Genomic DNA, 144,179 nt, shown 5'->3' with positions numbered 1-144,179 from the left:
AACCCAAAATGGTAGAAATATTAAGTCCACAACAGTTCCATGAGAAAATATTTTGGGATTGGGTAAATTGTGGTATGTGAATGTTATGAAATATTATTGTTCTGTAAGAAATGACCAACAGGAGGAATACAGAGAAGCTTGGAGAGACTTACATCAACTGATGCTGAGTGAAATGAGCAGAACCAGGAGATCATTATACACTTCAACAACAATACGGTATGAGGATGTATTCTGATGGAAGTGGATATCTTCGACAAAGAGAAGATCTAATTCAGTTCCAATTGATCAATGATGGACAGAAGCAGCTACACCCAGAGAAGGAACACTGGGAAATGAGTATGAACTGTTTGAATTTTTGTTTTTCTTCCCAGGTTATTTTTACCTTCTGAATCCAATTCTTCCTGTGCAACAAGAAATTTGATTCTTCACATATATATTGTATCTAGGATGTACTATAGCAAATTTAACATGTATAAGACTGCCTTCCATCTAGGGGAAGAGGTGAAGGGAGGGAAGGGAAAAGTTGGAACAGAAGTGAGTGTAAGGGATAATGTTGTAAAAAATTACTCATGCAGATGTTCTGTCAATAAAAAGTTATGATTAAAAAAAAAAGAAACATATTTTAGAACAAGGTAGAACCTTGTGATGCTATTCACTTAGCACTCCCTTTCCATCTAGGAATACAGCAGCTGGCCCCATGTTAAAGACAATGACTGACAAACCAAACCTCTTTTTTTTTTTTTTTTTTTTTTTTGAGGCTGGAGTAAAGTGACTTGCCCAGGGTCATAGAGCTAGGAAGTGTTAAGTATCTGAGATCAAATTCGAACTCAGGACCTCCTGAATTCAAGGCTGGTGCTCTATCCACTGCGCCACCTAGCTGCCCCCAAACCAAACCTCTTAGAACCACTTTGGTTTATTCAGCCATACTTTGGTTGGTCAAAACTAAATAATGACACATATATCATCTCATTATTTGGTTATTCATAACAGCTCTTTTTTTTGTACAAAAAAAGTTGAAACAAAGTGGATGACTTTAGCTACTGGGGGTAGCTAAAGAAATTGTGACACATGAGTGGAATGGAATAATATAAGCTTATGAAATTCCTTTCTATTTATGAAATAACTATAGAAGGAAGTTTGCATGTGAGATATTCAAGCCCTAAACACATATGGCTCTCAAAAAAGATTCAGCTACTCATAACATTTATGCTCACCTAGACTTTTTTTTTTTTTAAATGAACAGACATTTATTTTATCTCATTCTGACTCCCTACTACACTGGGGAAAAAAAGACAAAGCAATTCCATGTAATAAATTAATATGTATGATCAAGTAAAATCAATTCCCTCATTGGACATGTTTTAAAAAAGAAGTGTGTGTGTGTGTGTGTGTGTGTGTGTGTGTGTGTGTGTGTGCGCATGCTCGCGCAAAAAATTCTTCATCCTAAATCCATCATCTCTTGTACTCATCACTCAATACAGGGTAAATAACTGCATTTATACTCTCTTCTTCATAGCAACAGGTTGGAGAACATGAATTTTTTCCTTTAATATAAAACCCAAGTTTCATTAAAAAAAAAAACAAAACTAATGGAAAGATAATGAAAATAAAGGCAATTTTCAAAGGGATATATATAAATTGTTAATAACCATGTGAAAAGATATTCTCATTCCCAGTGATCAGAGAAATATATATTGAAGCAACTTTAAGATATCAGCTTTCACCCACAAGAGTAAAAAAATTAGTTCTCAAAATGAAAACATTCAACATTAACTGGGCTTCAGGGAAATAGGCCCTAATTATGTCAGTAGTAGATGAGACAGGAGGCTAATATAAACTTTTTGGAGAGTAAAATTATGACCATATGTAATGACGATCATAAAACTGATAATACCCTGATTTAGCTATTTCATTGCCAGGATTTTGGCAAAAATACTATAAAAGGAAAAAAGAAGAATCTGTCACTACAAAAACATCCATATTGCCTTATTTGTAATAGCAAAACCCTATACTGAGTGATGAATACAATATTTGATGGAGTCAGGGTGAAGAATTATACATACACACATATAAACTCACACAAACATACACACTCTTTTTTTGAACTTGACCAATGAAAGAATTGGTTTTGTTTGATCATGCATATTAATTTATCATGCGGAATTTCTTTGTCTTTTTCTTTTTCCAATGCAGTAGGGAGTGGGAATGAGATCCCATGTAGAATCAGAGGGCATGGATATAGATAATTTCAGAAATATTGGCACTATCTCCATCTATTCAGATCCACAATCCATCTGCTACTTAGTAGTTTTCTGAGATTCAGGGAATATGACCATACAGCTAATAAGTATCTGAGGCAAGATTTGAATCCAGGTCTTCTGTATTTTTCAGTTACATCCAACTCTTTGTAATGCCGTTTAGGTTTTTTTTTTTTTTTTTTTTTTTTTTTTTAGCAAAGATACTAGAGTAGGTTTGCCATTTCCTTCTCCAGCTCATTTTATAGATGAGGAAACTGAGGCAAGTAGGAGTTAAGTGATGACAGGATGACCAAGCTAATAAGTACCTGAAGCTGGATTTAAACTCACATCCTCTTGACTCCAAGCCTGGAGTTCTATCTGCTGAGCCCATTAGCTCCCCCTCTTCTTTTTGAATAAATTATGCTGTATGCAAATGTGAAATGGAATAATATGTGAATTTGCCAAATTTTAAAGGTGCAGTAGAGTGTTGTATTAGATGTCAAAGGATGTGGATTCAAATCCAAATTCTGCCACTTAACTACCTGGGGAACTTTAGGTACTTAGCTTTTCTGAGCACCAATTTCTTTATTTATAAGATGAGGCAGTTATCTATGATCCTATACTACTGGCCTATGGGCAGTCTCTTTGATAACAGATCAACCTTTTATTTTTCTTAAGGTCATATTGGTGAAAGGCTTGTAGCTAAAATCTATAGAAAAATGATTTGCCCAGATTCACACAGAAAGCATGGTTTGAACCCAGGTTTTTCCTGGTTCTTGTATTCAACATACTATATGAGTGGAATGTAGAAAAACTTATTAGCAGAGATACAACGTAGAATTAGCACAAACAGACCGTGGCAACAGTTGTATTTGAAAGGAAAAAACCATGTCAAAGGTAACAACCTTGAGAAACAAGCAGAAGGGGAGCCAGTGCAAATATGGTATTTGTTTCTCTATTATTTCTTAATTTGGCTTTACTTTGATTTTTTTAAACGTTAATCATATTACCTCAAGGATTTGCATGTGATTTTATTCCTTGTTTTGAACGTGTATTTGATCATTTTTGTTGTTGATTATGGTTAAACGATGTGGTTGTTTTTCACAGACTCATGATTCTATTAAATATATCTAAACTGCTCCCATGGAAATTCCCAGCAAATCTGCAGCTTTCAGTCCTAGAACAGGATGTCAAATTCAAATAAAAACAGGGCCATTCATCTTGACAGACTGTATGTTGACTTAGGTTTTAAATGTAATGTTATCTATGTTTCATTGTATTTTATTTATTTAGAAAAATATTTCCCAAATATATTTTAAGCTGGCACTCATTCGATAGTGTTGTAAGCCCGTGGCAGACCACGGACCACAGTTCCATATAGAAAACCTCTGATCTAGAGAGATCCCCAGTGACCCTGAGAAGTTAAATTGTCATACAGATAGTGGATAGCAGAGATAAGATTCTAATATAAACTAGATGCTACCTTTTAAAAATAGGCATTTTAAAGGCAAGAAAGAGAGAACTTTTAAAATTTCTTCTTTTATGCCTTGGACAATTTATTTAGATTCTTCATTTTCATAGTTGGGTATTAACTTTATTTCCTATAAAATACTGGAAAATTTTAAACAAAATATGAAGCAAGATAGCAATATAAGGGACTAATAATAAATAAACTGTTGAAGTGAATTTAGATTTCCTGGTTTTTCCATCCCTTTCATCCTTTTTATGCCTAGAGTATATAATGGATTGAGTAAGAGAGAATTAATCCTCAGCATTTCAACAGAGGAAATATAGTTGACACCAAACTAGAAAGAAGCTGGGAGATTTGAACTCTCTTCAGCTGACTCTTTTTTACCCCACTTGGGATTTTCTTGACAAAGATGCTGTAGTGGTTTGGCATTTCCTTCTATGACTCATTTTACATATGAGGAAACTAAAGAAATCAGGGTATAGTGACTTGTCCAGGTTACACAAAGTCTGAGGTCTTCCTGATTCCAGGCTTGGCACTCTATCTACTGTACCATTTATGTATCTTCTTTGCTCTAGCATGTTATGGAAAATCACAATGCTCAAATAGCATCAATAAAAGTCTAATTTCAAAGATATGTAGGGATTCACACAAATGTAGAAGACTAAGAACCATTCCCTAATAGATAAATGGTCAAAGAATATTAATAGTTTGCAAAAAAATGTAAATTGAATAATAACATGAAAGAATGTTCTAAATCATTAATAATGAGAAAAATGGAAATTAAAACAACTGAGTTTTGTATTATATTTAGCAAATTGGCACAGTTGACAAATAACAGTCAATATTGGAGGGGCTATGGAGAGAGGCACACTAACATACTATTGTTAGAGCTGTGAAATAGTCCCACCATTCTGCAAAACTATATCAAATTATTTGAGAAAGGAAAGTAAATAATTCCCATTATTGGATATGTAAGTCAAAGGCAGAAAGGAAAAAAAAAAGATCCCAGATATACCCAAATATTCACTGAAATTTTTTGTGGTAGCAAAAAAGAGGGGGAAAGTGGATACCCAGCTATTGAGAGATGGTTTAAGAAATTATGAGATACAAATGTAATAGAGCAAGGAAATAATGATTATAAAGACTTGAGAGAAACATGTGAAGACTTGTTTGGACAGTTTCAGTATGAAATAAGCTGAATTAGAAGAATAATATATCCAACTGCAATGATATAAATGGTTTTTAATACCATGGAAAAGAAACTCAACTCCAGGTTAATTAAAATAGCCAATTTTGTTCCCAAACAATATGCTATTGAAACAATGTTTCTTATGATGCTGGTCATATTGGTGAAAGGTGTAGCTAGAAAAAACTATGATATGAGAAACAGAAGACATAAATAAAACTTTTTTTTAAAGACCATGATGCTGAAAATGTTTTCCCAAAAAAAATTTAATTAAAAATTCTCTGTCAAAAGTGCCTCTATAACACCAAATCAAAAGTTTCACATAACTGCATATGCATTATGTGAGGTTATGTGAAACTTTTGATTTAGTGTTCACCCCCATACGCATTATAGGGTGAAATATCCACCTGAGTTATAGCAAGACTTCTTTGTGTCTGTTGTCTGGATCTATTTTATTACAGCATCTATAAAAGCTTATGCTATTATTAAGTCTTCAAAGTAAATATCCCTCTGCAAAAGCCACAAGTTAGCATTCACTTCAAGTAAGGCAATGTTCTTTTGAAGAGAAAAGTGGTTTAACCTTCACAAACCAGACTAATTTGGTTCTGAGAACATTCAGCTCAGGGAAGATAATATTCTAGATACCAGTGAGTTCTAGAATAATACTACTGTAGATGAACAACTGGCAATCAGGGTGCTTCAGCATTATATGGGGTTGCTCTACACACTAAACACTTAACAAGTTCAGCAAAACTAGACATTGAACTATGTCTGACAGTATATGCAACACACCACACCCATACTTCTCTTCTGTAATCAAAGGAGAAAGGTGAAGGTTCTCAACTCTTTTCCAGGGCTAAGGTGAGTCATTTTAATCATATAAAGTTCTCCTCACAAATTTTAAATGTCAAGCTTTTATCTGTTATATTTTCTCATAAATATTTTTCTTTTTCTTTAGTTATAAACTTTTTGTTATACAAAAGGTTTCTTAAAAACTTTCATATTGTAAATAATCATAACTATCCCATCCCAAATAATTCCATCTATTTTTGAATTAATAGAAATTCATGAAGGTCCCTTTTGTTAGCTTTTGTATCCTATTATGTCATTATATAAGGGATATCTGGGTAGCACAGTGGATAGAACACTGGATTTGGAATGAAGAAGACTTGAGTTTCCAGCTTCAAATATTTCCTAACAATGTGACCCTAGTAAGTCACTTAATCTGTTTGTCTCAATTCTTCATCTATAAAAATGGGAGAAATAATAATACCTATCTCCCAAGGCTGTTGTAAGGATCAAGTGAGACAATATTTGTAATATGCTTAGCATAATGCCTAGCATATAGTAGGTGCTATAGAAATGTTAGCAATTATTATATGCCAGTGCTTAACATAGTGCTTGGCACATAGAAGGCACTTAATAAATGTTTATTGGTTGGTGTAATTTCTTTTTTATTTTCTCAAGTTCTGTAAAGAAGTCTTTGATTATTTTGTTTGGCATTTACATAAGCCCATTTGAAAAGTATTACCATTTTTACTCTATCTATGTGAGCCATCCATGAATGTTAGTCCAGTTGCTTGGGTCTTCCTTTATTTGGTTACTTTGCTTTTATAGTTCTCCTTATGGAAGAGCTAGCTGAGATTTTGATAGCGTACTCAACAGATAAGAAAGTATTTGCCTGCTAACTTTCAAATCTAATCAATTTTCAAATATTGTCTCTGATCTCATTGATCATATTTATACAGAGAAGATCTATAATGCTAAAGGTGACAATTTATGAGAACATTGAGAAACATATATATATATATATATATATATATATATATATATATATATATATATATGTATATACATAGTATCTGAAGGAGGGGAAAATACAGAGATTATGGAAAAAGTGGAAAGATTCTCAAAACTTACTTATACTAGAAGAAAGAAATCAAGCCATTTTCAATAACTATCAGCTGGTATATCTGCTTTATGAGAATCTTCATGAAAATAATCTCTACTTAACTTGAAGATATCTTTGTGAAGTTAATGTAAAGAACAAACAAGCTTATGAAAATAATGTTAACAATGTACCATATCTTTATCACTTCATAATTAACTGAAAGCTATAAAGATTATAAGCTCTCCTTATGTCTATCATTTCTTGACTTTGAAAAATCATTTGATTCAGTTAAATAGAACACTAGATTTCTTTTATAACAAGGTGTATTTTATCCATGAATTAATAATTCAAGATTCCTTAAAAACTATAATAACAAATAACTTTGTTCAACAATTCTTTAATCTTAAATATCAATCCAAGCATAAATCTAATCAGAAGGGTTTTTTCAATTAAAAGGACAGGGGAAGGAAAAAACTGCTTTTATCCAATAAATCACATAGAGAGAGTAGCTGCAATGAAGGAAAAGAATAGCATTTGATATACCCAGAAAAACACGAAAGACAAAGTACAAGAAAGTAAGAATAGGGTGTGTTCCTTCTAGACTCTGGGAAGTTTGCATGATGGAAAGGGCAGTAACAGAGACTTGAGATGTAAGGGTGTGTCACCTTCTGGAGAAGGAATCATTTAAGTACCCTGTACATTATTAAAATAGTGGTGTCAAAATCAAATGGAAATGAGGACCACTAAAATATATTTAAGAATCCCTGTGGCTTGCAAATTAACTTAGAAAACCACATATTAACATTATTCATGTTCAATTTTTTTTTCTATTTTGTTAAATATTTCCCAATCACCTTTTAAATTGGTTCAATTGCACTCAGGCCTTCTTAGGGAGGTGTCTGACACTTCTCTTATAAAAGGTTATAAAATTTTGAGTTAGCTAATTCACATCTTGTAAGATTTTGAGTCATAATTAAAGTCCAAGAAAGCATCTGAGTAGCCAGACGAGGACAATGAATTTGCCACCTCCTGCATAAATTTCCCCCATAATTTTTCTCAACCATTCATTTGCATAGACCAGGAAAAAAAAAAAGTGGAACCCTGAATCTCAGAGGTTTTTGCTGATTATTCATTAAATAGTCATTGCTTAGTTATAGGCTAGCTGATGGAGATGAAGATTTGAGATATGTTTTGGATGGTAACCATAAGTTAGGGAGAAGTCTCTTACCAAGTGAACCAAGTCTTAAACTAAAAAGAGATTTAGAAGAGAAAGAGCTTGAGTGTGAAAGTTATTGGCTTCCTAGATTGACCCTGATTCCTTACTTGTAGCCTAGGAGATGGTAAAATCCTCAGATTCAGAGAATAGAGAGACTTCTATCTATCCTTAGCTAAGGATTTTTTATTCTGTCTGAAATCACAGAATAGAATCTCCCTCAAGAACTGAAATTAAGTTTCTAAATTACCTATCAAAAAAGACTCAGATTGTCCAGCAGATTAACCGATGCCCCTTCCCTCCCCCTATTGAAATACCATGCCTTATCAAGAATAAGTCTAGATAATTTATGATACTTTAAAACTAATCTGTCTTCTCTTTCCCCTAGATGTTTTGTAGTATTTTACATCAACAAAATCCCATCCAGCACAGATGCCACACCCAGTGGAAAGCTGAAAAAGAAGTCTGTGAAGAGAAAAAGGACTTCCAGACCCTGCAATACCAGGAACTATAATTTGCTATACATATATATATATATATATATATATCTCAGATATATGTATCTTGCATATATCTATATCTATATCTATACCATTAAGAGTGCTGTATAAATTGTGGGAAAGTGCCCAGATTTTGATGGGACATGTTTTATGCCAACTGTTCTTACCAATATCTTCATTACCTTTGGACAGCCAGGTGGCATAGTAGATAGGGCATTGAGTAGTCAGGGACAGCATTCATCTTCCTAAATTCAACTCTGACCTCAGACAGTTACGAGCTTTGTGACCCTGTTGGTCTTAGTTTCCTCATCTGTAAAAGGAGCCAGTGAAGGAAATGACCAACAACTCCAGTATTTTTGCCAAGAAACCTTATAAGGGTCAGACACATAACACAACAATAACAATTTCAAAAGCTGATTGGTAGAGACTTTTGAGGTAGAGTATTAGAAATAGGAATCACAAAATTACCATTCAGTTGCAAAGTAGCAGCCACCTTGTGGGAACCCAACTAGTGAGTACAAACCTAGGGCATGAAATTTCTATATAGAAGAAATCAAAAATCAAACAGTAAACAAAGTAAACTAGGAGTTCTAATGAAAATAGAGAGCTCTAACCTTAGAAATATCAAGACATGAAAGTTATGACTGAAAATTTATATGTATATACTTTATTCAAAAGAAATATGATAGGTAAAATGAGAGGCAGGGTGACATTGAATATTAAGGAGATAAATTTGAATGACTAAATCAAAGTGGGGTAGCATGGCAGTGAGTATTTTGGGTAAATAATCAATGAAGGAAAAACATTACTTTGTGGGCAAATCAAACATGTCATCCTTCAAAAAGTAGAGCAAATCAATAGGGAGAAATTCTGTTCTGGATCTGATTTTCACAAACAAAGAGGAATTTGTTGCCAGGATGGAAATCATGAAAACCTTTGTGAGAGATAGTGACTAGTGATCACTAGGGAAAATGGGGCAGTTAGATGGCACAGTAAATAGAGCACCAGCCCTGCAGTCAGAACTGCGTTCAAGTCCTGATTTAGACAATTAGCACTAGTGGTGTGATCCTAGGCAAATCATTTAACCCCAAATGCCTTGAAAAAAAAAAAAGGGAGAGGAAAACTGAGCATATTCTGACATACAACCTAGATTTGAAAAGAGTGGATAGAAAGGTTAGGTAGGATTCCATGAACTAAAATTCTAAGAAATCGATGCAAGAGGAATAGGAAATTCTCAAGAATGAAATTCTGAAGACACAAAAGGGAACAACTACAATTAGGAGGAAATATGAGAGTTGTTTGAAAAAATAGGTATAGATGAACAAGGAACTCATCAACCAACTTAGGTTTTAAAGTGACTTATAAAATGTAAACAGAAAGATCAACCAGAAAAAAACCAAAACTGAATGCCATTTAATTATAATAACCAAACTTGGACTTTCTCTTCATATTAGAGTTTGACAGACCTTAAACATGGAATACAACTTACACTTTTAGAAGCATTTGATATGTTGGTTAGTTTTGCTAAACTGCTTTTCCTACACCTAACCTATTTTTTTATTCTTTGTTATAAAGAATGATTGGCTGGTGAATGAAAAAGAATATATTCAGAAATAAAAGATGAAAATAAGATTATATTTTTAAAGATATGCAGAAGAAGGAAAGGAAACAGAGGTCATACATAAGTGCATGTCACAATCCTATAAGAATATTATTAGTTGTGCTAAATCATAGAATAAGTTGACATATCTATAATTGTATTAAAGATGATCAAAGAAGTAAGAAGATGAGAAATGGCAACAAAAAGAAAGTAGCTGGCTATTTCTTATTTTGTTATTATTTTCTCAGGATTAGACATTACAGAACAAAAATTGACCAATTTTTATACCCAACATAAATAAGCTTTGGAATGGGTGAAACTTCACTTAACGTCTCAATTCTAATGTGGTCATTAAAAACTTAACTTGAAACTTTTGCTAGATTCTATCTTAGAAAACTTTTTTTTTGGCCACTCCTTTTAAGTTAGTTGTGGGATTTTTCGTGGGATTTTTCTTCATTTCCTACCCTAAGCTGTTTATAGGTTTTCTTCCTTTATATGACAGTTCCAAACTTAAGAACAATTTCGTTTGAAAAGTATTTCAAATAATCCACACTTAACACCATATACCAAGATAAGATCAAAATGGATCCATGATTTAGGCATAAAGAGGGAGATAATAAATAGATTAGAGGAACAGAGGATAATCTACCTCTCAGACTTGTGGAGGATGAAGGAATTTATGACCAGAGGAGAACTAGAGATCATTATTGATCACAAAATAGAAGATTTTGATTACATCAAACTAAAAAGTTTCTGTACAAACAATACTAATGCAAACAAGATTAGAAGGGAAGTAACAAATTGGGAAAATATTTTTAAAAACAAAGGTTCTGACAAAGGTCTCATTTCCAAAATATATAGAGAACTGACCCTAATTTATAAGAAACCAAACCATTCTCCAATTGATAAATGGTCAAAGGATATGAACAGACAGTTCTCAGAGGAAGAAATTGAAACTATATCCACTCACATGAAAGAGTGTTCCAAATCACTATTGATCAGAGAAATGCAAATTAAGACAACTCTGAGATACCACTACACACCTGTCAGATTGGCTAAGATGACAGGAACAAATAATGATGAATGTTGGAGGGGATGTGGGGAAACTGGGACACTAATACATTGCTGGTGGAGTTGCGAAAGAATCCAGCCATTCTGGAGAGCAATCTGGAATTATGCCCAAAAAGTTATCAAACTGTGCATACCCTTTGACCCAGCAGCGCTACTACTGGGCTTATACCCCAAGGAAATACTAAAGAGCGGAAAGAGACATATATGTGCCAAAATGTTTGTGGCAGCTCTTTTTGTTGTAGCTAGAAACTGGAGGATGAATGGATGTCCATCAGTTGGAGAATGGTTGGGTAAATTATGGTATATGAAGGTTATGGAATGTTATTGCTCTGTAAGAAATGACCAGCAGGAGGAATACAGAGAGGCCTGGAGAGACTTAAATCAACTGATGCTGAGTGAAATGAGCAGAACCAGAAGATCACTGTACACTTCAATACTGTATGAAGAGGTATTCTGATGGAAGTGGATATCTTCAACATAAAGAAGATCCAACTCACTTCCAGTTGATCAATGATGGACAGAGGTAGCTACACCCAGAGAAGAAACACTGGGAAGTGAATGTAAATTGTTAGCACTAATATCTGTCTGCCCAGGTTGCATGTACCTTCGGAATCTAAAGTTTATTGTGCAACAAGAAAATGATATTCACACACATGTATTGTACCTAGACTATATTGTAACACATGTAAAATGTATGGGATTGCCTGTCGTCGGGGGGAGGAAGTGGAGGGAGGGGGGGATAATTTGGAAAAATGAATACAAGGGATAATATTATAAAAATATATATATATATAATAAAAATTATTAATTAAAAAAACTGAATAAAACAACAATTTTAATTTGGAAAAAAAAAAAAAGAAAAGTATTTCAAATAGCCATATGGAAGTTAGATCCCATATGGAAGCTTGAAAACACTGATTCCCATAGGAATTGTTTTATAAAGTATGGGTGTATCTTGAGACCACAAATGCTTCTAATGTCTCTAAAATCACATACTAATAATAGAGTTTACCTCTACCTAAAAAAGCTATTATAAAATTGTTTCTGTGGAAAAATGAATTCCAACTTAGAAGTCAGGATGCCAAGAACAACATCTCTTACATCTGTCCCCTTCACTCTACTCAGATAGTCACCATCCTAGTTCAGTCTATCATCACCATTATAATAACCTTCTATTTGATGACTAATAAATAAAGGCTCACTGATCAGTTGAGTGACTGATCTCTGCTCTATAAAGTCAGTAGTTTGACTGCATGCAAAGGATTGATTCAAGAATGGTTCCAAAGTCAATAAGTATTTGCAAATCATTTTTTTGTGATGTTATCTCAATCTTACCACACCCAACATCTTCTCATGGATTTCTGGAAGAAAATATGCATGATATAGAGATGCAAAGTATCTATGTAGACTACACAGAAGATTTTGATCTCTCCCATTCTTTATTCCTGAACCATATTTTCTGACTTGTTTTTATACATTTTTCTTTCAGCTTTAATATTTTTCTTTCCTATTTATAATAAACAATAAAAACATTTTTTCAATAAAAAATTTTATTTTCTCTCCTCCCTACCTTTTCCATCTCATAAGGAAAAGACATTTGTAACAAATATATGTTATCTAACAAAACAATATATTGGCCATGTCCAAAAAGAAATGTTATTCATTCTGCTTCTTGAATATATGACCTCTCTGGCAGAAAGTGGGAAGTATCTTTCATCATTTGTGCTATAGGATAGCCAATGAATTGATCAGCGTCATTAAGTTGTTCTTTCTAACTGGAATGTTAATTCTAGAGTCTAATTCTTTTTTTATGACTTTTTTTTAATTATAGCTTTTTATTTACAAAATGTACGCATGGACAATTTTACAACACTGACATTTGCCAAGCCTTTTGTTCCAATTTTTCCCCTCTTTCCCCCTATCCCCCTCCCCCAGATGGCAGGTTGACCAATACATGTTACATATGTTAAAGTACAAATTAAATACAATATATGTATACATGTCCAAACAGTGATTTTGCTGTACAAAAAGAATTGGAATTTGAAATAGTGTACATTTAGCCTGTAAAGGAAATAAAAAATGCAGGCAGACAAAAATAGAGGGATTGGGAATTCTATGTAGTGGTTCATAGGCATCTCCCAGAGTTCTTTCCCTGGGTGTAGCTGGTTCAGTTCATTACTGCTCTATTGGAACTGATTTGGTTCATCTCATTGTTGAAGAGAGCCACGTCCATCAGAATATGTCTTCATACAGTATTGTTGTTGAAGTGTATAGTGATCTTCTGGTCCTGCTCATTTCACTCAGCATCAGTTCATATAAGTCTCTCCAGGCCTTTCTGAAATCATCCTGCTGGTCATTTCTTACAGAACAATAATATTCCATAATATTCATAATACCACAATTTATTCAGCTATTCTCCAATTGATGGGCTTCCATTCAGTTTCCAGTTTTTGGCCATGGTGTCTAATTCTAATGTTACTTTTCTAATATCTATATATAAGTTCAATTTGGAGGGTCTTCTCAAGTTCTTCACAGAATTTATCTATCTCTTTATTTTCTATACCTGAAATGTGTAATATACTATAACCATTTTCCAGTGTTCTTTTTTTTGCAAATACTTATCCTCACTAAATACCTCATGTCCCAAATGAGCATACGTCTTGCCTATGGACACACAAAATCAAATCTACCAGTCCTTGTATTTGCTTCTCCAAAGAGGATCTGTGAGCCACACTTCTATTTAACTGTCCCTCCCTTCTTCTGTTTTCATTTATAACAAGAATGGTATTGAACATACAATTCCATGACACAAAGCTGAGCTAATATACTGGATTTGCAGGAGCAGGATCCAAAAAAGATCTCAATTGGCATTAACACTGAGCCAAAACTAATAAGGTGAAATGCAATAACAATGGCTCCATCCACAGATGAAATAAAACTAAATGCATACAGGATGGGAGAGCTATGACCTTAGCAACAGCTTATAAGAAAAAAAGGTAAGGAATTTAATTCACTGAAAGCTCAGTAAGAGTTAATGGCATGGTATGGTTACCAGAAAAAGTAAAGGCAATGTTGAACAATATTAATATAATTATGGTATCTAGAACAAGAAAAGTTATTGTCTGATGTAATTCTCTGCTGATGAAACATATAGGGAATATTGTGTCCTAAGTGTCTCATTTCAAGAGAGATACTAATGAACTAGAATATTTCAGATGAAGTGACTAAGTTGGTTAGGGGACTAGAAACCAGATTACATGAGAAACAAAGAACTGGGGATATTTAGCCTGGAGAGAAAAAGACTTATTGGACTGTCTTTAAATATTTGAGGAGCTATCACTGAGAAGTATTAACTTTATTGTATGCGGCTCCAGATGGCGGGAGTAGAACCAATGAGTAGTAGGTAGAAGGAAGCAAATTTTCTTCTATACAGAGGTATCCCAAAGTGAACTGAACTGGTTTGTAAATGAGTTGATTTTTTTCTTGCTGAGATTAAATAATAACCTCTTAGGGGTATTGTAGAAAGAATCCATGCATGATTAAGGATTGGGTGACTTCAAAGAAACTATACTTCTGGAAATGAGGGCTTTCTAATGGTGACACCAAGAACCTGATGAAAATAACTTTCTTTTATTTCAGTCCTTAAATTAATTGATATCTATTTCCCCAAACCTAGCAACAACCAGATTAGACAAAAATAATTTTAGTGCCTTAGATTACTGGAAGCAGAAAGGGGAGAAAGTATTCACTGCTTCTGAAATATATGGTGATATATTTTTACAAATAGTCTAGTGTTTTGTTTTGTTTTGTTTTTTAGCCCAGTCCTTTGAATTAGCAATATATACTTGAATTTCAAAATTAAAGTGATAATACTTCCAATTAATTCCATTTAAATTTTTGTTCAGATAATTCTGGACACCAGGTCTGCCGTGGTCTGCCATTGTCTGCTCTGACAAAATTTCTATTGAGTCTTGAATGAAGGGGGTAAAATGGAACTTTTAGTGTTTCAAAGTTCAATTAAATCCAACAACCATATATTAAGCACCTACTATGTGCCAGGTATCATACCAGGCACTAGGAATATCGTACCAGGTGCTAGGAATACAAAGACAAAAATATAGCAGTCTCTGCCCTCAATTATCTTCTTTTTTATCTGAGACAAAGAATATGAAAAAAAGATAAGTAAATAAAAATTTATAGAAAGTCACTTCTGGTTTGGGAAAACATTAAGAACTAGGAAAAAAAAATATAAAGACCTACTATAGGAGGTGGTATGTAAGCTACATCTTGAAGATAGCTCAAAAGGACAGGGATAAGGAATGAGAGTCTTCTAACCATGGGGAATAATTGGCTATACAAAGGAATGGAGATTGGAGATGGACAATGGAGATTGGAGATGGAATGCTATGTACATAGACACAGTAGGCCAGTTTGTTTGAATCATGGAACGTGTGGAAAGGAATCATGTATAATTAGGCTGGAAAAATAGTCTCAAGCCAGAATGTAAAGGGTTAATAAGCACTGGAGAAATTTATATTTTATTCTACAGAGATAAAAGGAGCCATTGAAGCTTTTTGGGCAGGTTCAACTTCTATCTTTGACCAATAATGGTTAAATCAAATTCTGAAGAAATTCATTCACTAAAATCTTTAAAATTTGATATTTTTATTACTGTTTATAAGAAATGAAGAGCAGAGTGATATCGGAAAAGCCTGGAAAGACTTATATGAATTGACGCTAAGTGGAGTGAACAGAACCAAGAGAATACTGTAGACAGAAACAACAATATTATGTCATGATCAACTCTGAAGGACTCGACTCTTTTAAATATGAGGTGATTCAAGGCAATTCCAACAGACATGCAATGCAAAGAGCATCCGGAGAGAGAACTATAGAAACTGAATGTGAATCAAAGTATAGTATTTGCACCTTCTTGTTATTATATTTGTTTGCTTGGTGTTTTTTTCCTCATGTTTCCTTTTATCTGATTTTTCTTATACAACATGATGAATTTGTAAATATGTTTAGAAGAATTGTACATGCTTAGCTGAAAAAAAATAAATAAAAGTATTATACAGCTTAAAAATTGATGTTCTTTTTAAAATAACTTTTTATTTTCAAAATATTTTCCAAAAAAATTGCAAAGATATCTTTTAACATTCATCCTTGCAAAAACTTGCATTCCAAATTTTTTTCCCTCCCTTCCTCCCCTAGACAGTAGGTAATCCAGTAAAGATTTAACATGCAATTCCTCCAAACACATTTCTACATTTATTACGCTGCACAAGAAAAATCAAATTTAAAAAATAAGAAAGGAAAAAAAGCAAGTAAACAACAACAAAAAAGGGTGAAAAAAAGGTGTTATGATTCACATTCAGTGCTTATAAGTCCTCTTTCTGGATGTAGATAGCTTTCTCCATCACAAATCTATTTAGAATTGGCCTGATTCACCTCAGTGTTGAAAAGAGCAAATCTAATCTAAATCTAAATATAAGAGTTTCATTGCAAGTTATGACAGTGAAATTAACTATGTGACTTTGGATAAGTTCCTCCCAGACAGTCTTCTCTCCAAGTTCAGTTATGCTCAGAAAGAGACATGAGGCACAACAAAGGGGAAAGATAGGTTTTAAGAGAATAGTCCCATAGAAATACAATCCTAGGGGTTAGTGGTGATAAGAGGCCCAGGACTAGATGAAGGATCAAAAGGAATCATGGCACATGACAGAGCAAATCATCAGAGTCCTTCAAGGTACAAGGACTATCCAAGGGATAAAACACCTCATACACAGCAGTCACACTCAGACTATCTTGGTTGAAAGGCCAAACCAGATTGAGGATAACCAGCAGGCCTCAAACCCCTGGGTCTGTTGGGGATGTCTATCCCAAGCATGTGAAGACTTGTCCTGCTGGAATGGACAAGTTGTTCCAATGGCCATGAAGGAGGCTGAAGGAGGCTCCCCTGGATTTTGATAATTCAGAAGAAGGAATGAGGTTGACAACTTTGTGCAACTTAGCTTCAAATCCAATTCAACCAACAACAGCAAAACCTAGATTTTTGTCTCTATAATTTTTGCATTGTGGTAAGTATAGTTAGTTATCCCATGAACTCTTCTCCATAACACGTTTCACATTTTTTTTCAAATATTAGTACACTGTAATACAGCCTGAAAATTCCTCAAGTGTTGAGTTTTTTTTCTGAATCAAAGCAAATCACCAGCCAATTTTGTCATTTTTGCAAGTCTGAAATTTTACAATCATTTTGACCTTTAATAAGACATATCTACAATATTTCAATATTAAAGTTGTTCTTGTCCTCAAAGTCCATAGCCAAGAAGGAAGAAAACAGGCTTTCCCTCAACTTTCTTTCTCTTTGGTAATACAATAACTTAGGTAAGTACATTGCAAATGTACTCCACAACCTCCACTTTTTCCTAGGACAAAGAAAAAAAATTTAATAAAATAAAACTAAAATCTGCTATGCCACATCAGAAAGTGTCTTACACACACACACACACACACACACACACACACACACCCCATTTATTTACAAACATAAGGAGTTTGTGGATATGGTATTATGAATCACCCCACATAATGGCACATCATTCAATGTATTTCATTAGTCTTATAAAAAGCTTTTCTTTTTTTTTTTTTTTTTTTTTTTTTTTTTAAATATAAGGGATTGTTCTTTGAGAATGGGGTGAGGAATGAGTTATACATTAGGAAATGTAGGCTGATAGAAAATCAAAAAGCATCATAAAAATTTCATATTAAAAAAATTTCTCAACCTTTAAAAAAAAAAATAACACCTTTCCCATACCTCTCTCAATGATGGCATGCCTAAATTGCTTTGAAGAAAAGCGGGATCTGAAAAGTTAATATTAGAGAAAGAGGGTGAGGGAAAAAAAAAACATAAGAAAGTGGGATCTTTCCTAATGCTATGAAGTTGTTTTTTTTTTGTTTTGTTTAGTTTTGTTTTTGTTTTTTTGGTGGGACTTGAGGAAGGGGGTAAAATGATCTTTTCTTTCAAAACCGGCCTTGGCTTTGTTATATCCACTTGCTTTGTTAGAAAAAGAGAGTTAAAAACACATTTTATATTTCTTTTTTGTTTTATAAATCCACTATACCTCCAACAGAACAATAAAAATTAAAATTAAAAATTATTGTAACAAATATATAGTTTAGCAAAACAAATTCTCATATTGCCTATGTCTAAATATATATGTTTCTTTCTGGAAATACATCACATTTCAAGTATCTCTCATCTATCCAGTATTTCCACAGGCTGCTTTTGTTTGTCCTTTCCAATATGGGATGCTGTGGTATTATATGCAGATCTAGAGACATCACAGCATTTCACACTGCATTACAGACCCTGGAAATATTCCCTACACTGGAGAAAATACTCTAGAAAGTAAACACCAACTACCTCAAGCTGAGCTTAAGCCAAGTCTACGCTGGCTACACATGACCAGCTTGACCCAGAGATTCAATTTAGTCACAAATGCCCTCTAAGGATATGAATCCCTCAATTCTAAAAAAGTCTTAATATGAATAGAAGAAATCCCCAAGGTTCACCATTCTGTGGGTTCTGGGGCTGGCAGGAAGAGAAACTATGTGAAAATCATCATGACTGCTTAGGTCATGGAGAGAGTATGCTAATTTGCCAGATATTGTGCTGGATTTAAGAGTCAAGAAAACATGTCTACCTCAGTTTCCTCAACTATAAAATAAGTAATAATAGCATTTACTCATAAGGATTTTCTTAAAGACCACATAGACTGTTTGGAAAGCATTTACCACAATTCCTGGTTTTGCATTAGGTGCTTAATAAATTCTTGTTTCCTTTTCTTCCTGTTATTTTCATAGGATTATGGTTTTAGAGTTAGAAAGTATCAAAAAATCCATTAGGTGTAGTCCCTTCATTTTATAAATGAGGAAACTGCACTAGAGAAAAGTTAAGTAACTGGCTCAAATTCACATAGCTATTTAGTGTCTAGGCAGAATTTGAAATCAGATCTTCTTTATTCCAAATGTAGAACTCTAACTGTACTGTTCAAGAAAACCTGTGATACCAGACTGACTATTAGTAAACTCCATTGTATCGGACCATAGGAATCCTTCAATACCAAAGTACCAGAATTATTCTATTTCTGTCAAAATTAGCAGTTCTTTTCTCCTCCTGCAGTATTTAAAACCCAAGTGATTTCTAAAGTCTTTATAAGTACCAAAAAGAATGAATTCAAAGAGTCATTCCATCCTAAAGTCAAAACCAGTATCCATTCTGGGGCTTAGGAGGAATGGTAAATGGAAACCAACTGGATGCCTTTTTTCCCTTCTCAATAAGACCTAGAGTTAAATCTGACAACCCAAAAAGTAATAATTTTGGTGATCCCATTGTAGTCTCTAAATGTTACACGTTCAAAAACAATCACATGACTAATAACCTCTCACAGTGCTGCAGAAGCTTAGAACAAAAATGGGAGAAAGATTTTTCTGGGGAAATGTGGGGGACTGCTCTTTTATCCAACATAGGTGGGAGCCCCCCCTTAGATGCTACTCTTTACTCCTCACTTTCATTATTACAATCTGAGTAGGAGATTCTAGTATAAAATGAAGAAAGAAAAAGGAGCCTAAAGGTGAAAATGTGTACCATTTTTCTTCCATGAAATATCATAGCAATTTCACTTGAGTTGGCAAGGAAAGCAGATGATCCAGTTTGGCAGAGGAAATTGGGAATAGTTTTATGGTGGTGGATGTGAAGAAGGGAGGGTTCTCTATAAGTTGTGACTTCCCCAAAGACAGGTTCGATTATGAACAAAACACCAGAGAAGAGAACAAAAAAAGTCTTCCAGAAAAAAGAAGTGCTGAGAAGATGAATATGAAATGATGTCATGTAGAAGAAGCAGAAGTAGAAAAACAATATACACAATGATTAGAGTCATATAAAGGTGAAGAATGTTAAAAGGAAGATTAACTCTGAATAATTGTAATAATTAGTCTTGGTCTCAGAAAGCAGATGATGAAATATTACAGGAAACTACAGGAGTAGGATTTTGCATATGCCATCAGACTTAGTTACTGTATCAATTGTTTTGCTTAATTGTTTCTCTTTGTTGTGTTGGGGGTGGGGAAAAAGAGGAGGACTGGCAAGGGTAAGGTTTAGGCTCACATCCAGAGTGATAGTGCTATTAAAAAAAAAAAAAAGAAAGAAAACAGATGTGCACTTTAATAGAGACCTGGCTGTGTGCTGTTTTCCCCCTAAAAGTAAATTTCCTACATATGGAACTGGACCTTTTAAAAAATAAATTTAAAAGAATTAAGACATTATTAAAAAGAAAAATGATTAGAGGTATTATTATTGGAGAGTACAAAGAATGGTTATGATCATTTTCCCCACACAGTTCTAGCTGGTTTTTAAAATCAGGTATAGATTAATAATGGAGTCTCAGTTCTTAATCATCTCTCTAGGCAATTCTCTTTTCAATATTTCTTTTCCCCCTTGGATCTCTTCATTTATTTATTTAGTTAGTTTTGGGGACAAGCAGGATTGTATAACTTGCTCAGGGTCCCACAGCTGATAAATGTCAAGTATCTGAGACTGCATTTGAACTCCGGTCTTCTTGACTCCTAGGGCCAACTCCATTGTGCCACACTAGCTGCCACCTCTTTACAAAATAAATTTTCTTTTTTTGTTTTTAATCAATAACTTCCTAATATATCCTTCTCCATTCCCTATGCAGTAAGCCATCCTGTATAACAAAGACTCAAAAGGGGGGAAAAGGAAGACCAACCGAATGAACCAACATGTCAACTGAGTTTAATATATGCAATGTTCTACATCCATAGTTCCCCAACTCTGCAAAGAAGGGTGGGAAATTTATTTTCTCCTCTCCTGGGACAAGGTGGGTCATTATCATTGACCATCTTTGCTCTTACTTCAATCCTTCCTCCTATCTTTATCCTTTCTTTTAGTATTTTGACAAAATGATGTTGACAAAATGATTCAATTAATAATTCTCTGAGAACACAACTTCTTTTAATGAAGGTAGCTTGTGTTGTTCTTATGCTGGAACAATATCACTGGTATTATGCAAGATGTAAGGATTTCTGAAGAGTTAAGTCTTGCTTCTCTTAGAAGTCTTTCACTGCTGAAACTTGCAAAGCCTTGGATTAGGGAAAGGTGCTTCTCAAGCACAGGTAGCCTCAATTCATCAACACAGGCACAGCATAGAAATGGCAGGAATAGGGCTAATGAAAACTGGCAACTATAGCTTTCTGTTCCAGAAATAGAGTGACGAAGGGCATGAGAATGAAATGAGCAAGAGGTTTAGGTAAAGGGGGGAGGAATGAGAAGCTGGAGCCAAAAATGGAGGAATTGGATTAAAAAAAAAAAAAAAGCACTGGAGAAAGGATCATAAAGAATTTGAGGCTATATTAGGAAAAGGAAAGGAAAAGGAATGACTAGAATAATGAAGTGCTATTGCTTATGGAATAAGGTGAGAGAAAGAAGGAACAGGTTCATTGAGGGGAAAAGAGAACAGAAGTGGGAAAAGATGAGTAGATACACATGTTCTGAGGCATACTCATATCCACAGGGATATAGAAAGGATTCAAAACAGACAAGGTGTTCACATGACAAATGTATATTTGTCTAAGAGATTCATTTTTGGAAAACTCACACAAGAAAAACACCCACATGGAAGTCAAAACAAGCAACACAAGATTACTTTCAAGGTCTCTCTGAAAAACTTTATTATTAGTGACAATACTAGAAAGAAACCCCTAAGATTACACTAAAGAAAATAGGTGACTAAAACTAGTGATCAACCTTCAAGTAAGAGAGGGAATTAATGAAGTAGACTGGTAGGGAATTGCTGCACAGAAAACTATCTTTTGGCTCTAAATCCCTTTTCCATGCTTTCTCATTTCCTTCTTATTGATGTTCTATTGGCTATACTAGATAGAGATGGGGTGAGGAACGGGACGGTATTTCTAGAAGTAAGCACTGACAGCAAGAGTTCTTAAAACAAAAGAACATTCCCAATTGCTTTATGTAGAAACCTGGGCTTTTCCCACTTTTCTAGAAGAAAGAAGAGATAAATGTATAAAAACAAGGAAATATGCCTGGCCTAATTGATGAATCCTTTAGCCCTATATTGTATTTTTAATCTATCTCATCATATCATTTACTGTCAAAGAACATAGAAGTAAAGTTGCTAATAAAATAATCATATAGAAATATTGAAATATTCAGCACTATGTGTCTTCTAATGTTATCTTTCACCTACCCCTTCAGCCTTAGGCTCAGGTTATAGGTTCTGCCAAAAGATGTGAACAGAGAAGAACTGCTAGACATTTGTACAGAAATTGCTTTTCTGCCTTGGAATGTTATCCTTGTGTTGTTTCCCATAAGGATCTGTAATTTTTGTGGATGCAGGCATTTTTTTTCCCCCATCAATGAAGATTGGAGATTCTGTGTAGCATGGTCAATAAGTTTAAGAAAAGTTGTCTAAAGCTGCTTGGAATGATTATCACACAGTTCATAAGTGGTAGACATAGAATTTGAACTAAAGTTCAAAGTTCAATTTCAAATCCATCATTCTATTCCTTACTTCCATACTACCTTACCATACCATTATAGATAGAGAGTAGAGAGGAACAAGATGAACCTAATTATTTCATCAGTGTACGGAAACACCCAATACGGAAAGTCCTTTCACCAATTCAAATCAACAAATTGTCAACAACTTGTGGTTTTAGAGATTTGATTGCTGGGCACTGAAAAGCCATGTGACTATCTTAAATCTAGATTATTATATCTCTAAAGCCAGCTCTCTGTCCACTATTCCATGCTCCTTCTTCTGATATAATAGGTACCAATTAGTACAACGATGTTTGTCTTTGCCTTTCTCTTTGCTTTTCCAAACCTTGCTTCAGGAAAGCTGCAATAACTTTAGAATTACTGGTCTCTTATATTCTTTACAGAGCCTGTTCATGTACCACTCACTCCTCTCCAGCCTTTCTGTGTTCACACACAGTACATCTCAGTGCCACTCCATAACAGGGGACATTTGTCAGAGTCACCATTGCGGACTTTTCTGTGGAGACAAAAGAAGGATTGTTCCTTGGTTTATTTCTGACAATAGGATATTGGCAAAGGAACACCCAAAACATTGCGCCTCATTCTTAACAAGCTCAATGGCGTTTGTGGATTTTATAAATTTGGGTTGAGAGTTTAGGGGGGGTTTTCTTCAAGGACAGTCCTTTGGGAGAGAAAAAATAGCTCTTCTCACAACAAACTGAAAGTTAAATATTCAAAACAGTGATATTTCCTATACTTTATACTTTATACATATACTTTTGTATTCTAACCTACTAATAATACTTTGTGTGAAGTCTTCTACATCTTAAGAGGAATATAAGGTGGTAGAAGTAAAGTACAAGGTATAAGTCAAGGGGCTCAAGGAAGGCTCCTCCTGACAAATATATCTCTCATGACTAAAATTTTAGTCATCCTTTTGGATTAAATCATACATCTATGTCTCTGGGTTTCTTTTAAGAGTCAAGTGTCTTATTAAGCATTGACTTTATGCCAAGAACTGGGGCATAAAAAAGGATACTTAGTCCCTGCCTTCAAAGAGCTTACAATCTAATGGAAAAAACTGGAAGAAATACTTTGGTTTGAAGAGTTATTAGGTTGGTAACTAGGATTAACACATTCTTTCTAGAAGTAATGACAGTACTGATTTTATTATGATTCTAGAGTAGGGACTAGAGGCTGGGAAGGGGTGAAGACCACATCTTTAGGAAGAAGCTGTTAAAATGGCTGGGAACAACAATAATAATAACTATCATTTATATAGTACCTACTATGTGCCAGTACTATGCAAAGTACTTCACAAATAATATCTCATTTGATGCTCACAACTGTGAGAGGTGTTATTATTATCCTTACTTTACAGATGAGGAAATTGAGGCAAACAGAGGTTAATTGATCTGAGATTCTATTTGAACTCATCTTCCTCACTCTAGGCCCAGCACTTGTTCTACCATACCACCTAGCTGCCTTTATTCCCTAATCAGGGAAATAAAGAAATGAAGGCTTACGCATCAGAGGAGTAGGAGCCCAGAGATGTAAGATTTCAGTTCTCAAAAAATAGTTTATGCACTGACCCTGAAACAAGGTAGTTGGTGAGGGAGTATAGAAAGTTTTTCTATTTAGACATGAAGTATAAATGAATGAGTAAATAAACTGTAGCACTCCTGATGATGATACTTCATTAATTTTCACTCAAATTTGGGGACCAGGTCCTTAAAGATTTATTATTGTTATCCTCAGGGTTCTATGGCTAACCTTGAAAGGCTGTGACCTAAACCTAGCTGCTGACTTTTCACTATTATGTTTCTCATCATCAGTTGAAATCCATTAGCCTTTAAAAAAGGATTTATCACAAGAAGAGTGAATAGAAAACATTATCCTCACCTTGACAGCAAGTTGTCTACATCTGTAGAGAATACATATGACCAAAATGTCCCACCCAATTTCTGACACTGAAAGTCCTTTTCTTCCTTCATGGAATCCTCTTTTTGATTCCCTTTTGTTAGAGCTTCTCTGTCCATCAGGTGATCAGCCACTGCTGAACCAGGTTGATTGGTTGATGAGTCAGGTCACTCAGATATAGCCCTGCTATTTCTCCAGAACTTGCAATGCTGACAAGGCCACTTCCTGGACATGCTTATCTTAAAGTTGCTCCTAAGTTATCACCTACCTCTTTTGGTTATTGCTATCAGTTCTGATGAATTTTGCAATGAACTACAAGGTCTCTGCTTGAATACATCTAAGTAAATGTGTCCTAAGTCATTTGCCTACGATCAGGAAAAAATAATTATAAAGACAGAGACCTTGTGATCATAACATCCATGGTCTGTCTGGTAGGAGCCAGATAAACCTTTTTAGAGATTAGGCTTGAGGCTTGTCACCTTCCAGAAAGAAGATAGAACAGAGGTGCTATTTCTCCTTCTCTTAGGAGATATATTTGCTCCCATGTTTCTCTTTTGTTTCTCTTTGGTATCATATTTTTGCTTTTTACTGTTTTGGTTTCTTTAATAATATGGTCAATTGATGGCAAGGAGAAGGGAAGGGTTGGAATTCCCTCTAAAGGGTTGAAACCTGGAAAGTGACTTACAATTGACCCAAGTTTATTCTTAGGTGAAATACTGGTTTTATACAAAGCTCAAGAGCTATGATTTGATAAGCCAATCTCTGGATGCTTTCTGCATTATCTATGATTCTTTCATATTGGTGGCTAAAATGGGAGCTTAATCAGATATCAAAGGTGCTAAAGTCATCTACTGCATCCTGAATTACCACAATCATGACTTTTGTCTTGCTACTAGACTTTGATGATTGGAAGAATAAGTGGGGCTGGTGACTTTGTGCAACTCTGCCTCACCTAAATCCAATTCACACACAAGTCAAGACATCATCTCATGATGCTACTAGTAATCTTCAAAACCAAAGAATGAACAATAACAACAACATATGTTAGCTCAATTTATACTCATATTAATCCCATGAAGTAGGTACTATGCAGATAAGGAAAAAGAGATATAAAGCTTAAGTGATTTGCTCAGGAATACAGCTAATCCAAGGCAATATTTGAACTCAGGTCTCCCTGACTGCACATGTCTATCAACTGAAGAAAGTAATGTAATATCTGACAAATTGCTAGTTTTGAAGATTAACAGAAAACAGAGGAGATATTTCAAAGACACTAAGTTGACTTGAAAACTTCCAGAAGCCTTCAACTGGATTCCAGATAATCCAGAGTGTTTATTCCAAGATCTCTGGAGGCAAATGCTCCAGGAAAAAAGCTAAAATGATAACAGTGTAATGGTAAATATAGCAAAACCATAAAGCAGAATAAGGATACTTGGGACCACCATCCCCTAGGAGGCTTTAGGGAAGATATTGTTGTTCTTCTTGTTTGTCTTTCGTTCTTATAAAGGACCATGACATCAGGAAGGTAATGCCATGCCTTGCAAGTGAAGTGGATTTAAATGAGAGAAAGCTGTGCAAATTCACCAACCTCATTTTCTCCTCGGAAGCCATCTTGATTCAGTGGTAAGATATAGGTCAGGATGACTGGAGATGGCACTAGCTGAAATGGGAGACCTTGGTTTTTTTTTTTTATTAATTTTTATAATTATAACATTTTCTTTGACAGTACATATGCATAGGTAATTTTTTTTTACAACATTATCCCTTGTACTCCCTTCTGTTCCGAGTTTTTCCTCTCCTTCCCTCCACCCCCTCCCCTAGATGGCAGACATTCCCATACATATTAAATATCTTATAGTATATCCTAGGTACAATATATATGTGCAGAACCGAATTTTGTTGTTTTTTTTTTTTTAGAAAATTACTAAACAAATTAACCTCTTGGTTCTTTCTTTCAAAGACTGACAGAGATTAAGAATGGAGTCGGATATCAAAAGGTGAGGCTTGCCTTGGTTTTTAGAGCTTGGAAGTAAGGGGAATGACAACATTTTAAGAAACAAGTGGCTAATTAATGATACTTGTTTTACAATTCTCTTACTAATCTATTTAAATTGTTTGTTTGTTTAAGCATCACAGGTGGAATCTAGAAAGTATAAGGAGTGGATATTAGGTGAAGGTTGAGTTGGAGAGTTCGGTTTCTACAAAAATACAGAGATAAAGACTTTAGGATGTTACCTCCTACTGGGTAATTGATAGTCAATTGCCTTGAGTCCTTTTCCAAACTAGAAAAAGCAGGTTTCTATTAACATATTTAATTAGGGCAGTCTATGAATTTAGATGAGGTTCCCTTCAGAAGATTTTAATTACTGAGTTTTTACTATATTTTTCAAGCTATATATATATTGGAAGGAAGGAGGAAGAAAACACATTTTAAAATTTTCATTTGGAAGCACATACAGCTTAAATAGTAGGTCAAATCAAATGACCACAGTTGGATCATTCTTGCAAACATTTTCAGAATATGAACTGGTCATAAAGGTCAAAAGACAATGCATAAAGAATTACATATTGAATATTGTGCTTGGTTCTTAAAAAAAAAAAGTCATCTATGCTTTTAAATACAAATTATTTCCATGTAGTGTTTTACTTTCAAATGTCATTCATTGGGTGATTTGGCTTTAAAAAGAAAGAGGAGAAACATGAAGATATTTATGTAATATTGAGAGAAAATACTTCCTAAGAGAATGTTAATATTTCTCCCTTGGTTTATCTCTGTATTGTTCTGGGATTTTTTTTAGTATATAATTCACAAGGCTTTAATCTGCTGAAATCAAAAGAGCACAGTATATTTAGTCTTTTAGAAAAGAACTAAGGAATTTAGATACAGAAGAGATAATATTGTTTTCTGACAGACATTGAGGTTGAAACTCTCCAGCCCATTGAAATTACTGAACCATTTATATCAAAAAGGTAGAGAGCACAATGTTTAATCCTGTACATGGTAAGACAACATCACCTGAATATTTAATGCCAAGAGATAGATTGTTATTTACACTTGAATATTTCAGAAACATTAGGGAAGGGGAAAATGTGTTTTCTATAGCATTTGAATGAAAATTACTTGCTGATCAATCAGATCATTAAATTAAACAATATTTATCTCAGCCTTAGTAATTTCTATTAAAGCAGAACATTTGATGTAGGCAAACCCATCTTAATAGCCCATGGAATCAAAATGGATCATGTTAATGACACAATAAAAGTGAGGATTGTACAGTCTGGCAATTATAAGGCACTCTTGAATGATCCCTTCTAAAGAGTGAAGGCTCCCAGGCTATTTCTCTAAGATTTATGGAATTGATCTAGAATCCAATCTCAATTAGAACTCAATTCTGGCTCCACCTTGGGCTTGACTTCCAGAAGTTGATTATCTGAATAACTTCTCCCTCCTACCCCTTTGAAAGTAAGAGGACTTCTCCTCCAGAAGCCATCACCCCAAAGTGATCTTGCTGGGCCTTCCTCAATCCTATACTATTAAAGACATAGTTAAGTCCTGTTGTAAAATGTAATTGACTCTCAGGGTACAAGCTATATACAGTTTAGGCTTATTCTGACATTTGCTTATCTTGGAATTTGTTTAAAGTCTTACTCGTTCAGGTTCCCTTTGTTCTCTGTTCTTTCTCTAGATCAAACTGGGAGGCCTCTGTCTTTTTTTGATTCTTTATGTGACTTCATTCTTCCAGATCTAGATTTTCCAGATCAGGGCTTGCTCTCCCCACTTTGGTTATTATAAATTCAGAAAAAGAAAAGCCCTTTTCTTTCAGACTTCAGGTCAGTCTCTCTGCTTCAAACCACTTCATGCAATTGGCCTAAAGGAACCTTAACCCACCAGAATCTCTTGGACTTTGCTCAGAGAAATTTTTAGTCTCTCCTGTATTCTACATAGAACAAGTCTCTTAGGCTCCATTGGGGGGAGGAGGAGGAGGGAGACAATTCTGTCCTCCAAAAGTCCTTACCTTCATAGGAGCTTCAAGGTAAATTTGAGCATTTTAGAGAAATCTTAATTCAACAAAATCCTGCTTACCATAGAGCATAAATAGGTAAAGCTTGAAATGATTTAAAAGTCATCTATTACAGACCTCCCATTATACAGATGAGGAAACTGAGGCTGATTCTTTTCTCAAAAAGGACTAAGTTCACATGATTCTGAACCTTGAAATGCTACTTGACTCTTGTCACACTTCCCTCTCACTTACCTCATCATAAACAATTAGTTTTCAGGCATTATAGATTAGAACTTTGTATCACCTCTTAACTCTGTTCCTTCCTTTCACTCCTGTCCCTTTCTCTCACTCAATAGTATTGACCCAAGTTCAGGCCCTCATCCCCTCTCATCTGAATTCTTGCAACAGAATCCTACTTTATCTTCCTGTCGCAAGTTTCTCCCCTTTCTAATCCATTCTTCACATAGCTAACAAACCCGTATTCCTAAAACCATATCATCTCCTTCCCATCACCATCATTCAAAACCATCAATGGCTCCCTACTGACTTTAAGATAAAATTAAGATGTCATCAGTCTAGCATTTTAAGTACTCTGGTCTTTGTTCCCATATATCATTTCAGTCTTATTTCATATTATTCCTTATCATGCATTCTCCATTCTGATTAAACTGGCCAACTATTCTCCATCCATGATAATTCACCTCCCATGCCTGTGCCTTTGGTCCTCCATATCTGGAATGCGTACTTGCTCCCTTCCAACTCTTGGAATCTCTGCTGTTATTGTTGTTTAGTAGTTTCAATTGTGTGTTACTCTTCATGAACCCATTTGGGGTTTTCTTGGCAAAAACACTAGAGGGATACTTCTCCAGCTGCTTTTACAAATGAGAAAACTGAGGCAGACAGGATTAAGTGACTTGTTCAGAATCACACAGCTAGTCAATGTCTGACACTGAATTTGAACTCTTCCTGATTCTAGGCTCAGTACTCTATCCATGTGCCACCTAGATGCCTCTTCTTGGAATCTCTAAGTTTCTTTAAATCACAGTTCAGGTACAACTTTCATCACCCTTCTCTCCTACTACAGTTATTAACATACTTTCTCTATTAAAATTACTTTTAACTATTTTCCATAGATTTTATATCTATGTATATGTAACATTAATGTTTGTTTTCTATTTATTTTTATATATTCTTACATTTGGCTAGTTGTGTATAATATGGTATGATGTAAAGAATACTAGTTCTAAATAAGTGGGCCTGGATTCTAATCCTATCTTTGTCACTTACTGTTTATATAACTTAGGACAAGTAATTTATTCTCTTTAGGGCTCTTTTTTTTTTTTTTTTTTTTTGGTGAAAACAAGGGAATTGATCTAAAGGACCTCGAAGGTCCCCTTCCAGGTCTCAATCTATAATTTTATGCTGTACCCTTACCTGCTCCTAAGCTACAAATGCTTTGGAGACAAGAACTGTTTTTCTTATATCTTTGTATCCTCAGTGCCAAAAATAATATCTTGCTCTTGAGTAAATGTTTTTTGAATGGATAGAGTTGAGGTTTAAACGTGTCTCCTGATTCCAAATCCAGTGTTCTTTCCTCTACTCCATGCTATTTCATACCCTTAACATTCCAGTGCTCAAGATTTCACATTTGCACAGCATAACATAAGCCTCTCCATCTACTCCATTGATAGAAAAGCCTGGAACAAAGCTCTAGGGATTAAATTTACTAGTTTGCTACAGATTTAAAATTTAGCACAGTTGATTGATCTTTTTAAAGTAAGTTTAACAAACATCATTCCTTCCTACCTCCTCAAATTAAAAAAATTCAAAATGATGGCACCTTGTGATGAATACATAAAAAAGCATTTAAGTGCTTATACTTGTACCTGGCACTATGCTAAGCCCTGGAACATAAATACAAAAATAAAGATAGTCCCTCAACTCACTAATATAAATTCTATTAAGATTTTTTTTTAAAAAGAGAGTGGTGACCAAGAAACAGTGTTTTGAACTTGAAAGTCAGAAGAGTGGCAAGTGGATCAAAGGATAATTAGTTGATGTGATCTTTCCAGAAACAGTAGTATTGAGTTGAATTGTTGATTAATGTTCCCAAAAGTAGAAAGGAGAGAAAAGGTACTGAGATGGGAAAATAATAACAACAACAACAATAATTTTGTTGTTCAATCATTACCAACTCTTTGTGTCCTCCATAGACTATATTCATGGGATTTTCTTAGCAAAGATACTGGAGTGCTTTGCCATTTCCTTGCCCACTGTGTTTCCATTTAAAGATGAGGAACTGAGGCAAACAGAAGTTAAATGTCTTGTCGGGGACCATATAACTTGTGTCTGAAGCTGGATTCGCCTGATTCTAGGCCCAATGCTCTAAAAATCATCTGGCTGCATGGCATGAAAATGGCTGAAGAACAATAGTATAGTGGGAATGGGCCTTGCCAGTGATCCTACACAAAGCCTTTCCCAATCCCTCTTAATTTTAGTGCCTTCCTTTTGTTATTTCCTATTTATCTTGTATATATCTTGTTTATATAGAGTGTTTGTATGTTGTCTGCTCACATTAAATAGTAAGCTCCTCAAAGGCAGGGACTATCACTTCCCTTTCCTTGTATTCTCAGAACTTAGGTAGCTGGCATGCAGCAAGTGCTTAAAAATGCTTGTTGAATTGAATTGAATTAGAGAGAACCCTTGCGTGGGCACAGGATCCCAGGGTAGAAGCTAAGGAGCAGGGTAATAGGCAGGACTGAGGGCAATGGTGTGGTGGTTCTAGGTATCAAGTCATCACACCAAATTTGTCAAATTTATTTTTATTTTTATTTTTAATTTTTTAAATTAATTTTATAATTATAATATTTTTGACAGTACATATGCATGAGTAATTTTTTTTTTACAACATTATCCCTTATATTCATTTTTCCAAATTTCCCACCCCACTCCCTCTCCTAGATGACAGGCAATCCCATACATATTAAATGAGTTACAATATAACCTAGATACAATATATGTGTGTAAATCCAATTTTCTTGTTGCATGGTAAGAATTGGATTCCAAAGGTATAAGTAACCTGGGTAGAAAGATAATAGTGCAAACAGTTTACACTCATTTTCCAGTGTTCCTGCTTTGGGTGTAGTTGTTTCTGTCCATCATTGATCAATTGGAATTGGATTAGCTCTTCTCTATGTTGAAGATATCCACTTCCATCAGAATACATCCTCATACAGTATTGTTGTTGAAGTGTATAATGATCTCCTGGTTCTGCTCATTTCACTCAGCATCAGTTGATGTAAGTCTCTCCAAACTTCTCTGTATTCATCCTGCTGGTCATTTCTTACAGAGCAATAATATTCCATAACCTTCATATACCATAATTTATCCAACCATTCTCCAATTGATGGCTATCAATTCATTTTCCAGTTTCTAGTCACTACAAAAAGGGCTGCCACAAACATTTGGCACATTCAGGTCCCTTTCCCCTCTTTAGTATTTCTTTGGGATATAAGCCCAGGAGTAGCACTGCTGGATCAAAGGGTATGCACATTTTGATAACTTTTGGGGCATAATTCCAGATTGCTCTCCAGAATGGTTGGATTCTTTCACAACTCCACCAACAATGCATCAGTGTCCCAGTTTTCCCACATCCCCTCCAACATTCATCATTATTTGTTCCTGTCATCTTAGCCAATCTGACAGGTGTGTAGTGGTATCATAGAGTTGTCTTAATTTGCATTTCTCTGATTAATAATGATTTGGAGCATCTTTTCACATATGACTAGAAATAGTTTCAATTTCTTTATCCAAGAATTGTCTGTTCATATCCTTTGACCACTTATCAATTGGAGATTGGCTTGATTTCTTATATATTAGACTCAATTCTTTGTATACTTTGGAAATGAGGCCTTTATAGGAACCTTTGACTGTAAAAATGTTTTCCCAGTTTATTATTTCCCTTCTAATCTTATCTGCTCAATGCTGCATCTTTAATAGTGAATCTATGAGTTAATTTGTGCATACTTCCTGCATAGTTGGTACAGATTGTAACCCATTCACATATTCCCATCCTTTGTAATTCTTGTCTATGTCATTCATCCCATAAGATGCCAGAGGCCTTTCTCTTTTAACATTGCATGGGTTATCCATCTGTTATCTTGTTTTCAAAACATGATAGGTGCACCTCCTTTTCTTAGTCATACATTCCCTGTGTGGCATCGGTTACCACCATTTCATGTCAATAATTTGCTGTAACCTCCAAGACCCTTGTTCTCTTCATTGTCCTTTGAAACACCTGTCATTTTTGATTCTTCAGGGTTGTTGTATCCATGATTATGTCATGTATCAACACAAGGAGACTATGTGTGTTAAAAAGATGGATTTCATTTCAAGGAAAGATCTCTGAATCATGGAAAGTATTGCATAATTCCCCAAATGCAGTTCAGTCCACATTCTTACTTCTATTCTAGTCCATTTACAATATCTGTTCAAGATATAGTTATTGTTTGTCCTTCTTATTTGAAGAAGACCAATAACAATTCAGAGTGATACTTTAACTCATTTGTGATTTGAGTTTAAGTGAGGCAGAGTTGCACAAAGTCATCAATCTTTCTCTTCCAGAGTGATCAAAGTCTGGTAATGGCCTGGGATTCAGTGGATGACTTTGGTGTTTTCAATATCTGAACACTCCGGGGTGCCTACCTCAGCCACCTTCATGGCTACTGGAATAAATTTTTCTCATTTGCTCATTCCACCAAGGGAAGTCTTCTTAAGCTTGGGTAAGTCACCCCCCTAACTCACCAGGTTGGAGGTCTTTCAATTACCCTCAATGTAGCCACTGTGCATGTTACAGTTCTTGGAGCCACAAAATGAGAGTTGGGTGAAGGTAGATGAGCAGTCCTGAAAAAGAACTCTATATATTCAGAGAGGTGCTAGTGCTCCCTGAACATCCCATGCACTCCATCCAAGATACATGTACTACGTGTGCGTGTGTGTGTGTGTGTGTGTGTGTGTGTGTGTGTGTGTGTGATTCAAGGGACTCTCCTTCCAATTGCACATCATGTTCTGATCAATAAATATCCCTTATCCATTTGCTTTTTCCTGGGTGGATTGTGGGCAAGCTTTTAAATGTTTGTGGAGTTAATCAAAGAGGTCTTTATAGCACTCAGGAGGTGGAAGTACATTGAACAGTACTTAAAGAGAATCCTCAAGACAAGGCTGTGTTTTGCTCACTCAAGTCAAATTTTTTTTTCAGGGCTACCCATCTGTCTTGGGTGTCCACCTTCACCCAACCCTCACTTATGACTCCAAAAACTGGTAACATGCACAATGGCCACAACTCAAAAAAACATGTTATGCTAAGGACAAAACTAGGTTGAAGCTAATGACAGGTCTCAAACCAGGGAGGTATCTATCCCAAGTGTAAGAAGACTTCCCTTAATGGAATAGATGAAAGAAAGAAAAAAAAGAAAGAAAGAAAGAAAGAAAGAAAGAAAGAAAGAAAGAAAGAAAGAAAGAAAGAAAGAAAGAAAGAAAGAAAGAAAGAAAGAAAGAAAGAAAGAAAGAAAGAAAGAAAGAAAGAAAGAAAGAAAGAAAGAAAGAAAGAAAGAAAGAAAGAAAGAAAGAAAGAAAGAAAGAAAAAACAAAAAAACAAAAAACAAAAAACCATGGAGACAGTTGCGGCAGATGCTGTAGAGTATTTGGAATGTGGTCAGAAGTCATAGAAAGAGCTTGGTTTTTCTTATTTTTTGATCAATAGTGGGACTATGAAAATGTGGCCTGCTTTAGGAAATCACTTGTAAAAAGTTTGCTTGTTCTGAACTCATATTTTCATCAAATATATATTGCAAATACATTTGTAGCTCATTCTTATAAAGATTTTATAGAGATGATAAAGTAGATAAATGAGTCAGTAATTCATGTTGATGAAATCAATTACTTTTTTGGGTAATATTAATTTGTGATCCTCCCCCTACCCCCCCAAAAAATTTGGTATCCTTCCTCTGCAGTCTTAAGAATTGATCCATCAATAGTTTCAAAATAATATTACCTCTTGCATAGTTTTCTTCTGTGCCTCATCTTTCTGTCCTTCCCATGTTCATTTTTGGATAATTACCATTTCCACTTTCCTATGGATACTGAAGTAAAATCCAGATGAGGGTCTTCCTACCCTGATGATGAAAATAGTTTGATATAGAAAAGTTGTCATGCTCACAAATAAAGATAATTATAAGCTATAATATGGAAATGAAGTAAGGAAAATATATGTTATGCTGGTTCAGAGTAGGAAAAAAAATCTCTTCCCTCTGGGAGAAGAGGGCAGAGGAGAGAGCATTTAAGTGGAGCCTTGGACAGGTGGAGTGGGAGGGACAGCATTCCAGCTAGAAGGAACAGCATGTCTCCTTCTAGATAAGTAGAGCTGTCCTTAAGGCTGTTGCTGTAAACATCAGAAGTTTTCCCTTGTAAATCTATTTGAAGAAGGTGAAAGGTTTCAAGAACAGCAAAAACAATTAAATAGAAGTGGGAGTAGTCATGTTGCAAGGTTCAGAATATTACTTCCCAGACTTTAGATCCTAGCACTATGTTGCTCTCTTGATGGTGGCACATAGTTATCTCTGGGTCCACTCTTTCAGAACCAGCTCTGTTATAGTTTACCCAGTGGCCACTTGGGATTCTCAGGAACCCTGAATGGATGGAGTGAGGGGATGTCCTCTGTCCTTGGTTGGAGACCCTTCTGACTGTGTACTCGCCATTTGGGGGGCCCAGTGAGTAGCTCCTTCAGTTCCATTAAACCATTTAATATCAGATTAGCTTTTACAAAGGGATATTTACCTCAAAGATATAGCAAAAATAAATTTACAAGTATTTCTTCTAACACTTCAGGGCATAATTCTATCTATACAACTCAGTCTAAGCAGGGTGAGAGATTAGGCTCACAATTTAGCCTAGTTCCTATATGGCATTAGTAACACTAAATTCATGTTCAAAATTGTCAAATTTCTGGGATCCTTTCCTCTCAGGACTTTGGTGCTGAATTGGCTGCAATACTTGGCCAAGATTCCTAGATTCGCAGAAGCTTATGGCTCAAGTTCCCAGTCCAGATCCAAGACTCCACTTCTTGCACTGACAACAGAGTGAACAAGAAAACCAAAGATGACAGCTGGTTTCTTGGAGTCACATGGCCTCTGGAGATGAAGGAGACTCTAAAGCTTCCAACTATGGGATAAGGCAACACAGAAAAGTACATACATCCTCTTGTGCCTGAATTTTAGCCACATTTGGAATTGTACTTATCTTATTAATAGGCATATACTTAAAACCATCCAAAATCTGAATGGACTTGCCTGTCTTGGCATTCAAGGCTGGATAATTATTTATAAAGTATGTTATATTAACGATTCCTTTTAGGAATGGGTTGGATCAGATAGCTTTAAAATCCCTTCCAACTCATAGGATGCTTTAAATTTGTATACTATTATGAATTGAATAAATTAACACATTGTCTGAACATCATGGAAGGAGTTGTATAAAAGCAAAGTAACATTATCTTAAATAGTATATCACAAAAAATATTAAAGCCTAGTTAGAAGGGCAGATAGGTAGGGTAGTGGATAGAACACAAGCCCTGAAGTCAGGAGGACCTGAGTTCAAATCTGATCTTAAACACTTAACACTTCCTAGCTGCGTGACCCTGGGCAAGTCACTTGAAATTGTCTCAGCAAAAAAGCAAAAGCAAAAACAAAACAAAACAAAAAACCTATTTAGACTGTGTATACTATATCCCTCCAAAATAAAGCTGGCCAAAAAAAAAAACAAAAAAAAAAAAAAAACCAAACCCATTCCACAATTGTGTAATAATCCCAATCAGTCATCCACTCCAGACATCTTGTCAGGATCCCTAAATATGTCTTCACTCACCTTTTCTCAGTTTCCAAATCCGACCCTGGGGCTGAGCCATCCCAGCTGGTGAATGAGTGATTATAAATTCACCTAACCCATTATATATAGTCAGCCCCAAATCATATCCCATCTAGTCTTGTATTTTGGGCATACTGAAATTGGTCTTTCTGCCAAGTGCATTCCTTTTCAATCCTTACTCAGGGAAGAATAATCAAATCACAGCAGGATTGCTGTCCCTCCCACTCCACCTGTCCAAGGCTCCACTTAAATGCTGTCTCCTCTGCCCTCTTCTCCCAGAAGGAAGTGCTTTTTTTCTATTTTGAACAAGTATAACATATTTGTCCTTACTTCATTTCCATATTATAGCTTACAATTATCTTTATTTGTGAGCATTACAACTTTTCTGTATCAAACTATTTTCATCATCTTGGTAGAAAGAATCTCATCTGGGTTCTAATACCTCAGTATCCATAGGAAAGTGGAAATGGTAGTTATTCAAAAATGAACATGGGAAGGACAGATAGATGAGACACAGATTTGTACATAATAAGTCTGTAACCTGAATATTCTATATGTCTACCATATCACATTTTCTTATCTAGACAACTGAAGTAACACAACTTCTGATTGGCTACATAAACTCCTATGGCCTTGATAAATAACAGACAACTGACAGGACCACAGATGTACAATTTAAATAATTATGGTAAGATTACTAGCACAGTCATTTATTAATCAATCAACTTATTGGAAAAGTAAGCATTTAATGCCAGGTACTATATTGGGCACTGGGGATACAACTGCAAAAAAAAATGATCAGTTCTCTGCAATTTGTGCTAATTTTGGCTTAACAATTAACATCAAGAAATCACAGATCCTCCATCAGCCTTCACCATACCTTCCATTTGTGGAACCATCAGTTAAAGTAAATGGCAAAGTTTTGAATGCTGCAGGTAACTTCACTTCCCATGGCAGTTTACTTTCCACGGATGTCCACATTGATAATGATATTGAAATACACATTGCCAGAGATAGCTTAGTGTTTGGAAGGCTCCAAAGAAAAGTAAAGGAAAGGAGAGGTATTAGACTGATTTCATTGAAGGTTTACAGAGCCATTGTGCTGACCTCATTGTGGTATGCCTATGAAACCTGGACAGTATACCAATCCCAGCCAGGAAACAGAATTGCTTCTACCTGAATTGCCTTAGAAGGAGTCTGAATATCACCTGCCAGGATAAGATTACAGACATTGAAGTCCCTTCTTGAACTAAAATTGCCAAGCATTCCAACTCAACTGAAGAGAGCACAACTCTATTGGACTGGCCACGTTGTCTGAATGCCAAATGTATATTTGCCAAAAAAAAAACAATTATTTTATGGAGAACTCACACAAGGCAAGTCTCACAAGGTGGTCAGAAAAAGCGATATAAGGGACACTCTCCAGGTATTTTCTAAGAACTTTAGAATCAAATGTATGACATGGGAGATACTGGCACAGAACTGTCCAGCATAGCGTGTCCTCATTAGAGATGATTCTGTGCTCTATGATTAAAGCAAAATTGAATTAGGCCAAAAGAAATGCAAGATGATCAAAATTGGAGAAGCCATCCTAAATGATCATAGGGGCTATTTGTGTCTGACCTGTGGAAGAACATTCCAAGTCTGTATTGGTCTGATCAGCCATAATCAGACACATTGTAACTTGCCTCTAACTTAGTGATGCCATTTTGGTCCTCTTGGAGAACAAGGACAAAAATCTCCCTGAATTTTTGTTGGATTAGGGCACTTCTCATAAGCCAATCTAAACTTTGGTTTTTGTTCAACCCTTTGGCCAAGCCTCTTGCTAAAAACCATATATACGTGACCAGAAATTCCTGGTTGGTCTTTTTGGAGGGATTGTGTCAAAAATGATTGGTAACTAAGCAGGAAGCAAAGTCTGTTCAGTAAGCTATAAAAGAGATCTTCTCTGAACCTTTTTTTTTATGGAGAGGGTCACATGGGACTCTACAGTTCTCCCTTGGACTTCCACTGAATGAAAGAGAGGATTTCTCTTCTCTTCCCCTTTCTAGCACAGGCAGAGCTATATGGCAGCTCAGTAAACAGTAGTGAATACATGTACTTGTTTAAGTGATTCTGAGAATGGATTTCAAGTCCCTAGCTATCTCTTTTGCACTATGTGCCTTATCCTGAACACACAGGTTATTAAAGAGCAATCCTGAGAGAGGCATTTCTAGCACCAAGATTACTTCAAAACCTCAAGAGGTCAACTCCATGAACTGAAAAATTTTAAAGTTTTTCAGAGGAAAAGATCACAGTCACTATGAGGATGAGTCATGTCCTCACTGGCCAGAAGATCTGGACCTTGAATTAGTATTAAAATAGCACAGATTATATATATTTGTTATAAGGATTTCCTTTTTTCCTTTTTCTTTTCTCAAAAATAATTAAAATAAAATAAGAATGCACATTTATCAAGCATACAGAATTAGATATAGCTTTTTTTTAACAGTAAGGAAATTTTAACTCATTTAAATAAAAATTCAAAGCATTTTTAATAAAACAAGAATCAGATCAGTCATATAACCACTTTGAATTAAGAACTTACCTTTAACAATACTTACTAACATTAGGTGCATCACAGTAGGCAGAAAAGATATATACATCAACAAAATAAAGGTGTTAGGGCTCATGAGAGGAAAACATATGCACATTTTTAAACAGAATGCTGAGATCAGAAAAGGAGAATATAATTTTTAGAGGACATACTTCTGGGAAGACAGGACAAAGCAATTAAAAAACCTTTCTTGAGGTTCCATTAGGTAATTCTTACTAGAATAGCTTTAAGCTCCAGGTCCAACAAAACAAGAGACAGGTGAATAAGATATTTTGAGATATTTTTTAGAGGAAAGGTATCAAACATTGTTTTTATTATTCTTTGAAACTTGAATTTTAAGCAGCTTCTTCTGATTATATATTGAAATATCTTTTTTATGAAGTTGAGCTAGAGAAGATAATAAATGTCAGCAAAAATCCTCAGCATAACTTTTCTATGTGTTTTATTGCAGTTGAATCTTATATAAGAAAACCCCATATGGATAGTTTTTAGCTCCTTAATTTTTTTTTCCTGAGTAAATAATTTCCCATCAGACATCAAAGAAATAGCCAATTTGATGCCTTGGATTTAGGCATGGAAGCTAAAGGCCAAAAATTATCTGTTGTATTCTCAGAGGGACGGAAAGAGGGGCTTCTTTCTCCTTTATTCCTTCCCCCTCTCCTTTCCCTTTTTGCATTATGGACTTAGCCTAGAGCAGGTATTTCTGAAAGGATGAAATAAATGGAAAGTCAAAGAAATTAAGATAATAGAGAGGGTGGAACTGCATACATTAATAGAAACTTTTACAAAATGCTTATATGGTTCTAACATTGAGGTGTGGTGGTTGAATAGGTCTAATAGCAGAAGCTTCAATTATGAGCCTTTTCTTCTTTTAAGGGAACTTGGAAGCTGTCCCAGCTTTTCCTTAATGGACTACATCATTTCTGTTTCCAGTTTTCAGTGATATTAAAGAAAAGTAAAGGAAAGTATGAGTCTAGTTATGAGCTAGGCAACTAGGTACAGTGCAAAGTGCAACAGACTTAGGGTCCAGATAGACATGAGTTCAAATCCTACTTCAGATACTGTAGATATATGACTGTGAATAACTCTCTTAATCTCTTTGTGCTTCAATTGATCTATTTGTAAAACAGAAATAATAAAATCACCTAGGGTTGTTGTGAGGATCAAATGAGATATTTTAAAAGTTATTTGTAAACCTTAAAGCACTATATAAATGGTACTGTTTAATTCATTTAACTCATTATTATTAGTATTGAATTCATTTAATTTTTTGTGGTGTTCACTTAGCAGACTGCTTGGAACGAGAGGACCTCAGTGCTGGCTTTTCTCCATTACTACAAGTAATCAAGGCCAACTCACTTCCCTCTTTTAGATCTCAGTTCTTCATTAATAAAATAATGGTACTGCATTATTTCAGGTCTAAATTCAATGATGTTAAGTCATTGCCAATTTTTTTGTTGTTCAGTCATTTTTAGTCATGTCTGACTTTCTATATCCTATTTAGGGTTTTCTTGGCAAATATATTGGAGTGATTTGCCATTTCCTTCTCTAATTCATTTTACAGATGAGGAAATTGAGAAAACAGAGGTAAGTGATTAGCCCAGGGTCACTGAGCCAATCACTATCTGAAGTCACATTTGAATTCAGATCTTCCTGACTTCTGGTATAATACTGTACCCATTTCACCACCTAGTTGTCCCTTTTCTATATTTGTAAGTGGCCAAACCTGTGCCCATGCACCACTAGATAATGTATGTCTGCAAAAAATAGAGAATGAAGGGCCAGGGTTAGAACTACCTTTATATGTTAGCGATCAATTCTAGATATTAAGTTTGAAGAAAAGAAGATTTCCTTGGAAGGAAAGGCAGACAGGGAGAATGACATCTGTCTTGAAAGTATGTTATCTAGAAAAGAGACTTGTGCTATCTGACCCTAAAGGACTGACATAGGAGCGGTAGATGGAAATGAAAAAAAAGAAAAAAATTTTGACCCCCAAATACTTAAATGGATTTGTGGTCTTATCCATATGGGCACTCCCTCTACATTACTTATGCCTATTTGTTTTCTTCACCTTTTGTTCTTGTCCTCCTATAAGTTCTTCTTATTAACTTTATGCCATATATGCCATATATACTTTTATTTGTATTTCTTTTCTCCTCCTTCCCCTAGTAGAATGTAAGCTCTTTGAGAACAAGGATTATCTAATTACTTGTATCCCCAATACCTAGATTCAACCTTGCAATAATAAACAAATATGTTGTGATTGGTTGATTATAAGTGAACAATGACTGTGCTGGAGACTGTCTATCTTTGCTATAATAAGGACACCAACCAGCCATTCCTTATTATCAACACATAATCAGGATAGCTTCTTTTTTCATTCCTAAATTTCTCTGATGACATTCTTTCTGTTGTTCTTCATTACAGTTTTATTGTATTGTTTGTATTATATTGCATTACAATATTATTGTTTGTAAAGTGTTGCATCCTACTCAATATAATGTGTTGCATCCTATTCAAACTAAATAAGACACTTTCTTCTTCCCTTTGAGTGATACTCAGGTTCAATTCTTGGAAGACAATAGTGTTTCATGACTCATCAACAAACAAAAGAATATCAGTATTAAAAGAATATCTGAAGAATGAAAAGAATACTTGGCAGATATCAGACAGGCCTTTGCTTGAAGAAGAAACTTGGTGTTGTTGAAAAAACTTTGTGATTTCTCAAAGGCTTATTCCTCTCCTCATGTTGTTGCTGCTATTTGTCTTTCCTCTTTTTGTTAAATTATCAATCTAACTCATTGTCCATCTTCACTGTCTAAAAAAGTCAGTAAGATGAAGGGAAGAGTTAGGGAAATTTCCTTTCTGGGGTTGAGAAAGGTAGTAAGGATATGAAAGAATTCAATCCAATCTACTAAACATTTATGAAGCACTCATACTGCTGAGTGCTGGAAATACTACTGCTGCTACTACTGCTGCTGCTACTACTACTACTATTACTACTACTAATAATAATAAGCCTTGTTCTTGAGGAGCTTACAATCTAATGTAGCTGAGGAGGGAAGAGACAACACACAAAAGAAGGCAGAAAAGGTAGGACTTAAAGGTGGTTTGGAAGGGAGGGGTTGTCCATGGAATTCCAACTAGGTAAAGCTGCAGAAGCAAAGAGGAGTGAGTGCTTTAATGTGTAGTGTGAGTGCTTTTCCCCTGTGGTTCTCAGTCATACTAAGTGTATGTGTTTGTGAAAGTGATAAGGAGGAGTCCTATAGGCTTTCCATTAAACTACATGTCATAGGGATTCTTCAACCATTTACTTTTTCTTCTATGGGTGCTTCTGGACTCATGTGTTCCAAGGCTTGACACAATCAGAAAAAAGTCACCCACAATTAAAAGTATCTGTAAGATCTTATCACTTATAGCAAATTTTTCCTTGACTTAACGCAAACCTCTTGCTTTTATGCGTTTTGCTGGATATTAAGGATCAAAGAGTAATCAACAACGTTATTACTACTGTTATATCTTTCAGTCTTATATAATTTTTGACATGGTAGATGCCCTGTTAGAGGCAGTATTTTGTTCTACTGAATTAAAAGTTTTTTTAAATCAATAAACAATAAGCATAGGGAAATCTTGCATTTTCTACTTCTTTTAATCAATTGTGTTATGTTTCCTATAAGTTAAAGACTGTAAAATTTATAAGTGGAAAGTCTACCTGTTCCCTAATATATTCTTGTTAGTGCCCTTGACTCATGTGTAATTGATTCTCATAAACATTTTCTATAGTTGAGAAATGACTCAAATGGTATATGGGCTAATAATTATTGATGTCATCTCAGTTGCTTTTTTTCTATTAATAATAAGGTACATACTTCACACCTCTCAGATTGGCTAAGATGACAGGAAAAGATGATAAATGTTGGAGGGGAAGTGGGAAAACTGGGACACTGATGCATTTGTTGGTGAAGTTGTGAGTTGATCCAACCATTCTGGAGAGCAATTTGGAACTACGCCCAAAGGGCTATAAAATTGCATACCCTTTGATCCAGCAGTATCTCTACTGAATCCGTATTCCCAAAGAGATCATAAAAAAAGGAAAAAGAATTCACGTGTGCAAAAATGTTTGTAGCAGCCCTTTTTGTAGTGGCAAGGAACTAGAGATTGAGTGGATATTCATCATTTGGAGAATGGCTAAAGAAGTTATGGTATATGAATGTAATGGAATATTATTGTTCTATAAGAAATGAAGAGCAGGCTGATTTCAGAAAAGCCTGGAAAGACTTACATGAACTGATACTAAGTGAAGTGAATAGAACATTGTATATGGAAACAAGATTATGTGATATTAACTGTGATGGAAAGAGCCAACTCTTTTCAACAATGAGGTGATTCAAGGCAAATATATATATTATTCCATTATAATGGAAAGAACCATCCATATCCAGAGAGAGAACTTTGGAGACTGAATGTGGATCAAAGCATAGTAGTTTCACCTTTTTTTTTTTGTTGGTGGTGTTTGCTTGTTATTTTTTTTCTCATTTTTTTTCTTTTGATATGACTTTTCTTGCACAGCATGACAAATATGAAAATATGTTTCAAAGAACTGCATATGTTTAATCTACATTGGATTGCTTGCTGTCTTGGAGATGGGGAAGAGGGAGAAAGAAGAAGAAAAAATTGGAATACAAGATTTTGCAAAGGTGAATAGTGAAAACTATCTTTACATGTATTTAGAAAAATAAAAAAGTGGCCTCAGGGGAAAAAAAAGTATGTTTGTAGGCAACAGGAAAGCTGATATATATATTGGAAATTAGAAAGTAGGGATGATAGTGGGGACAATATGCTGAAGAAGCTGGAGAAATAGAAGTTGGGTGTATATAGAAAGAAAGATTTGCAATGCATAGTATTTTCATTTTATTTTGTTACTGTTGTTGTTTGCTTTTTTTTTCTTTTGTGTTCTTTCTTTTGTTAATCTTTTGATCTGATACAGGAATGAAGGAGGAAATGCTAGGAAAAGATACCTGACTAATGGGAGACAAGGAAGAAAGGAGAAGAGAGAGCTCTCAGTACATGATTCCATTTATTTCTTTCAAAAAATAGTTTATTACATATTTCTCAATTACATATAAAGAAAAATTTAATATTCCTTTTAAAAAATTTTGAGTTTCAAATTCTATCTCTCTAATGCCCTCCCCCATCCCTTGGGAAAATAAATACACACACACACACATATATATATATGTCCTGTGAAATCACGAAAACATTTCCATATTAGCCTTGTTACAAAAGAAAACACACATTCATTCATATGCACACACAAAAAACAATAAAGAATAGTGTGCTTCAATTTGCACTCTGAATTTATCAATTTTCTCTTGAAATAGATAGCATTTTCCAACATGAGTATTTTGGAATTGTCTTGGATCATTGTCTTGATCCAAGTCTTTTCAATTGATCATCCTTCCACATTGCATATAAGTCTTCCAAGGTTTTTCTGAAACCATGCTCCCTGTCATTTCCTATAGCACAATATATTGCATCAAAATCATATACTACAACTTGTTAAGCCATTTCCCAATGTCCAATTCTTTGCTCATATTTACTAGTATTGTAAGGTTTGCAAAATGCTTTACTTCCAACAGACAAGTGGAGTATGTTGGGATAGGGTTTGGACTTAGGACCTCAGTACAGTAGAGAATTCCCAGGTGAAGAGACTATCTCTATCAAACCAATAGGTCACCTTCTCTGCAACTTTCTGGTTTATAGTCTAAAACATTGAGAGGTTAAGCAACTTACTGAAAGTCATACAGCCTGTATGTGATAGGTACTTGAACCCAAATCTTTTAGGATAGCTCTCTATCCATCAGGGCCTAGTTACTTTTTTCTGAGGTCAGGAGTGCAAGTATTATTAAATCCATTTTGCAGATGAGGAAAACAGGAGGCTCTAAAAAGCTAAGTGGATTACCTATAGTCAAAATTAATTTAAACCACAGCTTCCATACTCCATATTTAAATTCTGGGCTGCCTCCAATATTGCCACCTAATGCTTTAATTTCTTTCTTCTCAAAAGAGAAGTGGGGTAAAAATAACTTTCACAAAATATGATGAAAAATTTTCCCATGATTTCGAACTGAGAATATAATGCTACTCCAAAAGTACACAAAGTACACAAATATCAGCAAACATAATTGGACAGATAGCTGTGGTTTCTATGCAACTAACTGCCCAGTAGTATTGTGGTTTCAAGTTTTCATTAAACCAATTAAGTACCCTAGGTGTGGTATACCTGCACAACCTGTGCTAGCCTTCGTGCTTTGAGGAAATTCTAATTAAGTCAAGAGGCAGTTTAATCTTGTTGGATACCTTTAGAAGTAGAGCCTGCTTTCTACCTTTTTAGCCCTTGTCTTGCTGAAGTAGATCTCAGATTATTATTTTTACTATCAACAATCCCTTCATCTCAAGACTTCAAAGGGGTTTCTCAGCATTAATTAAACCTCACCACAACTCTATGAAGTGGGTAATTATTATAATCATTTCTCCATTCTGAATGGGTAAAATTAAGAAGAGAGGTTAAGGGAAGTTAATTCCTCAAGTTAGGCTGACTCAGTGACAAAAATACCCAGGAGATTTTTATCATCAAGATTAGCAATAAAGAACTGGACATCAGGGGTCTATTTTATATCTGAGTTGTTAAAAAATTAATTTTCCATTTAAAAAAATCCATCTCAAATCTGTAGAAGGGATCACAGATGCACTTAAAATACCCTGCTACTATATCATTGAACTCCGTCTTTGTTCTTTGCCCCTCCATACCCTCTCCCATTTTACCCTCTCCCATTTTTCTTTCCTGTTGATCATTGATACCTTCCCACAGTCTGAACCTTGGCTGTCTGCCAGCAGTTGAGGAAGTAATCAGCCCACTGAGAGCTATTATAAATTTAAGAGGTCTGGTGAAAGAGACCTCTTCCCTAAGGAGGTATTGGACATACTACCTAAAAAAAAAAAAAAAAAAAAAAAAAAAAAAAAATCAGTTGAATTTAACTAGCCTTTATTAATCAATATATTAATCAACAAGTATTAAGTACCTACATGCCAGACATTGTGCCAGGTGATGGAGATTTAAGAACAAAAAATATAATAACCCTCTCTAACAAAGACCACAAGGCCTAATGGGAAAGACAAATACATACAAAATATATACAGTATAAATGTAAAGTTTATCAAATGCATTTAAGGTTATTTGGGAGGGAGGGTACTAGCAGTTTGGGGATTAGGAAAAATTTCATTGAAAGCCTTTAAGCTTCTACTTGAGCAGCCTCTTAAAGGGAGAGATAGACTCTGTAAGGCAAAGGAAAGGAAGGATTGCATTCCAGGCATCTGGGTCAGGCACCCCAAAAACATAGAGACAGGAGATAGAATATTTTAAACGAAGAATCCAGAAAAAGTCATTTTTGCTTATTACTATGTTCAAGGTTTGTGATTGTTGGCCCTTGTGATGTCTTTGGTTAGGAAACTTCCTTGCTACTCTTTGAGAATTGGAGGAAAAGTAATTGGGAAAGGAATCACTGAAAGGTATGTATCCCAAGCAAGAATTGAATGCAGATTTAAGATAGCTCTGTGGGACAGGGGATAGAATAGCAAGTCTGGAGTATGCAAGACCTGAGTTCAAATACTTTCTACTATCTGTGTGATTTTGGGCAAGCCACTTAACTGTTTGCCTTAGTTTCCTCATCTATACAAAGATATATTACAGGGTTGGTGTAAGGATCAAATGAGATAATAATTGCAAAGTACATAGCCCAGTGTCTGACACATGGTAAGCATTATATATTAATGTATGTTATTGTTATAGCATGTGTATCCTAGAATCAAGAAGACCTGAGTTCAAATCCTGCCTCTGATACGTAATAGCTGTATAATCCTGGGTAAATCACTTCACCTCTGTCTCCCTCAGTTTCCTCAAATGTAAAATGGAGATAATGATAATATCTACCTCCCACTGTTATTGTAAGGATCAAACGAAACTATTTTTGTAAAGTGTTTAACACAGTTAAATATGTCTTTCCTTCTCTCTCTTACCCTTCTCTCCTTCTCGCCCTGCCCCCTATTTTTTTCTCCCCCTGAGGCTGGGGTTAAGTGACTTGCCCAGGGTCACACAACTAGGAAGTGTTAAGTGTCTGATTTGAACTCAGGTCCTCCTGAATTCAACACTGGTGCTCTACCCACTGCGCCACCTAGCTGCCCCCCCTGCCCCCTATTTTTAATGTCAAGACACACTAAACAGGGTTGTTTCTTCATAGATCCAGGCCATTCCAGCTCTTCTACTTACATGTGAGTGACTTGGCAATTCCTTTAAACTCTCAGCACCTCAATTTTCTCATGTATAAAATGAAAGGATTGAACTCAATGACTTCTAAGGTCCCTTCTAGCTCTAAATTCATGATCTATGTTCAAGACACTATGGTAGGTACTGGCAAAACTGTTCAACCCTTGACTTTGTTACTTAATAAATCTATGATATTGGGGAAATCTCCCTGAACTTTCCAGGGCCTCAGTTTTCTCATCTGTAAAACTAGAATTAAAATAAAATAAAACAAGATGCTCTGACCATCCCATAGTTTTAAGAATCAAATAAAGTAATGTTTGCTAATGTACTTCAAAAACTATAAAGTTCTAGTTGTACAAATATTTGTTGGGCAACTTGAAATATAATTTTATTTGAATCTGCTCAATTATCATTCAAGCTTTATTCTAAATCTTCCACAGAAATTTTATCTAGGTTTTTAGCTTTTTTTTTTTTTTTTTTTTGTCTAAACTGTCACTGTCAGACTGAAATGACACTTTTTGGCTTTCATTTATGTTAGATTTTGTATGTGTATATCATATGCATGTTCAATGCCTTTCTTTCTCTTTCCTATAGGATGAATCTATCCCCAAGTTCTTGTAATTGTTGGTTTAATGGGGTCAGGAATCTTTCGCATATCCCCTGGACAAACTTTCTCCCTAATAAGTAATTGGTACCTGACAATGGGAAGTAGTCTTCAGCTCTGTCCCTTGCCCTTTTCTTTTCAAACCTAGTGCTTTCTAGACCATGGAGCTCAAAATATAGGTGATAGGAAAGGAAGAAAGGGAAGACTTTACAACTACAATATTGTTGTCCCTTGTACTTGAAGAGGACCAAAATGACATCATCATGTTGGGATCAAGATACAGTGGTTATGACTGTGGCTGATGAGAGCAGCAAGAGTTAAGAAATATCTACCATAGCTTAGAAACAAAGACTTCATATAAACATTTGGAATGGAGATGTCTCTAAATTGGTGCATTTCACATTTTACAACCACAAATAACAGTAGAACATACTGTACAATAAAAAGTACTGGAATAGGGAACTGGGAAAAGGAAAACCATTGGAAAAGACACTCTAGCTCAGACAGAAATGAAATTTAGAATTCAAGTTTTGGAGATTTGAAAGATAACTAAAGGAAAGGCTTTACTGTTTCCAAAAAGAGATCATTTTAGGGAGCAGTAGGACAGTTAGTTTGAATGAAATAGCAAAAAGTTTTGAATACCCCGAAGACATTCTGTCCATGGAAAATGAAAGAGTTATAGCATATTAGCCAACCAACTGCTCAATCCAGCTCAGACCATTTCATCTCAGTCTCTGTTCTTAGATCATTATCAATATCATCTCTTTAAACTCTGAGCTTAAATCTTCAAGGCCTCTATCCTGAGCCTTTTCCTCTTCTCTACACATTGTTTCACTCAATGATTTCATCAGCTTCTCTGTGCTCAATTATCACTTCAAAGATGACTCACAGATTTAAACACCTAACCTTTCTCCTAAACACCAGTTTCATGACAACAAATGTATTACATTGAACATTTCCAACTGGATGGCCCATTGACATATCAAATCATTCTCTTTTGCTAGAAGCCCACGTCTTTCATACTTGTAGAGAGCCAAAACTTTGGAGAAGTATACTTGAAACAAGGTGTTAACTCATCTTGTTTTGGGATTAAATCAATCATACTGAACTAGAGAACTATTAATTACTAGGCTAAACTAGATAACCATTGTATTATCAATTCCACTGAGTTAACACCTTGCTTCAAGTATACTTCTCCAAAGTTTTGGCTCTCTACATATCCCCCCTTTTTTTGTTTTTGAACAGAGATAGTCACATCTTCCCTGCCTTCTCAGGGAAGTGAGAATCCCAAAAATGAGGTACTAAGTACTAAACACATATAAACTAGAGAATAATTATTTTAATTCCATTGAATTAATACCTTACTTTAGGATTAAATCAATCATACTGAACTAGAGAACTCACATGCTAAACTAGATAACCATTGTCTTTTCAATTCCAACCTTGTTTCAAGTATACTTCTCCAATGTTCTGGATCTGTACAATCACTTGTGTGGCTCTCTAACTTATATACTTGAGCTGAATGCACGACTGTACTCTTGAGCTTGATCACAGGTAAACTTAGACCCAGACCCATAATGCTTCCTTGCCTTCCCATCTAGACTTTTGAACCTTCCCTTGAGGGGCCTGACAATCCTGAAAGTGCTGTCCCCATGTTGGGCTGTCACTTGTAACCTCCCCCTCAGAGGTTACTGATTGTTGGTTTACTTAATCCCAGGTCTTCAGACATCTCTGGCCATCACCTCCTTCCTATTAGAGTACCACCAGACTTCTGGTCATTTAGTTTGGAAACATCAGAGTTATTCAAGTTTTTTCCATTCCATTTCCACATTTCTTGTCTGCATCCCTTTTTGTCCATTCACATGACCACTATCTTTGATTATTACCTCTTGACAGGACTATTGCAGTAAATCCCAATTAGTCTCTTCTAGCATGTATTATGTTACTATGTTACTATGTGCTTATGTAATCTATGTAATTATGTGTAATGCCTCCCATATTGATGGATTTATGTTTCAAGGTCATGACCACTCTATGTTCTAAATCAAAAGAAAGGGGGAGATATTAGGTTTTTACTAAGTGCTAATGAGATAATGAGATATTAGGTTCTTACTAAGTGCTAAGTTGTTACTTAACAAATCTCTAGTTCCGGCCTTTACTGGGAGTTTTACTTCTGTTAACTCCTGGGGAGGAGCTTACATGCTTAAGAGGAGCAAGTTCATTGGTTGAAGTAATTTTTCCCAGAAGCCCTTGCGTTATCCCACACCCATTTTCTGGGAGGATAAAAGAGGGCGGCACTCGAGAGATTGAGAGTCTTGTCTGGGCCAGACCTGGGGCAGCTCTCTGGAGGGAGAGAAAGAGTCTCGACTCTAGGTCAGAGATGGAGTGGCTCTCGGCAGTTTCTGGATACAACAGTCTCCCTTCCTCAGTTTTCTTCTCTCTCCAATCATAGTACTCATAGGTGCCAAAATGATATTCCTAAAGCACAAATCTTACCATGTCACTCCCTTATTCAATAAATTTCAGGAACTCACAAATACCTAGAAAAAGCAAATATAAACCCATCTATTAGCTGTTTTTAAAGTCCTTCACAACCTTAGTCCTTGTTACCTTTCTAACAATTAACACATAATATGTGATAAAATTTATCACATATTATGTTATTACTATTCATACACTTCTTTATGCTTCAGCCAGATCAACCTTCTTGCTCTTTCTCACACTAACTTTAGCACTCCCATATCTAGAATATATTGTCCTTTCATCTCTGATTCTTAGAATCTCTAGTTTCCTTCAAAGTTCAACTGGCATGCTAAGTCCAACAAGACTCTTTTTCTCATTCCCACAGTTGCTAATGCTTCTCCCACCTAATTATCTTGTATTCTTTGGATAGAAACACATACATATTACATATGTACCATATTTGTCTGATATTTGTACATGTCACACATATACAGATGTATATAAAGTATAAAGTCATACATGTACATGTTGTTTCCCTAATAGAATGTATGCTCCTTAAAGATAGAACTTGTTTCCCTTTTATCTTTGTATCCTCAGTGTCCACACAATGTTTGGCATGTAGAAAGTGCTTAAAAATGTTTGTTAATTGATTGAGGTCAAATATAGAAGGATCCCATATAATAAAATGTTAGCAGCAGTACTTTTGTTGCTAGAAAGGACTGAAAACAAAATAAGTACCCCTCAACTGGCAAATGGTTGACAAATTGTGATATATAAATATAACAGAATAGGATTGGACTATAAAAATGAGGAATATGAATAATTTGGGGGGTTATATCTATTAATGCTATCTTCTTTCTTTCTTGTGAGTGGAAATTATTTTGGAAATAACAAAAGATTATTAATTGTCCACTAATTTTCTACCACTTCCAAAGAATCTTGCCTTGTAACAAATAAGAAATGTCAAGCAAAACAAACTTAAACCTTGATCATATCTGAAAACATATGCCTTATTTTGCCCCTCTAGTCTACCATTTCTCTGCCAACAGGCAAGATGCATTCTTCACCATCACCATCCATTTAATAAAGTCTTTGTTGTTCACTGCATTAATCAGAGTTCAGAAGTTTTATGATGCTTTCCTTTATATTATTTTGACATCATGAAAATTATTTTCCTGATTCTTCTTACTTCTCTCTATATTAGTTCATGGAGAATTTCCCAAACTACTTTGAATACTTCATATTTTTCATTTCTTACAGCACAATAATATTATATAATATTCAGATCATAATTTGTTGAATACAAGTGCCAAAAACACTTGAGAAGATTAATATGAATGAATACAGAGTAAGTAAACAGAACCAGGAGAAAAATTACATGATGAAGACAATAATGTAGTCATTAAAAGATTTTAGAACTCTAATCAATGTAGGAACCAACCTTGTCTTGAGAAGATAATTATGAAATTATCTCCCATACCCATAGATGTGTAATGATCCCCAGATTAGCAGACATGACCATTATGTTAGCTTGCTTTGCTTGATTATACTTCTTTATTACAAAGAATATTTTATTACAAAGATATTTTATTATATCCTGTTGCACTCTTTATTTTAAGGATCATTTCATTGAAAAATATTAATATTGAAAACACATCAATAAAACATTTTTAAAGTACATTTATCTCTCTTTAGTCTAATGTATCCTCAAAAATCAATAAATAATGAATGTGATGAAATTTTTCAGTTGATATACTCTTCAGTCAATTGTATGACAACACATTATATAATAATACATGTGAAAGTCTATCTGTTCCCTTCTTATGTTTTCAATCAGGGTTCCTTCCATGCATACAAATGAATGCAAAGATAAAATAATTACTTAGTATTTACTATTGTTGTACCCTCCTCTTCTTCTCTTTACTCCACTCATTTCCACTCAAGAGGTGGTCAGTGCTAAGCTTATTGTGTTTCAGAGTCACTAGCTGGCAAAAATCTGGGCTATTTTATGTAGGGAAAGATCCAGGCCTGAAGGCATTAAGCCAAGAGAAGTGTGAAAAGTTTACTTTTAGCTTTGGAGCCAATGTTTAAAACAGAAAAGATGGTATGAAGAAGAATAATGACTTTGTGAGAAAGCTAGGTGGTATAATGATGGACTTACGAAAATTTGAGTTCAAATGTTGGTACAAACTCTTATTAGTTGTGTGATTAAAAGCAAGTCATTTAAACTCTCTTAGTCTGTTTCCTCAACTGTACAGTGAAAATAATAAGAGCACCAACCTTATACAGTGAGTATCAAAGACAGAACATAAGGGAAATGCTTTATGAACCTCAATGTTCTGTGTAAATGCTAGTCCAGTCAGATCAGTAAGTATTTATTACATATCTTCTCTGTTCTAGATACTATGCAAAACAATTTAGAGCAAAGAGAGGAAAACAAAACAAACAATCTGCTTTCAAAGAATTCACAGTATAATGGGGTGATAATATGCAAACAACTATGTACCAACAAGATACATACAGGATAAATTAGAGATAATTTCAGAGAAATGGCAATAAAATTAAAGCCAGAAGAGATTTTTTGTAAAAAAGTGAGATGTTAGTTGAGAATTGAAGTAAGTTGGGGAAATCAGGAAGCATAAATGAGGAAGAAGAAATTTCCAGTTATAGAGGGCAGTCAAAGTTAGAAGATGAAGAGTAGGTGAAGGGAAATAAAGAATAAAAAGATGGGAAAAGATTGCACATATTTTCAGACTTTTGAAAAAATATTTAAAAGTATTGGTTGTGCTTTTTTATATGTGTGTGAGGAGGTCTTAAAAAATGCTCTCTGAGATCATAAAAAGGGGGAAAAGCACCCACATATGCAAAAATGTTTGTAATAGCCTTTTTGTTGTGGCAAGTAACTAAAAACTAAGTGAAAGCCTATCAAATTAGAGAATAGCTGAAAAAGTTATGGTATATGAATGTTATAGAATATTATTGTTCTATAAGAAACGGTCAGTAGGCTGATTTCACAAAGGCCTGGAGAGATTTACATGAACTGATGTTAAATGAAGTGAGTAGAACCAAAAGAAAATTGTCTATAGCCATAAGATTGTATGATGATTAATTCAGAGGGACCTATCTCTTTTCAACAATGAGGTGATTCAAGCCAACTCCAATAGATTTGTGATAGAGCCGTCTGCAACCAGAAAAAAAGATTGTCAGGACTGAATGTGGATCACAACATAGTTTTTCCCCCCATCTTTTTTGTTGTTGTTTGCTTGCTTTTTTTGTTTTTCGTTTTTTTCTCTTTTTGATCTGATTTTTCTTGTGCAGCATGATAATTGTGGAAATGTGTATTAGAAGAATTGTACATGTTTAACATATATTGAATTACTTGTTATCTAGGGAAGGGGGTGGAGGAAAGGGAAGGAAAAAATTTTGGAACACAAAATCAAAACCAAGGGTAAATGTTAAAAACTTTCTTTGCATGTATTTTGAAAATAAAAGGCTATTATTTATTTATTTATTTTAATAGTTTTTATTTACCAGATTGATAATTGCCAAACTCCTTGCTCCAATTTTTCCCCTCTTTCCCCCACCCCAGATGGCAGGCTGACCAATACATGTCAAATATGCTAAAGTATAAATTAAATACAATAAATATATACATGTCTAAAGAGTTGTTTTGCTATACAAAAAGAATCGGACTTTTAAATAATGTTCAAGTAGCCTTCTAAGGAAATCAAAAATGCAGGGGGACAAAAACAGAGGGATTGGGAATTCCATGTAGTGGTTCATAGTAATCTCCCAGAGTTCTTTTTCTGGGTGTAGCTGGTTCAGTTCATCACTGCTCAATTGGAACTGATTTGGTTCATCTCATTGTTGAAGAGGGGCCACATCTATCAGAATTGATCATCATCATATAGTACTGTTGCTGAAGTATACAATGATTTCCTGGTCCTGCTCATTTCACTCAGCAAGAGATCATGTAAGTCTCTCCAGGCCTTTCTGAAATCATCCTGTTGGTCATTTCTTACAGAACAATAATATTCCATAATATTCATATACCACAATTTATTCAGCCATTCTTCAATTGATGGGCATCCTCTCAGTTTCCAGTTTCTGGCCACTACAAAGAGGGCTGCCACAAATATTCTTACACATACAGGTCCCTTTCTTTTCTTTAAGATCTCTTTGGGATATAAGCCCAGTAGTAACACTGCTGGGTCAAAAGGTATGCACAGTTCGATAGCTTTTTGAGCATAGTTCCAAATTGCTATCCAGAATGGCTGGATGTATTCACAATTCCACTAACAATGTTTCAGTGTCCCTGTTTTCCCACATCCCCTCCAACATTGCGCATTATCTTTCCCTGTCATTCTAGCCAATCTGACAGGTGTGTAGTGGTATCTCAGAGCCATCTTAATTTGCATTTCTCTGATTAATAATGACTTGGAGCATCTTTCCATATGGCTAGAAATAGTTTCAATTTCTTCATCTGAGAATAGTCTGTTCATATCCTTTGACCATTTATCAATTGGAGAATGGATTGATTGCTTATAAATTAGAGTCAATTCTCTATATATTTTGGAAATGAGACCTTTATCTAAAAAGGTATTATTTAAAAAAAAAAGAAAGAAAAAAATATTCTCTGAGAGAAGAGAATAATAAAAGAAAACTACGATGATGCAAAGAACAAAAGACACCAATAAAAAAAATTTTTTTTTAACGATAGGAAAGAATTGAGTTATGAAGGGCTTTAAAGACAAACAGAAGCTCTTATATTTGATCTATAGGAAACATGGAGGTACTAGGCTTTATTAAGTGAAGATGGGACAACATGGTCAGACCTGCCTTTAGATAGATTAATTTGACAGGTACTTCTTTTATATCTTTTACCATTTTTATACTAAGCACTTAAATTCAGTGCCCTACACCCAAGAGATGCTACTTAAATATTGATGGCCTGAGGAAAAATAATATAAATGATTGCCCACAGATGGAGTAACTTTTGGCTTGAACATCATATATGACGAATATTTCAGACCTGAAACAAAATCAGAATTATATGTGAAAAACTAAGAGTTATGAAAAGATAAGTTAAAATTTATTATATTGAAGTAATCTTTAAAGCTGCCTCCTTTTTTTCTCTCAAATTTTTTTTTTAAATCAAATCTTATCTTCTTTCAAAATATCTCTCTTTTAATTTATTCCTCCCTATTCCTATAGCCACTGTCCAATTTCAGTCCTCATACCTAGGTTTCTGCAACAGGTTCCTAGCTAATGTCTAAAACTCCAGTTTCATATCTAGGTATCAGAATTCCACAATCCTATTTTTAAGTAATATTTTGTTTTTCCCAGTTACATGTAACAATTTTTAATATTCATTTAAAAAATTTCATTCAAAATTTTCTCTCTCCCCTTCCCTCCCCTCCCCTTTATCTGAGACAGTAAAAAATTTACATGTTATACATGTTCAATCATGCTAAATATATTACCATTTTAATAAGTTATGAAAGAACACAGACCTAAAGGAAAAAAATAAATCACACATGCAAAAATACAGAAAGTAAAAAATTGTATGCTTCAATCTATTCAGACTCCATTAATTCTTTCTTTTAAGATAGATAGCATTTTTCATCATAAGTCCTTTTGAATTGTCTTGGATCATTGTATTGCTGAAAATAGTTAAGCCATTCACAGTTGATCACTGTACACAGTATTGCTATTTTGGCATACAATGTTTTCCTAATTTTGCTTACTTCACTTTGTATCGGTTGAGCAAGTCTTTCCAGGTTTTTCTAAATCTTCCAGCTCATCATTTTTTTATAGCACAGTAAATAGTCCATTACACTCATATACCAAATGGTTTGGCCATTCACCAATTGATGGACATTGTCTCAATTTCCAATTCTTTACTCACCACAAAAAGAGCTACTATATATTTTTGTACAAACAGATTATTTTCCCTTTTGGAAGTCTTTTTAGGATATAGACCTAGGAATGATTGCGGGATCAAAGAATATACACATATTTATAGACTTTTGGGCTATAATTAATTGTTCTCCAGAATGCTTGGATCAATTCCACCAACAATACATTAGTGTCCCAATTTTTCCACATCCCTTCCAACATTTATAATTTCTTTCTGTCATAATAGCCAATCTAATTAGGTGTGAAGTGGTATTTCATAGTTGTTTAAATTTGCATTTCTTTACTTAATAGTGATTTAGAACTTTGTTTTTAATATGACTATTTGATAATTTTGATTTCTTCCTCTGAAAACTGCCTGTTCATATCCTTTGTTCATTTACCAATTGGGGAATGACTTGTATTCTTATAAATTTAAATAAAATTAAATTCTGAAATGAGGCCTTTAAGATATATTTCTTGTAAAAAATTGTTTCCCTTTTTCACAAGCCCTATTTTAATTCTGTAAATTTCCTGTTCAAAAAACTTCACTAGTTCCCTAGTTCTTACCATATTTATAAACTAATCCTAATTTAGCTATCCAAAGTAATTTCTCACTCTTTTCTAATAGCATGATACAATGGAAAGAACACTGTCTCTGGAGTCAGAGAATTTGGCAAATCTCATCAAGAATGCTTACCACTTTTATGATTTTGGATGTTTAACTTGATCCCCTCAGACAACAGTTTCTTAATTTGTAAAATAAGAGTTGGTTTTTGAGGTCCTTTCTAGTTCTGGATCTAAGATTCTTTCTCATTTTTGTAATTTTATCATTTAGCATTGTGGATTGCATAACAGGTTCTGGATCCACATGGATTAAATCTGATTTTGGGAAACTGGACCAAAATATTTTATTCTGCTTGAATTTGATCCTATTCAGAATTTACTCTGGAAAAATCTCCAAATATTGCTTATAAGTAACTCATTTCTAGGATTCCATAAATATATATATAAGTTTACTCATCTCTCACACAAATACTCAAGATACCAAATACAATTTATTGGCTATAGAACAGCCTTTATTTACTTCATAGAAAGTTTTGAAGACACAAAGGACGCACAAGAAACTTATGAAGAAATGCAAAAAACAAATAATTCACAGGTGCTCAAGAATAATTCAGTCCTGTATCCCACTTTTCCACAAGTTCCTAAAATCTTTCAGCCTCAATATCTAACCATGAACTGAATTTAGGGTTCCAATGATGTAACCCATTCACCCTTTGACACTGATAAATTCCTCTTCCCAGAAAATTCCACAAGTCCTTTCCAATTTTTAGTAATACTTTGTAGTTTCTCTCCAAAAGAGAAATTTTGGGACTGCTAGCCCAGCAACATCCTAACATTCCAGCTAGTTTCTCTCTAATACCAGAGATTTTTAAAGTTCTAGACATAGTCAGATAAGAAATCCACTTAGAAACACTAGAAAGGCAAGAGTTATCCATTTGAGATGGAATTCAAATTCAAATTCCCAGGTTAGCTGAATAATTCACTCTGATACTAGAGTGAAAAATTCAGGTGCCTTTCTCTTCCATATTATGAGTTTAGTTTTTTTATTGATAATGCTATCAAATATTAAAGAGTTTTTGTCAACAAGATGCATACTACTCAGGAAATATTCCTTCTTTCAATAGAACAGATGCCCAAACTTAAAAAACAGGATGATTTACAAGGTAAACCCTGAAATTATCCCTGCCCAAGAAATCCCACTTTTTTGAGTACAAGGCTAGATTCTGGAACTATCCTCTTCAGAAAATCCTTTCCTCCCACCCAATTAGAAAGCAGGAGCTCAAGAATGACACTAGCTAGAACTATCTTCTCAAGACACAGGGACAAGCACATATCTGCCTCTGTCCTACTCCTCTCCAAAGTTGCCATTGATACTTGGAAGGAGGGAGAGAGATAATGTACTCTCAGGATCTCTTGAGAAGAAAGATGAAAAAGAAAAAGGTGAGAAGATTGAAAGTAGTTTGCTGATTCTATTTGGTAAGCCAGGACAAGAAAGTGGTTCTTCCCAAAACAATTATCCCAACAAAAGTTACCAATCAGTTTTCTTGGGAGCAATTCCCATCTCTGAAATCCATCATAAAGGAAACAGTGGGGGTGGTATATAAATAAAAATAAGGAACCAAAAGTCCCATTTTAGCCTCACTTTATAAGTTTGTCAAATCTGTCAGGGAATTTAATGATCTCCTCTTCTGAAATTCTAAAATACTTATACCTTATACCTTATAACCTCGAAACACTGCCATCCAAGGATCAGAAAGACCAGAATTACAGCCCAGTCTGATACATACTGACTATATAATCATAGTCAGACCAAGAACTCAACCCCGGTGTGATGATCAACTATTGATAGACTTAATTCTTCTCAGCTATACAATGACCCAAGTCTATTCCAATAAACTTGTGATGGAAAATGCCATCTACATCCAGAGAAAGAATGGTGGATCCTGAATGTAGATCAAAGCACACTATTTTCACTTTTTAGCTGTTTTTTCTTTCTTTCTTATGGCTTTTCCTGTTTGTACTGACTTTTCTTTCACAACATGACTAATATAGAAATACATTTTATGAAATTGTACATATATAATCTAAATCAGATTGCTTGTTGTTTTGGGGGAGGAGGAAAAAATGGAAAGACGAAGAAAAATTCAAAACCCCAAATCTTACAAAATGAACATTGAAAACTATTTTTACATGTAATTTGAAAAACAATACTATTTAATTAAAAAAAAAAAAAAAAGAATAGTTGGATTGGTTCACAACTGTACCAATAGTGTTTTAGTGTCCTAATTTCCCCCGCATATTTTCCAACATTTATCACTTTCCTTTGTTTTAATATTCATTTCTCTAATCGAAAGTTACTTAGACCACTTCTTCATATGCTTTTAGATAACTTTATACTAATTCACCTGAAAACTACTTGTTCATATCCTTTAACCATTTATCAATTGGGAAATGGATTATATTGTTATAAATTTGACACAGTTAGTTCTCATATATTTAAGAAATGAGGCCTTTATCAGAAATGCTTGCTGTAAAGGTTGTTTTCCAGCTTTCTGCTTTCCTTCTAATCTTACTTGCATTTTGTTTGTACAAAAGCTTTTTAATTTAATATAATCAACATTATCTATTTTGCACCTTGTAAAGCTCTCTATATTGTTTGATATTAATTTTCCCCTTCCTCATAGGTCTGATTTGCTTATGGTATCACCCTTTGTGTCTATGTCATGTACCTATTTCAAATTTGTGTTGGTATTTTGTGTCCTATTGTTTTCTAGTTCTTCCAGTAGTTTTTGTCAAATAGTGAATTTTTAATCCCTAAAGCTGGGTTCTTTGGGCTTATCAAACACAAAGTTATTTTTGTCATTGACTACTGTGTCTTGTGGATAAAGCCTATTCCACTGATTTACCACTCTATTTCTTAGCCTGTATCAGATAGTTTTGATTATTGCTATTTTGTAAGATAGTTTGAGGTCTGATATTAAAGACTTTATTTCTTTTTTTTAAATAATATTTTATTTTTCCAAATATATGCAAAGATAATTTTCAATATTCACCTTTGAAAAACCTTGTGTTCCAATTTTTTCCCTCTTTTTCCTTCTCCTCCCTCCCCAAAACAGGTAGTAATCCTATGTGGATTAAACATGAACAATTATTATAAATATATTTCCTTTTTTCTCATGCTGAGTAAGAAAAATTAATTCAAAAGGGAAAAATAAATGAAAAAGGAAAACAAAATGAACAAGCAAGCAAACAACCCAACAACAAAAGGTGAAAATACTAGGCTTTGATCCACATTCAGTATCCATAAGTTCTCTCTGGATATGGATGGTAGATATGGATGGTACTTTCCATCACAAGTCTATTGGGATTGCCTTAAATCACCTCACGTTGAAAAAACTCAAGTAAGACTATTTTCTATTTGGAAATACTTTATGATTCCCAAACAACTAACAAGTGGACTTTTGAGAATATCACTTGTTGAGAAGTTGGAGAGTACCTAGATGGGAATATTTGTTTATGTTTCATCTGTACTAATCTTATTTCCTTATCTCAATTACAAACTCCTTGAGAAGAAAAATCACATTCTTATGCTTCTGTTTCACACAATATTTAGTCTACTTTGGGCTATATAGTAAGCATTCAATAAATACTTGAATTTAAATACTCAATTAGCTGATTTTTAAAAATGTTATCATATTCAAAATTATTAACAAATATAAATGTTCAAATGTAATAATAAAAGTAATAATGCTGATAATTAAACTATACACATTTATTATTTATAGTCTTTAAACATGTATATAGAACCCTGGATCAGGACCTTCCAAGTCTTGCTCTCACACAGACCAGATATGATTTCTAAAAAAAAGAAAAGGAAAAAAAAAAAAAGTGGATTTTTTTGGATTATAAATAATGTTCCTATTCAGAGTTTATTCTGGATAACCTCCAAATATCATTTAAGCATAAAGTTCACATAGTGGTTTCCAAAAATGTGGAGCCCCAGCTCCCATATAAACAGTCAGAGTAAGAAATAAATGCATCTTAAGAACAGGCAGTCTTTATTCTATCCCAAAGAAACTCAGAATTCACAAAGAATATACATTTTAATCAGACACTAAAATTACAAACTATTCATAGCAACCCATAAATAATCTATACAATTTTGTAGTTCTCAATTTTCCATGAAGATCCTAGAGTCCTTCTGACTCAGCAATACAGAGTGGTTTAGACTCTCTTCAAAAAGGAATTGAAATTGCGTTTCTCAATAGGATAGCATCATGACATTTCCGTGAATGAATTCCCTGATCTCCATAAGGTCCTACAGAGATCCTCCAAATCTTGCTACCCTGAGGTTTGGACTCCCCTGGAAGATAAACAAAGTTTGGGAATGATGGAAAGGACTTTCCTATTGGCCCAAAACTGTCTAAATAACTCATAGCAATAGTATGTGTGTGGATTAGGGATAGGAGAGGGGGTGCCAAAGTAGTAATGTCTTGCTCTCTCATATAGTTTTAGTCCTTTTACAATACCTCCTCTAGTTGTAGGAGTCAAGTAAGTAATACTCTTCTCTCTCCAGGGTACAGGATACCTGGAACTTTCTTTCTGTCTCCAAATGGTCAGCTCCCTGAACTTTTAAGTGTGAATTATCTCATGAACCAACCCCTAAGACCGACACTGACCAAGAAATTTTATTTCTCTGGCTAAAGGAAAAGATTAAGGCATCATGATGCCAGGAATCCAAAATTTCCAAATCTTTAACATAGGGAACTTAAGTTTGGAAATATTACTCATGAACTCTACCATGAATGTCCTTCATTTTCAAAGAGGACCAAAATGACATTACTATGTTAGAATCAAATTACAATGTGTCCAATTGTGACTAATCAGACCACTATGAGCTTGGAATGCTCTACTACATGTCAGACACAAATTGTTCAGGTTCACATTTGGGGTGGCTACTCTAATTTTGTGCATCTCTCATTCTTTTGAGTTACTTCAATTCTGCTTTGCTCATAGAGCACAGCACCTTGTTTGATGAAGGCATACCATGCTAGGTGGTCCTATGCTAGTGTCTCCCATTGTCATGCAATCAATTCTAAAGTTCTTAAGAGAGACCCTAAGTGTGTCCATGTATTATTTTTTTCTGACCCCCTTGTGAGTGCCTGCCCTGTAAAAGTTCTCTATAAAACAGTCTTTTTGTAAAGTACACACTTGGCATTTAAATCATGTGGCCAGCCCAAGGGATTTGTACGCTCTGCAGTAGAATTTGAATGCTTAGCAGTTTAGTTTGAAAAAGGACCTCAGTGTATAGTATCTTATCCTGCCAGGTAATCTTCAGAATCTTCCTAAAACAATTCAAATGGAAGCAATTCCGTTTCCTGGCATGGCACTGGTACACAGCATATAACAATGAGGTCCGCACATTGATTTTGTAGACCTTCAGTCTAATATACCTAATAATAACTCTTTTCTCCCACACCTATGAACTCTACTCTGAGGTCATATTGATTAGCATCTGTAGCTTTCAAGTTCATCTCCAGAATATACTATTATTGTTCCAGCTATTGCTGTTCTCATGTTGAGTGAATATATTCAACTGCCATGTACTTCTATTTTGTTAGTCATTAATGTCCCCTAGTAGGGGGACTCAGGTCTGCTAGACACAGGGTTGTGTTGAAGCCACCTTTAATAACTTCAGAGTCAATTGTTAAATTTTCAGTATGAGAACTTATGCCTCAGAAATCCTACATACTATATACCAGGAATGCTACATACCAGGAATCATTTATTGTTTTGGTGATTGTCTAGACTTAAGAAAGTGATGGAGAAATTTTCAGTTATGCAAATTAAGTTTAAAGATTCGTCATTTATAATTTGTGTTGTTTTTTCTTTTTCTTTTTTGAGAGTCCAGTGGCTAAATATCTGCTAGCAAACTCCTGGCTACCCCCTGAAGAAAAGTGGAATAGTGAATAAAAGCCAAAAAGATTTGAGAAACTTAACTCACCTTTATAGGCCAGAACAAAGGAGCAGCTCATCCCACAAGAGTCCATTTTCCCGAACTTTGGAGCCAACCAACTCTTCCTAGGGGTGGCCAGGCACATAACCATGAATTGTCTTTTATCTTCTAAAAAAGGGGCTAATGGACATGTCCATAACTTACTGGAAGTGGTATAGACAACCAAACAAAGGCTCAATAGCTTTTGGTTTCTTTACTATCATTGTTAATTTAAATGACATAAGAACATCATGGTTTCTCTAAAGAACTTTAATATCAGCATGGCATGCCCACATCAAAGAAGGTGATAAGCTTTATGAGTAAAGCAGAATAGCAATAACTCAAAAGATATGTGACACGTACAAATTTAGAGACATCCCTACTCCAAAAGTTCATATAGACTGTTTGCATCCACCCTCTGCTAGAGTTTTCCAAGCTCATTTTGGTCTGATTAACCACAGACACACTATATTTTGACCCCACAAAATGATGCTTATTAACATAATTATAGATTGACTGATTCCTAAGCTAGCTTCTGTTACCTCATCTATAAATGAACACATTTCATTTCAATCCCTAGATCAGGGATTGTTAGCCTAGAGTTCAGGAACTTTAAAAAATTTTAACTACATTTCAATATGATTGGTTTCCTTTATGATCCTATATATTTTATTTTATGCATTTAGAATCTGAAAAGAGAAAATCTGAAAGAGGTTTCAATCTGGTGAACCAGATTGCCAAAGAGTTTTTGCTAAAGGTCAAGAAGCCCTGAACTAGATAATCTTTAAGATTCCTGCCAATCCTAACACCCCTTTTTTATATTATTATTTGCTGAGGTAATTGGGGTGAAGTGATTTGCCCAGGGTCACACAGCCAGGAAGTGTTAAGTGTCTGAGGTCAGATTTAAAATCAGGTCTTCTAAAAGGTGGATGTGAAAAGGAAAGTGAATATCCAGCTTCAGGTCAGCCAGTACAAAACATGAAGAAAGGAAATAAAGTGTAACAGGTTCATGGGATGTGCAGTTCAGGCTTATGAAGGGGAATGGCGTGTAATAAAATAGGTTAGAGGAAAAGTTTAAATACCAAAGGCTTTAAAAGTCAAACAGAGAAGTTTTATTTGCTCCTGGAGATAATAAAGAGCCACTGGAGTTAATTGGAGACCTATGCTTTAGGACAGGGCTTCTTAAAACTTTTTTCCACTTTTTACTCCTTTTCAACAAATTTTTCCATGTCCTTGAGTAGATTGGTATATAAAACAGGTACATAAACCAAACTTTTGCTGATAATAAAACATAATTTCATGACCCCCTCCCCCCACCTTCGGTTAGGAGACTATATGGTGATGCAACTTACAGTTTAAGAAGCTGGGCCTTGTTTAGGTGCCTGCTTTGCCAGTTCCGTCGGGAGTAGGACCCTGTTTGCTTTTCTGCCTTTGGGACTCCAGCTCTCCTTTAAGTATCAATTACAATTTCACTTTCTATAGGAAGCCTTCCCAAGCTCATTTCCAATGCTTTTCCTCTTTTAATTTTTCCCCTTTATAACTTGCTTTGCTTTTTCCTCTCCTCCTTACTTCGGTTAGATTATAACCTCTGGGGACAGGGACTAACTTTTGCCTTTTTTATGTTCCCGTTCATTTATCCCTTAGTAAGGTAGAGGAGGTATTTAATAAACGTTTTTCCATTGATCAATAAGGAGATGCCGGGCATGCCCCTGCTTCATAAGTACTGGAATGAATATAAGTTACAGAAAAGGAAAAGATAAGGAACTCTTCCAAAGTCACAAAGGGTACAAAACCAACCAGAATCTGAACCCGGATCCCCTAAGCCAAAATCCCTTTTCAAGGGACTCAGCCTGTGGTTAAACTAACCCCGGCCACGGTGTTCTGGAAAACCAGATCACAACATAAACAGTCTGAGTTTTCCTGCATGAGGCAATCCTTTTGCGAACCCCAATCTCCGTTTCTAAAAGCAGCTAAACTGTGGTCACTGTTCCGGGTAAATTTAAATGCGATTAGCAGTTTAGGAAACTAGGGATGGAGACCAAAATGGGAAAACGAGAGGTCATGTGAAGAGGGTGGAAGGAGCACAGAGCCCACGCAGGCGTGCCCCCGAGAATCCGCCGGGCCTGGGAAGGGCGTGGGGGAAGGGTTCCCCGCTTACGTGCGCCTAGCGTAAGGGGAACTTCAGCGGCCACGCAAAACGGCTGAGCCTCTGAGACGCTTGCGTCGTTGCTGGAGAGTCGGCGCGTCGTAGAAGGAAGGAGAGCACTTCTCGCCGGCGCGGCGCAGAAAATTTAGTGCGCTTGCGTGATGGGAGAGGAGCGAAGAGGCGAGGGAAGAGAGTTGCGCTTGCGCAGAAGCAAGCTCCGCTTTGGGGGTGGGGGGCTGCCGGGCCTGGGTTGCGGCTGCGGGTGGGGCCCGGGGCGGCGCTGCTGAGTTCTCCTGAGCTGGGTGGCGCCGACGAGGAGGAGCCTGGAGGCTGTGGCAGCCCAGGCGACTAGTCTCTGACGCGGCTGCGTTCGTGGGCGCTCCCTCCCTCTCCCCCCCTTCTGGTTCACTTATTTAATTATTTATTTTCTGTCTCGGTGTGTGTGGGTCTGTGGGGGGTGAACGTGTCCTGCTCCGTGGGGCGGGGGGGAGGGAAAGGGGGAGCCGGGGCCGAGCCCAAAGGGGTGTGATTCGCCCGGGAGCGCGGGCCGCCCGTGCCGTCGTCACCGCCGCCGTCACCGTCACGACCGCCGAGAAGCCCTTGTTCCCGCGGCCGGGAAGGAGATTCGAGCGTCTACAAGATGGCGGACGGGGAGCTGAACGTGGATAGTCTAATCACCCGGCTTCTGGAGGGTGAGTACGGCGGTACGGGAGCGGGCCCCGGGAGTTGCCGCCGCCGCCTCCCCTGTCCCCCGAGTCTCGGGGAGGCGAGGAGGATGGTGGTGGAGGCCGAGCGTTGCCCGGGCCGTGACGTGACACCCCCACCTCCCAGCCCCGGGGACGCGGCCTCCCGCGGGCTACAGGGGTTCTGGGATGCAGTCCTCTCGGCGGGGAGCCTGGCGAATTGGCGGGGCTGCTGGGGGAGGGGAGGGATCGGCGCGGTGGGAGCGCGGGCCCCCTCCCTCTCGCTTCCGCGCCTCCCCCGGGGGGGGCGGGGAGAGACTGGAGCTCAGGGGCTTGCAAAGAACCCCAACCCCCGGAAGGGAGAGCGACTAGAAAGCGACTAGAACTGACTGCCCCCTTGTACTCCGGGGTGGAGAGCGAGAAAGAACGGGGTGTCTCCAGGAATTCCGGACACTCACAGGTTGCACGGATAAATCCGGTGTCCTGGTCGCTAGAAATTGACCTTTGGTGACTCTCCCCTTCCTTTGTACCCAGGGTTCGGTCGATCTCCCTCCTTTAAGCGTTTGGATCTGCTTCTATTTTCGGTTCGCTTGCCGAGGGTAAAATATTGATAAAGAAGCGGAGGTTGGGAAGTGTTGGGTAGTCCAGATTTTATTAAAATATCTAATAGCTCAGCTAAATTTTAGAGTTTGGACGTTTGGGATTGCTCCCCTCTTTTGGACAGATGGGAAAAGAAATCAGCATTGAAAGTCTTAATGAAGTATCCTCAGTAAATAAAAAAGAAATGGTAGAATTGGGGTGTGTGGCTTCAGTGATTCAAATGAATTAAAGTTACTTTTGTGCAATCCAAGCTTAATTAGTATTGTGTAGAAATGAAAAGTAGCTTCCCCCCTTTTTTTCTTAAGGATTTCAGGTAATAAATTTCGTTGAGTTCTCCTGAGCCATGTAGTTTTTAACCCCTTTTCCGTGAAGGGATAGTGAAGAATAGTTGTTTTTTTTGTTTTTTTTTTTTAATTATAAAACATAAAAAAGTGAATTGTAGGTTTCATTTTCCTTACTGCCTTCGTCCCTCTAACATCCCCACACACACCCCCACACATAAAAGTACCCTGAAATCTCGGTAACTAATTACTTTGCGTGTTACAGTAGAAAAAACATTTTTATGCTGAGAATTCTTTTCTCACTTAACCATATCGGGATCTATTTTAGCATCAACTGCCCTCATTTGTTTGTTTTGTAAATTACATGAAAACAGTTGATACAGTTGAAGCAATACTACTTGCTTTGAGTTTTTTTGTTTTTTTGGAAAGTTCCTTTTCCCAACCTGTTTGCATCCAAAGAACTAATTAATTCTGTATATTGTATCCATTGTATGACTAAATGTATTAAATACAGAAGTGAAGTCTGTAACAATTTATTGCTTAAATAGGAAACAAAGTTTCTATCATGAACTCTTTGCCTTTTCCTCTACTCTGTCAGTTAGTTATCACTGGGAGGCCCCCTGGTGCCTATAGTAAGTGTTAACTTCTTAACGGACTTCTAACGCGTCTGAAAATTTTTGAGATTGAAGTCTTTCTGTTGATTTAAAGGACCTTGATCTAAAAAAAAAATTCAATGAAAGTAAAGTTATTTGGAAAAATAGGTGTGTCTTCTATAGAAGGTGTTGGGCTATGAAAATACCACATGATAAAGAGCTTAATTCATTCCTTGAAGTTGTCTGGCTACTGAGAGTATTACAACACAAGCCTGAATCCCCAAATATTCAAACTCCTAACATATTGTGAAAAAAAACCCCTCAGAACTAGGACTCAGGAAACATGCCTTTTGCAGTTAAAGTGAAATTTTATTAATCCTGGGGGCAGTCCCTAATATGGCCAGAATTTACTAAGTATGTGACAATGAATAAGTCACTAGCTCTTTGTGTCTCTGCTTTCTTATTTGAAAAATGAAAATAAATTTTAAGTTGCATACCTCATGCTATTGGGAGGATCAAGTATGATACAGATTAAAAACACTGGAAACTAGAATACGTTATGTATATATAAGGTATTGCCTGTCTGGTTAAAAAAGAATGTATACATACACATAAAATCCATTTTTAAAAAGCCCAACTTTCAATGTCCATACTTTAAATAAGTTGGATCAATAAATTGATGTAATCAGATATTGCTTTTAAGCTGGATTACTGACTTGGAAAAAATATCAGAATTTTGCTGACCTCATAGGGGATCACTGTTGGTATGATTTCTGAGTTTGGGTTTGGACTTTAAAAATATAAATTTAACTGGACTTGTGATCTCATTGATAAAGGAATTTTGCACTTAAATCATTTTAAAAGTCCTATTTTTTTCTTATGTTAATATATTTTGTTATGGCATGATACAATTATTATATTTTGCTAATTGACATTTTGGTACATCTTTTTGAAATTCACTTGCATTTTGGTATGATGCTAGAGTTATGAAAAGTTCATAATTCTTAGAAGGGAAAAAGTGAACTGAAAAAAATCATATTCTGGCTATTTATATTTTTATGTGGACATGTAAGTCAATCACTACTTTAAAATAAACATTTGAATGTTTCTTTTACTTAACCATTAGAATGTTTTAATGAATAGAGTGATAGATTTGGAATTATATATTTAAATTCCACCTCTTAAAAGTTGTGCACAACCCAGTCACACTTTTTTTCAGCCTCTCTTCATCTGTCAAATGAGGTTAAACTCAGTTACCTCTAAGTTCCCATCCAGCTCTGGATAATGGGATCCTAATTTGAAATAAGAACTTTGCATTTTCTACACATAGAAAGATATCGAATCTTTAAATATGCCAAATGGTAATTATACTATATAGTCCTGATTTTTTTTCCTCCTTTTTTAGCCTGACTGGCTTGTAGTACACTTGTAGATATTTATGATTCATTTTATATGAATTGCCTATTTTGGAGATTCTTGACTACACATCATCAATGTAGTATATTTCAAAGGGCTTTTAGACATTTTTTTTTTTTAGTAGATTTATAATACATATTAGCATTCTATTGAGACCTCATCTTCTAGCACATATTGAACCCTTTTTGTTTGTTCAGAACTGGTACTTTTTACCATTTAATTTCTGGTGATGATTCTACCACCAGTCTGATCACATTTTTTTTATTTTTTTATTTTTGGTGAATTTTCAAAGCAAGAATTCTTTACCTGAACTTGCTAGCTTTATGTATCACATACATAAATTGCCAGGGACATTGAATTTCATTTGAGGGAATCACTATGCATCGAGCTAACTTAGATGCCTATAGGCTTGACCTTTTTTTTTTTTAAACCTGAAACTCCTAAGGAAGAACTTCCTCAACTGATGAGGATCCTCATCTTCTTTGCCACTTACTGTTTTAATAACTTGGGGCACTAAGTAGATTGTCCTGGATGTCAAGGAAAGGACTTGAACCTAGGTTTTTCAGAGTGGAGGCCAGACTATCTTTGCCTTTCCCAGCACTCCAATACTCTCAGACCTGACCAGTCTTCCAGTCCTGACTTTGCTCAAACAAATAAAATAATCCTGCTTCTTACTTTCCAGTAGCTTCTATATTTTGTGTTTGAGACTTTCTTTCTTTTCTTTTCTTTTTTTCTTTTTTTGGTAACTTGTTAAGAATTTTAAAATCTTATTTTTAATTGATAACTTGTTTTAAATTATTAAATTATATATTACAAAATTAATTTTTTTTTACATTACTATATTTGTACCTAGCTATTTCTATGTAACAAAGAATAAAAAATAAAATCAACCAACACAAGCCAATTTCTGATGGTATATGCAATGGTGGAGCAATTTTTTCAGCTCTTTGAAACTGATCTTTGTTATTGATATTACATGCAGTTCAGTTTTGATTTTTAGTTTAAAAAATTTACATTATTGTATATATTTCCTAGTTCTCCACTCTGCATTATTTGATATTTCTTTTTGTGTTTCTCTGAATTCCTTGTTTATAGCTTCTGTATCACAATAATGCTTCATCACATTCATGTACCATAATTTATTTAGTTATCTTGCATTTTGTTTACAGTTCTTTATTTCTATATAAGTGCTGCTATGAATATTTTGGCATGTGGAATGCCTTTTTGTCTTTATATCCTTGTGGCATATTATGACTAAAAATAAATTTTCCAGATCAAAGGGTAAGGACATTTTAGTCATTTTAAAAAGCACAATTCCAACTTGTTTCCCAGATTGATTTGAAGAGTTCACAACTTCATCATCAGTCTATTTAGTATGCTTGTCTTTAGCTCTTCTTACATTGTTGAGAGGTTATGGTTTAACCACCTAGTCATTTGGGAATGGGTTGAAGTCAGCATTGGATATGAAATTGATATAGTATACAGCTTTTTAATGTTCTTACATATGTTTAGGATAAGGTTTGGGTTCTTTTAGCTTTATAACAAAATTAGGTTTAACATTTGAATGTGTGTATATAAATATGACTTCATTTAAATGCTTAGGATGGGATTTGGTTTTATTTTAGGTTTATAATAATTAGACTTATACTAGAATATTATAACATGGCATTGCATGGAAATTTTTCCAAATGTGAGAATTAAATTAAAAATTGTATATTTTTAACTCAATAGCTTTTATAAAAAACAGGTTGGCTTTTTAAAGACAAACCATTTTCCATTTTGCACCTTATTTACTCATTTTGAATGTAAATATATATAGAGAGATGCCATTGCTTGTGATCTTGTAAAAAACTTTGGTATTTTATACTGTAGCTTATATTATTAGTCTCCCTTCTATTTACAATGGAGGAATTGGATTTTTGCTTCTCTACTGCCTTCATTGATTTTTTTGTTTTGTAACTCAAGAGTTCAATTTCCTTTTAATGAATTTTTTTTTTCTTCCCATCTTCTTCACATAGAGAACTTCCTTATCAAGGTGACTCTAATCTGTCAAAGATTCAACTCAGCTATTTTTAGCCACCTTGCCCCATGATTCTCCCATAAAGCCTTCCCTTGTCTCCCCATTTGGAAATAGTCCTTTATTGGACTTTGACTAGCATGTGTGTTTATTCATTTATGATTTGTAGTTACTTTTATATGTTCTCACTAGATTACAAATTCCTCTGAGATTATTGATCTCCATGTCTCCTTTGTATTTAGCATATCTTGTCATATACGGGCTTAATAAAGGTAAGAGGAGAAGGGAGAGCTGCTGTAGTATTCTAGTTTTCTTATACTTAGATCAATGCCTTGGGATCCTTGGTGCAGGTCCACTGAAGCAGATGGCAAAAGTGATAACAGTAGTCAGTACATTAAGGACCTATTACAGATTGAACTTTCAGAAAGGTAAAGTAATATGCTGAAGGTCAGAAAAGTAGTATATTAAAAGTCGCATTTGACCTCAGGTCTTCCTGACTCAAAAGTCACTATCTACTGGGCTATGCTTAATCTCTCTGTTTAGCATGTTTAATTTGCTATGTTCCAATTCTTAATGAACTTTTATTCTATTAATTGTTATCATGTTTTTTAAAATTGAATGGAAAATTCTTGGTATGATGTGAATTTAAAGTATACAAGACTCATACCAGTTAACCAGGGTATCACTACTTCTTGGTGGTACTTGTCAAAGAAAAGAGAAGAAATAACCAGACCTTCAATATTGAATTTACCAGCCTTTAAATATAATGGTTACATGAACTTGGGTTATATGAACAAAGACATGAAATGATTATTCATATGAAAATAATTTAAAAGTGAATTCACACCCATATGTTACCAGATTTTCACTCAGAATTACTATAGAATTCAGAAAATATTATGCATTGATGTATACTCAGGACTTACATTTAACTATGATACTCCTTATAAAAATAAATATTTAAATAATTGGACAGACATTTCCTTTTCATGCTTGAACTAAGCCAGTGTAATAGAAATGACAATAATGCCTACACTTATTTACAGATTTAGTAGTCTGTCAAATAAATTACCAAAGAACTACTTGATAGAACTTGAAAATATTTCAGTTCATTTAGAGAGCAAAATATAGAATCTCAAGAGAAATATGGGGGGGAAGTAGAAATAAAAGGATCTCAAAATTTAAAGCGATTATCTTGAAAACTACTTGATACTGGTTAAAAACTAGCAAAGTATAATCTACTAGACTAGATAAATCTAATCCAGGGCAGTCAAACATACATATTCTGTCAACTCAAGCAAGCTGCTGAGAAGGTTGGTAAGAAGTATGTAATGAATTATCTTTATACCAAATACAATAATTGGCTCCAAATATCTGTATCCAACTTGTCAGAAGATCAAATAATTTTTTAAAGATATAAGAATTGATGCTATGGTTTTAATGATATAATGACAAAGATACCTTTCACTACTGATGAGGTGAAGATTTAAGCAGTGTCCAAAGCTGACCACAAAAGATTATTCTTTTTTCAATAGTATTTTATTTTTCCAAACATATGCAAATATAGTTTTCAATATTCAGCTCTGCAAAACTTTGTATTCCAAATTTTTCTTCCTACCCTATCCCCAAGATAGCAAATAAAAAAAATATATATGCTGGAGTATAGGTTAAACATGTGTAATTGAAAAATTGTTTTGATTAGATAAAATTAAATGCTTTTTGTAAGCACTAAACAACATAACTATAAAAAGACTTTGCCTTTGAGGGGCAGGATATTTACATCAGTTCTTTATATAATCAAACCTCTAAAGCCCACCTTCTGTAGGGGTTATGGGCAGCCCACTTGTCATGTCCTATCAGAAATCCCAGTCCCTGAGGTTAAATTTTCTGTATAAATCTATTTCAGGCAGGCCCAGGCCATGCTGATGCCCTCTTTTTGGGTTAGTCCACTATGGCACTTTGCTTCATGATGACTTTCCTCTTACCCCTCTCCCATGGCACATGGTGATTCCTAGCCCCAGCATACCTTTTAGTAGCTCTCCTTTCTTCCTTATAGCTAACTAACACTTTTGGGGTGCTAAGTCCCTATCAGGATTTAGCTGTCAGCTAAGGGTATGCCCCAGACTCCTGAGGTGTTTCCTTTCTCCTGGTAAATGGCAAATTCTACTAGGAAACTTGTGCTTTCCATCATTAATTATTAAAACTCTTTTCTATGTTCTCCCCACTCTATTTCATATTTACCACTCTTGATGTCTACTATATCCCTACATTTTGTTTGTAATCTCTTTTAATGAAACCTACCTTTTGCTCCCCCCCAAAAAGTCTTATATCCAGATAGTTAGGGAACTGATACAAATACAGATTAACTCAAAAGTCTTAGTGCCATTTAAAGATTTTAAGGTACTGTATATAAAATAGAATACTTCATTAATAGATAAGTGGTCAAAGGATTTAAACAGACAGTTATCAAAGGAAATGGAAGCTATCAACAAATGTGAAATACTCTAAATCACTTATAAAAGTAAAGCAATTTTAAATAATTCTGAGGTTTCATCTCATAACTATCACCAAAGATAATAAAGAGTGGTGAAATAGAAACACTAATATATATATTTTATAGGTAGATGTGAATTGACCCCAACCATTCTGGGAAAAAAATTGTGATTATTTAAGAATCATCACTAAACTTAACAAATTTTAGCACACTCATCTCACTACTGGGCATATATTTCAGGAAGATCAGTGACAAAAAGAAGTCTGTTGGTAGATATAATTGACTCCTTTCCTCATGGTATCAGGTGAAGCAGATTGAAACCTCTAACCTTGTGACTTCAGTATGTCAGTTGGGTTCATTGTAAAGTCTTTGAGTTCCTGAGCCAGTGCAACAAAGGTGCTCCTCTAGAGCAAAGAATGCATTATCTTTGAGACCCTGGTTCAATGATAGTTGAGAATAGACTTCAAACAACAGTAGTGTTGCTTTTGGATGTGAACTTTTTTAGTGGCTTTCCACCTTGCCTCTTCATCTCTGGCTTCTTTCAAGGTAGCTAACATCCCATTTTCTTTCCTTCCCCCCCCCCCCCAGGTTTATTTATTTATTTATTATGGTTTTTTATTTACAAGATATATGCATAGGTAATTTTTCAGCATTGACCATTGCAAAACTTTTTGTTCCAATTTTTCCCCTCCTTCCTCCCACCTCTTCCCCCAGGTGGCAGGTTGACCGATACATGTTAAATGCAATATATGTATACATGTCCAAATAGTTATTTTGCTGTACAAAAAGAATCAGAATTTGAAATAGTGTACAATTAGCCTGTGAAGGAAATAAAAAATGCAGGCGGACAAAAATAGAGGGATTGGGAATTCTATGTAGTGGTTCATAGTCATCTCCCAGAGTTCTTTCGCTGAATGTAGCTGGTTCAATTCATTACTGCTCTATTGGAATTGATTTGGTTCATCTCATTGTTATAGAAGGCCACATCCATCAGAATTGATCTTCATATAGTATTGTTGTTGAAGTGTATAATGATCTTCCGGTCCTGCTCGTTTCACTCAGCATCAGTTCCTGTAAGTTTCTCTAGGTCTTTCTGAAATCATCCTGTTGGTCATTTCTTACAGAACAATAATATTCCATAATATTCATATATCACAATTTATTCAACCATTCTCCAATTGATGGGCATCCACTCAGTTTCTGGCCACTACAAAGAGGGCTGCCACAAACATTTTGGCACATACAGGTCTCTTTCCTTTCTTTAGTATTTTTTTGGGATATAAGCCCAGTAATAACATTGCTGGATCAAAGGGTATGCACAGTTTGATAACTTTTTGGGCATAGTTCCAAATTGCTCTCCAAAATGGCTGAACATCCCATTTTCTACAAGAATTCTTTCCCCTTAAAGCTAATGCCCTTCCTGTAAGATTTTCTCCAATTTTTTCTTTATATAGCTTAATTGTACATACTTCTCCTTCCCACCCTGAATTCCCCACCCTCCCAGCTCTTTGAGAGGAGGAACTGTTCTTGCCTTTATTTGTGTCCCCTATTGCTTAGTACAATGTTTGGCACATGGTAAATGCTTATTTATTTGACATTAGTGCAGGGTGTCTGGAATGCACTCCCCTCTCTCTTCCACCTTTCATTCTCCTTATTTGAAATGCTAGTTCTTCAAATCCTAGCTCCTTTTCCTTCATCATGCTTTTCCTTATTGCCCTCTGGGTGACAAGTTATTTCTTCCTCCTCAAATTTTCCTGGATCACTTTGCATCTTTCCTTTGCTCTTTATATTTTGTATCCTTCTTTTTCTGTGTACATGTTAAAATATTCTACTTTAAATTATAAGATCTTTAGAAGTAAACTTTTATCATCATTGTTTCCCCAATGCCTATCATGTAATGGGTACTTAATAACAAGGGCATATTATAAATGACTTTCCTCACAACAACCCTGTAAAATATGATCCAACAGGTGTGGAAAATGAGGCTCTGAGGACTAAGTAATGAATTTTTTGTCTATCTGCAGGGAATGTGAGCACCTGTTTGACTACTAAGGCTTAGCACTTTTTTTATGATGTCAGGAACAGAGATATATAACTAGAGTTACATATTGTGTTCAGATGTTATTAAAAATCAAGGTAACTAAGAATTTTTAGTTGGAATGATTATAACTTTGAGACATGGACTTTCTGACAGACCATTTTCTGTTTTCCCCCTAATTTTTGGAATAACCCTTCTAAATTTTGGAGGAGAAGGATTCAATTGTGTAAATATAAAATAATTTTATAAATATAAATACTTGCCTCTCAAAAATTGTCTTAAGTTTTTCATAGAAAAGGAGAGATCTGAAAGGCCATAAGTTAAGAATTTATTCTAAAAGGACTAAAAGGAGTCCTTTAAAAAACTTACTCAAATTGGGAATATTCTTAACGTCTTAATACCTTATCCTCTCCCCCTCCTCCCTTTTTGGGGATAGGTCTGAATGAGTTTTAAACTGGTGTTATAAATGAGTTAGATCTTTACTTAGGGATTGGATAACATTTCAGATTATTTGGCTGTTCCCTCTTTTCTTTCCTTTGTCTCCTCACCTATTTTTCTCTTTCCTCAGTAGAATACAAAATTGGAAGTCCATTGGTATAATGGAAAAGGTACTTGCTTTGGTGTGAGAGGACCTGGGTTTTAACTTTGGCTCTACCACTTAATAGCTCTGTTTTTGAGCAAGTAACTATACCTGTTGGATTCATTTCCTCATCTGTAAAATCTGGACATTTTTTAAGATGACTTCGGAGAGAAGAGGGCCTCTGTTGTACTTATTGAATAGAATTTTGTATTTTGACTTCAGAAATGAACAAGGGAGGGGCTATTTTTCTTTTCTTTTTTTTTTATTATTATTATTATTATTTTATTATATATATATATATTTTATAATATTATCCCTTGTATTCATTTTTCCAAATTACCCCCCCTCCCTCTATTCCCTCCCCCCGACGACAGGCAATACCATACATTTTACATGTGTTACAATATAGTCTAGGTACAATACATGTGTGTGAATATCATTTTCTTGTTGCACAATAAACATTAGAATCCGAAGGTACATGCAACCTGGGCAGACAGATATTAGTGCTAACAATTTACATTCCCCTCCCAGTGTTTCTTCTCTGGGTGTAGCTACCTCTGTCCATCATTGATCAACTGGAAGTGAGTTGGATCTTCTCTATGTTGAAGATTTCCACCTCCATCAGAATACATCCTCATACAGTATTGTTGTTGAAGTGTACAGTGATCTCCCGGTTCTGCTCATCTCACTCAGCATCAGTTGATGTAAGTCTCTCCAAGCCTCTCTGTATTCCTCCTGCTGGTCATTTCTTACCGAGCAATAATATTCCATAACCTTCATATACCACAATTTACCCAACCATTCTCCAACTGATGGACATCCATTCATCTTCCAGTTTCTAGCTACAACAAAAAGAGCTGCCACAAACATTTTGGCACATATATGTTTCTTTGAGGGGCTATTTTTCAATAAAACTCTTTAAAAAGTCTTATATATGTATTTTAATCCAAGTATATTAGGCTCTTTGTGTCTCTTTGGTACATTCTCAGGATTTTGAATAAATTCTTGAATAAATTATTTTCTCCATTATTGTTTTTTTGGTTGTAACAAATAGTTACTTTCAAAAACTAAAATATGGCACTTTTCAAATGATTATCAAAATGGCATGTTAAAAAAAAAACCCACTTATAGTTTAAAATGATGCCTCAGAATTTAGCCTTCTCAGATTTGATCTTATTTGAAAAATGCATTTGTTTATTTCATTTTTAAGTGAATACTATGATGGTTTTATTCAATTCAGTACTTACTGAATGCCTGTATTGAGCCTAACATATAATTCCCAAATTATTGCTATTAAGCACTCCTTAATTACTTGTTATTTAATTGGCTCTCTCATTCTTGCCATGTAGGTAAGAACTTGATGATTTTTCAAAGAATAAGCTATAAAGCAGATATTTGTTTTAAAATTTGAATGTTGATCACATCTCCAAAATGTAGTTCTGTCTAGAAATACAGAAAAGAGGTAAAAAAAAATAGTTCATCACTATTAAATAGCTTGTATTTTACTTAGCTTAACTATTAACTAGAGTATTTTTTCACCTTGCTAAGCCAATTTCTCATTCAAGTCTCCATCTTATCTATTTTTGCTTTGCTATCCATTAACTATTGTTTTCCTTATTTTCTTTCTCTATGTCCATTCCTGCTCCATTCTGTACATTTACCAGTTTTTTAAATGAACATTTAAATAATTTAAATATCACTAGACATTTTTAATCTTCAAAAAAGATGACATATTACATCTATTACATACCCCTGTTTTAAAAATACGTATCAGATTTAACACACGGATAGCAAAATTGTCCTGATTATTGAATTTCCTTCCGAAGTTCTTTTTTCTAATTTCTTCTGTACTTCTACTCAGTATTACTCCCATTTAAAAGTCTTAGGTGAGTGTGTGTATAGAAACTTTTTATACCTTCCTTATTGATTTAATATTGTACTCGCCACAGTGACTTTTCCAAACCATACCATCTCTTAACCACCTTCTGTCTTTATTGATTCCTGTTAATTTAGAGGACTTCACTTAGTAAATACTTCATGAAAAGAAATAAGGTCATTCACTCTTCTCTTCACACATCATTCAAGTATCATCTCCTAATGTTTTCTGTTTCCCCTGTCTTAGATAAAGTCCTATTTGCCCTGTTTTAACCCCTCTACGTGCATCTTTGATCCCATCTTCTCCAGCAGTTTGCCTGCTTATTATTCCATTCTTTCTTTTATGCTCAATCTCTTCTTACCTAATAGTTCCATCTCAGTTACATCCTTTCCCCAAAACAGCAACAACTACAACCTTCATTTGACTACAAATTTCACTTGATTACCTTTTCTAGCTATCATCTTATATTCTTGTCTAGATTAAACTCCGTGAGACAGTCATCAATACTTGGTATAGTATAGCATAGCATAACATAGCATATATAATGGTGTCCTGCTTTCATTTTTCTCTAAAACAGGGTTTCTTAAAGCTTTTCTCTCCTTGACCTATTTTACCCAAGAAATTTTTACATGAACATAGATACATAAAATAGGTATAAAAATTAAGTGTTTATTGATAATAAATCATAAATTTTGCAACTTCCACATTCAGTTATGAGACTCCAAATGGGATTGCAAACTATAGTTTAAGAAGCTGTACAACTATCCTTTTCTCTCTCAATCCTGATCCTTGATCTATATAGCAACCTTTATATCTGATCACCTCTTCCTGAGTACTCTCTCCTCTCTGGATTTTTATAAAATTTCCCTCTACTTGTTATCTTTTCTAATCTCAATCTCCTTTGTTGGATCTTCATCTAAGGTCAAATCCACTAATTATAGCTGTCCCCTGAGATCTGTCCAGATTTGTTTGTTTTTTTTCTCTATATTAGCTCACTGGGTAATCTCATAAGACTCATGGTTTCAATTATCATTTTCATGTGTGTAATTCCCAGGTTTATGTCCAGCCTTAGTCTCACCATCTGCTTTTAGAATGCCTCAAATTGCATATCCTCTATGTATCTCAAATGCAGCCTGCTCAAAACAACTCATTCATTCTCTACTCTCCTTCTCCTCTCCTTTCCTTAACTTTTCTTTCACTGTCAAAGGCACTAACATTCTCCCAGACATGCAGTCATAGTGTCACGCTCAGTTCACCCTTCATATTCAATTTATTGTGAAACCTTGTTATTTCTACAATCCCAACATCCCATACATATGTCCCTTTCTCTTCACTCACATATCTATCATCTTCCTTCATCTTCAAATACCTTTATTATTACCTTTTCTTTGGATTATTACAGTAACCTTCCAATTGGTCTTCCTGCCCTCAACTCTCTTCCTACTCCATCTTCTATTCAGCTGCCTAAGTGATTTTCACAAAGTGCACACCTGATCATGTCTACCCTATGAATCAATTCTAGTTTATGATTAAATATAAAATCTTTTGTCTGGCATACATTCTTCACAACCTAGCCTCTTAATTTCTTTCCAGTTTTAGTTGTTATATAATTTGTCCTCCATGACTGTCCTTCCTCTTTCCATTCCTGGCTTCCTTTGCTTCCTTAAGATTTAGCCTTCAATATTGTAAGTACATATTTATTTGCAAATTATCTCCTCCATTATAATAGAATGTAAATTATTTGAGAGCAAGGATCTTGTTTTTGCCTTTTTTTTCTTAGTATTCTTCATACTTAGCACAGTATCTGGCACATAGAAAATTCTTAAAGGTTGTTGATTAATAAGTGGAGTACCTTTCTAAAGTTTATTTTTTCAAAAAATCAGTTTTCATTGATATATATTGTTTTTTATTTTTATTGCCATAGTTTCTATTTTTATCCCTTCCTATCCTAGAGAGACACCTCATATATCAAATTGTGGTTTTAAGACAACAAGTAAAAGAGGGGAAATGACACAACTGATCAATATATTGGGAAAAGTCTGAAAATTTGTGATGTACATGGACTCCTATCTGTAAAGGGGTGGGAGAGTATCTTTTCATCTCTTTCAGGCCATCCTTTTTCATTATAATTTTACATTTACTTGTGTTCCCATTTATTTTGTTGTCATTGTTTTCTTGTTTATGCAAACTTCACTCTACATCAGTTTATATAAATCTTTCCATGTTTCTCTATAGTTACCTTAATCTTCATTTCTTAAAAGCACTGCAGTGTTCCATTATAGTCATGTACCATTTTGCTGTCACAAAATGTGATACTGTGATCATTTGTGGGATTGGGGACTTTCTTATCCTTTTTTGGGGGGGATTTAGTCATTTTATTATCAAGGCTAACATGTTATCAAATTTAAAAAGATGGTCTTTTGGCCATCTCTTTTAGACCAAAGACAATTTCATCAAGGCTTTCTTGGGCCTTATGAGGGGGGAGACAAAAAAGGAAAAATGACAAAAAATCAAAAGAAGCAACCTTCCTTTGATAAGTAAACCGTATAGCTTCTTATTCCTTGGAGTAAAAAATACATAGTAATGGAATCCTCGGGTCAGGTATGGACATTTTCTTTATTTGCATAATTCTAGTGTGCTTTCCAAAATATATAGTCACAGTTCCATCTGTAATGCACTAAGTCTTATCTTCCCACACTCCCTCTAACATCAACTATTTCCATCCTTTGTCATCTTTACCAATTTGCAGACTGACTTCAAACTTGAGAATTATTTGATTTGCATTTTACTTGGTAGTGGTCTGATCATTCTTTCATATAGATGTTTTGTTAATAATTTGCAATTCTTTTTTTTTTTTTTTTGCTTGGCAGTTGTGATTGCCCAGAAGTCAAACAATAAGTAAGTGTTAAGTGCCCAAGGATGGATTTGAATTCTGGTCCTCCTGACTTCAGAGCTAGTGCTCTATCCGCTGCCATCTTTGCCCCTAATTTGCTGTTCTTTTGACAATTTTTTGTTTATTATATTCTTTAATCACTAAGGGATTATGGTTTTTGGTTATATAAAATAGACATACATTTACATATGTATAAATGTATATGTAAATTATTTGTACATCTTAGCAAACTCTTTTCAGTTTTAATAATAAGTTATGTATCCATTTAGGATGTGTAGTGCAATATGATTTTGGTCTAAGCTTAATTTCTCCTGGACTGCTTTCCAGTTTTTACAGCATTTAAAAAAAAAAAAAAATTAAACACGAAGTTCTTTCCTAAGAAGTTTGTGTGTGATTTCCAAAAAATGGGCTATTGAGTTCTGAGTTCCATTATTTATGATTCTAGTTTTCTAAAATTTTACCAGGTTCTATATATTATAATAACAGCAGCAGTAGATGCTAGAAACCATTTCCCCTTTGGATATGGATTTATCTTGACCTGAAGAACTGTCAATTAGATCACAGTTATCTTGACCTAGGCCATTGTTAGAGATTAGGTCTGGAAAGTCTAGACATGGTTGAATAGTTCAGATAATCATTTAAGGTTAGGAACAACCTTGATGGTCAGATCTATATTCTGACTTTCAGGACTAGGCATTGATATTTTGGGTTTCCATACTATGAATTGTAGGAGTTAATTAAATCAAAATGAATGAAAAATAGTTTACTGTATCTGGTAATATGTGTTCCATAGATTTTTTTTTTTTTTAATTGTCCACTGATGGGATGGGATGATAGCTTTGAACCAGGAAGAATTCTTACTTCCCAGTGGTATAGTTTTACTTCTTAATCACACTGATTTTTGTTAGAGGTATGTAAAGTATACAGTAGATTGGGTGAACTATTATCTTGTGAAAGGATGTCCCTTGACATTGGAAGTATCAATTTCCACCAGGATTTTGATGTAAGTTCAGGTATGTTAAAATTAGAGCTAATGAAAACTATCTGTGAAGCTAAATGAAGGCATCCAACAAAAGCACTGCATTCTTCCCCATTCCCAAGGGTGTTTTTTAAAAAAGCTATTTTATTAGGTATGTAGTCATAGTAGAAAACTACCTAGTAAAGCAGTTAAGAGCCCATGAACACTGGACACTGGTACAGCTGTTGACAGAGCAGGCAATTCCTTTTGGAAGCATTACTTTGTCAATTTCCAGTAGAAAAAGATTGAGTCAATTTCTTATTCATAAGAATCAAGGAATTACTGAAGGAAGATTTCTTACGTTATTTAAATTTTAAGTAACTTTGCAATTGAAGACCGACAAACTTCCTTGGTTTTAAAGCTTCTTTAAAACTTGACGGTATTCTTTGTAGAGAATTTATCATTCCATTAGTGGACAAATCGATATTTAAAAATTTACGATATCTACAAACTGCAAATCCCTGATATGGTAAGCTATGTTTTATTTAATTTGATTTAGTTATTACTTATATCTCATGACATATGCTCACCCTAAAATGCCAATGCTTAATTCTGAAAGTTAGAATATAGCTCTGACCACCAATGTTGTTTCTGTACCCTTCAGTGGTTCTTTAAGCTACTTAACCATGTCTAGAGTTTCTAGATTGATGACTATGTATCTCTCGGTGTGTTTCTTAGTAAATGGGGCTGAGATGGTCAAGATTAATGAAAATTGCTAAGATAGCAACAAAGTAGTTTTCAAATTTCTAAAAACTCTCCCACCCAAAATTTAGACCAAAATGGGTCTGATAGCAAATAATTCAAGGGAGTACTATTTGAATGAAATAAACAGATTTTAACATTTTGTTACAAAATAATTCTGTTGCTTTTGTTTTTATATCATATTTGTCTTTCAAGATATCCATTCTTCCCTTGCAACAAAAATTTTTTAAAAATATGTTAATTATGTGCAGTTATTCTATTCATATTTCCACAATTAAGCTGCATAAGAAAAATTAGATCTAAAAGAGAAAAAAACAAAATGCAAGCAAAAAACAGTTTTTAAAAAATGAAAACACAATGTTGTGATCCACACTCAGGGACACAGTCTTTTCTGGATGCAGATGGTTTTGAGGAAAAGTTATTAAAGAAGAATCTTAAAGAATTGGCTTACCCTTCTAGCCTTAAGTGGATTCTGCCCCTCATTGAGAAGAGTAAACCCTGAGCACAGAAATGAGAGAAGCTTTATAGTTGTTATCTTGGCACAGCTTCCCCTTAAGGTTCTTTAATAAGGTCTTTTAAAAGGTCCTCCTTCCTTTTGGATTACAATCTTTCTGATCCTCCCACTATTGTTTCCTCCTAAATATGTATAAATATGTTTCCCCTCCCTCATCATATATCCCATGTTCAAAAATGGCAGAAAAACTCCTTATGAGTGTGCAGTTTAATATTAATTAGCCTATTAAACAGGCACAGTAGAGATTTAGTCAGGTCATTGACCCTAACTAGTTTGGGTTGGATGAGCAATTACCTTAAGTTTGTAGTTTTCTCAAAACAAGACCTTTTTTGATTGGCTAGATCTATTTGTGCCTTCCTAGTTTCCCAATTTCCCTTATTCTCCAGGCTTCTATTGATCACTTAATTTTTCTGTTAACCTTCCTTAACCTCTCACATTCTGAAAATCTCTTGCTCAGTGATAACCACTATCCTACACTGTCTTGAAGTTTGCAACACTATGGAAATCCAACTGTTCAGCATTTCTCACATGATGAATCAGTAAACATTTATTAAACACCTACTAACTATGTGCTTGTAGCGAGCTGTCGTCTCCAGAAGCTGCTGGATCGCTCTCTGGGAAGAGATCTGCTGTGTCAACTCAAATCTCTTGGACAGATTCTTCTTCCTGTAGTGAACCGTTGTCTCCAGGCACTTGCTGTTAACTCTTGTCCAGAGAAGTGACTTCCCTTCCTGCAGAGAGCCCCGTCAAGCCTGATGCAATGCAGAGTCTTCTTATTGAATTTCCTCCAGCTCTTATCCTTCTCCAGGCAGACTCACTTTCCAGGCCCACTGTTCTCTCTTTTATTCTCCCAGAGAATGGGCGTGGGATAATGCAAGGGCTTCTGGGAAGAACCACCTCAGCCAATGAGCCTGCTCCTTCCATCAAGTCAACCTGAGTTCTCACCTTGTAATTGTCCAACCTGAATTCTCACCTTGTCACTATCCAGACAACCCGAGTTCTCACTTAGTAATCCTAACATGTGCTGAGTACTATGCTGGGGATTCAGACACCAAGAGATAGGATCTTTTCTTAAGGAATTGATACTCTGTTGAGGGAGGCAACAAGCAAACAAAGCAAGCATTTGTGGGATATAAGTAAATGAGTGAAGGCACTAGAATTAAGAGAGAAAGACTTATAAAAGGTAACTTCAAAAAAGCCAGTGAAGCCAGGAGGCAGAGATGAAGAGAGTGCACATTCCAGATATGGGGGACAGCCAAAGAAAATGCCCAAAGCCCAGAAATGGGATTTTTTTGTTTGTTTGTTTTTAATTTAGAATTTTTTTCCCACAGTATATATGCATAAGTAATTTTTTTATAATATTATCCCTTGTATTCATTTTTCCAAATTATCCTCCACTCCCTCCCCCTGATGACAGGCAATTCCATACATTTTACATGTGTTACAATATAACCTAGATACAATATATATGTGTAAATACCATTTTCTTGTTGCACATTAAGTATTAGATTCCGAAGGTATAAGTAACCTGGGTACATAGACAGTAATGCTAACAATTTACATTCACTTCCCAGTGTTCCTTCTCTGGGTGTAGTTATTTCTGTCCATCATTGATCAACTGGAAGTGAGTTGGATCTTCTTTATGTTGAAGATATCCACTTACATCAGAATACCTCTTCATACAGCATTGAAGTGTACAGCGATCTTCTGGTTCTGTTCATTTCACTCAGCATCAGTTGATGTAAGTCTCTCCAGGCCTCTCTGTATTCCTCCTGCTGGTCATTTCTTACAGAGCAATAATATTCCATAACCTTCATATATAATTTACCCAACCATTCTCCAATTGATGGGCATCCATTCAACTTCCAATTTCTAGCTACAACAAAAAGAGCTGCTACAAACATTTTGGCACATACAGGTCCCTTTCCGCTCTTTAGTATTTCTTTGGGCTATAATCCCAATAGCAGCAATGCTGGGTCAAAGGGTATGCACAGTTTGATAACTTTTTGGGCATAGTTCCAAATTGCTCTCCAGAATGGCTGGATTCTTTCACAACTCCACCAGCAATGTATTAGTGTCCCGGTTTTCCCACATCCCCTCCAACATTCATCATTATTTGTTCCTGTCATCTTAGCCAATCTGACAGGTGTGTAGTGGTATCTCAAAGTTGTCTTAATTTGCATTTCTCTGATCAGTAGTGATTTGGAACACTCTTTCATATGAGTGGATATAGTTTCAATTTCATCATCTGAGAATTGTCTGTTCATATCCTTTGACCATTTATCAATTGGAGAATGGTTTGATTTCTTATAAATTAGGGTCAGTTCTCTATATATTTTGGAAATGAGACCTTTGTCAGAACCTTTACTTTTAAAAATATTTTCCCAATTTGTTACTTCCCTTCTAATTTTGTTTGCATTAGTATTGTTTGTACAGAAACTTTTTAGTTTGATGTAAATTGGGATGTTTTCTTTATGCAACAACAAGGAGGCCAGTCTCAATTGCATTGAAGAGTACATGAGAGTTAAAGTTGGGTTACAAAAAGATTGAAAAGATTGGGAGCTAGGTATGAAGGGCTTTGAAGATTAAACTGAAAATTTTGTATTTGAATCTAGGGAGCCCCTGGCGCATATTAAGTAAAAGATTGACATGACTGGATCTCAAGTGGAAATTTAATTTGGTCAACAATAGAGGATGGTATAGATTGGGGAAAGACTTATCGCATGCAAATCCACCCGCAGGCTATTGCTAGAGCCCATGTATAGATGAGGCCCTTCAGAGTGGTGACTTTGTTAAAAGAAGAGAATAGGATAGATTTAAGAGATTTTGTAGTAAAGGTGAAATCAAAAGGCCTTTACAACAGACTGGCTATATGGGGAATGAGAGACAATGAGGAGCCTAGAATGACATTAGATTATGAGCCTGAGGGATAATGGAGGTGGCCTGGATGGGAGTAGAGCAATTTGGAACGGGAGAGGGTTTAGGAGGAAAGGTAATGAGTTCCATTTTGAACATATTGAGTTTAAGATACTTATTGGATATATGGTCTGATATGTCTGAAAAGAATTAAGAGATGTGAAACAGATCCGCAGAAAGCTTATGGCAGGATAGGTAGATTTGAGAATCATCAATATAGAACTACTTGTTAAGTTTATGGAAATGAGTGAGATCACTAAGTAAGGAGAGTATAAAGTCATCTGTATAATCCTTTCTTCATTATTTCTTGTTTTTATAAGCTTAGTAATATGCTATAACATTTATTTACCACAATTTGTTTAGTAGTTCTTTGGTGCTTACAATGAACGTAGAAACGTCCCATTTTACAGATGAGCAAAGAGGCAAACCGATTAAATGACTTGTCCATTAGTAAAAATCTGAGGCCTGATTTGAACTTGGGTATTACTCATTAGATTAAGAGCACTTCGATTTACTTGTAAGCTCTCTGAGGGCTGAGAGTCTAGCCTCTTTTTGTATGTCCAATATTAAGCACAATGCCTGGCACATAGTAGATACTTCAATTGTTTTCCAGTTGTGTCTGACTCAATTGTGATACAATTGCCAGTTTTCCTGGAAAAGATAATTGGAGTGATTTGCTCTTTCCTTTTCTGAATCATTTTACAGATGAGGCAAATACTGTTATGTTAAGTGATTTGCCCAGGGTCACATAGCTAGGCCAGATTCAAACTCCTGTAGATGAGTCTTCCTGATTCCAAGGTCAGTGCTGTATTGCCCACCTAGCTGCCTCATAGTAGGCACTTAATGAATGATAATTGCTTTATTCCAGGCCCAGAACTCTACTGTCCATACTGTATGTGATTAATATGCAAATTAACATATTTTATTTTTCCTAGTATAAAGAAATTCTGTTACATACAAAAGTCATCTTTTAAGTTAATCATAAAATAATGGATTTAGAAATGGAAGAAATCTTCCAAATCATCTAGTCCAGATGCCTCATCGTATAGATGAGGAACTGAGATTAAGTAAGTTTATGATCCTCTGACTTCAAACATAGTGTATATCAGTCTGTTTTTGAAGGATGATTTCTAAAATTGAAGGTAGGCCTCAAGAAGGAGGCGCTACTTTTGGCTAAGATAGGGGTTTTAATTTTTTTGTTTATCATGATAACCTTTGGTACCCTTTGGCTGTGTGGTGAAGTTTATGGATTCTTCTCAGACTAATAGTTTTAGATGTATAAAGTACATAGAATTGTCAAAGAAGCTAATTTTATTGAAATAAAGTTTTCAAAAAAATTTTTTAAGCTTCCTGAATCCTAGAAAGGAATTTTATAATAATAAAATATGTATTAATTATATAATAATTGTTATCGCATAATTAATTATATTAATATGTTTTATAATATTTTATAAAAGGAATCTTTTATAAAAAAATAATAGATGATTGGATTTGCCATCCAGGGGAGAATGTGGGGGAAGAGGGGAATTGGAATACAAGGTTTTGCAAGGGCTAATGTTCATGCATATGTTTTAAAAAATAAAAAAAAAAGCTTTAATAGAAAAGGAAAATAATGTAAACTACTTTACAGAGTGCTATAAAAATGTTGGTTATGATGGTACCAACTGAGTCATATGATAGTGAAGTTTCATTAAAATTCCTTGATGTTGGTTATTTTTCAGATTATTAAAAGCTAATAGTACTTAAAGTTCAATAACTGCTTTGTAATTTCATTTAAAACCAACACATTGGAGGCCATATACAAATAACTTTATTTGCTTGAGCCTTTTTTTAAATAACTGAGAAATATTTTTGTATATTTTATATATTGCTTTATATCTTACAAAGGGTTTCCCTCCCAATAAAATTCTGTCAGGTGACTGACACAAATATCACTTCTACTTAAATATATATATTTCCTTAGTTACATGTAAAATATTCTTTTCCTTTTTTTGGTTATATATGTACATTTCATTTTTACATATTTCCAAACAATTCATATTAGGAGAGAAAAATTAGAACAAAAGGAGAAAACCACAAGAAAAAAAAATAGAAGAAAGAAAAAAGTGAACATGGTATGTGTGTTGATTTACATTCTGTCGCCATAATTCTCTTTGGATGCAGATAGCATTTTCTATCCACAGTTTAGTCTAATGTAGTGTAAGAATACATACAGATACTGTGATTCAAGAAAGAAGAAAAGAGTATTTCTAGGCAATGTTAGAAGGAAGAGATTGCTTTTATTTGAATGCTGATGGAAAAGAGGTAGGAATGGATTTTATGGAAGAAGTAGTAGCATTGCAGACTTAAGGAGTTTGCATGAGTAAAAGTACAGAGCAAGAAGACACAATGTGAATGAGAAAGAGGGGAAGAGAAGGAGATAGTAGTCTGGTTTGACTACAACAAGGTATGTGAAAAGAAATAATTAGTATGAAAAAACAGCAAAGGTAGATAGAATGCCTTGAATGCCAGGATCAAGAATTATTTTATTTGTCTACCATACATAGAAGGGTTTTCAGTAGAGGAAAGTAATGCTCATTTCTGTGTATTAAGATTCTTTGAGGAACAGCTAGGTGATGTAGTGGATAGAGTATCAATCCTAAAGTCAGAAGATCTTGAGTTCAAATCTGGTCTCAGACACTTAACACTTACTATCTGTGCAAATCATTTAACTCCAATTGCCAGCCAAAAAAAAAAAAAAATGAGAAACAGTAAGAATAATTTGTTGAGACAGGTTAAACTATTACTATAATTTAGGCAAAAGAGATGAGTATGTAGTGGATGTTGAGGAAGGGAGCCAGATACACTATTGGCTGAAATAGATACTTCAGAACTTGACAACTGCTAAGACAGTGTTTTAAAAGTGTTTTTTAGGCCTTAAAACATTCTATAAATGCTAGCTTTTGTTACTACTACAACTACAATTTTCAAAACATTTTAAGTAGTCCAAAGTCTTTACCAAATTGCCAGAGGGGTCAATGACACAAAAAAGAACTCCTTTTTTAGAACCTCTCCTATAACATCACTTTATATTTACCTTCAACTTCGTATTTAGTATGTTAAAGTAGAATTTTTGCATTTCATGGTTTGACAGTTATAATTGTACTTAAAAAAAAAAAAACTTTATTCCTAACTGCTTTTTTTTTTTCATCTACAAAAACATTTGTAAAATAGAAGATGAATTATCTTTACATATAGGTTCCATGAAGTGCTTACCAAAAAGATTGTAGAAGTAAGATTATTTGAAAACAAATTATGGTAATGTAATTTAATTCAAATATTTCTTATGCATCTACTATATTTTGGATTTATTCTGCTAATAGAAGATTGGCCATAGAGTCAGGAAAACCTGGGCTCAAGATCAACACAATGGCTATGTGATTCTGGAAATACAAGCCATTTATTCATTTATTGCTCTCTACAATGTTCTAAATAGGTTGCAGAGGAAGTTCTGGCCTCCATTGGAAGAGGGGGTCTTTTAATCAGGGAGTTGCATATGGAGATGAAATCACAGCTCTAGAGACCCTATGCCTAACCTCTGTTCTAGGCACAAGGGATACAAAAATGTCAGGAGTTTCAGATGAGTAGGCATGTATGTGTTGTCATCTATGTCATTAGATGAGGTCACAGATCTATTTTGAATACTAAATTGATGGATCAGAAAAATGTTTTAGGTCTAGTTTAAATTGATTTTATTATTAAAGTATTTCAGAAAATATTTTGCCATTTTTGTATAAAAGATATAGCTTAAACAGTAATACAGTTATGCTTATTTGGAACTGGGTGTATGTTTGGCAGAAGGGTCTGGGGTGGCACACTTTAAGGATCTGTGTAGTCCAGTGGTATTTTTGTCACTGACTTGGATAAAGTCATAGACCTTTCTATTTGTAAGATCATACAAAATTAGTAGTGTTGTCTATCTAAATAACAAGATTACAAGATCTTGATAAGCTAGATTGAGCAAGACCAATTGTAAAGTACAACTAGCTCCCTGGAGGGCCTTGGGGTCAGCCAGAGTCAGGGTAAATTAAAATCCTTGGTTTTTAGGGGGAGAAGTGAAGGAGGCAGGCAAACAGAATCCTGGAGTCTGGAGTCTCCAGCCTCTCTCCTCCTTGTCCTGCCGCCAAGTGCCTCTAGCCTCTCTCCTCTTTCCCCTCCCTTCCCCCCATTCTTGCCAATGATTATCTTAACACCAAGCATTCAGCATGCCCCTACCTATAGTGAGGAGAACCGTTATCCAAATATATGTTAATAGAGCAATTATCTCACAATGAAAAGGGAGTTAGCCTTAAGTGCTCCTTTGTCTGATTCAACCATATCTTTTTGGAGTTTCTGCCCTCTGCAATCAATCTATTAAGATGAAATTTAATAAAAATATTGTCTTAACACTTGGTTTTTAAAACTAAATTTCTCAATTGTGTGACTACATGGTAGGTTTCTTTTAAATAAGTCTGGGGATTTGAGTGTCAGCTTATCATGGCAGCCAGGGTAATTAATGTGATTTAGGGTTCATTAAGAGAGACAGAACATTCATCACAAAGAGGTGATAGTCTTGCTGTATTCTAGTTGAATTAGACTATAAATCTAGAGTATTGTATTCAGTTCTGAGGATCCCATTTTAGGAAGAATTCATACTTTTTATTCTCTTGGCCTCTATGTGCTAGAAAATGTCTGTTTTACTTCCTATGTAAACTTTTGCAATTCTCTTAGAAAACCAATTCCTGACATTTGAGGTCATTCACAATATGATTCTAACCTGTCTTTCCAAAAATGTTTCACAATTCCTTTTCATGAACTCTTATGTTCTAGCCAGATTTGCTTATTTACCCTGAATATTCAGTATCCAATTCCTACTTCCAATCATTTATACAAGATATCTATCCTCTCTGCTTGACATTTTCTCCCCTCTCATATCCCCCTCTTGGAACTCCTGGATTCCTTCAAGGTTCACCTTTTTTGCCAACTATACAAAGTAATACTTGTAATACTAGCAGGCAGCTAGCTAGATCGCACACTGAATAGATTACTGACCTAGAGTCAGGAAGACGAGTTAAAATGCAGTCTCAAAACATTTACTTGATGTGTAGCCATGGGTCATTTCACCTGTTTGTCTAAGTTTCCTCTACTGTAAAGTGGGGATAATGATAGAGTTTACCTCATAAAGCTGTTGTCAAGATCAAATTAAATATTTGTAAATGCTTCATATGGTGCTTGGCACACAGTAAGTGCTATATACATGCCAGTTATTTTTATGTTTGGTTTATATATATATATTGTATTTAATTACCTATGTAGATGTTGTATTCCCCAGTAGAGTGTAAGCTTATGGAGAAAAGAACTAATTTAATTTTTATATACCAATTTTCCTAGCATATTGATTTGTATTTAATAGGCATTTAGTGAACTAAGAGAACATATAGACCAGGATATCCAGGATGATAAAGCTTCCTGTTCTTGTCATATGAGGATCTGTTGAAGAAATTGGATATTTTACTTAGGGTGAGGATAAGGGGAGAAGGTTGACATAATTGTCTTTAAATGTTTGGAAAGTTGCCATGTAGAATAGGGATTAGACTTGTCCTGTTGCTTACTTAGTTACTAGAAACTAGTCAGTGGAAGCCAGTTACAAAAGGGAAAATTTAGGATTGTTTTAAGAAAGAACTTCCTAATAAAGCTACCCTAAATCCAAAAATGAGCTGCTTCAGCAGGTGATGAATTCCCTCTCCTTGGAGATTCTTTTAAAGGTTACATGACCACCACTAAGAGTGAGGACTTTTAGGTATGGCTTAATTATTATATAATTAATTATATAATTTCTGGAAGTAATTTCTGGAATTTTAAATCTTTACTGATAAACTAAGAATTTTAAGTATTATTTTTAATGATTTTATGAAATATTGACTCCCAAATTTAGAATATTTTTTGTATCTTTATCCTAATATTGATTTAGGAAAAAAATGGAAGGGTTGGCTTTCATCAAGGTTGTTTTTAAATAAGCTTTTTTATGGAGATTACAGACTTGAAATTATTTTATTCAAATCTACCACAGATGTGGTTATTTAAAAGTAATCAGATGGTAGCACAATTAAGGACTGTATGTTCTAATTTGGTATACTATATTTGACTATTATTTAGAGAGGCTGAATTTAATTATTGAAACAACAGCATGGGAAAGTATCAGAGCCAACTGTATAGTAATCAACCTCAAAGTAAAGAAAAGCATCCATCTCAGCACAGTGTGGAAACTGGTTCATAGACCATTAAAACTAGAAGAAATCTTAAGAGATTGTTTATTCTTGAGAAGTGGGCAAGACAATTGTGGTTAAACTAATAAATATTCAAGTGACTGAGGCTGGATTTGAACTAAAATCCTCCTCACTCCAGGGTCAGTGCTCTCTTCAATGCATCACCTAACTGTCCCAAGATTATTTCCTCTTAACTCTTTCTTTTTACAGATGAGAAAATGAACCTCTTAAAAGATTGTATCCAGTGACTGACCCAAGCAAACAAAAATAACAAAATTCTTGCCTGCTAACTCCAAGTTCAGTGTTCATAATGACGATCTTAATATATAAACATTTAATGCAATGCATGCGTTTTCTTAAAAAAAAATCTATTATGCTTGTATTAGATTTGGAAATAATATTTTTAAAAAGTATTGACATTCCTCACCAGATATGTAGATTTCTAAAGACTGGATAGATAACTGATATTGGAATGCTTCATGCTATTGGTTGGGTTAGTTTTCTTGAAGTATATAGCAACTCTACTAATGGTGGCTTTTTGAAGCAAACCCTTTTTTATTTACTATAAGTAAATTTTGTTAAAATCTTAAAATACTAGTTAAGGTGAAAGCACTCTTCTATAGCAAGAATCAAGTTGAGACTTGAGGTCTTTCTTTGTTTCTACCATAGTATTTGGGGGTCATGGACTTATTTCTGGCTTTGTAGGTCTCTAGATTGCTTGCATATATTTTTTAAAGAATATATTCAAAATTTCTTTGTTTCCCTGTTTTGGAAAAAGAAATTATTTGTATAATGTTCCTTCTTTCCTGGCAAAACGAATTATAGAAATATAAATATGAACACACCTTAAACAAAATGAAATTTGCTCTGTCTTGAAAATTTATTCACGTAAAATACTTTGTATACAGTATGTACTTACTTGTTTTTAATAACTAATTTTTCTTGGAAATAATTTTTTTTATTCATTCAATTTTATTCAATTTATTTTATTCAATTTTCATTCAAGATGAGCCAAAACAGAGATTTAAATATGCTTCTGATGTCTTTGGTCCTTAAAAAGCATTAGATTAGGAATCAAGCCATATGAGTTCATCTTGACTTTGCCATATGTGATTTAGTATGAGTCATGTAACCTTTCTGGCCCCTAATTTTCTTATCTATAAAAAATGACTAAAGACTAGTTCTTTCATTTCAGCATTTAATAATCCCATAATTATAAGCATATATGTGTATATGTACACACATGTATGTATGTATAATGATGCACAGTGTCATAGGACCATATTAGAATTCTATATATTTTGAGACTGTATGGAATAAAAGTAGTTTCTGAAGCTTAATATCTTGTTAACGCATTCCACATTGGACAGAAACATTATTTTTCTCTCTCTCTCTCTCTTTCTTTTCTTTTCTTTCTTTCTTTTTCTTTCTTTCTCTTTCTTTCTTTCTTTCTTTCTTTCTTTCTTCCTTCCTTCCTTCCTTCCTTCCTTCCTTCCTTCCTTCCTTTCTTTCTTTCTTTCTTTCTTTCTTTCTTTCTTTCTTTCTTTCCTTTCTTTCTTTCTTTCTTTCTTTCTTTCTTTCTTTCTTTCTTTCTTTCTTTCTTTCTTTCTCTTTCTTTCTCTTCTTTCTTTCTTTCTTTCTTTCTTTTCTTTCTTTCTTTCTTTCTTTCTTTCTTTCTTTCTTTCTTTCTTTCTTTCTTTCTGTCTTCCTGTCTTCCTTCCTTCCTTTCCTTCCTTCCTTCCTTCCTTCCTTTCTTCCTTCCTTTCTTCCTTCCTTTCTTCCTTTCTTTCTGTCTGTCTGTCAATTTCTAATGCCTTTTCCATTGATGAGATCTTTATTTTAAAAAACTCTTTGATTTTTCTCACATTTATTGCTTCATTATTTTAGAAAATGTTTAGTAGTTTAACAATCAGTAACTTCATAAAATCAAGAGCTTGTTAAAGTCCCAATTTTCCCAAATAATTTTATTCAGTAAAAATGATTTATTCTATGTTTGCTATCTGCTAGAGAGCCATCCTTGTACTTTTAAAAGCATAGCAGGGGAAATTGACCTAATATATTGTTCCAAAATCCATTGTTCATTGCAAAGGAATGTCTGAAGGATCTCCTCATTTCACTTTGTGGCAATTTTATTCATAATTTCACATCATTCACACTGAAATTGCTTTTTTCACTTTGAATTATATTTTTGTAGTGGTGGTTATACATTGTTTTCGTGATTCTACTTCCATTACTTTGTCTAAATCTTTCCTTGTTCTGTTTTTATCCTATTCATTATTTCTTAAATACAGTTTGATAAATCCCAAAATATAAATTACTCAAGGGAGGACAAGTCCTATGCTAAAGCCATTTCCTTTTTAAAATTTATTTATTTTTTTTTTTTACATTTTTTAAAAAATTAATTCTATAATTATAACTTTTTTTTTTTGACAGTACATATGCATGGATAATTTTTTACAACATTATCCCTTGCACTCACATCTATTCTGAATTTTCTCTCCTTCCCTCCACCCCCTCCCCTAGATGGCAGGCAGTTCCATACATGTTAAATGTGCTGTAGTATACCCTAGATACAATATATGTGTGCAGAACCGAATTTCTTGTTGGCACAGGAAGAAGGTAAGAATAACCTGGGAAGAAAATCAGAAATGCAAACAGTTTACAGTGTTCCTTCTCTGGGTGTAGCGGATTCTGTCCATCATTGATCAATTGGAATTGGATTAGATCCTCTCTTTGTTGAAGATATCCACTTCCATCAGAATATATCCTCATACAGTATTGTTGTTGAAGTGTACAATGATCTCCTGGTTCTGCTCATTTCACTCAGCATCAGTTCATATAAGTCTCTCCAATCCTCTCTGTATTCATCCTGCTGGTCATTTCTTACAGAACAATAATATTCTATAGCATTCATATACCATAATTTACCCAACCATTCTCCAGTTGATGGGCATCCATTCATTTTCCAGTTTCTAGCCACTACAAAAAGAGCTGCCACAAACATTTTGGCACATAAGGTCCCTTTCCCTTCTTTAGTATTTCTTTGGGGTATAAGCCCAATAAGAGCACTGCTGGATCAAAGGGTATGCACAGTTTGATAACTTTTTGGGCATAATACCAGATTGTAGAGCCATTTCCTAATGGCTGATTTAAACACTGCAAATCAAGAAATGAAGTACTTTTGGATGATTTTCTGATCTTAAGAAGTAATGAAGACTAATAATACAGATGTATTTTAAAGTGGGTTGCCTGACTTGAATTTTAGAGTATGCTATAAGATCAGATACCATTAATAGCTATAGAGAAATACATGAAAATTAAGATAAAAAAGGAAACAGTTGATTGAGAAAAAAGCATTGTATCAAATTTTCTTGCTAATAATCTGATAAAAAATATATAGGCAACTAAAAAAAAATTAGGATATAGTGCAGGAACAATACTAAGTTACAGAAATAGGAAGTACTGAGTACCATGTGAAAGGAAGAAAGCGTAATTCAGTTCAACTGGACCGTGTGGGAAGAGAAGTAATCTGAAAAGATAAGTTGGGGCCCACTTACAGAAGAGCTTTAAAAAGTAAAGTTTATATTTTATTGTAGAAGCAATAGGGATTCAGTGCAATTTAAGTAGTGGTATAAAAAAAAAAAAGGAAAAGCAAAAACTTTTTAATAAAATAGGTGTAATCCAATAAAGCAAATTTGGTTATGTCCAAAACTATATCTCATTCTATATAAGTTATTCATTTCTTGGTCCAGAAATGGAATAGATTGTAACTGGGGCTCCCTGAAATCAGCAAAGGAGACTAAGAAGGAGTCATCAGAGAGGAGAAACAGGAGAGATTGCTGTCTTGAAAACCTAGAGAAAAGAGTATCAAGGATAAGAGAATGATCAACAGTTTCAAAGGCTGCAGAGAGGTGTAGGAGAGTGAGAATTGAGGTGAATGAGAATGAATTGGTAAATCACTGGATTTGACAACTAAGAAATTGTCAGTAACTTTGGAGAGAATAGTGGAATGATAGGGTTGGAAGCCAGACTTTATAAGGTTTAAGAAGAGAGAACAGAAGGAGGAAAAAGTGGAAGCATATATTGCAGATGCTTTTCTTTCCTCTCCCTTTCCCCTTTTCTTTTTTTTCCTCTGTAGTATTTTATTTTTCCAAATACATGCAAAGATAGTTTTCACCATTCATTTTTGTAAGATTTTGTGTCCTAAGTTTTTTCTCCTTCCCTTAGCTCCATCCTCCCCAAGGCATCAAACAATCTTATATAAGTTATACAGGTATTATAGTTGGGGAGAATACAGGCCTTTTAAACCAACAGGACAGTGTCCAGTGCAAACAGCTCCAGTGTAATTGCCAGATGATGAGAGGAGATTTAGAAAGTGGTAAATAGAAGGAAATTAGATAGGTTAACTGCCTGGCAGAGAGGGTTTGCTTGTATTTTTACAGACAGAGAAGGAAACAGTTGGTGGCAACAAGCATCTGGAGAGAGACAGGAAAAGGAGAAAAACCTCAAAACAAAGGAGAAGACCTAAGAACAAAATCTGCAGGAATCATTGGATTCCCTAATACAAGATAAGACTGTTAAAGGACTTGAAAACTATCAGGGATCATTGGATTCCTTTTGGACTATTTCTAGGACTTATGGACACGTATCAATTCCTCATGTTGATTCATGTTATTTGTTACATCACTTCTAGCCTGTGTTATATTGCTACATGTTTATGTAATTTATGTAATTATGTGTAATACCTCCCATATTGATGGATTTATGTATACCTGTTTCAAGGTCATGACCAGCCTATGTGGTTACGTTTCTTGCTCAGTACGAGAGGAACCCATAGGTTCAGACATTTGGTGTATGTGCTTGGCTGAGGAGCCAAGGGGGCGAAGCTACCATCTGTGGGATTATAACTGAATGCCTTTAAGTCAGAATCCCCCCTAAGCGTGATGATACCGCAGCGCCGAGGAGCCTCAGTGGGCCATGGATAGCCAGGCCTCCGTGCCTCCTCCCCTCGCTCTGGCAGGGGGGGTCTCGAGGGTCGGGCCCGGTACGGTGGGCTGTTGGCGCCAGGGGCTGGAGAGTGGCTGCGAAGGGGGCTGTCTCTCGCCTGGAGTGCAGCGCATGTTCATGGGGCACCTGGTGCTAAATCATTCATAGAATGATTTATGTTCTAAATCAAAAGAAAAGGGGAGAAGTTAGGATTCTTACAAGGTACTTATGCACTTAGTTCACGCCTTTAAAGGAGTTTACAGGAGTTTACATTGGTCAACATATTAGACTCACACCTTTAGAGAGCATATAAAAGCCCACACTCTGGGAGAAGGAGTTAAGATTTCATTCCAACTTGCGAAGGTCTAGTCTAGCTCCTCTTGTCAGGATAAGCAAAAGTCCTTGCCCCACGTGTGGACGCCAAATGTAGCGAGCTGTCGTCTCCAGAAGCTGCCGGATCGCTCTCTGGGAAGAGATCTGCTGTATCTACTCAAATCTCTTGGACAGATTCTTCTTCCTGTAGAGAGCCCCGTCAGCCCTGATGTAATGCAGAGACTTCTCCTCTTCCTGGAGTGCTGTCCTCCAGCTCTTGTCCTTCCCCAGTCCAATCTGCTCTCCAGGCCCAACGTTGCCTCTTTTATCCTCCCAGAGAATGGGCGTGGGATAATGCAAGGGCTTCTGGGAACAACCACTTCAACCAATGAGCTTGCTCCTTCTAGGATTCCTAAGGTGTAAACTCCCTTTACAGGTCTGAGCCAGAGAACTGTCAAGTCAACCTGAGTTCTCACCTTGTAATTGTCCAGACAACCTGAATTCTCACCTTGTCACTGTCCAGACAACCTGAGTTCTCACCTAGTAATCCTAACACCAACTTCCATGTTCGTGGTGGTTGGAGACATTCGGACAAGAGCTCTTGGGAACCAGAGAGAGAGGCCTCTAAGAAAGCTAGCTGAGCTCCAAGTAAAGGAGACAAGACTTGAAGGAGAAAATAAAGGTTCTGGAGATAAGATTTGAAAAGAGACAGTAAAGGATTTTAATTCCTGGCTGCATTTTGGGATTATTGAACTGAACTGTAAAGAAGACTGCCTTCAGAAGCTCCCCAAGAAATCCTGCTCCCAGAAAACGGCTAGAGTCTAGAGAAACAGAACATCACAATAGTTGATCATCATATAAACTTGCTGTTACTGTATACATTGTTCTGGTTCTGCTCACTTCATTTTGCAGTTCTTATAATTCTTTCCAGTCTTTCTGAAATCAGCATCATTTCTTATAGATCAGTAATATTCTGTTACATTCATATATCATAATATATCCCACCATTTTCCAATTGATGACCATCATGTGTGGTCTTTTCAAAAAGTTTACTTACAAAGACTAAAGAGATATAGGATGAAAAGATCATGTGAGGGTCTTTTCAGAATAGAAGTGTTTATTGGCAGTAGGAAAACAACCAGCAGGGAGGGAGGCATTAGAAATCAGTAAAAGAGTTGGATAATAGAGGAAGCAATCTGTTGAAGGAGGTTAGATGAAATGGGATTGTGTGAACAAGTAGAGGTAAAAAGTCTTGGTAAAGAGTAAGGTCTCTTAAAGGTCACTTCAGATCATGTGAAATGGGTGAAAGGAAGACAGTGGCAGGAAGCAACTGAGTGAAAGGAGAAAAGGAAAGAAAAGAACTCATTGTGGATGACCTCATTTTTTTTTTCCTGTAAAAATGAGGCAAGATATTCTTAGTAGTCCATAGATTTCACCAGATTGCCAACTGAATCTATGACTCTTCCTCCCCCCCCCAAAAAAAAAATTGCTGATGAACTACAGTTTTCCCAAGTTGATTATATCCCTTAAGGTTTGTTTGTTTGTTTCTGGATTTTAAAATAATAGGAGTTTTTGGACCATTAAAGCATATTTATCTTCATCTCTTAAATAAATTTAATTTTATTACTTTCATTTCCAAATTTTCTTCTTTTCATCTTCCTTTCCCTCATCCATTGGGAAAGTAAGAAACAACCCATTACAGGTTTGTGTGTGTGTATATACATGCATACACACACAAAAAAAAAAAAAAATATATATATATATATATATATATATATATATATAATATATACACACTACACACAAAAGAAATTCCCTTTATTCTTGTCCAAGGTGGGGGAAAACATTAAGCACTTTTTATGTATAAACACTGTTAAGAGATAATAGTTTGGTTTAGATCCCTATCTTCATGGAGCCTAGTCTATGTCTAAGATTATTAGTTTAACCAAGTTTATTTCCTATATTTTCTATTCTTATTCTTTTACTCCTTTCCATTTCATTTTTATCAGTTTACTTCTTGAGTCTTTGTTCAAGGTAATTTATTAAATACAGATTTTCATTTTTGTTCATTTAGTACAAAATAGGAATTATTATGAACATAAATATTTCATAACTTTAAGGATCCCTTATTCTATTTTGGCTATTATTTCCTCTAATACAGATTACAACCCCTCTACAACTTTTTTGTAGGTGGCAATGAAGCTTTCCAGACTTGAATACAACTCACAAAATTCCCTTGCCTTTACATATTTTAGCACAGGGTCTGTGCACAAAATCTTCTGCATTACTGCATTATTCATAGTTTAGCACCTTTCCCATAAAGGTATCAGAGTGTGATATAGTTATTCTATTTGGCATGATAGAGCTATAGGTTCAAGATTTGCCATCAACAATGTTCCATTCTTAGCAATGATTATATATTTATCAATGAAAAAAAGAAAAATTTTCCTTTACATATTCTATATTTGACAAGAGGGAAGAAGGTAGTTATACTTGATCTTTAAAGTTCCTAAAAATTACAGAAAAGAGCACTAAACTGAGAGTTAGCTGATAAAGTTCTTATTTCCCCTTTGCCACTGATAAATTATTTTACTTTGTGCATGTATTTGGAAAAATAAAATACTCTTGAGGGGGAAAAATATATATAGTAACATATATTGGGAAAACAGAAATGCAAATCAAAATAAACTTGAGGTTTCACCTCACATCCTGCAACATAGCAAAAATGACCTCCTAAAAATGGCATTAAACGTTTTAGGCCACAATTTCCTCATGAAAAATGAAGAACACTAAAGGTAAATTGAGATGACCAATGGTCTTAAAGCACATGGAAAGTTTACAATTCCTTTATTTGCCTCTGAAAAGAACCTGTAAATTGATCATTTGTTAAACTGCAGTGTCTTGTCTTCTGGTTCCATTTATAGTGAGACTGTTAGTATTGACATGGCTTATTTCCTCAAAAATGTCTAGTAACTACTTAACTATTTAACAACAATCTCTCATGTAGAATATCAAGTTAGAATAATGTTTTTAGGTGCTCTGAATAATATACTGATTCTTAAAGGTGCCCTCTTCCTGTTTTTTTCTGTTTTTCTTCCTCCAATGATGGAAGCTGCTCATGTAAATTGATCATTTGTTAAACTGCAGTGTCTTGTCTTCTGGTTCCATTTATAGTGAGACTGTTAGTATTGACATGGCTTATTTCCTCAAAAATGTCTAGTAACTACTTAACTATTTAACAACAATCTCTCATGTAGAATATCAAGTTAGAATAATGTTTTTAGGTGCTCTGAATAATATACTGATTCTTAAAGGTGCCCTCTTCCTGTTTTTTTCTGTCTTTCTTCCTCCAATGATGGAAGCTGCTCAAAACTGAAAGCTTTTGTAATTTTTAACTGTTTCATTGATACTCCAGCTATATATTCATCACTTAGTGATCACACTGCTAGTGGAAAACTTTTCCAAATTTAACAAAAGTCCAGTTTTCAGATCACAGAATCTGTGGTAAGAATTTTTCCAACTTGTGCTCTTGTGGTTTTGTCATCATCAAAATGATTTTTTTTTTGCTATGTTTATTGTTTCCGCTTATATTGTTGTAGGTACTATGTATATGATTAATTTGTTCAAATAGACTCTCTTCAACTTGCATCAATTCATGTACATTTTTCTGTGTCTCTCTAAATTCATCACACATAATTTTAAAAAAATATTTTTATTTCATTAAATATTTCCCAATTACATGTTTAAAAAATTAACATTTTTAAAAGAAATTTGAGTTTCAAGTTCTCTCCCCTCCTTCACACTCTTGAGAAAGGCAAGCAACATTATATTAATTCTGGAACACATCATTTCTCACAGCACAGTAATATTGTATTAAAACACCACAATTTGTTTATTCATTCCCCAATGGATGGGCCTTCATTTTGTTTCTAATTCTTAGTTATAACCCCCCCCCAAAAAAAAAATACTGCTATAAATATTTTGGGGCATATGATGACTTTTTTCTTAACAATAGCTTATTTGTGGTATAAGCCCAGGATTAGAATCTCTGATTGAAAGGTTATGGGCATTAGTCACTTAATTTGCTTAATTTCAAATTACTTCCAATATTGTACCATTTCATAGATCCACCAGTAATGTATTAGTATATAACTTATCTTTCCACAACCCCTCTGAGGTATTGCTATTTTTGGAGGTCATTTTTGCTATTTTGCAGGGAGTGCAGTAAAACCTCAAGTTTATTTTGACTTTCATTTCTTTCCTTCCCAATGTATCTGTTAATATGTTTCTTTTTTTCCCTTAATAGTATTTTATTTTTCCAATTACATGTAAAGCTAGTTTTCAATATTCATTTTTATAAGATTTTGTGTTACATATTTTTTTCTCCTTTCCTCCTTTACCTTCCTCCTCCCTAATACAGCCAACAACAGTCTGGTACAGGTTATGCATATTTTTAAATGTTTCCATGTTTGTCCTGTAGAAGAAAAATTAAACCAAAAAATAAGAAATTATAGAAAAAAAGCAATAGTCTTTCCAGGCTTCTCTGAAATCAGCCTGCTCATTTCTTATAGAACATAGTATTCCATTACATTCATATATTTATTCAGCCATTCATACAATTTTTAATAACCAGCTTTTAGTTTTATCATATTGTTCACTTTCCATCTTAATCAATGTTTCCATGAATCAATGTTGTCTTTACAGAAGCTTTTCAGTTTCAGGCAATCAAAATTAAATATTTTATCTTTTATAATTGCCTTTATCTCTTCTTTGATTAAGAATACATCTACCATTTGTAGCTAGGAGAAGCATATGATCCATTTTTCTTCTAATTTTTTTAATGACCTCTAATATTAAGATCAGGTATCTACTTAGAATGTTTTGGGAGTATGGTTTAAGGTATTGATCTGATTTCTTCCAGACTGCTTCCCTGTTTTCCCATTAGTGGTTTTTTGTTGTTGTTTTTTTTTTTGTTTGTTTGTTTGTTTTGCTGAGGCAATTGGGGTTAAGTGACTTGCCCAGGGTCACACAGCAAGGCTAGGAAGTATTAAGTGTCTGAGTCCAGATTTGAACTCAGGTCCTTCTGACTTCAGGGGTGGTCTTCTATCCCATTGCACCACCTAGCTGCGCCCCATTAGTTTTTATCAAAAGAGATTTTCCTCCTAGATAAATTTGTTTTTCACTTTACCAAACATTTGGTTATTGAGTTTTGTTGTTTCTGAATTTCCTTTGTATAGCCTATTCCATTGTTTCATTTGACTATTTAACTAACAAACCAGATATTTTTGATGACTGCTACTTTATAATGTAGTATGAAGTCTAGAATAGCTATTCCCTCTGCATCTTTACTTTTATTTCCCTTGATATTTTTAATCTTTTGTTTTCCTAAATGAATCTTGTTATTATTTTATCAAATTCTGTAAAATATCTCCTACTTGATTTGATTGATAATAACATTAAAAGTGTAGATTAATTTTGGCATTATAATTTTTATTATATTGGAATAGCCTATCCATGAACACTGAATCTTACTCCAGTTATTTTTATTTTTTTAGGGAAAGCTTTGTAATTGAATCTATACAACTCTTGTATTTTGGGAGGGAGGTTAATCCCAGATATTTTATGCATTTTTTTGTAGCTATTTGGAATGGTATTTCTCTTATTGCTTCTTGTGTTTTGCTATTATGTGGAAATGCTGTTGGTTTTTGAGTATTTTATAGCAACTTTACTGAAACTATTGTCTCATTATTTTTGCTGATTCCTTGGAGATTTCCAAATCAGCCATCAGATTATAATGTCCTTTCTTTTACTTATCCCTCTTTTCCTTTAATTTTTCTTTGTCTGCTATTGCTAGCATTTTCACAACACTTTCAAGTAATAGTGGGGTGACAATGCATACTTGATTCACTTCTGTTTGTTGGGGAAAGTTCTGGTATATCCCCATGGTATATGTTGTTTTTCTTTTTAAATAGATATTTTAAATATTTTTAAAAAGATTTCTGTCTGCCCATACTTAATAGGGTTTTTAATCACAAAAACTTGATCCTGTTAAAGTACTTTTTTCTGCATAAGTTGAAATGATCATGTGGTTTTGAATGTTTTAGTTTTTAATATAATTTATTTTGTAGACTGTTTTCCTAATGTTGAATCATTTTTTCATCCCTGGTATAAATTCTCCTTCATTTTAATACTGATTTCTTGGATAAATTGTTTCAGTCTTTGGATTTTATTTCATTTTTGAGTCAGTCTTCATTAATGATATTGTCCTATGGTTTTCTTTCTGAGCATTGATTTATGTATTAGAATAATTGTTTTATAAAGAGATTCTGATAGTTTGTGAGAATAATTTGTAAAGTTTGAGTACTGTTCTTTTAATAATAGCTTTTTATTTTCAAATTATATACAAAGATAGTTTTCAGCATTCATCCTTGCAAAACCTTGCGTTCCCAATTTTTCTCCCTCTACTCCTCCATCTTCTCCCCTAGACAAATAATCCAATATATGTTAAATATGTGCAGTTCTTTTACACGTATTTCCACATTTATCATGCTACACACACAAAAATCAGAACAGACAAAAAACACAAAAAGCAAGCAAACAACAATTAGGTTAAAATACTATGCTGTGATCCACATTCAGCCCTCTTTTTTGCATCTGTTCTTTAAAATTTTAATAGATAGTTTGCTTATTATCTCAAAGGAGAGAAGGGTAGAATTTAGAACTCAAAATGAGTAATTGGTGAAAAATAAAATATTACATTAAAAAAGGTTTGACAGAATTCTCCTGTGAATTCTTAAGGACCAGGAAAAAAAAATATATATATATATTCATATATATATATATTTATAGCTGGATCTGTTTCCTTTTCTGAGATGCTGTGATTTCACTTTTTAAGTTGTGGATGATTATTTTTTTACTCTAGAGTTTTCTGTGCAAAGATACTAGAGTAGTTTGCCCTCCAGCTCTTTTTACAATTGAGGAAACTGAGGCAAACAGGGTACTTGCCTAGAGTCTTATAGCAATTTTTGAGATTGGAATTGAACTCAAGAAGATTGAGTCTTTCAGAATTTAGGGCCTGCAGTCTATCTTCTGCACCATCTAGCAAGTGATTTCACCTTACTTGTTCGCTGTTTGATGATTTGATTTTCTGCTTTCTTTTTAGTCAAATTTAGTTAAGGAGTGATGAATTTTAATAGTCTTTTCAAAGAAACACCTTTTAATTTTAGTTATCATTTGTGAGGGAGGGGTTTCTTCCATTGTCTATTCTTTAATTTTTAAGATCTCATCTGTTGTGCCTATTTTGTATTTGTTAACCCTTTAATTTTTAAATTGCATATTCAATTCATTAGTCCTCTGTTTTTATCTTTGTTAATATATGATGGTAAGGATATGAGTTTTTCCTCTGAGAACTACTTTAACTACATCCTAGAAACCATGGCTTATTTGTTTCATGATTATGATTTTCTTTTACATAATTATAGTTTTTATGATTTATTTTTTGACCCACTCATTTAAGATTTCATTGTTAAATCTCCTGTTTGGGGCTATATTTTTTATGATTTTTGAACCAATATTTCTTTATTGCATTATAAATCTCTAATGAATATATTAGCTATTTCTCCATTTTCACATTTGTTTGCAACATCTGTGTTAGTACATGGTCAATTTTTGCAAAATTAAATTTTTATAATTTTGTAAAATTTTGAAAATGTTCTATGTGTTCAAAAAAAAGGAGCATACTCTTTTGCTTCTTAGTTCTAGTTTTTCCAGAAATTTGTTCAGCTCTGTATTTTCTTTTTTATTTTTCCCTTTCTTTTCCCCTTTAGCTAGTCCTGTTAAGTAGTTTTTAAAATTACATTCTTTATATTTCTTCCCAAAAAGAATTTCTCTCATTCTCCTCCTCCATTTATTGATAGGAGCATTCATGAATGGAATCATTCCTACCTCCGAAATAAATCATGCTCCCTTTCCCCCTTCCTTCTCACTCATAATTGTTGAGGCTTTTCTCTGAGTTCATAGATCTTTCTTGCCCATATCACACACTTTTTGTGCTCTTACTTTCTCCCTCTTTTATATATATGTTCCCTTATTATAATGTAATCTTATTAAAGAAGCTTTGTAAATAGATTCTCTATGATATTCACATAATGGTCTTCTTTCCCTCTACCAGTTTTCCACTTTTCAACCCCTATAGCACAGTCTCCTTGGGTACATAAGTGTGTTTATGTTGTCACTCTGCTATTGATCTTGCCTGCTTTTTCACTCTTCCTGCATTCTTTTTAGAAATCTTTCTAACTTTATTATTGAACTTCATCTTTTGTTCTATTTGGTTGTGATCACTCTGGGCTGCATTTTTAGCTCCAGTACTCTTTGAAAACATTATTTCATTCCCTCTTCCTTTTTCCAGTGTGTATGTAGTCAGTCTTATTTTATTGGAATGTTCTTTCCTTTATATTTGAAAATCTTTTGCTGACTTGCAGAACTTGTTTCTGAATTAAATTGTTTAATTTAACCACTATGTGTCTTGAAGTTTGTAGTGTCTTGCGTTTTTTCCTGGATATATTTTGTGAATTCTCTCGATTGGAATTGTATTTTCTAAATTTAGAAATTCTGGGCAGTTCTCTTTTTATTATTTGAGTTATTATGGTGTGAGGTTTTTTGTCCTGCCATGTTTTTCGGGAAGACCTATGATCTTTGTCTCTATACATAGTCTTTGAGGTCCATATGTTTTGTTTACAATGCATTTGTTTTCTTTTAATTTTTTTTTCTTCTAGGTTGTTTTTCACTTATACTTACTTTTATATTTTCAGTATATTAGGAGTTTTTTGTTAAGCTTATGTGGTATGGCAAATCCAATTTACAAATACTCTGAGATATCTCAAGTGAAGAATAGAAGTGTTTATTCTTAGAATCTTGCAAGACATGAACTTCTCTAAACAGGGGTTCAGCCAGTGAGAAAGGTTAGTTTCCCCAGAGATTGAAATGAGTTATTACAGCGACCACAAGAATAATGCTTGGAAGTAACATGAACTTGTTAAATTTTGACATGAATTTTATGATGGTCAGTTTTGCAATTCTTTCAACTGTTTATCCTATTTCATTTTCCCAAATTCCCTAGATACACTGAATCTAAGTTATAAGTTCAATTTACCTTAGTTAATGATTTTATAAGAAACCATATAATCCCCCACAAAGAGGAGATTTGTTTAGAGGTAAGTAGTTCATTAAATTAGAATAACTAGGGAGACTTAGTTTACCTCAGGCTTCCTCAGTTTATAGTCCTTTTAGAATATCTCCAAGTCATTAAGGTCCTGGAGATCAGATATTTCTGCTAGAAGAGCAAGTCTTTTGTTCTCCTTCCCAGAGTCTTAATTTTTTTGAAATTGGGTCTGGAATTATCAAGTAATCAGTTTCCCTTTACACTCAGGCTGACTCATTTCTGATTCAAGCTTTTCTATTCTTACTATTTTTGCTATGCAGAACATAAATTTCTGTTTTCATTTAAACCACTCAGGAACTGTTATCTCGTGTTCTCAGATTTCTCAGGGTCCTATGTTTCATCAAGTATTGGATCATTTTCCTTTTGATGATTTGTTTATTGTTCAACTTCTAGAAAATTTCTTCTTCCTGAAATCTTTGGTACTTTCAGTGCATCCCTCTCCTTTCTTCTTCACTATTTTTCTTATCACTTACTTCCTTACTATCTTTTCCTAGTTGTTTCCTTGAGGGCTGAATTTCAGTGTCAGCTTCCTTCCATGATTATTTGTGATTCATGAGCTTGTTTCTGCCCCAGTTGACTTTTGGTTGACCAGAACTGACCCTAGTTGGATCCTGTGCCCACCTCAAGTTTGGTGGAATGTTTCACAGTCCCCAGCATACTGTGTCCTGTGCTGATGACTTTTCCCAGTGCTGAGTAAGTTCAGGGTCAGTGAAGAGAAGTTCCTGGGTTTATGCTTTATTTATTTTTAACCTTTTAGATTCCACGTATTCTAGAACATGGTGACAACTGATGTTGCTCTATTTTTGGTGCATATTTTTTTAAAAATAGATTTGAGAGGTTTGGGGGATTGCAGAAAATGTCTATATGACCCTTTTTAGTGACATTTTTTTCATTCTTTTGGTTCTCTTCCTACCTGTTCAACCATTCCTTCATTATTATTATTATTATTATATTGCTGCCTCATCCATCTCCTCCTAATTGTGTGTGTTTTATATGTGCTTTATTTTATATAGGTTCTGTTTTCTCAGTATATTCTTTTGTGATGTTATCAGTTCCTTTGGGTTCAATTATTTCCATAAAAATTACTCTCAAATCTGTTTTTAGTCCAAATCTCTCTCCTGAACTACATTTCCAAGTTAATAACTATATTTTTCATTAATTTTTGAGTTTCCCACTAATTCTAGAAGATTTTTAGCTTGTCCTTCACAATCTGCCTTAATTATAGTCATCTTCATACCAAATCATTATTTTCAAAAAGGTTTATGACTTTTCTTTCTAAGCTGCAAGCATGAGAAAGACACAGTTTCCCACAAAGACATTTCCACCTATATGTCACATAGACATCTCGGACTTAAATGTCCAAAATATAATTCATTTTTTCTTCCTTCCCATCTCCATTCTTTCCAGTCTTGCCATTTTGTATAGAATTTCTCAGTTCTACATTCTTAGAATTATAACTTCATTTTCCCTCCTTATATATCACCATATTCAGGTTTTGACAAGTCTTTCCACATCATCTTAAATGTCCTGCACAATCATTATACTAATTCAGTTACTTGTCACCAGGCTTATTGTAAATCACTCAGTCTCCCTGCTTCAGTCTCTCCCTTCTCTAATCTGTTGTTCAAATAATTAATTCAGCCAGCATTCTTGTTAAGTACTACTGTGCCAGGTGCTATACATACAAATGAGTAGTTACCTCACTTTGTAAACTTTTAAAGTGCTTTATAAATGCCAGCTATTATTATTGTGGCACCTAAATGAAACCATTGGATAGGGACCTGGACCCATAATCAGGAAGTCCTGAATTCAAACACACACTTAAATAGCTATGTGTCCCATTTTCCTCAACTGTAGAATGGATAACAGCTCCTACCTCCCAGGGTGGTTTTTAGAGCCAAATGAGATGTTTTAAAGAGTTCCTGGCATATAGGTGCTTAATAAATACTTGTTTTTTTCCTCCCTACCTCAGTAATTTTCTAGATACAGCTAATAATTTCCATTATTATAAGCCATACTTTTTCTTTCATATTTTCACTACTTTTTTGACCAAGATAGAAATGGGAAAATTGAGTTCATTAGTAAAATTGTGTAATAGTAATAAATAGTAATTGTGTAATAGAATTGTGTGAACTCTACCTGAAAAACTAGATAGAAATATTCTGTACATTGATTTCTATTAAGAGGGTCGCTAGGTGCAGGTGCAGTAGATGGAGCACCATTGAACTCAGGGGTTTGAATCTGGTCTCAGATACTTATCACTTCCTGGCTGTGTGACCCAGGGCAAGTCACTTAACCCCAATTGCCTCAGCAAAATAAAAATAAAAAGTCTTATATTAAGTCTTCTGATTTTATATATGGAATATTTTGAGGCTTCAAAGAATACTAATACTAAGACGTAAACATGTTTAATAATTGATAATTATATATTTTAGTCCCTGAAATGCATGTGAGCAATAATTACACTACTCTAAAACTGATGATAAAAATGTTACTATTCCTGATAGTGTGATGAAACTTTGACCTTCAAGCAGATGAATTACATACCTTTTTTCTTCCTAACCATTGCTTCCTGTCAGGCTCGTCTGGCTTCTTCGTACTACCCATCTAAATTTTAGACTTTCTGAGTCAAAGCAAGTATATGTCTTAACTCTTTCTGCTGTCTTTTATTCTGATAGGCTGCTGTTCCCACCTAAGTGCCTGAGAATAAGTTAAGAGGGATACTATCTGAAGAAACCATTTCAGGGAATAGAGGAAGCCATTGGTCATGGCTCAACCAACAACCTTTAAGTGCCATATCAGCAGGCAGCAGACCAAACAAAGCTGTATTTAGTTTCCCTGAGGATTACATAGAATTTTCAGTTACAAGACTAATTTATTAAATGTTTTTTTAATTTTAGTACGAGGATGTCGTCCTGGAAAGATTGTACAGATGACTGAAGCAGAGGTCCGAGGCTTGTGCATTAAATCTCGGGAGATATTCCTTAGTCAGCCTATACTTCTGGAGTTAGAAGCTCCCCTGAAAATTTGTGGTAGGTGACATGTATAAACTGATCATCTTCACTATTGTTTTAAATTTTTCACTCCTAGTCAAATTTGTTTGCATAATGGTTTGAAGACATGTTTAAAATTTATTATGTAATTGTAAAAAGCATCTTTAAATTTAGTCTTCTATTAAGTTATAAAATTATTGTAATTCTATTAAGGTTTAGACAGAATTTTGGGGTTTTATATGGGCTTTAAAATATCAGTTTTTTCTCATTTTAAACTGAATATTCTCATATTCAACTGAATAAGAAAAACACTTGTCACATATTGAGTACATTAGACTAGATAGTCACTGAGGGCCTCGACAACTCTAAAGATTCTTTGATTGGCTAATCAACTATAGCTAAAAAAGCTAAGTACAAAAATTTACACTATTAAAAAGAATAAAAGTTTGTTTTTTACAACTCTGTAGGCTTATTACCGGGTTGACTAATAGAGGAGTTTACAACCTGCATAAACAGAAGGATTCTCCATATAGATGAAATTACAGATTCTTGAAGTGTAGTTTTCATAAATAAAGTTTTTTTCTAATTTCTTTTTTTATTTCTCTAATTTGTTTCAATGGTCACATTTTACTTATTGTTTTTTCTTGAAAGCTTACAGTATTTTTTGACAAAAGTAATAAAACAGATATAAAATCACAAGTTCATGACTCATCACTTAGTGTGAGTTTCTATCAGTAAGTTTGAATGGGGAGACTTCATCCTCCCTTCCCCAATTGATTTATAATATTTGCCTTCTGCTGTAGCTATTCTTTTGTAGTGTTTTTCACTTTGATAAATAAAGACTTTTAGATTTCTTGGTTTTTACTTTTGCTTTAAAAAGGTCAGTTTAATTCATGTAAAATTTTTCTGGCTTTTACTTTTGTTTTCCAGAAGTCTTTAGTTGTGCTACATTGATTAAACCTGTTCATTGTGCCTTTAAAGTAGTTTTTTTTTTTTCCTTGTAATGATCTGTTTCAATTCATCAAGATCATCACATTCAAGGAAGAGTTTCAGAGGAATCAAAACAAATTTTTTTTTCCTAGTCGTATATTAATTTGAAATAAATTTCTTAATCTCAAAAAATAAAAAAATAAATCATTTTACTCTCAACATAAGCCTAATTGGACATCTCTTCTTTAAAAGTAATTTGCCTTTAAATTGATAAAGAAAATGTGGTTAACATTTTGTTCTCTAGGGTGTTAAAATGTTTTTGTTTATACTTTTTTTTTTTTTAAGTTTTCAACAAGATTTTTGTGTTCCAAATTTTTTCTCCTTGTCTCCTCTCTCCCCAAGACAGCAATTAATCTGATACAGATTATAAATAGTTTTATTTTATTTTTATGTGATAACATGATATATATTGAAAAGAATAGGTTGTACATAATTGATTTCACTTCTATTCCTCTTCATAATCCATTCTGGTTATACATATTTTTAAACGTATTTATACATTTGTCATGTTGTGCAAGAAAAATCAGACCCAAAAAATGGTAAAGTGAAAGGAAATGTGGCAGCTAAGTGACACAGTGGATAGAGCACCAACCCTGATGTCAGGAGGACCTGAGTTCAAATCTGAACTCAGATACTTCATACATCCTAGTTATGTGACCCTGGGCAAGTTAGAAAGAGAAAAAGCAAATAAACAAACAAAAAAAAGGTGAAAATACTATGCTTCAATCCACTTTCAGTCTTCATAGTTCTCTCTTGGGATGCGAATGGCATTTTCTAGTACGAGTCCTATTAGAATTGTCTTGGATCACAATATTGCTGACAAGAGCTAAGTTTATCATAGTTAATCATCACATAATCTTGCTGTTTCTGTGTACGGTGTTCTCCCAGTTCTGTTGACTTTACTCATCATCATGTAAGTCTTTCTAGACTTTTTTGAAATCATCCTGCTCATCATTTCTTATTGAACGATAGTATTCCTTTACATTTATATACCACACCTTATTTAACCATTCCCCTATTGATGAATTATCATCCACTCTGTTTCTAGTTCCTTGCCATTACAAAAAGAGCTGCTACAAACATTTTTGCAGTGTAAGGTGATAAAGATTTAAAAATAATCAATATTAATTGAGTATTTAATACAGTTTTCAGTTTGTAAACTTTCTTTTTTATTAAGCTATAGGACATTTGAAAGTAACCCTTATTAAGGCATTTCTTCTCAACACAGTTAAACATTTTGCTTTTCCATGTTAATAAACAAGATTCCATAAGGCGTAAGAGTTACATTTTTCTTAACTAGATTAATCAAATAATAATCTATTACTTGGACTCTTCTTATGCATGACTGACTTGAGAAAATGTGCTTTTTAATTTTAGGAGACATTCATGGTCAATACACAGACTTACTTCGATTATTTGAATATGGAGGATTTCCACCAGAAGCCAACTATCTTTTCCTGGGAGATTATGTGGACAGAGGAAAGCAATCTTTGGAAACCATTTGTTTGCTTTTGGCTTATAAGATTAAATACCCAGAGAACTTCTTCCTCTTAAGAGGAAACCATGAGTGTGCTAGCATCAATCGTATTTATGGGTTCTATGATGAATGTGAGTAAAAAATGAATGCTAATATGGGAAATTACTTAAATGTCATAACATTTGGGGGGGGGGATAAAAATCTGTGAGATTTGCCCTTGAATATTTAGTAAATGATAGTATATCTTCAATATTTCAAAGAACTGGCCCTCTGAATATAGAAAAGAACCAGGAAGGAGATATATGCCCTACTATAATATTTCATGAAGGAAAGATTAAGGAGAGGAAGGGTTTTGCAAGACACAACATTGTAGGATCTCATCAACATGCATATCATTCTAAAGTGAGGAGCAAGAAAAATAATCAAGATAAATCAGAGGTACTTGTAGGAAAATTAGTTAGGAAGATTTGTCCTGGACATTTTTGTCTAATTTTCTTGCAAGTATTGAAGAGTTAATTCTCAGTACTTTTGACAAACTGTGTTAACCTCATGTCATGAAAACTATTCAGCAGTTAAAATGTATTGCTTCTATTAATTTGTGCCATGAAACCTGGATATATAGGGATATTAGGCATTCTGGGATCCACATTGATCAATGGCTACTTTTTAAAAACTTTATCCTTTAAAAAATTTTTTTTTTCCTTTTCTATTTTTTGGTCAATAGGAAATATACTGTTAAGTAAAAAGTGTTTTTAAAGGATGAGAGAGGTTAGAACCCCATTTACCCCACATTTCTTTGCTCAGTTATAAATCAAAAAGCTACTTTTTTATTATTTTCTATTAGTTTCTCTAATATGGTTAGATCTATGTTGAGAGATTTATTTGATTACAAAATGAATATGTAAAAGGGAACAGGAAAGAAAAAACATTTTAGTCATGGTATAAAGTTTTTGGAATTTAGTAATTTCTGTATAACTCTTAGCTTGTTCTGGATTATATTTGCTTTAGCTATTCCCACATTATGAGAATATGGCTTTTGAATAGAGAGGTAGTCTCAAAGCCAGAAAGCCCTGAGTTCAATCCCTATTCTTGATATCATCAGGTGGCATATCCTGGGACAAGTCACTCAGTTTCACAATGCTTTAGACCAGAAGTGTCAAACTTGTGCTGCTTTGGCAATTCTCCAAGATTTAAAGTTGCTGGGAAGATATGCATTGATAGAATTTCCATATTAAAGAGTTCCTTGTAGCAATAGCATAAAGTGTCTCTTTCTCTCAATTTTTCTATCTCTCTTTATATACATAGTATATTGTAATATACTATGGTATATCATAATAATATTTTAGTATAAAACTACCACTTTTATACTAATTATCTGATAATTTAGTATAAAGTAACTCTTAACAATAGATACTATATTATTTATAATATATGTTACAGATTTTATTATTTCCTAATTTAGGATCTTTAATAATTTTTGATAAATGAAGTTCATCTTTGCATTGTTTCAAATTACTTTTGTTTAATAAAACTTTTAAAAAGGATAGCAAAACTCTACTGAGTTTGGTACATTGCATTTCTTTTTAGGTTTCAAAAAAATGTCTTGATTGGCTTTGTTACATTTTTTCCTCCTTTTTGAAAATATTCTTTGTTATATAAGAGAGACAGGGACAAGAGGAATTTTAAGAATCATAAAAACAATTTTAAAAATTTAAGTGTGTTCCAGTGCTCCATAGCAGCATTATATGTAATCACATATAACTTATGTGAACATTATTAGTGAAGATATAGTTAAATAAGTTGTGGAATATGAACATATAGTACACTTAAAACCAATAAGTATAAGGATATAAAGAAACCTGCAAAGAGCTTTATGAATATGCAAAATGAATAAGCTGAACAGAAAAATAGAATTAGATAATAACTATAATATAGTTGTAAAGGGAAAAAAAGCAAATGTGAATGAGTAAACAAAATACTAATGAGGATTATCTACTTTTTATTTTTTTTTTTTTAAAGAAAATTTGTAATTCTGTTGACTTCTAGAATTAATATAAATCATTGAGGTTTTGCTGTATATTTCCATGGTTCTTTAAGATGCCTGTGTTTATAGTGATTTTTAAGCTTTTTGAATTAGTAATAGAAGTTTCTTTTTTCCCCCAACATCTTCCTCATCTGAAATTTTTTTATTTGCTGCCAGTGAGAAGACATGGAATTATGGCTGGCTTCTAGTATTCAAAGAAAAATCTTTTAAAAAGTAATCAAACATACTCTGATATGGTTATATTTAGCTCTTAACTACTGATAGGTATCGAGGCCAAGCCATGAAATTCAAAATCTAAGGAAACCAGCATATACCTGTCCCACCTATAGATACTATACAGCATAATGGCAGCTTTAAATTGAATTACCAGAATTTTGGGGGGTATAGGCAGGACAATTATTTTGCTTAAATTGCTGATAGGCAAACTTCAGAAAAAGTTTTAGCATTTTAGCTTCCATTTACATATATATATATATATATCTTGCTACACATACAAGTAGTAAAACATTTAAAAGCAAAAAACCACTTAGTATCTAGAAATACCTTTTCTTTGGTTCCAGATTTAAGCTTTGTTAGCCAGTGATCCCTTAACCATCTTTTTATACTTAAGATATAAGTACTGGCATTTTAACACAAAATCCCAATGCCCTTCCACTTTCCTCTTTACTTTCTGCGATTCAAGCTACACAAAACACCAATGAGGTATTAAAAATAAATCATAAACTGTTTGAATATATCTTTATAAACTCAGGTTAATTTATTTACTTAAAGACATTTTATTAAATATATCTTCAGTAAAACATCTTAAAGCTCATTATGATCTTTATATTAAGTTTTAAATTCATTTTGGAAAATGATCCTTTAATTTTAGTTAGGGTATATGTGACTTCTTATAAACTTATTCTATATGTTGATTTTATAGGCAAACGAAGGTTTAATATTAAACTATGGAAGACTTTCACAGATTGTTTTAACTGTCTGCCTATTGCAGCCATTGTGGATGAGAAGATCTTCTGTTGTCATGGAGGTAATCTAAAAAATTCATTTTATTTAGATTTCTTTTTCATTATAAGGGTTAACTTCCTGATAATAGAAGAATAATTAGGAAATAGAGCAACTTAAATTGGATCATATGAAACAAAAATAACTCATATTTAAAAGTATATATCTTTCACAAATTGAGAACTGTATTTTGAGTTTTGAAATTGTATAATATGTTAAGATATCATTATAAAATCTAAAAATTTCTGCCAATTTTTGGAGACTTTTAAAATTTGAAATAGTGGTCATCAAACTACAGCCCAATGGTCAAATTTAATTTAAAAAAAAAAAAAAAGGGAAAAAAATACCAGTTTATTGACTGTACTCAAAAAGCAGACTGTAGACCAAATCCAATGGGCAATGGTTTTCTAGCTCTTGGCCTAGAATATTATTTGAGCTTCATTTTCAAATTGCATTTTTCTCTAATCTTATCAGAAGACATTCAAATTGTCTTGTTGCTATTTCCTACTTCATCTTTCCTAATCTCATTGAAAGGATTTTGTGTGTGTGTGTGTGTGTGTGCTTGTGGACAAAGGAGACATAGCAGATTACCTTTTAAGATAACAGAAGTTTATGTGATGATGAATATTATTGTCTTTCCATATGGCCTATGTAATCTATTGGAATGTGTAAGACCTTGTGTGACAGATAATGGTGTTTTATCCATTTCAGCAAGTATCGAATACCTACTACCTTCATTCTCTCTGCTTTCAGGGAGCTTAAAATTTATCTAATCAGAGAGAAAATATTCGTATATATAAAAAATGTAATAAAATTCCAAAACGTGTGACACACAGAGTAAATGCAGGATTTCAGAAAAAGTAAAGGTCAACAAAACCTAGAATTGTTGGAGAAAGATTATTACATTGGGTATAAGGGTCAACTTTAATTTCAATGGCTAAATTTTATGAAGATGATACTCTTCATTTTCAGACTTTGTTGTATATTTTGGGAACAAAGAGATAGCTTGCTGGTTTCCAGTGAAGAGTGTATTTTGGTACCACACAGGAAATAAATTTGTGTCAGTAAAATAGGGTCAGTTTATAAGGGGGCTTACCTTTATGTTCTAAGTCAATTAACATAGTCTGGGTTTTTTTTTTTTTTTTTTTTTTTTTAACTAGAGAAATAACAATATAAAATAGAGAAATTACAAAAGCATTTTGAAATTGAGCAGCAATTCAAGTAAATATTGTCATTCTTTTGGCAGAACACAGATTAGTATTAGAGAAGAAATTAACTGTTCCACATTATAATTTATGTAGTACTTTTACATTCATTATTTCAATTGGGCATCACCAACACTGTGATGAGACTAGTAAAGAATAGAGAAATGACTTACTCTCAAGGTCGTGTAGTTAATAAGAACTTGTATCCACATTTTCTGACTACTTGCTTTAGTCTTTCTATTGCTATACTAGACTGCTCCTGCTATAGTGATTGTGAATGTTTTAAAATCATTATTAAATGTTGGATTATAATAATGTATGCACATTTACATATATATATATATGCATGCAACATTTATATATCTGGCTGTGTTCAGCTGGTTTCTCTTAATAGGTCTAAGTGTAATAGAACTAGTGAAATTAAGAAATGATTTTTTTTTTTCCCCTGAGATGATTGGGGTTAAGTGACTTATCCAGGGTCACACAGCTAGGAAGTGGTAAGCGTGTAAGTTCAGATTTGAACTCAGGTCCTCCCAACTTCAGAGCTGGTGCTCTATCCACTGCACCAACTAGCTGCCCCCTTTTAAATTAATTTTTATTCTGAACTTAAACACCAAATAAAAAGGCACATTTCCATATATATATATATAAACAGAAGAAATATTTATTTACATATGGAACTGAGCATTAATTAGGAATAGCTTGCTTCAAATATATATGTGTGTATATATATATTAAAAACATGTAACTTCTCAGTACTCTTCGGTTTAACATTCTAGCCTTTTTTCTAGTAATTTAAAATATGTTTTAATTGCTCTTTTTTTGAAGTGAGGAGGTGTATTCTCCTGCCCTGAATCCTCTTATTCTATCCACTCCAAATTGGGAAAAAGTAAAGTCCCTTTTAACAAAAATGCATAGTGAAGCAAAGCAAAATTCCTACGTTGGTTTTGTTAAAAAAGGTGTATGTCTCATTTTGCATCTCAAGTCCAGGGATGATTAAATGTAATCCCAGAGAACTTGGTGAAATCCCAATAACCAGATAGCCCAAGTAATAAAGACTTAAATTTTCCCTGATTTTCTGTTTCTATTGCTTTTCTTTGACTGATGTCATGTTCTAAAAATTAAGTAACTGTTGAACAGCAGCCCCTGATGAACTTACAGTTTAGCTAAGAGTAGCTTTCTTTTCCTTAGTCACTACTGTTTACCTGAAAAAACATTTCATGACTTTTCTTCATCGCTTGAACTATCTCCTATCTCCTTTCCATCTCCAATAGTCCTAGCTTCCCTTCCCGCTCTCGGTTTGTAATTTTTTTGAGCAGGAAAAGTCATTTGAAAGAAAGGTGAGAATGTGGTCTGATAAAGAAAAGCAATCATGTTCTAATTGTCTTAGTTCTTGTTAAGTGGCTTGTTGAGGAGCAGAAATGGATGTGACCCTATACTTGGTATACTCAGGAGGTTTGTTTTTGTTCCATTTTTTCAGTCTTGTCCAGCTTCTTGGGACCCCATTTGGGATTTTCTTGGCAAAAATACTGGTATGGTTTACCATTTCCTTCTCCAGCTCATTTTACAGATAAGAAAACAGACAAACAGGGTTGAGTGACTTGATTGGGACATTCAGCTAAATGCATCTGAGGCCACATTGAACTCAGGTATTTCTAACTCCAGTGCTATGTCCACTGTGCCACCTAACTGAGTTCAAATATGCTTCAGATAATTAATAGCTTTGTGACTCTGGCAAGTCATTTAGCTTTTGTCAGCCCTACTTTCCTCATCTGTAAAATGTGGATGATAATAGCACAAACCTTTGAGGATCAAATGAGGTAAGATGTAAAGTGCTTTATAAGTGTTACTTATTATTAATTTGGATATCACCAACCCTGGCATTTGATCTAGGAAGTGACCATAGAGATTTTCAAGATCCAGATCCAGATAAGCAAATGCAGACTGGAACATTTGTGACTTAATATGGTTATTCCTTTCACACTGTGATTTTTTTTTCCCTATCACAGTTTAATATACCAGGGGTCAGCAAAAGAAACTAAATGGAAATTTTTTTGAGAGTTTTTCAGAAGCCACAGATGATTCTCAAAGGTCAACAGACAACACAGAAAAAGTTTAGAAACTCAAAAATGGATAAGACATATGTATAATATTGCATAATATCAGCATATGTGTGCATTAGTGTCCCCATTTTCATACTCCCCTTCAAAACTTATCTTTTCCTTTCATATTAGTCAAACTGAGACCACACTCCTAATTCCTATGATGTGGAAGGGATGACTGTAATAGCATTTATATTGCTCTTTAAGCACTTTACATATATTTAGTCATTTAATTTTCACAACAATCCTGAGAAGTGTATGCTGCTATCATCTTCATTTCACAGATATGGAAAATGAGACTGAAAATGGTTAAATGACTCCCCCTGTCACTCAGGTAGCAAGTGTCTAAAGCAACATTTGAACTCCAAGGTCTTCTTGACTTCAAGTCCAGTGCTTTGTTTTAACATCTAGCTGCTAAATATGATTTGTCCAAAGGCAAACAGGTAAAAAGTAGCAAAACTGGGATTTGAACTCAGGATCTCAGGCTCCAAGTTCAATGTCCTTTCCACTAAACTGCAGGCTTGACTAAAATGTAACTTAGTGGAGTTATTCTACCAAAATGTCTATTCTTAGTGTAAACTTTCTCCAAGTTCTGGTGAATGAAGTTGCATGGATAGTGAGTGTACTTAGACTATTTGACATAGTCCCATAAATGGTTGTTTGTATTACTGTTTTCAGAACAAGAGTTATAAGAAGGAGGAGGTAGTAGTTTTGAAATGGTAGTACTCAGAAGGCCAGAGTGATAAATGAAGTCTGATGCTCAGGAGCATGCTATGAATATGACTGGAAGACGATTTTTTTTTTTTTTTTTTTTTTTTTTTTTAGGTTTGTTTTTTGACGTTGAAGAGAATGTATTACTAAATCAAGTTATGGAATTTTCTTTTGTATAGATTTTTAAGAAATGATATAGGTTCTAGTCCCTGTTATTAGAGATGACTCTGGGGTGAGTAACTAGGCATAGCACATAGAACTCTTGTTTCACTGCTAGTTTTTTTTTTTTTTTTTTCCCTCCAGTTTTCCTGTGAAGCTCCATTGAAAAAATTGTTGTAGGCACTAAATAAGAACTGTTTAGCATATAGCATATTATTACATAAAGTGTATTTTCTGCTTTTCTAAATGTTTGTTACTTCTTATCAAGATTGTGCTTTTATTGTTGACAAGATTGTGCTTTTTTTTTTGTTGACATCTAACTTGTTTAGATACTTGTTAATGTATGCTTAGGTAGCCGTCAATAGACAGAATTAACATAGGTTGATTGTATTTATATAGATTATAAGAAGTTCCTAGCAGTTAGATATTCTTTGTTTTTTTTCCACCTTCAAATTGAATATATGTTTCCTTGATATTTGGTAGTTATTAGGGATTTTTTTAATTAAAAAAAAACATCTTTTGAAAGCAAGATAAGTGCTGAGGTTTTAATGATAATTCAATTTCTTATTTATTCTCAGTTTTGAAATTGCTTTAAAATACATTTTATTCAAATACAATTGATTTTTGAGGTATTATTATTTGAATAAATACTAAATGTTTCTATCACATGTATTTTCTCTTTCTATTTAGGACTTTCACCAGATCTTCAATCAATGGAGCAGATTCGGAGAATTATGAGACCAACAGATGTCCCTGATACAGGTATGTTATACTGAAGACTTGGGATAAAACATTCATCTTGGATAAAATGCCATTTAGTTGAGAGATTTAGAAATTTGATGCTAATTTAATTATGTTAAGAATTCCATGTTGCGGCTATTTTATATCTCTTAGACTAAATGGAAACTACTTGGTCTGTACATTATATCTCTTTATATTGTAATTATCACATCCCTCAAAAAAAGTAAATTTAAAATTTGATGTTATCTGGTGATTCTCGCCATCTTTTATTTTGCAAATGTTCCTGATACTCTTTATTCTTCTAGGTGTTGATCATTACACAAACACCCCTCTTCAATTCTTTTTTAGAGCAGTTTTTGAGAGAGATAATACATGTAATCTACTATTAATCATCCTTTAAATTTTTCCAGTAGTTGCTTCATAATCTTTTTGCTTCTAGTCTGCTAACTTGATAAGGCCTTTCCCAAGAATTAGCTAAATTAGTTAACATAATAACTTGAGGAACTAAAAAGTCTAAATCAAAGTAAGCAAAATTTACCTAGATGGTAAAATGTGATGGTTGATTTTTGCAAATGATTTTGACATACTTTATCCTGAACAATTAGTTTACTTCACATTTTGTCAGTAATAAAGGGAAGCAGAGGTTCACTCATCTAAAACTTCTGCATTGACTTTTAACAATGATTTGGGCTTATGTGAGAGTGTGTACACACTCAAACACACATGCACACTTAAGGAATTAGTTTAAAGCCATATTGGGGACACAGAAAGTTTTTCACATTAACTACTCTTATTCAGCTCTTTCATGAAATAACGAAACACTGACTTTGTAGCATTCTTCCAATTTGCGCAGCTTCTTTTCTGGGCTACTTGGCCTACTAGCAAAAAGGAAATGGAGTAGCAGGTGTCAACAAATTATTAAATTAAGCAGATAGTACCATGGAAAAAAGGTTTTCTGTAACAGAGTAGACCATTCTTGGAGTTTGTCAAACTGAACTTAACATTGGTGTAAGAAAGGAATAAAATTCATTGAGCAAATAGGTCAACCTCTCAGTCTCCATTTCCTCATTTAAAGAAAGGAAACTGAATTTGGTGGGGGTCTGAAGTCTTTTTTTTTTTCCCCAACCCTAAATTTATCATCAAAACTTTATTAAACACTTATGCTGAGCCTGGAACTATGCTAGATATTTATAAATATAAACATAAGGGCTAAATACAATGAGGAAAAAAAGTGAATTTATCATAGCACAGTGAAAAAGATAAAATTCAAATGATAACCCCTTAAAAAATGATTGTGCTGCTCAATATGAGTAAAAGAAATCTATCTTATCCTGCAGGAAAGTAGGGGAGGAAAGGGATATAAGAAGTGGAGGAAGGAGGGAGAGAAAAGGGGAGGTAATAGAAGAGAAAGCATATTGGGTGAGAGGGTTTGGAAGCTTTTGAGAAGGGCCAAGGTGAAAGGAGAGAAAATAATAAACAGGGGGAACAGTTAGCAATAGTAATTGAAAAGAATTTTGAACCATATTTCTCTAGTAAAGACCTCATTTCTCAAATGGACAGGAAATGGTCAAATTATGAAAAATAAAAGTACTGTTTCTCAGTTATCTTGTCACTAAAAGAGCATAACTTAATTTTAAATAAGATCAATAAATATTTCCAGAAAGAAACTAACAGTTATCCAGGTGAATGAATGAATGACTAATAAGCATTTGCTATGCTATGCTTTGTGCAAAATGTGAGGATAAAAAAAAAATGCAAGAATGATTAATTCTTGACCTCAAGGAGTGCACTAACAGAGGTAGTCCACTATAAAAAATAAAAGAGTGGTAGCCAGAAAGGAATGCTTTGGTTTAGAAAGTTGCCAGGATGGTGAGTGGGGAGTTTAGGGAATATATGGACATGCCCTTTCAAATCAAATCGCAAAGCAGGGGGAGTAAAAAAAAAAAAAAAAAAAGAGGCATGACCTGAAATAATTGTCCTTATTAGGAATTCATAAATCATATTCTGAGCATAAAAGATCATAATTTCTATTTAGATGTTGCATAAATATGAACTTTGAAACATTGCCAATTGCTTTTTATTTTAAACTTTATTTGCCTGATATTTAGCATTGAATCATTTTATATTTTAAAACCTTCCTAGTAAATAAACAAATTATAGTCGAATAATCCTTTTAAGATTTGGCTCCTTAGACTGCAAATTTCTGGCATTGGAAGAGAACTACCAACTACTATAGTCTTGTGTTTCACTTAATATACACTAAGAAACAATGTTTAGTACAAGAATAAAGAAAGTACATTCTTAAAATATTAAGGAATTATAATGGAGAGTTTTGTGTGCAATTACAAATTAATACTGGCTTCTTCAAGGGAAATTTTGTAAAATGTATATTTCTAGCTTCAGAATGCTATGTAGTCAGAGTCAAAACCAGTATATATACTTGGTATAAAATTAGAGAATTTTTCTAAAAGTTTTCCTAATTTAAAAAAAAAATGAAAAATAGGTGCAAAAAAGATTCACTGCTCTTAAATGAAGGTGATCCAAAAATTATCTTTTATGGTAGTTAATAAAAATATAGCAGAGCTAACAAGTATGAACACAGCTAAGCCTATCATTTTGGTTTGAGTAATCATGGAAGTCAAAGCTTTTTGAAAGCATTTCAGATATGCCATTATCATTCTAATTTTTCTCAGTTATCTATAAGAAGTCCTTTGTTTTTACCATCTAATGTCAATTACTGTTCTATCTGATTTCATATTCCATCTGGAATTGTTTCCTGAGTTGGGCAGATTGGTTTATGTAGTAGTCTTTAGTTTCATTTTCCTGTCTGGCCTTGAGAGGTGCTCACTGAAGGAGTTTGCTTATATCAATGGGAGTGCCTCTGAGAGTAATTTGTGACAACTTGACATCCTTAAATTTCACCTGGTCTTTTAGATAGTATATTCTTCTGAGCATCAAGCTGTCCCCAAATCTGGATTTGATTTTTAGTTTTCATATCTTTTTTTCATATATTCATTTAAAGTTTGGAGACTTATGTTTATTAAGCATTGAAGTTACTTTTCTTCAGCCTCAAAAGCTGACTCACGGAACCTTCATGGAAACTTGAGGCACCATAACTTAGTCTTGAAGTCTTTGTTTTCACAGGAGGCATTGTATAACAATTTCCTTTCACTGGATCTCTATTAGGAAATTCAGAAACAATTTGTTCTTTTTCATTTTCCATGTTACAGGCTTTAGGACTTGGGGTTTTTGTTTTTGTTTTTTTACTGGATCTTTCCTGTGTGACCAGTTAGGTTCTATACTTTTTTGGGGGGAGGGGTTTACACATTCTGTGAGTAGTTCTTGGAAAGGCTTTCACAGCCAAAACTGTCTACCAGGAGCTCAGCCAAAGACAACTTTTTCCCTTAGAAGTTTGGCAATGAAAGGGATGAAGAAAATGAGAAGGTTTCAAGGATGTTTTTAAGGGCTCACAGGAAGTTTTTGTTGTTGTTGTTGTTGTTGTTGTTTTTAATTAGGATTAAGAATACTTATGTTGGTTGTTGAGTGGGAAATAGCAGTAGACAGTTAGCTGCAACGGAATATAAAAAGGGGATATTCCTGGAGGAAGTGGGAAGGAATGGCAGGGATTTAGACTTGACTCCATATTAGAGAGTAGGAATTTTAAAATAATTTTTGACCAAAGGGATAATGAGAATAGTCGGAAGGGAGATGGGGTGGGAATTGAGTAGAGGAAGAGGTTGGTAATTAAAGAATTTCTTTTTGATGATTTAAAATCTTAGTAAAGTAGATATCACCTCTTAATTTGGTGTGTGTATATATATATATATGATTCAGACTTTAAAAAGCATTTACAGTAAAGAATTTGGTAGGATATCAGTAAGAATAGAAGGTAATAGAAGCACTTACTATGTGAAAGACAGTGTACTAAATGCTAGAGATATGAAGAATGACAAGATTCAGCCCCAACTATCAGGGAGCATACCTATTAAAGGCGACAGAACATAAATAATAAGGTTTAACACATTCTGAAAAGAAAAGTCTTAGCAGTGGGGAAGGGAAGGAGTGGACCACAACCAGGAAAGGCCTCCTTCAGAAGGTAGGATTTGATAGGAGTGTTGAAGGAAGTTTAAAGAGCAGCAGAAGATTGAATTCTGACTAAATTTTCATGGTCTTTGTATAAAGGTTTTATGAAGAGACAGAAAAAAATGCTACTTGAGAATAGTTGCAATTTCTGTTTTAGCTTAAGATGTAGAAGCAGTCCAACTATCAAATAGATTTATTATCTTTTTTATTGGAACATTATGAAGGTTTCCTCTAGTTACAAACACACATATAAATATTTTTATTTCATTATTGCAGAAAATGCTTGATATGAAAAGTTTTTTCACCAGTTCAAATCTTAAACTCAGGCCTAGTGGGAAACAACTTGCCCATGATCACACAGCTAGGATGTGTCAGATGCAGGATTTAAAAAGATCTTTTTTTTTTTTTTTTTTTTTTTTTTTTTTAAATCTTATTTTCAAAACATATGCATGGGTAATTTGACAACATTGACCTTTGCATAATCTAAAAAAGATATTCTTGCTCCAAGGTCAGCTCTTTACTATACCACACAGCCTCTCATTAGACCCCCAGTATGCTTGATTATAAATGGTTTTTTTGTTTGTTTGTTTTTAGAGGCAATTGGGATTTAGTGACTTGCTCACATTCTCTGCTTCAGGCCTGGTACTCTATCCATTGTGCCATTTAGCTGCTTCCCCCCTTTATAATTATTTTTTAACTTTTAAGTAGGTACTTATATATCATACCACCAGCTACAATGAACAGGAAGCATTACTTTTCATTTGTATTCAGATCTTAACATTCAAATAAGAAATTATTAACGACAAAGGTTGAATGAGAACCATATCAATCTATTCTTTAATTTTTGACATCTTACCTCCTTTTATTATTTCAAAGTTTTGATAAACATTATATGTAGAAAATATTACTCTTCATTGTTAAGAAGTAGAATTCATTTTAGTTGTAGGAGTTATAATAGCCAAAAAGCTGACATGCTTTAATGACTTCATCAGTATGGATAATTCTTCCATCAGCACAGATATAACTCATCTACATCTTTATAGAATATCTTCAAGAGTTGCTCTCTACAAAAGAAAAATTTATCCTATGGACAATCAAGTTTTTCCAAAGTTAAGCAGACTAATCCTTATACAAGAGATATGGTGTCCAGCAACAGATCTATACCAAAAGTATATGTTAGACTAGTCTACAGAATTGTCTTGGCACTTAAAAAAATTTTTTTTTATGATTATGAACTTAATAGGTATAAAAAAAATAAACATTTCTAAATTCAAAAATGAGAACATGAAAACTATATATGAAACAATGAATCACCCATTATGTACAGATTTTTAAAATAAACGTTTCAAACTTAATATTAGTTTTAACATTTTCCTACTTGAGTGCCCTCTAACTTGCTTGTGTTCTTTTAATTTCAGTTTAGACATTTTTAGGAAGATAATTATGGAATCTCAAGTGTTTAAAAGAATCTTAGGGAATGTTGAGGCCCAATTAAATCATATCATCCTGAGAATATTTATTGATCAAACTTGGACAATAGATGAAAAATGGAAGGGATTCTTAGTATCATGACAAATTATTCTTCCAACAGTGATAATGGAGTCCCCATAGACCCTGAATGATTTATATCACAAAGCAGAAGTGTCATTATGGTAAGGGGAAAAGAACAGGAAAAGCAGCTGAAGTAATATAGCGATACACAGAAGCATTTATGTTGAAGATAAAACAATTTTGAGGACATTGAAAGAATCCATTCATAAGATATTTAAGATAAAGGAGCATACCATTATTACTTAAAAAAAGAAAAAGGAAAGGAAGACCAAGAAAACTATCAACTACTTTTTTTTTTTTTTTTTTGGTCTCTACAAAATCTTAGTGAAAATCCTTGATGAAAATAAGATAATTAAACAGAGGCAGGTTTTTGCACACATTCTATAATACATCAAGTGCTTTCACAACTTCCTACAAGGCATAAAGAATATAAAATTCCACCCTTGTGTGACTTCTAAAAAAAATTTTCTCTCTTAAAGAAAAATGTAGCATTAACAATTCTTAAAAGAGGTGTCTTCTGCAAATGTTGTATTCTTAATAATTCCTTGATTGATGTAACGAAATTGTTAATTTTGTTCAGCTATCTTATTAATATCAAATGAAATTTAAAATATTTGTCTTTTTGTTGAAAATAACTGTTACAGGGGGCAGCTAGATGGCATAGTGGATAGAGTACCGGTCCTGAAGTCAGGAGGACCTGAGTTCAAATCTGGCCTCAGACACTTCACACTTCCTAGCTGTGTGTCTCTGGGCAAGTCACTTAACCCCAATTGCCTCAGCCAAAAAAAAAAAAAAAAGAAAAGAAAAGAAAGAAAATAGCTGTTACATAAAAAGAGGGGGAAATTCCTTAGAGCTGGCCAGTTCTCTATATCATCTCTTTGTGGATGACATAGTGATAATTATATCAAGTTATAAGCTACTGCAGAGCATCTTAAATGAGATAAATAATAAATATATATATATATAATATAACAAAGGATAATGTGAATAAAACATCCCTATTTTTCAAACTGTATTGTGGGAATTCATAGACTTCATTTATAGTTAGTCTATTAAGGATGATACAAATGAACATGAGGCATGGTCTTTGATCAGATAGAATAGGATGAAGGAAATAAGTTGGACAGCTTTTGAGAAATAGTACACTTTTTAATGATGTCCTTTCTCCCTCAAAAAATCTTATCTTTTTTAACATCAGGAGCTAAAAACACTTCAGAAGGCATTGAAAAGGCATATTGAAGAACTTAAATAGGCTACAATAAGTTACCAACAAACACTTGTAAGAAAAACAGTATGAAAATGTAATCAGAGAATATGTGATTTGAAACAAGAACACTGGTCCTTCTGCTATCCATTCAGTGTCAAGAGATGGCAAATAGAAAAGAAATAAGCCTCTAGTACATTAGATAGATTCTCATCCCTGGGGAAAATTTACAGAAGAACATGGACAAAATGTTGTACTGGATGGATTTCTAGTATGTACTCTTGGAAGATACATCCATAATAAAGTTAGGTAATTCTCCCTAAGTTCATGGATAATTGTAAATGTATCCTTCTATACTGAAGTCTTGCTAAGAAATTATTATTAGCAATTAAACCAACATTTTGATTCATAGTTTTAAAAAATGTTATCTCCATTAAGAACTTGTTCAGAATTAAACCATCACTTCAGTGGCACCTTGAGATCTTAACCATTCTGAGTTCAGCATTTTTGCTCTATGTTGCATTGCTTTCTGTAATGTTCTGTTGTCTCCAGAAAATGCTGATCGCTCTCTGGGAGGAGATTTGCTTTCTCAACTCTGTCCTAGAGTAGACTCTTCTTCCTCCAGAGAGCCGTCCCAACTCTCTTCTAGAATAGATTCACTCCTTGCTCAATGTTGTCTTCTTTTATCCTCCCAGAGAATTGGGCATGTGAGAACTCAAGGGCTTATGGGAAAATTACTTCAACCAATGAACTTGCTCCTTTTAAAGTTGTGTAAACTCCTTTTCATATGTAAACTCCTCAGAAATTCAAAGGGGTAAAGTCCCCTTAAAGGCCACAACCAAAGGTGTGAACTAGAGAATTGTTAAGTACCGATTTAGCACTTAGAAAGAATCTAACTTCTTTCTACATTATTGTCATCGTCTTTGCTTCTGGAATCTTGATGGTGATTTTAATGACTTAGAGAGGAGTAGATGAGTTCCAGAGAATTGAGTACTCCACTTTACAAGTTAAGGATACTTGAGTTCTCAGCTTTATAAAGTTAAAAATAATAACTATTAGTGCTAGGCATAATAAAAAAAAAAAAAAAGTTGACCTAATATCCTGCCCTGAAGGACTTTACAATCCAGTGAAATTAGGGAGAATAATTATATATTACAAGAACGTGTTTTAAGTTATACATGTGCTTTATTGCATTCAGTGGAGTTAGGGGCATATTGATGACAACATAGAAAGCATAGATATTGATTGAGTAAAGGTACATAGGTGGGAGAAATTTAGGAGTAGAACAGAAACAGTGTTCTGGTTTGACAGGAATATAGCTTCATATAAAAAGTGAAGAATTTTTTTTCTTAATTTTATAATTATAACATTTTTTTTGACAGTACATATGCATAGGTAATTTTTTTTTTTTTTTTAACAACATTATCCCTTGTACTCCCTTCTGTTAGGAATTTTTCCCCTCCTTCCCTCCACCCCCACCCCTAGATGGCAGGCATTCCCATACATATTAAATATCTTATAGTATATCCTAGGTACAATATATATGTGCAGAACCTAATTTTGTTGTTGTTGTTGTTGTTGTTGTTGTTGTTGTTGTTGTTGTTGTTGTTGTTGTTGTTGTTGTTACAAAGGAAGAATTGTATTAGGAAGGTAAAAATAATCTGGGAAGAAAAACAAAAAAAATGCTCACAGTTTACACTCATTTCCCAGTGTTCTTTTTCTGGGTGTAGCTGATTCTGTCCATCATTGATCAATTGGAATTGGATTAGCTCTTCTCTATGTCGAAGATATCCACTTCCATCAGAATGCATCCTCATACAGTATCATTGTTGAAGTGTATAATGATCTCCTAGTTCTGCTCGTTTCACTCAGTGTCAGTTGATGTAAGTCTCTCCAAGCCTCTCTGTATTCCTCCTGTTGGTCATTTCTTGCAGAACAATAATATTCCATAACATTCATATACCATAATTTACCCAACCATTCTCCAATTGATGGACATCCATTCATTTTCTAGTTTCTAGCCACCACAAAAAGGGCTGCCACAAACATTTTGGCACATACAGGTCCCTTTCCCTTTTTTAGTATTTCCTTGGGCTATAAGCCCAATAGCAGCACTGCTGGATCAAAGGGTATGCACATTTTGATAACTTTTTGGACATAATTTCAGATTGCTCTCCAGAATGGTTGGATTCTTTCACAACTCCACCAACAATGCATCAGTGTCCCAGTTTTCCCACATCCCCTCCAATATTCATCATTATTTGTTCCTGTCATCTTAGCCAATCTGACAGGTGTGTAATGATATCTGAGAGTTGTCTTAATTTGCATTTCTCTGATCAATAGTGATTTGGAACACACTTTTATATGAGTGGAAATAGTTTTAATTTCATCATCTGAAAATTGTCTGTTCATATCCTTTGACCGTTTATCAATTGGAGAATGGCTTGATTTCTTATAAATCAAAGTTAATTCTCTGTATATTTTGGAGATGAGGGCTTTATCAGAACCTTTAACTGTAAAAATGTTTTCCCAATTTGTTACTGCAAAACCTTTTTAATTTGATGTAATCAAAGTTTTCTATTTTGTGATCAATAATGATCTCTAGTTCTCCTTTAGACACAAATTCCTTCCTCCTCCACAAGTCTGAGAGGTAAACTATCCTATGTTCTTCTAATTTATTTATGATCTCGTTCTTTATGGCTAAATCTTGGACCCATTTTGATCTTATCTTAGTATGTGGTGTTAAATGTGGGTCCATGCTTAGTTTCTGCCATACTAATTTCCAGTTTTCCCACCAGTTTTTGTCAAATAATGAATTCTTATCCCAATAGTTGGGATCTTTGGGTTTGTCAAACAGTAGATTGCTATTTTTATTCACTATCTTGCCCTGTGAACCTAACCTAAAAAAAAAAAAAAAAAAAGTGAAGAATTATTGAAGATAATTGGCTTAAAGGTTGAGAGAACAAAAGGTGAACTAAGAGACTTTTTTTTTTAAACTTTCTTTTTTTATTTTTTTTTAGCATAAGTTTCCTTTTTTTTCTTTTAAAGTAGATGAATTTATTTCGTCAATTTGATGGAATTATATTGTATCTAGTTAATATCTAGTTGAGGATCAACTGCACCCTTAGTGCCATTTTATTTTATTTTTTTTAATTAATTTTATAATTATGACATTTTTTTTTTTTGACAGTACATATACATAGGTAATTTTTTTTTACAACATTATCCCTTGTACTCCCTTCTGTTTGGAATTTTTCCCCTCCTTCCCTCCACTCCCTCCCCTAGATGGCAGACATTCCCATACATATTAAATATTTTATAGTATATGTTTGGTACAATATATATATGTGCAGAACCGAATTTTTTTGTTGTTGTTGCAAAGGAAGAATTGTATTCGGAAGGTAAAAATAATCTGGGAAGAAAAACCAAAAAATGCTCACAGTTTATACTCATTTCCCAGTGTTCCTTTTCTGGATGTAGCTGATTCTGTCCATCATTGATCAATTGGAATTGGATTAGCTCTTCTCTATGTTGAAGATTATCTACTTCCATCAGACTACATCCTCATACAGTATCATTGTTGAAGTGTATAATGATCTCCTAGTTGTGCTTGTTTCACTCAGCATCAGTTAAGAAAGACTTTAAAATAGAATACTTCTATGTTGTATTGTAACTTTTCCAATGCTATCTTTTTTAAGGTTTACTGTGTGATTTGCTGTGGTCTGACCCAGATAAGGACGTACAAGGCTGGGGAGAAAATGATCGAGGTGTTTCTTTCACATTTGGAGCTGATGTGGTCAGTAAATTTCTGAATCGTCATGACTTGGATTTGATTTGTCGAGCTCATCAGGTATGAAATCTTAAAACTTATTTTAATAATTTTTTTTAAATGTTTTGCTCTATTTAGTGGAGTTGATAAGATTTTTTTTTCATTGAAAATATTTATTTTAACAAATATTTTATTAAGCCCCTGTATACAGAGGATTAAAATAAGTGCTAGAAATAAGAATAGAAAAAGAAAACATTGCCTGCTCTTGTGGAATTTATATTCTACTGGAATAGAAGTTTTTCTTTCAGAAATTTGTAAAGAGATGTAATATTACCATGTTTTGCATGTTACCTCTACAAGCAAAGAACAATGGAGTCTTATGGGTTTTTTTAAGTAACATTTTGTTATATTTAACGTTGTGCAGACCTAACCTCTGCTTTCCATAATTAACATCTGCCACAGAATTATTAAGTACTTACTTTGGTGCCAAACTTTGTGTAGGAAGATAAGAAAGCTGCCTTCAAAGAATTGGCATTCTAATAGTTTTACAATCCCAGTCTGTCGGTCTAATTTCAGATCATTAGGATTGGCAAAAATCAGAAACAGATGTCTAATTTGTCTGTTTAATTTATTTTGAAATTTTTTAAGAACTTAGAGAAAATATTTAGCTGTACTTTGTCTTGGTCATTTATTTTATTTTTTAAGAGATCAAACTTCAACTGAGCTATCAATTCAAGTAAATGTTTTTCTAATAATTAAGTGAGAATACTCTAGAGTAAAACCTCAACTCACATGGCTTATTACACATATGTCTGAAAAACTATTTTTAGGATTAAAAGCCTTTCCATGACTGTCCCCTTTTTAGAATGCCTATCTGCTAGTACTTTCCTATTTCCCCTGCCCTCCTGTTCATTTTTTATATGTTTGATGCATATGTCTACCCTGATTGAACATAAACTTTTTTTTTTTTAATTAGTACTAATTTTGCTTTTGAACTTATATCTACAGCATCTAGTACAGTATCTGAAGAGTTTAAGTAACTGCTTAATAATGCTTGTTGAGCATTCTAGAGTGATAATTGTCATCCTAGCATTAGCTGTTAGGATGACAATGTAAATTTTACCAATTTGCCTTTAGTTTTCAAGAAGAATGTTTTCTTACAAGTATCAGAAACCAGTTTATTTCTTCCAAAATTTATCAACCTAGGATCAAATTATGAAATTAGAAACATTTTGGATATTTTTTTCTGGCTTGGTTTTTAGATATTTGTAGTAACTAATGATATATTGATATATATAGATATAGATATGATTGAGCATTTTATACATCTAGTTAAACAGTAACATTTATTTTGAGAGAAATGTTTTGTTTTTAAAGCATGGTGTGTCTTATTTTGTCAGAACAATTTCTTTAAATGTTGACATCTAAACAATGAATATATTTAATATCTAATTACTGTCATTGCCAAGAATGAGTAATAACTCGATAATATATGTATCTCAATTAAATATATGCATATTAGTCATCACTGTTCTGCCTTTTGGGTGATTTTTTGCCTAGTGTGATCCTTCTCCCCTCCTATTTTGCTGCTAATTTTATTTGTGTTATTACTTGCTGCCTCTATTTTTGATCTATTCAAATCATACCGTTCACTAGCTTCATGTATTGAGTTATTTCTATCATATAGCAGTTGTCTTCTGGCTCCCTTAATAGATTTTCTGACTGCTAAGTTTTGATTCTGCCATCTCCATGTCTGGACTTAACGCCTTGATACCATCTACATTTGTTTCCTCTGCTTACTCTCCTCTCACCTCTTTTACATCCTTTGAAATCTGGCATCTAATTTCATCGTTCATGTGAAACTGTCTTTCCAGAGTTACTTAATATCTTAATTGACAAATCAAATGACCTTTTCTGAATTCTGATCATTCTTGACCTTTTTGTGGCATTTGACTTTTTATTTTTAACTTATGGAATAAAACAAGTATTTCTATAACAGTATAATAAGAAAAAAAGGTGATTATATATGAAACTGCAGATCTACTATGTACAACTTTCTATTCCTTTCAAATATACAAGATTATCATCTAAATTTCTTTTTTTTTTTTTTCCTTCATTCTCATCCACCCCATCCTAGAAATGGCTACAGTTAAGACAAATAGGTATATGTGTATTTAAATTTTTTTCTATATATACACTTTTGTCATTTCTCTGGATGCAGGTAGTATCTTCATATTCCCTTTGTGGTTAACTTGAGTATTTATAAAAGATAAAATAACTTTTTTGCTCAAAGGCATTCTTATGTTGCTGTTAACTATGTACAATGTACTCTTGTCTATTTCACTCTTCATTATTTTGTGCACATCTTGCCATGCTTTTCTAAAATTATTGAGATCATCACTTCTTATAGCAAAGTAGTATTTCATCACAGTCATGTATCACAACTTGCTAAGCCTCTACCCAAATGATGAACATCTTTGTTTGCCATCACAAAGAGAGCTGCTATAAACATTGTAGAATATATAGGTTCTTGTCCTTTTGCTCTAATCATTTTTGAAATTTGACCAAGTGATTCTATTGCTGGGACAAAGAATCTAGATAATCTAATAATTCATTAGGCATAATTCCATATTTCTCTCAAATATGATTGGATCAGTTCTCAATTTTGGTAAGGTTGCATTACACAAATCTGATGTCATCTGTGTGGCAATGTGACACAAATGCAATCCTAAATCAGGGATTCTCTGCTTCGGTCACGAAGTTGCTGTGGCTGATGGGAGGCCCAAACACTATATGGAACTCCAGATACTAGAGGTGCTTTGGCTTCTGGGGACTTAGAGCCATGGAAGGAGCAGTACCCCACCAAGCTTCCTAAGGTGTGGGGGTGTTATTTATGACAATTGTCTGTACATCCTTTTTCTGTGCAGTAACAGTTACCTCCTAGTTCAGGTCCTATCACCTCATGTTTAGACTAATGCAAAATAGCCTTTTAACTGGTTTCCCTGCCCCAAGTTTATACTCGACTCAATTGCCAAGGTGATTTTAAAATGATCTTTCCTAAGTGCAAAGTATATATGTGTGTATCATTAAATTAACAAATTTTGGTACTGAGAATTTGAAATCACATCCTTGAGGATCAATCATAAGCAAAAATAAAAGATTTATAGAAATTATAATGTAAGTCATTGGGGAAAATCACTTTTCTAGTAATCCATAAAAGGACAAAAATGAAACATAAGAAGTAACTTTGGATCCAGGGGGAGGGGAAGGAACAGAACAGAAAAAGCCTTGTGTAAGGGTGGCACTTGAGATTGATTCCTGTAGAAAGGTAGGGATTCTAAAATGTGATAGAGGGAGTACAGGTAAGACTTAACTGATTAGATATATGGAGGGTAAGGATGAGTTAATTACTGAGTCAATGAGGTTCAGAACCTGAGTGCCTGAAAAGATTATGTCCTCACAAGAAACAGGGAAAGTAGGAAGAAAGGGATAGATTTTAGCGATGTCATAGGGTTGACAGTATTTAGTATGTATACTAGGGAATGATACTCTTAAAATATCTGACGATATTGAAGTGAGCAAAAATGAGTTTAGAAAGTGGTGTGATCTGAGAATATTCTCCCTTTATCCCCAAAAGTGCATTCTTAATTTTTAAAAAAATTTCCCACTATTTGGGGGTTGTATTGTTCCAATATATTACTATTGACAATCAGGAATTAATTATTAAGTTAGCATATTTTATTTTGATAGGTGGTTGAAGATGGATATGAATTTTTTGCCAAGCGACAGCTGGTAACCTTATTTTCAGCCCCAAATTACTGTGGTGAATTTGATAATGCTGGTGGAATGATGAGTGTGGATGAAACTTTGATGTGTTCATTTCAGGTATGGTATTATTACTTAAGTAGTCCCCTGAATACCTTTGTTGGCAGTTTTTGGCTTTTTTTTTCCCCTGGTGGAAGTGTAGTAAAATATCCTAGCTGCTCTGATAACCCAAATTAACTTCTAAATTACCAATAACAGTAATAAGATATTGCCTGCTTTATAGTTGCTATATATGGAAGACTAATAATTCTAATGAATATTTTTGAAATAATGCTCTTGAGTTAAGTAAAAATATTAAATGGCTGCTATCTGCAAGACACTCTGAGGATTAAGAAGACCATTGCTTTTCCTGCCCTTATTGATCTTATTGATGAGGGAGGAAGGGACACAGCATTAATTAAAATGAATATGATTTCACTACAGAAGTAAGTGAAAAATCCAAACAAAATAAATGCTCTAAGAAAACGTAAGGAACAAGAGTTCTTTTTGCTCAGAAGTTAAATAACTTTGTAAACCACAGGAAACCTAAAATAGCTTTCAGCAAACATTATTCATAATAAATCTATGTAGAAAGTTTTAAATGTCAATTAAAAAGTATTTTTATTTGCTCATTAAAGTAGAACTTAATCCATTTAACACTGGTAAAAGAAATATATGTGAAAGTAATAAAAAAAACTTTTAAAAAGTTATGTAGTTTAAATTTTACTAATTTAGGCTGCTTTTCTTCCTCCATTACTTCAGTTTAATAGTGAGGTATTCTTGTATAAATTATAGCAATTTAATTATCAATTATGCAATCTAATTAGTATTAGACCATGTCTTCTGAAATTTTTAGTTCAGCAATTAATATACGTACTCAAATCTCCTTATCTTAAATAAAGGTACACATATTTATTTCTTGTGATATTGATTCACATGTAGAATACATACCTAAAACAATGTGGTTATAGGCTGGAAAACTTATGCAAGTGTACTGTGTAAAATGCTTTATTAGAAAAGTTTACTTGGGCAGCTAGATGGTTCAAATGGATAGAGCACCAGCCTTGGAATCAGTAGAACTTGAGTTCAGATGTGGCCTCAGATATTTAATCCTAATTAGTCATGTGATCCTGGTGGGCAAGTCACTTAAGTCCCATTGCCTTGCTTTAAAAAAATAAATAAATAAAAATCTATGCAAACCAATGGAAAAAAATTAAAAAAAAAAAAAAAAAAAAAAAGAGAAAGACTACCTTACATGTAGGCTCATATGCTAGTGCTATAGTAACTTGAAAGAATTAGTGGAAAAATAAAAATAACAATAACTGAATTGTAAAACCTTTTATAGTTTGACTAATTTTCTTCTCATAGGACCGTCAAATCTTTTTTTTTTTTTTTTTTTCCCTGAGGCTGGGTTTAAGTGACTTGCCCAGGGTCACACAGTTAGGAAGGGTTAAGTGTCTGAGACCGGATTTGAATTCGGGTCCTTCTGAATGGACCATCAAATCTAATCCATCTTAAGTTTTAGGATAAAATCATAAGATCATAGCTTTAGTCTTAATTCCTTTTTACAGTCCAAGAAATGTGGTTTTGGAGAGATTACATTAAATTACCCAATATTATTTAAATTAATGGCCAGGAAAAAAAACCAAAAAGAATATTTAGATCTTTAGCCTTCTAGTAATTGTACCATAATACTGAATCACTTCTTGATTTATTAGAACAATTTAAATTTAATTAGTTCAAGAATTAAGTATTTGATGTAATTTTATTTAATAGTAATATTAATATATAGTGATACTGAATAAAAACATGCAAAATTATGGACAGAATGATTTTAATTAGGAAGATAAACTCATGAATCTACAGATAAAAAATTAACAATCATGTTTTAAGGAGCCTTTCTGATCTCTTTTTGAAGGTATTTCTTTATAGTTAAATATATATATATACACACACATATATTTAACATTTCTGTCATTATAATATTTTATCTTAATTTGTCAGTTATCTGTCTTACTTCGAAAAATATGACACTTGCTTGATAATTTCTTTACTACAGATCCTAAAACCATCTGAAAAGAAAGCCAAGTACCAGTATGGTGGACTGAATTCTGGACGTCCTGTCACTCCACCTCGAACAGCTAATCCCCCGAAGAAAAGGTGAAGAAAGGAGCTGTGTAGAGAACCCATTATTAGATCTGTCAAGGACAAAACTCCATAATATATAAGTGTGCACTGTAAAACCATCCAGCCATTTGACACTCTTTATGATGTCACATACATTTAACTTAAAGAGACGGGTAAAGGATCTTTTTTTTTTTTTTTTTTTTTTTTTCTAGTAGAACGATGTGCAACACTGTATTGTAATAAATATACTCTGTTCTAATATCCAGCAAAGTTAAATCCAGATTCCAAAATACCCATTAAGGTTCCATATGCACTTATCATGGTTTTTAAAGTTGAAAAGCATCCCAGTTAAAACTAGATGTGATAGTTAAACCAGATGAAAGCATGATGATCCACTTGTGTAATGTGGTTTTTAGTGTTGCTTGATTGTTTAATTACTTTGGGTTTGTTTGGGGGAGGGAGGGATTTGTTTTGAATTTTTTTTTTAAGCTAGAATAATGGCAGATGGTTTTCATTTTCCCTAGATTTTTTGGAAGTGAAATGTGGGGAGGGGCTTTTGAAAACAGCCACTGACTTATTTTTCCTTGCTTATTGAGCTGCTTACCTGTTTAACTTAGTAAATATGCAGCCCATTATACTTTTTTAAAAGGATAATATACAGCGATAGTGAATAAAAACATGCAAACTAAGTCCGTTCTAGTAACTTAAGCAACTTGACTGAGCAATCTGACCAGCTGACAGTAAACATTTTGCTTTTTACTTAAATTGCCACTGATTTGGACTTGCGCACTATAATATTTTAACTTATTAATGCTATATTGTGCAGTAGCATTTCATTTAACTTTAAGATAAGGCTCAAATAGTATTACCCAATTAGTTAGTAATGTGATTATGTGGTACCTTGGCTTTAGATTTAATTAGCACGAAACACCTTTTGGCATGCTTAGCTTTCAGGTAACACCCTCACCTGCATCAGAGCATTTTTTGTAGATCCCCAGAATGTGAGGATCCTTTTTTGATAAGCCTCAGAAAGCTGATTCTTTCCTTTTTTAAAATTTTTCCTTAAGAAGGGATATATTTAAATGGATGCTGATTGGTGGGACATTGTCAACTATATGGATATTGGGTGTTTAACTGTCTAGTATTGCCATGTGGATGTTGTATAAGATTGTAAGGCTTATCTCACTAAAGATTTTATCTTCTGGATTTTCATGATCAAAGTTCATACAATATTACTGTATAGACTTATGCTTTGTAGTGTACTATAGTAGCAATAATTTCTGTACATGATCAAGAGTTTATTGCTGTATTTCTTTTACTGTTCTTTTCCCCCTCCCCTTTTTAAGGGTTAACATTAACAAATGGCAAGGTGTTAAAAAAAAGTCACTTAAAGTTCTTAGTAAGGTGAAAATTGCAAGACACAGATTTGTGGTTCTTTATTGAATGTAATTATAAAGGTTTTTATTGAACATTGTCAAATTTGTAAGTTTGGAGAAAGATACCAGATTTATAATGCCATTCTGAATGTGCTTTAATAGATGTAAAACTCTTTAATATTGTCTTTAAAAATGTTAAATTGAGGATTCTAGTAATTTACATTTGAATTGGCACGTTATATAATGCAAGAGATATTTGATTTATGACAGTGAAAAGGTTCTTTTAAATAGATGTCTCTTTTCTAATTCCATTTTGTTTTAAAAGCATATTTCAAATGTAGTTTTTTTTTTTTTCTCTCCCCCATTTAGTAAAAGTTGTCTAATTGATTTGAAACCTGACTGGTTATTTGTCTTTTTTCTTTGTAATGAAATTTTAAAACAACAACAACACCCGCAACAACACACTTTCCTCTAAAAGATTTGTCATTAATAGATTTGATATGTACTGGCTCAGTGCCTCTTTAGAAAAATGTTTATGGATTATCTATATCTACATGTTGTAGATATAGATATCTATGTAGCTGTCTGTACAGATAACATAAACATACATAAAATATGTAAATGCTACTATCATTGCTTCATTCTTGGGTTAAATTTAACAGCAGCACTGTTTAACTTGATTTTAAATGTCAATTTATTCAACAAGTAATTAGAGCTGAAATTTAATACTAGAGTCTTCAAGGATTTTAGATTCAGCTTATTTTTGGTGTCAGTATATATGAGGAAGGCTTGAAAAATGTTTTAGATGGTATGGAAGATGGAATAACGTATCTTCTGTTAACTATACATAATACATTCAAACCTCATTAATTCAAATTCATTTAATTGGGAATTTGTAATAATTCAGATAGGACTAAAGTTTACCTTTATATAATTTATGAAAATAAATTGCTAATTATGTAAATTTTTATAGTATAAACTAAAATAGAAGAGATTTTAAAACTAAACTAGGAGGAAGAATGAGCTAAATTATTCAGGGAGCATGCTAGCCTACTTATACTTTTTAACCCCTTTTAACCACTTTAGCAACATCATTTGCATACAAATATGTTCATTACAAATGTTATCTACTTGACTACAATGTTAACATATTGCTATGTATTTGAAAGTAATAAAACTTAATTTCTTTTTTTAACTAAAATCCTACAATTCTGGTGTCACTAATTCAGACTATTCCCCCATCCTAGGCATTACAACTTAAAAGATAAGATTTCAGAATAATAATAATCTTCAAAACCAGAAGTTAACATAAATAACATTACTACCCCTTTCCCCCCCCCAAAAAAAAAAGAAAAACCCCACAGCAGTGACATTTTTAGGAGTATGTACATGATTTGGGTTTTTTAATACAAATTTTTTTTTTTTTTTTTTTTGTTAAAAGATGTGATTTTACTACTTTGTTTTTTATGATGTTTTCCCTGTGTTGACTAAGTCCAAAACAATGCTGCTGTGGGTAACAAGGTACTTGTCTTAACTTCATGGAAAACATTTGGTATTAAATAATATATTCTTATCTTCTTTTGCTAGTCATGTCTCAGTAGTCACCTCAACAGCAACAAAGATATATTTGGAATTTTTCATCACAAACAACCTTTCAATTCTAACATTCCTTGATTCATGGGATCATAGGATTTAAAATTGAAAGGATGTTACAGATTATCTAATCTACCCCCACTCTCAACTACCTTCAATGCAGAAACTGGATCATAGGCTGTGATAAGATCATTGTATCATTTTAAATTTTACCTTTGCGTGCATGCATGCATGCGTGTAATATCATCAAATCCAATAAATTTTCTTCAGAATATCTCCACTATCCATCTTATTGTTGCCACCACTTTAGTCTTAGTTCTCATAACCTCATGATTGAATTGCTTTAACTTCTCCAGTATCTTCCTTTTAATCCAAATGATTCTCAAACTTTGTTCCTGCATTCTTAGCTTTCAGTAAAATTTCCCTACATCCTATTCAATATAAAAGGAAATTCTTAACTTTACTATGCCACATATACTTAGGAAGTGAAAAGAATTAAACTTTTTGTAAAGCTTTATTTGGTACATAGTGTTTTTTCACTAGCACTACTTCTTGGGGAACATTTCAACTGGATGTCATAGCTGTTTGTCATATATTCCCCATACCTACTTCATCAGTTTCTCATAATCTTTGGGAGTAATAATCCCAGGTTAGGAACTCTACATGGCAACCAGATTTTGATTTTTTTGTTAAAAAAAACTTAATGGTTTCTTGTTGACTGTAGGAACAATTTAACATCCTTGCATTCAAAGTCATTCAAAATTCCTTTTCCCAAGAAGTGCCATGTAATGTATTACAAATTATAGTGAAGTCAGGGAACTCAGGCTCAAAGCCTGGCTCTGTCATTGGCTAATTCTAATTCTAGGAACAAGTTATTTAACTCTATGGGCCTCAGTTAACTCATGTCTCATAATAGAGAGGTTATATGATCATTAAGGTGCTGATGTGGCACTAAGTTCTAGCATGTATAGTATGGGTAAATGCTATGGGGTCAGGGGAGAATTTGGTAAGGAGAAAGCTTTATGAAGAAGGCAGGGTGGGTTAGAATTGGTGATAACAGGAATTATGTAAGGAAAATTGGGAGGCACTTCATGATTAGATATAAAGTCAAGAGTAGCCTTGCTAGAATGTGATGGAATTTTGCTAAGAAATTGAAACTTGAGAGTATAATGTGGAACTAAAGTTTGGGTTACATTGTATAGATAAAGGGAGAACAACCAGAGATGTTTGGGCAGAATCAAAGTATGAATATAACAATTACATTCACCTTTTTAGGAGAAACACATGCCCGGAAACCTGAAAAGCATATTGTTACAAATTACCCAAAAAGTAGGTTGTTACAAATTCTACGTGTAAACTAATGAGAATCTGAACTGGCCTTGACTGGGATGACAAATATAGCTTGTCTACATGGCTTCTATAGAGTATATATTAAGAAAGGGTTTGGGAGAAAACGGGCTTTTCCTGTTCATGTTAAATAACAATACAGGACAGTACATAAGTGCCAGATAAGTTCTAACATTTTGGAGATTTCAGAACAGCAATGAACTTAATGTGGAATGCAATAAAACTATAGATAGAATGTTTACAAAGAAAAACCATTTTAGTTAAATAGTATTCCATAGCACTATCATTGGGGGGCTTTCTTGTTTAATTTTCTAGAGTGACTCTCTACTATGAGCACTGATAACCTGGAAGATGAGTAGAATTTAGATAGGGGAAGAAGTGAAGAAAGGTATTCCAAAGATTGGGAAGATGGTGAAAGTTTAAATGCCAGGGAAGTGGAAAATATGAAGTGTGATTAGGGGGAGAGAAGGAAATACTTTGGTGCCATAAACATGCTGAATTTCCAGACTGGGGAATTTGGACATTATTCTAAAAACAAGGACAAAGTTTATAATCTGTGGATTTTATTTTTGTATTTTGATTACTAAATATAATTCATTTTTGCAATAATCCTATGTATTTTTATTCATTTTGAAAATAGTCTGTGAAGGTATCCGTAACTTTCACTAGACTGCCAAAGGATCCTTTTAAAGGGATTTGTGCCATTTAATAAAACTCTTTTGAACAGTGGGAAAATATTACTAATGGGTTGTTGTAAAAATTGCATGTATTTTTTAAAAAATGGCTGACAGGTATGTCGTTTCAAGATTTCTCAAAACTTTCCCCTGCTTCCCTCCAAAGATTTTTCAGTCCTTATTTGAGGCTCCCAACAGCTTTGTTCAGGTACTTGCATCTTTTACAGGTGAGGAAACTAAGGGTCAAAGGGTACTTGGCCTAAAATCACACAGCTTCAAAGTGTTGAAGGCAAAATTATTTGATACCCTTTCTGTTACAAAGTAGGTATTCAAGTGGAGAAGTAGCATTAATAAATAAAGTAGTATTTGAGGAAGACTGGCATAAGTACACATACTTAAGGTGAAGATGACACAAGAAAAATTGATTCAGAGGTTGTAATACCTTAGACATGAGAAATTATTTTAGAATGAGAGTATAATTAGTATGAGAAAGTATTTTAAACCTAAGTGACTAAGAGAATGATGGTACCATTGAAAGAATTGAATAAATTGGGGGGAAGTGGCTTAAAGAGAAGTGGTAGCTTGCAATTATGAAAAACTATAGTTTGGAGCAATTCTTCAGGACTACTCAGAGATAGTCATCATTATATATTTAAGGATACTGGCCTGTATTATTTAAGGCTTACCAGATCACATGGTCAGTAAGCATCAGATCCATGATTAAAATTTACACTGATTTTGAGAGAAATTGGGGATTTTTATGGGTGGAGGAGAGGGAGTTGGGCCTTTGATTTTGTGTAAAATTGCCTGATGCCCTGGGAAATTGGATTAGCTCTACATCATACAGCCAGTAGGAATCAAAAGTGGGGCTTGAATTCAAGTTTTCCTGATTCTGAAATTGGCTTTTTGCACCCATTTCTACACTCTTTTAAATTTAGAGATATTGACAAGAAATATCTCACAGAGAGATCAGGACTAGAGATAACAATCTGGAAGTTGTCCATACAGGGACATTATTTGTTGAAAGTGCCAGTGACTTAAGCATGCAAATATTTATTTAAAGTGCATGAAACAAAAAAGACTAATTGGATAGGTAAATGTTTTTAAAGTGGATTAAGCCGGGCCTGGTCCTGTAGTCCGTTTCTGAGAAAGCTGAGGTGTGTTGGACCACATAAATTTGGGTGTACTCAACTGCAGTAGGACTAAAGCTGATCAAGTGCCAATATGGTTGGTCTTCAAGAATTAGGGGGCCAGATTCAGAATTTCTATGCCAATCATGTCATTCTGTGAGTAATCAATATATATACACTTGAAACCTAGGAGATAGGAAGGCCCATTCCTTCCTTCCCCCCCAAAAAGTATATCACTGCAATTCAGAGCTGCTTTGACTTTTATGATTTCATTTATAGTAGGAATATAAATAAGGATATTGCTCAGTTCTTTCAGAACTATATGCTTTATTTGGTTACTCAACAAAATTTCACATTTGGAAATATCAACATCTAATTTTTATAAACAGTCTAAAATCTTATTCTTAGCACTAATGCCCTCTTTAATACCATACCAAATCATCATTGTGGAAGGGGTTCTCATAGTAATCAGGGCCATTTTGTATTTTTTTGTTTCATTTATTTTTATATTGTTTGTGTGTAACTAAAGGATTTATTGTTAAAGTTAGATCAATGTGCTCATGATGAGCTCCATATTTAAGCTGCAAAGTATATCATAGGAATATGTTCAAAGCCTTTCCATTCTGATAGATCCTGTTAGAGTTAGTATTTCTCTGGAATATTTTTTGGGAACTTGGGGTCATCTCTATGCCACAATAAAGTCATAGGTGTAGGACTTTTCAGTAAATGGGTTTTTCATATCCTAAAAAATGTTGTTCCTATAATTGAACACTGTACTTGAGCTATAGTTCCACCAAAACACAGTTTAAAAAAAGGCATTCCTTGTTTTGGCTGCTATAATTATGTTAATTCTAAGCTAATGAAGGGGTGTTTTTTTTTTTTTTTTTAACAGCTGTCATGTTGTTGACTTATTGAGTATTGAGTGTAGCATAGAGAGCTCACCTGCAGCTTTTGACACATACTGTCTATGTGTGACCCTTGGCAAATCATTGCACTTCTCAGTAGTACTCAAGGTGACTCTTACACGGTTATAAGATACAGAGAAGGTGCTGTATTGCTAAAAGGGAGCTGCTGGATACAGGAGTTTTCTATGTCAGTAAACTCATAGATACTCTGACCCTAGTGAGTACACAAGATTACCAAACTTACATTATGCACTAAAACTCCTAAAGAAGTTGCTTATGAAATTGCCTAAGAACACACATGATCAGGATTAAGGCCTATGCCAGTGAGGATCAAAAAGTTCCATGAATGAGAGGGATGAGGTCTGTTGATCTATTCTCTTCTGAGCACCTTCACTGACCTCCAGATTGCCTATAGGATAACAAACTGACTTTTCAAAGCCATATGCAGTCTAGTTCAAAACTATCTTTTGAGCCTTAATTCTTACTATTCCCCTTAGCTGCTCAAGGCTCCCAGCAAATTGATCTGTTCCCTTGTGTAACTGTGAGACCTCTACATAAGGTTTCCTTTCATTGATGTCTGTAG

The 144,179-nt window shown here is 34.1% G+C and overlaps 1 protein-coding gene and 1 long non-coding RNA gene across 2 annotated transcripts; one reads left to right on the top strand and one right to left on the bottom strand.

Annotated features, from left to right (window-relative positions):
* Positions 1 to 49,950: 49,950 nt before the first annotated feature.
* On the bottom strand, positions 49,951 to 65,312 carry LOC141555428 (uncharacterized). The gene is made up of 2 exons (XR_012486188.1): positions 63,050 to 65,312; positions 49,951 to 60,903 (listed from the first exon to the last, which is right to left on the bottom strand). It is a non-coding gene; the product is annotated as an uncharacterized LOC141555428 (long non-coding RNA).
* Positions 65,313 to 65,393: 81 nt separating this feature from the next.
* PPP1CB (protein phosphatase 1 catalytic subunit beta) lies at positions 65,394 to 138,341 on the top strand. Its single transcript, XM_074288289.1, has 8 exons — positions 65,394 to 65,878; positions 109,510 to 109,641; positions 111,970 to 112,200; positions 115,036 to 115,140; positions 119,983 to 120,054; positions 130,570 to 130,721; positions 134,391 to 134,525; positions 136,504 to 138,341. The coding sequence occupies exons 1-8, from the start codon at positions 65,827 to 65,829 to the stop codon at positions 136,606 to 136,608; spliced, it is 984 nt and encodes a 327-aa protein (XP_074144390.1). The 5' UTR covers positions 65,394 to 65,826; the 3' UTR covers positions 136,609 to 138,341.
* Positions 138,342 to 144,179: the final 5,838 nt, after the last annotated feature.

This window comes from Sminthopsis crassicaudata, chromosome 2, assembly GCF_048593235.1.
Source record: "Sminthopsis crassicaudata isolate SCR6 chromosome 2, ASM4859323v1, whole genome shotgun sequence".
Taxonomy (NCBI): domain Eukaryota; kingdom Metazoa; phylum Chordata; class Mammalia; order Dasyuromorphia; family Dasyuridae; genus Sminthopsis; species Sminthopsis crassicaudata.
This window is presented reverse-complemented; position numbering and strand designations above follow the sequence as displayed.

Bases quoted from the DNA above. Each gene is read 5' to 3' on its own strand.
- PPP1CB (XM_074288289.1), top strand. From the start codon at position 65,827: ATGGCGGACGGGGAGCTGAACGTGGATAGTCTAATCACCCGGCTTCTG. The intron at 115,141-119,982 runs GTAATCTAAAAA...CTTTCTATTTAG, and splicing joins GATCTTCTGTTGTCATGGAG to GACTTTCACCAGATCTTCAA. The intron at 130,722-134,390 runs GTATGAAATCTT...TTATTTTGATAG, and splicing joins TGATTTGTCGAGCTCATCAG to GTGGTTGAAGATGGATATGA.